The sequence below is a fragment of the Mastacembelus armatus genome, chromosome 11 (assembly GCF_900324485.2).
Source record: "Mastacembelus armatus chromosome 11, fMasArm1.2, whole genome shotgun sequence".
Classification (NCBI taxonomy): domain Eukaryota; kingdom Metazoa; phylum Chordata; class Actinopteri; order Synbranchiformes; family Mastacembelidae; genus Mastacembelus; species Mastacembelus armatus.
In genome coordinates this window covers 1,369,210-1,488,761 of record NC_046643.1, presented here as the reverse complement: position 1 = coordinate 1,488,761, position 119,552 = coordinate 1,369,210, and the positions used below count along the sequence as shown (strand labels likewise).

General features: G+C 41.1%; 2 protein-coding genes and 1 pseudogene across 3 annotated transcripts; all 3 read left to right on the top strand.

Annotated features, from left to right (window-relative positions):
* Window positions 1-11,916: 11,916 nt before the first annotated feature.
* Window positions 11,917-12,683, top strand: LOC113126239 (transmembrane protein 106B-like; annotated as a pseudogene).
* A 4,391-nt stretch (window positions 12,684-17,074) lies between these two features.
* On the top strand, window positions 17,075-42,418 carry LOC113126507 (immunoglobulin superfamily DCC subclass member 3). The gene is made up of 14 exons (XM_026300552.1): window positions 17,075-17,123; window positions 23,819-24,124; window positions 25,578-25,722; window positions 26,335-26,465; window positions 26,991-27,128; window positions 27,229-27,387; window positions 31,248-31,413; window positions 32,735-32,985; window positions 33,182-33,346; window positions 33,961-34,149; window positions 40,641-40,754; window positions 40,962-41,085; window positions 41,326-41,440; window positions 42,316-42,418. The coding sequence occupies exons 1-14, from the start codon at window positions 17,075-17,077 to the stop codon at window positions 42,388-42,390; spliced, it is 2,127 nt and encodes a 708-aa protein (XP_026156337.1). The 3' UTR covers window positions 42,391-42,418.
* An 11,551-nt stretch (window positions 42,419-53,969) lies between these two features.
* gatad2b (GATA zinc finger domain containing 2B) lies at window positions 53,970-119,078 on the top strand. Of its 2 annotated transcripts, XM_026300572.1 has the most exons (11): window positions 53,970-54,112; window positions 100,322-100,702; window positions 105,341-105,470; window positions 109,369-109,500; window positions 110,584-110,712; window positions 114,426-114,596; window positions 115,434-115,806; window positions 116,936-117,138; window positions 117,440-117,550; window positions 118,055-118,271; window positions 118,620-118,756. In XM_026300572.1, exons 2-11 carry the CDS (start codon window positions 100,323-100,325, stop codon window positions 118,754-118,756), a joined length of 1,983 nt encoding a protein of 660 aa, XP_026156357.1. In that variant the 5' UTR covers window positions 53,970-54,112; window position 100,322. The 2 variants fall into 2 exon arrangements, with proteins under 2 accessions (XP_026156357.1, XP_026156358.1); XM_026300573.1 differs by lacking the exon at window positions 53,970-54,112 and having other exon boundaries at window positions 100,323-100,702; window positions 118,620-119,078.
* The last annotated feature ends 474 nt before the right edge of the window (window positions 119,079-119,552 follow it).

The following is a 119,552-nucleotide window of genomic DNA, read 5'->3' as shown; positions in this document are numbered from 1 at the left end:
CAATTAAATATTTTATACATATACATGCAAACTGTATTACATTCTTTCCAGTTTGCAAGGTCATATTAGATTAAAACAGTGATGATATGAATTTGACTTTTTATCCAATGTCTTCAAAGCCTGGTAGTCATATACTGATTGTAATGTGATCCTATTTGTCTGCATCCAGCTGGTAAGACAATGTGTCTCTATATGAAAAATAATATTTTACTTGACTAAATAATTCAACTGTACATGCCTTAGCTAACAGCCTTAGCTGTTAGAGCCATGAGGATACGGATCTTCTTTCCAACAGCTCCTCCTCTTTTGCTGAAGACATTAACCAAGTTAAGCGTGTATTTGTCAAGTTGGGCCAGGAACGTGGCTTGAAGAGGCAAGGTTGTTATATGCATAAATTCTGTTTATCTATGGCAGAAACAGTGAAAGAGATATGAGAGCTAAACAAGTAATACAAACTTTCATTAAGGCATGGCATTACAGGCAATTTTATTCTAAAACCTGTCTTTTGTTCAGACAAGCAATAATGCATTCATTTGGACAGTTTTGCAAATTACACCACATTTGATGACATTACCAATTTTTATTTTTACAAAATTTCAAAAATAATTGCCTTCAAATAATAGAATGTAATTTATATTTTTACACCATTCACTTGTAGTGTAGCGGAATTATTTTTTCAGCTGAAAATTGACAAACACACTGAATTTTAAAAGGAGACTTTGTACTTCGTACTGTACCATCTTTCAACATTTGGTGCATAATTGGACTAAGCACATCAAGCAGCAAATGATGGGAGGAAGTTAACCTCTGCATGTTACGGTTCTGCCAGGAGTTTCCCCTGACAATCACCACAATCCGTCTCACCTGTTCCCTAGTCTCTCACCTGCACCTCGTCTGCACTCTCCCTCCTGTATATATGGACTTCCCTCACTCCTACTCTCTGTCTGATCTCAGTTACATTTCCATGGACGCATCATTCCTGTTTTCCTGATTCCTGTGGCTTCTGTACCTACTTGAATAAAGATATTCATTATGTACCTCGTTCCTGTATCTGAGGGCGTTCGTAACAGAAGATCAGACCAACACCGAACAAACCGGAGGAGATCTCCGGACTTTGTCCCGAAGCCAGAATCTCCCTGGTCCTCTCCTCAGCCGTGTTCCCGGCCGTCGTCGCAGCCATCTCAGCCACAGCTCCGCCGGAGGGCCCCTCAGCCTCTAACCCCAGCTGAGGCACGTGCCATCTGGCAGGAACTTAAGGCAAGACCGTGGAGCCTGAAGGCGCCGTGTGGCGACACACCCGTCCTCCCTTCTTCCCGCTTTCTGGAGTATCCCGAGGAGCCGATGTATCCCGAGGAGCCGATGTATCCCGAGGAGCCGATGTATCCCGAGGAGCCGAGGTATCCCGAGGAGCCGAGGTATCCCGAGGCTCCCGTTCTCCCGCCTGACCGGTTTCTCGACCTTCTCGAGGGCCCTGAGTATCCCCAGGACTCGGAGTTTCCCGAGGACCCGGGATTTCAGCTGTATCACTCAGAGATAAGGGATCTCCTCTATTACTCTGACGGTGAGTGCCTTGATGATGAGGACTGGGACACCTTTTGGACAGACCTCCTCATCGGGAATTCCCATCTAAACCCCTACTGTGGTACCCGTTTGGCAAGGAGGTCTGGAGGTCAACCACGGAAAGGATCATCATGCCTGTCTTCCTTGTCACGCCACTCTCCTTCGCCACAGCACTCGGTGCCCCCACAGCCACCTAACCTGCCGTCTCGGCGACAGCGACGGAGTCGCCGCCTTCTGAGGGGACCAGCCCAAGAGTTCCCAGCGCCTCCGGAGTCCCCGAGGCCATCCCAGCATCAGCTTCCCGAGCCGCCTCGCCGATCGCCGCCTCCAGTACCGCCTCGCCGATCGCCGCCTCCAGTGCCGCCTCGCCGATCACCGCCTCCAGTGCCGATCCCCGAGCAGCCGATCCCCGAGCAGCCGATCCCCGAGCAGCCGGTCCCCGAGCAGCCGGTCCCCGAGCAGCCGGTCCCCGAGCTGCTACCATGGCGCGAACCTCCGGATCCGCTCGAGTGTCCAGAGTTATTTCTGCCGGATTTTCCGGAGCTTCCACCACCACCAGCGGAGTTCCCCGAGCCGTCCACCATGGACTCACCCCTTCCCACTAATCTCCCGGACCCGCTCATTCCCTCAGTGCTCACGAAGCCTCCGCTGGCCCCAGAGCCGGAGCCAGAGCCTCCTCAGCGGCCGGAGCCAGAGAGTCTCCAGCAGTCCGCGCCAGGGATTCCCCAGCTTCTCCGGCTGTCCGCGCCAGGGATTCTCCAGTTTCTCCAGCAGTCCGCGCCAGAGATTCTCCAGCTTCTCCAGCAGTCCGCGCCAGGGATTCTCCAGCTTCTCCAGCAGTCCGCGCCAGAGCTCGAGCTTCTCCAGCAGTCCGCGTCAGAGATTCCCCAGCTTCGCCAGCAGCCCGCTCCAGAGATTCTTCCACTTTTCCAGCAGTCCGCGCCAGAGCTCGAGCTTCTCCAGCAGTCGATGCCAGAGTCTCTCCAGCAGCCAAAACCGCCGCCAGAGCCAGAGCTTCCTCAGCCGCCAGAGCCAGAGCCAGAGCTTCCTCAGCCGCCAGAGCCAGAGCCAGAGCCAGAGCTTCCTCAGCCGCCAGAGCCAGAGCCAGAGCCAGAGCTTCCTCAGCCGCCAGAGCCAGAGCCAGAGCCAGAGCTTCCTCAGCCGCCAGAGCCAGAGCCAGAGCTTCCTCAGCCGCCAGAGCCAGAGCCAGAGCCAGAGCTTCCTCAGCCGCCAGAGCCAGAGCCAGAGCCAGAGCTTCCTCAGCCGCCAGAGCCAGAGCCAGAGCCAGAGCTTCCTCAGCCGCCAGAGCCAGAGCCAGAGCCAGAGCTTCCTCAGCCGCCAGAGCCAGAGCCAGAGCCAGAGCTTCCTCAGCCGCCAGAGCCAGAGCCAGAGCTTCCTCAGCCGCCAGAGCCAGAGCCAGAGCCAGAGCTTCCTCAGCCGCCAGAGCCAGAGCCAGAGCCAGAGCTTCCTCAGCCGCCAGAGCCAGAGCCAGAGCTTCCTCAGCCGCCAGAGCCAGAGCCAGAGCTTCCTCAGCCGCCAGAGCCAGAGCCAGAGCTTCCTCAGCCGCCAGAGCCAGAGCCAGAGCTTCCTCAGCCGCCAGAGCCAGAGCCAGAGCTTCCTCAGCCGCCAGAGCCAGAGCCAGAGCTTCCTCAGCCGCCAGAGCCAGAGCCAGAGCTTCCTCAGCCGCCAGAGCCAGAGCCAGAGCTTCCTCAGCCGCCAGAGCCAGAGCCAGAGCTTCCTCAGCCGCCAGAGCCAGAGCCAGAGCTTCCTCAGCCGCTAAAGCGGTCCGAGCCAGAGTCCCTCCTGCGGTCCGAGCCAAAGGCCCTCCTGCAGCCCGAGCCCGAGTTCCTTCAGCCGCCAGAGCCTCCAGCGTTCCCAGAGTCTTCTCCAGCATTCCCAGAGCCTCCCGAGTCGCCGCCGAGTCTCAGGTCGCCGCCCTGGAGGCGGAAACCTGAGATCCCCCAGTCACCGTTGCCACGACCGCCATCAGAGTTCCCCGAGCGGTCGCCGTTGCCGACAGTGCCCCCGGAGCCGCCGCCACCGCAGCTGCCACTGCTGCTGCCGCGGTCCCCTGAACCGCCGCCACCGCAGCTGCAACTGCCGCTGCCGCGATCTCCGGAACCACCACCTCCGGAGCTGCAACTGCCTCTGCAGCCGATGCGGTCCGAGCCAAAGGCCCTCCTGCAGTCCGAGCCAGAGTCCCTCCTGCAGTCCGAGCCCGAGTTCCTTCAGCCGCCAGAGCCTCCAGCATTCCCAGAGTTTTCTCCAGCATTCCCAGAGCCTCCCGAGTCGCCGCCGAGTCTCAGGTCGCCGCCCTGGAGGCAGAAACCTGAGATCCCCCAGTCACCGTTGCCACGACTGCTATCAGAGTTCCCCGAGCGGTCGCCGTTGCCGGCAGTGCCCCCAGAGCCGCCGCCACCGCAGCTACCACTGCCGCTGCCGCGGTCCCCTGAACCGCCGCCACCGCAGCTGCCACTGCCGCGGTCCCCTGAACCGCCGCCACCGCAGTTGCAACTGCCGCTGCCGCGGTCCCCAGAACCACCACCTCTGCTGTCTCTACCGCCGCCGACGCAGTCTCCGGAACCGCCGCCGCCGCCGCAGCTTTTACTACCGTTGCTGCGGTCCCCGGAACCACCACCTCCGCAGTCTCTACCGCCGCGGCCGCGGTCTCCGGAACCACCACCACCGTGGCTGCTGCCTCGCCACAGTCTCCAGTCTCCTCTGTCCCCGGTCCCCGGTTCCCGGTCTCCTCTGTCCCCGGTCCCCGGTTCCCGGTCTCCTCTGTCCCCGGTCCCCGGTTCCCGGTCTCCTCTGTCCCCGGTTCCCGGTCTCCTCTGTCCCCAGTTCCCAGTCCCCGGTCTCCTCTGTCCCCAGTTCCCAGTCCCCAGTCTCCTCTGTCCCCAGTTCCCAGTCCCCTGTCTCCAGCCTCCACAGTCCCCAGTCTCCATGGTCCCCTGTCCTCAGGAGGGGGGTTCGGCCCCCAGGAGTTGGCCGTGGAGAGGGGGGTACTGTTACGGTTCTGCCAGGAGTTTCCCCTGGCAATCACCACAATCCGTCTCACCTGTTCCCTAGTCTCTCACCTGCACCTCGTCTGCACTCTCCCTCCTGTATATATGGACTTCCCTCACTCCTACTCTCTGTCTGATCTCAGTTACATTTCCATGGACGCATCATTCCTGTTTTCCTGATTCCTGTGGCTTCTGTACCTACTTGAATAAAGATATTCATTATGTACCTCGTTCCTGTATCTGAGGGCGTTCGTAACACTGCATTTCTTGGTTTTTTGATATTCGCAGCTGCTTTTCCTTCACCTTTGCGCTTGTTCTTCAGAGAATTTACACTGACCTCAGGATGTCTAATCTTGCAAAGTTTTGTGCGAAAATTGGCAACTTTTGTCTTTAGATTAAATTTGTTGGGTAAAATGGAAAATAGTCCTGTGTTATTTAATATGTGAAAAAAATCATATCTGGGTCAAGATGTGAATCTCTGTGTGGTTAAGGGAGGTTTTTGATTATTCATATTTCATACCAGAAAGATTTTTTTTCTTTATTTGAAGCCTTTTATGCCAATAAGGATATTTTTATTAATCTTTAGGGAATTTTTGTTTGGGATATTTCTTTTGTAATCCATCAAAGATGTATAATTTTTTTTCAATTAAGTTAGACCTGAGGGCTGTAGGTTGATTTGAAGTGAAAACTTAGGGAAAACAATATCACCCTCTGTTGTGTGATCTACAAGAAACAGCCATTACAAAAACTTGGTTTTCAGGACATGCCAAAAGCAAAAATAGGCAATTTATTAACTCTTTCAGCAGGACATTGCAAGCAAACCTTGTCTTATTACAGTGATCTCTTATTGTAGGACAAAGTTTGGTGATTTCATTATTCTAGACTAATAATGAAATCTCCTTTAAAATACTTCATTCATTAATTACAGAGACCTAAGAAAGGGACTGACAATGTAAAAGAGGATCTTAAGGATTTAGAAATTTATTGTTGATAATATTCACTCAATTCAGTAATTTACATTACTGCAGAAAAATGTATTGTTTGGAGGTGCTTATAACAGGAACATCTGTTTACTAATTTACTTATTTAACTCACACTTTACATTCGTAAAATAAAATGCCAAAAGAAAAAAAGGCTCCATTTTTTGGCTTGCATGTCTATGCATTTATTAACCCCTGGGTTAACCCCTGCTTTTTCCCATTTCAGGCTTCTTTTTAACCAAACTTGGACACATTTACATACATTATATAAATATTGACCCTACACTTCAGTCTAACTGGGCTACTGTCAATCTGAAGTGATGCTAATAAAAGTATATGTCCTTTTACTTTTATCTGAAGTTGTTAATTGCAGTGCAGAATTTAGCCACTTGGTGGGAGCATTTATCAACATAATCCACTTACACCTCTGCCCATGTTCACTCTTATTAAATGTGGTGACATTCATAAAACAGTCATCAATCCTTAAACTAAATAACTTGAGTGTGATATAGTCTTTTCAAGTAAAATAGAAATTTAAGACTATATGTTGTACGATAAGTTCTAGCAGCAGAACCTTGCTCAACAAGGAAACTGGAAACTTGCTCAACTGAAAACGGAGGCGCTCTCACTAAGATTGTATTGCTTTGATTTAGATTTACAGATAGAAAATGGACTACATGTTGACAAGTTCTCATACCATCCAAAACCCATAAACATAAGACTTAAGTGACCATAAATTTGGGTGTACACAAAGTCCAATTTAAATTAAACATTAATACACTGAACTATGGATACTCTATAAATGTGTGAAATAACTACTTTTCTTTCAGCGATCAGTGCTCACCTACCTTGGAAGGCATTCTCCCTTCCTTCTTCTCTTCTCCTCTACCAGAGCGCTTCTATCACTTTGAAGGGGGTCTCGAGGTCCCCCTCCAGGAATATCTGGCAGGAAGTTGATCTCAGATCATTTTGTATTTTGGTACATCTACTGATGTATTTTGATTGACTGTAAGCGCTGATGGAGTTTTCTAAAATGGCTAGAAAAACCACTTCCAAACTCCAATGGTGGCTTAAAAAGGGTAGCCATATCAAGGAGGTAAGATAACATAAATAGGTGTCCAAATGCCAGTGATTTTTTCTCTAACATTTCTTTAACAGAAATTTACCATAAAAATATTGATATTTGTTGTTTTTTCCTTTCAAGGAAAATACACCTCTAAAATACATTAAATCTGGGTTTTTAAATATATGTTCTGTAAAAGTTAAAATGTGTAATTATACACAATGAGAATCTATTGTTTTTTTCTAATGGCTGTGCTGTTTATAAATGGTTTTTATAGTAAAAGTATTATACATCTGTGTAAAAAAAAAACATAAACCTAACAGTGTGTTTTTACCTTTTTTCTACAACAATTATAGATCTGTAATTTGCTGTAAATTAGAAGTTATAATTACATAATCAAGCAATATTATTTGTACAAAAACAAATATTCTTTTTCATTAAAGGTTTTGCAGAGGTGAACTGTTAAAAACATGTTGAAAGACAGACTTCTCAGCATGCATTTTTTGAGAATTAAAACTCAGAATCTCACCTTTTTTGTAGTTTGAAGTTGGAAATGTTTTTAACACCTGTCAAAAATGGTTATTTTCACATAATAATAATAATAATAGTGACCTGTCCAGGCTTTCACCCAAAGAGAGCTGGGATAGGCTCCAGCAGATCCCTGTGACTCTAAATAGTAAGCGAGTATACAGTGGGTACGGAAAGTATTCAGACCCCTTTAAATTTTTCACTCTTTGTGTCATTGCAGCCATTTGCCAAAATCAAAAAAGTTCATTTTATTTCTCATTAATATACACTCAGCACCCCATCTTGACAGAAAAAAACAGAAATGTAGAAATTTTTGCAAATTTATTAAAAAAGAAAAACTGAAATATCACATGGTCATAAGTATTCAGACCCTGTGCTCAGTATTGAGTAGAAGCACCCTTTTGAGCTAGTACAGCCATGAGTCTTCTTGGGAATGATGCAACAAGTTTTTCACACCTGGATTTGGGGATCCTCTGCCATTCTTCCTTGCAGATCCTCTCCAGTTCTGTCAGGTTGGATGGTGAACGTTGGTGGACAGCCATTTTCAGGTCTCTCCAGAGATGCTCAATTGGGTTTAGGTCAGGGCTCTGGCTGGGCCAGTCAAGAACGGTCACAAAGCCACTCCTTTGTTATTTTAGCTGTGTGCTTAGGGTCATTGTCCTGTTGAAAGGTGAACCTTCAGCCCAGTCTGAGGTCCTGAGCACTCTGGAAGAGGTTTTCTTCCAGGATATCTCTGTACTTGGCCGCATTCATCTTTCCTTCAATTGTAAACCAGTCGTCCTGTCCCTGCAGCTGAAAAACACCCCCACAACATGATGCTCCCACTCACTGTAGGGATTGTATTGGGCAGGTGATGAGCAGTGCCTGGTTTTCTCCACACATACCGCTTAGAATTAACACCAAAAAGTTCAATCTTGGTCTCATCAGACCAGAGAATCTTATTTCTCATAGTCTGGGAGTCCTTCATGTGTTTTTTGGCAAACTCTATGCGAGCTTTCATATGTCTTGCGCTGACTAGAGGCTTCCGTCGGGCCACTCTGCCATAAAGCCCCGACTGGTGGAGGGCTGCAGTGATAGTTGACTTTGTGGAACTTTCTCCCATCTCCCTACTGCATCTCTGGAGCTCAGCCACAGTGATCTTTGGGTTCTTCTTTACCTCTCTCACCAAGGCTCTTCTCCCACGATTGCTCAGTTTGGCTGGACGGCCAGGTCTAGGAAGAGTTCTGGTCGTCCCAAACTATTTCCATTTGAGGATTATGGAGGCCACTGTGCTCTTAGGAACCTTGAGTGCTGCAGAAATTCTTTTGTAACCTTGGCCAGATCTGTGCCTTGCCACAATTCTGTCTCTGAGCTCCTTGGGCAGTTCCTTCGACCTCATGATTCTCATTTGCTCTGACATGCACTGTGAGCTGTAAGGTCTTATATAGACAGGTGTGTGCCTTTCCTAATCAAGTCCAATCAGTTTAATTAAACACAGCTGGACTCCAATGAAGGAGCAGAACCATCTCAAGGAGGATCAGAAGAAATGGACAGAATGTGAGTTAAATATGAGTGTCACTGCAAAGGGTCTGAATACTTATGACTATGTGATATTTCAGTTTTTATTTTTTAATAAATTTGCAAAAATTTCTACATTTCTGTTTTTTTCTGTCAAGATGAGTGTACATTAATGAGAAATAAAATGAACTTTTTTGATTTTGGCAAATGGCTGCAATGACACAAAGAGTGAAAAATTTAAAGGGGTCTGAATACTTTCCGTACCCACTGTATGCCAAATATAAACATAGTGGAGGGCAGCTGCTTCAATCCCACTCCCTACCAAATTGATCATGTTGTTGACAGCGCTGTAACCTCACAGCGTGAAATGCTTGATTCTGTAGCCCCTCTGAAAAAGAAGTTAGTGAATCAGAGAAGACTAGCCCCATGGTATAATTTACATATTCGTACCTTAAAGCAGGCATCACGAAGGCTGGAAAGGAAGTGGCGTTCCACAAACTTAGAGGAAATTTTTCTAGCCTGGAAAAACAGTCAACTAACATATAAAAAATCTCTCCGTAAAGCCAGAACTGCATACTATTCATCACTAATAGAGGAAAATAAGAACAATCCCAGGTTTCTTTTCAGCACTGTAGCCAGGCTGACAAAAAGTCACAGCTCTGTTGAGCCCAGTGTTCCCTTAGCTCTCAGCAGTGATGAATTTATGAGTTTCTTTACAAATAAAATCACAACTATTAGAGATAAAATTCAGCAGATGCTTCCTATACCTGCAATAAATGAATCTTCTACTACAGTCTTGAATCATCTGTAGGACCTCAGTTATGTTTAGACTGCTTCTCTCCCATAGATCTCTATGAATTTACATCAGTAGTTGCTTCATCGAAATCATCAACGTGTCTCTTAGACCCCATCCCGACTAGACTGCTTAAAGACACCCTGTCATTAATGAACTCATCTTTATTAGACTTGGTAAATTTATCTCTAGTATCAGGCTGCGTACCACAAGCCTTTAAGACTGCAGTAATCAAACCTTTACTCAAAAAGCCTAGTCATGATCCAGGAGTCTTGGCTAATTATAGACCAATATCCAACCTGCCATTTATGTCTAAAATCCTAGAAAATGCTGTTGCTAAGCAGCTATCAGACCACTTACACAGGAATGAACTATTTGAAGATTTTCAATCAGCATTTAGAGCACATCATAGTACAGAAACAGCACTGTTGAAAGTTACCAATGATCTTCTCTTAGCCTCAGATAATGGACTTGTTTCTATCCTTGTCCTCCTAGACCTTAGTGCTGCATTCGACACCATTGACCACAACATCTTATTACAGAGACTGGAGTATGTGATTGGTATCAGAGGAACAGCGTTAAAGTGGTTCCAATCCTATTTATCGGACAGATTCCAGTTTGTTCATGTCCATGATGAACCTTCCACACGAACAAAAGTTAGTTATGGAGTTCCACAAGGCTCTGTGCTAGGACCGATTCTGTTCACCCTTTACATGCTTCCTTTAGGATATGTCATTAGGAAGCACTCTATTAATTACCACTGCTATGCAGATGAGCAGATGACACTCATTTATATCTATCTATTAAACCTGTTAACACAAACCAGTTAACTAGACTTCAAGCCTGTCTAACTGACATCAAGGCCTGGATGACCAGTAACTTTTTACTTTTAAACTCAGAGGAAACAGAAGTCATTATATTTGGGCCAAAAAATTTCAGAAATAACTTTTCTAAAATTATAGCTACTTTAGATGGCATAGCCCTGGCCTCCAGCACTACTGTAAAAAACCTTGGAGTTATTTTTGACCAGGACATGTCCTTTAACTCACACATAAAACAAATCTCTAGAACTGCATTCTTTCACCTGCGCAACATTTCCAAAATTAGGAACATCCTGTCTCAAAATGATGCAGAAAAACTAGTCCATGCATTTGTTACCTCAAGGCTAGATTACTCTAACTCATTACTATCTGGATGTCCCAATATCTCCATAAAACGCCTCCAATTAATCCAGAATGCCGCAGCCAGAGTCCTGACAGGAACTAGCAAGAGAGATCATATTTCTCCTTTATTGGCTTCTCTTCATTGGCTCCCTGTAAAATATAGAATAGAATTTAAAATCCTTCTTCTCACAAACAAATCCCTTCATAATCAAGCTCCTTCATACCTTAAAGACCTCATAGTACCATATTATCCCAATAGACCACTTCACTCTCAGAGTGCAGGTCTACTTGTGGTTCCCAGAGTTTCCAAAAGCAGACTGGGAGGCAGAGCCTTTAGTTATCAAGCTCCTCTCCTGTGGAACCAGCTCCCAGCCTGGGTTCAGGAGGCAGACACTCTCTGTACTTTTAAGGCTAGACTTAAAACCTTCCTCTTTGACAAAGCATATAGTTAGGGCTGGCTTCAGGCAACCCTGAACCATCCCTTAGTTATGCTGCTTTAGGCCTAGACTGCCCGAGGACAGGTGCACTGAGCTCCCCTACCCTAACGTAAAATAAAATTGAATTGAATTGAATTGAATTGAATTGAATTGCAGGTAATAAGTCTGCAGCTGAAACAAAGTTTGGAGTAAGTGTTGGCATTCAGACAACCCATGAGAGGAGGTGACAATGTTTCATCTCCCCTGACCCTGATGTTGGCAGAGTAGTTTAACGCTAACATTTTAAATTTTGGCTTGTCTGAGTTATTGCAAAAAAACAAATAACAATGCACTTACTTTACACTTCTGCTATCTCATTCAAACATGCCAGATGTATTTATTTTGCAAATATTTCAGGCACTAAAAGTACATGGGGGTTGGTTTTAATATAAATTATTTGTCCATTTGTCCTTAAACCAGCAGCAGTTCTCTTTGGTTTGACCTGCACACAGTTTCTCCTGGTACTTTGCAGCACCTTGGAGAAGCTGCTGCGGTTCTTGTAGATTCATGCTGTCCCAGTGTCTTCTGTCTCTTCATGTGCCCCAGACTGATCCACGCTGCTGCAGCCTTTTTGCTTCTGAAAATAGTTCTCCATTAACTCTAGTGGGTTCTTTACGGGCTTGTTTTCTTGCACAATGGGTGGCAAATTGAACCTGGGATCATTGATGATTACTCTGTAACCAATTTCCAGAGGTATGTCCATGTATTATTAGAGCTGAAATTGAAAGGGATAGGCAGTTTATAAAGATAGGTCTGTCAGTGGTCATGGGGCAACCACAAGTGCAAGAGCATGGGAAGAAGGGGGGTTGGATTTGGGTTTGAATGTATTTTCTGAATACATGAGATTCATGGATTCAACCTACAATGCAGTTAATCTTTCACTCCTTTATTTTTTGTCTCTCCAGAACACACTCAACATCACCAACAACAACTACTACTCCGTAGAGGTGGCCAACATCACAGCCCAGGTGCCAAGACAGTGATTGGTAAATCTCGCATCAGTAACATCACTGCCATCAGTCCTCTGGACCTGAAACAGGTATAGTGAAGTGTCTGTTCATCAGTTAACTATTTCTTTGTGTATGAACACATATGACTCGTTGTTCTCTTCTGTTTCCAGACCTACTTTAAACCATATGATATGGCACACTCCTCAAATGAATTTGAGACCGCCATCTGTGCTCTTCTAAATCTTTTATAGTTTTCACATTCATAGACCCACACGGAGGTCAGTCTAAGTTAAGAAGGCACACCATGCTTGAAATCTTTATTTTGTATCTAGTTCACATTGTACAATTACTATTACTGTTTGATTTTCCAGTGACTACTGCACCTTGCAAACCATAAAGGTTCACAACATTGTCGTTATGATGCAGTAAGTAGTGTTAATCCTGTCTATTATTCTAAAAGTTTGAGTTTTAGTTCATGTGTAGTTCATGTTTGTGGCCCCACCTTGTCCCTGCTTAAACTCTGCAGAGTGACTGTCAGCACATCGTACTTCGGCCATGCAGAGCAGGTGTCCCAGGAGATGTACCAGTATGTGGACTGTGGAGCGAACAACACCACTACCAGAGGGATGATCAAACTATTCAACTTCCCACATCCTGCCTGGTAACCCCACCACTGCCCTCCTCACCGGCCTAAACACAGGCCCTGATTTACTGTGTTCCCTCATCTCCTCGACCTGCAGCATCTAACAAACTGCTGTTATCGCAATACTATGGTGTTTAAATTACTATCAACATTGGAAGAATTCCACAGAGCAGAAAATGTACCCAGGAATTTCATGGATGGTTGTAAAGCATTGCTTGAGGTTTGGAAGCACATTGCATTCAGATATTCAGGCGTCATTGTGACTTTTCATATTATATTTTTGGGATGCTAGAGATGTATCACAACGTGATAGATAGGTCTCACATGAGATCTACAACTCATAATAAACATACAAATAAAGAAAGCTATCATCATTAGGTTAAGGACTTTACCTTTATTACATTGCAGAGGTGTACTTATTCTGTCCTCATTTTGCTCTGTTATAGCATGCCTGTCAGTTTTATATACTTCTAATTTAACCCTGTAAAGCCCAAACCATTAAATAATTGACAGAAAATTCTAATTCTTTGAAACTGGAGCCTTTATTGGTCATTCTGAACAAAAAAAAAAAAATTCAAATATCAATTTTTGTACATCAATTTGTATCATATGTGATACATCTGGTCACAATGGTAAAAAAATTTCTTGAACAAACAAAAACCAACACCAACGGCAGTGTGGAAGAGTAACATTTCTGTTTTTTTTTTTTACTGATTTTGTGCTTCACAGCATTTTATTTTTCATGGTGGTAGGCCAGAAAACAGTTTCCGTCCTTGTTCATGCAAAGATGCACTCCATTTCACACAGTAGACGTGGGAAAAGTGGCCTGTGCAGTGCTTGCATCTCTGTCTGGTTTCCCATGTTGGGAAGTGATCGATGCCATCCCTTATCACATCAGGATTTCCTCTTGCATGTGGGGGTTGGTGTTGCTTCTGGAGAGGATAATGGTCTGCCACACTTCTTGCCCTTTCCTGTGCTTGTGAGAGAGGTGGCAACATAAGCCTGAAACCTTCTCAGGGGCAGGGGTTTCTGGCTGGTTTTTAGTTTTTCCAGGTCTCTTTTGTAGCGGATCCAAGCATTTATTACTGCCACTGTAACAGTGTGCCACCAAATGTATAAGTACCATCTTCGGGATCTGAAGTTGTACTTGTAAAGTGCAGTTAACATGTCAAGAAGGTCCACTCCTCCCATGAACCTGTTATTTGTGTCAATGATGGCTGGTCTGGGCACCATTATGTGGCTTTTGGCCTTCCGATCCCAACGCTTCACATTGCCAAGTGGTTCTATGCCAACAAAAAAAGAGATCAGGTTCACAGCTTTGTTGTCATACCATCTTACGATGATGATGTCTCCCTGATTTACTCTACCCTTTTTCTTCAAGTCTTTCTCATCCATTAGTTGGCAGTTCTTTCCCCTGTTCATTCAGACTGTGGCTATGCAGTAGATTCCTCTTTGTTTCAAGTGCTCCACCAATGGAACTGATGTAAAGTAGTTGTCCGCAAAAACTTTGTGATTTTGTCCTGCTGGAAGAGTTGAGGTCATTTTCAGGACAACATCTCCACTAGCAGCAACATCAGATTTCTCTTTGTCAGGATGCTCTGCCCCTTGGCACAAATCAAAGTCATAAAGATAGCCACTTTGTCCGGCATGTCCCCAGATCTTGAACCCCCATTTTTAAGGTTTTCCTGGCATGTAGCACCGTAGATGTGATTTTCCTTTGAAAAGCACCATGATTTCGTCAACAGCATGACATTCTTCAGGGGGTATGCTAAGAAAGCTTTGACGTAGTTGCTTTAACCATGGCCTCAGTTTCCACAGCTTATCTTTTTTTGCATCTTCAGACACATTGAGGTTGTCCTGAAAGTGAATGAGCGTCAGCAACTTCAGGAATCGACCCCGTGACATCACATCACAAACAGCAGGGTACCGCGTCTCCATTTCCCAATAAGCTCGTACGTTGGGCATCTGATCTAACCCTATGTGCATGTACATACCCAGAATTTGCTCAATTTCTTTGGCATTTGTGTTTACTGATTTTCCATCTTTCTGCACACTGTACAAGTTTGTTTCTTCTGCAATTTCTGGTAGCATTTCCTCTGTCACACAATCTTTGAAATACATATATGGTGTCCAGGTAAGCCTGTCTTCAGAGTTTTCCTCAACACATTCCTCAAACTCAACAGCTGGAGGTTCAGCTCCCAGCCTGGGTTCAGGAGGCAGACACTCTCTGTACTTTTAAGGCTAGAGTTAAAACCTTCCTCTTTGACAAAGCATATAGTTAGGGCTGGCTTCAGGCAACCCTGAACCATCCCTTAGTTATGCTGCTATAGGCTTAGACTACCGGAGGACCATCGGTGCACTGAGCTCCCCTACCCTAACCCTAACACTCCCTTCCCTCCCCCTCTCTTCCTCTCCTCCCCCTCACATGTATATTCCACCATTAAATGTCACTAACCTTGTGCTCTCTCTCTCCCCTAGTTTGTGCTCTCTCCCTCTCTCTCTATTCTCTCTGTACCTTATGCAGGTGTCCCTGGTCCTGGAGCTGTATATCGCTGATGTGCAGTTACTGGCCCCATCAACCTGCAGTGTCTATTTGTTGTTTATTGTTGCTGTTCTTTTCTCTCTGCTCTATCCACTCACCCCAACCGGTCGAGGCAGATGGCCGCCCAAACTGAGCCCGGTTCTGCTGGAGGTTTTTTCTTCCATTAAAGGGAGTTTTTCCTCTCCACTGTCGCCAAGTGCTTGCTCATAAGGGATTTGTTGGGTTTTTAGTTTTTGTAAAGTGCCTTGAGATGATTTGTATTGTGATTTGGTGCTATACAAATAAAATTGAATTGAATTGAATTGAATTGGAACTTATACATCTCCATTCATTAGCATTCCTACCAGCACATATCCATCTGTTAGAGGTCCTTATCCAGACATCATACAGGATGTTGACTCTGACAGCAGTGGTGAAAACCATGCATTCTGTTGGACAATGAGAGATGATGTTGTTTGGTTCAGCCATAAGATGGTCATCCTTAGGCACAGATCCACAAATGGTCACAGAGGCAAGTGATTACTGCTGTATGGGTGGACATACGTGTTGTTCTAGACTGTGTAGGACAAAGGAACCCATTGTCCAAAGACATGTTCTACATGCTGAACTGCTAAAAATTCAGGTGTAATTGCTGCAATGATGTACCCTAAAGTTAAAGTGAAAGATGTTCAGTTACCCTATAGGGCCAGTGACATTTTTGGATTCCTTTTGTCTAGGGACTGGCCATAAAGCCTGATGTTTCTTCCTAGATTTACAACCTGTGCTCTTGTAAAACACTTAAATCACAGAGTTATAAGGCAGCCATAAAATAAATATACAGCAGACTACTTACTTTTTGCATCTTTTGGGATGATATTTAGATTTCTGTCAAGGGCTCTGCTATTAGATAAAACATCAATATTTTAAGGCTGGGCTTGAAAAGTGTCTGTCTAAATCTCATTCAGATCTACCTGCTACAACAGATCCACACTGTCATCTTACACTACCATACAAACACAGGAAGCAATTAAGGAAAGCTCTTTTCCAACAGCTGAACATGTTCAAATTTGATATTTCTGTCATGTTTCAAAGACATCAGTCAGTCAAACAAATTGTGTACCATAGTCCTATTAAAGGCTTTACACTACCAATACTCTAAACTCCAAACTCAGCAACAATGTTTTTATAAAGCACACTGCCAATGTTTTCTACAATAACTGCACATGGTGGCTACAGTACAGTGAAGGTCAAAGGAAAATTGGTGTCTATAAGCTATAGCAAGGTAAAGCAACTAAAACACCTGGTCAGGGTAAGGGAATATTGTAGTAAAGAAAATCATATCATGTGAAATCAAATGTTTTGCTGTCTGATAACTTGAAGAAATAATGTAATTTCTTTGAATGAAAGCTATTTAGGGTCAGAGCCTTGATGGGAACAGCATGTCCAGCTCAGGCCACAGCTGGTCCATCAGGCAGAGTGGGATGGGGTGGGGCAGAGCAACAGACCTCTGTTTAAATGAATATCAATGACAACTCCCAGGCTAAGCCACCACCCCTCCGTTACTTTGGGGTAGCGATTGGTTGGAAGAAAACTAACAACAACAACAATGACACTGAATAACTAATGAAATCTGCCTGGACTGAGGTGTCATCCTTGCTCTGTTCTCAGAGTAGCTTTGGATATGACCGGCAGCCTTCCTTGAGCCAAACGCTGGACCAGGGAAACAAAAGAAAAACAATGCTTTAATAAAAACAAAATTCATTTTAGCTTTATTACCAAAGAAGATTCAGAAGACGTTTGTCCATTTGGATTACTTTTTTTGTGTTACTGCTTTTTGAGTATTCAGAGGGCAAGAAGGCTTGACTGAGGAGGTTGGAGTGAAGAAAACCAAAATGAAACCAAGAATCTTTCTCACTTGCTTGTCAACTTTCTACTATTTGAGTAAGTACTATTTAGCTTACAAATGCAATAGTTTAGTTCACGTGTTGAACAAGTTGGACCTATGTCTCTGTTGCTGATTTGACTTATATGTCAAGCTATATAGCTATATATGTCCAAGTGGAAAAACCCTCCCTTAACAGGGGTGGAGGCTGCCAGGCTGCCCTTTCATCTGTTCCCAGGAAATTAAGGAACAAATCAAATGTCTTCCAGGGAGGACACACTCTTGGTGAATCAGAGAGGGTCACATGAGTCCACCATTAGATCCTAACGACCCTCACCTGAGCTCATTTCTTTTGTTCACCTAATGAGTATATTCAGACCAGGTGTGAAATCAACCCAACTCAGGAGTGTGAGTCTAACACCTCTCACCTGATTTATATAGCTCACGTAATGAGCCTCTTTGGGCTAGGGGTGGAGTGAAACCAACCTCTGATAAAGGTAAAATTGAAGGTTCCATACCAGCTTTGTCTTAGACTGATGGAGCTTCTTGGATGAGTATTGAAATGTTTCAACCTAAAAACTAGAAGTCTGGTTGCCAAGACTCCATGACTTCTACATACCTGGATGACTGAGAATCTCCTGAGAAACACCCTCTGATAAGAATTTATCATCAAAATACTCAAGATTGAGAATGAACATTAATAACAAATGTAAACAAAAATGTAAAACAGTATAGTATATAAATGCAAAATGCCTCACAGCCCATTCAAAATGGTTATAATGAAAAATACTAAAAAATATGCAAATTCACTTGCTATTATGTTGTTTTGTTGGACATATATAACATAATTTCTACTCACTCCTTTTTTTTGGTATTGTAATTAAGAAAACCTCATCTGCTGAGGAAAACTGCGAAATGCAGTTGAAACCCCTAGAGAAAAGTAAAAGTATCGAATCCATGAAGTTGAGGAAGGCAACATGTTTTAGAAAACCTTTGCATGGGAAGGGGGAGTGCAGACAGTGTGGGGGTTCTGCTCTGACCGCAGTGAGGAGTTAGAGTCAGTCACCTCTGACCTGTAGGAGGGGGTAGGGCTGTGGGTTGTCCTGGTCAGTTGAGCAGCCCGTGGTGGTGGTGGCTGGGTGGTGGGGGACACAATAGGACCTCAAGCCCTCAGTCTTCAGTGACCTGATCCTCACAGCCTCATTTCCATAACACTGCCCCAGTCTGCACTCAGATTGAGACCTTATTAAATATATGTGCGTTCAGGGTAAACCCACAACAGCTGCACATGACCATGTCCCTGATAACACGCCTCCCCCCATCCATGCTCCTCACTCAGGTTCACACACACATTCTGTTCACAATAGAGTAGGTGGCAAGTACACCCTTTAGTTTATTTCACAGCAGGGACACAAAGGGCCTGCGATGGCTGACATTTCCTGTGGTGTGACAGAAAACAGGCTAACATCTCAATCTGTGGACAGTTTAGCCTAATGCTAACATGATTTGAGCCATGTAACAGTACAGTTATAAAGAGTTTTTATAGAGGACCCTCATCCAATATTAACCTGACTATATGATGTGTTCCCAGGTGGTTGTGGCATTTGTGAACTTTAATACAGTGAACCTATCTAAAGTGCGTCGTTATTTATTGGTTTTGCTGTGAATTCTGTCAAATCTTTAGTGGCTTAATGGCTGTAGCTTCAGTTCCACTGAGCTGTTGACAATCGAAACATACCTAAGCAGCTCCTGGTGACCCAGTGCCTGACCAGGCATTATGTGTTAAATATAAATACAAAACTTCACCAGTAGTTTTACTTTGATCATTCTAGTAACTTCATTAATTGCTAAATTTCCAGTTGGTTAACATGCTGGTTAGAAAGTATAACTTTGCAACCAGCTTGACCAGCATGAGAACTTATCATAAAATTTTGAAGGATTGAATGACTTCTTGACCATCAAACACCAGCAATGATCACGGGTTGCTTTGAGAAGCCTAACCCAGAAGGAACACTGAGGTTCTGCTAAGTAGCTCCCACAATGATGATGTGTAACCATGTGAAATACGGTGATACCAGACCGCAGTTTGACCTTCATCTCTTACACTCAAAGTGCATTATGAATGTCTCTGGTAGACTTGATTACAATAACCATTGTTAATATGGGCATCTGACTATCTAACAGATTGTCAACCTGTCCTTTAATTGGTTAAAGTAGTTCATCAAGTTCAAGGATACACATAGACAGTAGCTGATCTCACAGCTCTAAAGTGGCCATCAGCAGTAAGCCTGATGACTTACTGCAATGTAACTCTTAGCCATATGTAACAAAAGCTCAGTGGCATTAAACAGACAGTCCAGGTGTTCTTGGAATAAACAGAAGAGGAACATTGCCTACCGTGACCAAACATACACAAACAGCACTGCACTGATCTACCGAGCCTTCACCACATCCAAAACACAAACACACACACACACATATACACACAGTAAACAATGCTTCAACAATATGCGCTGGAGGGAACAAGACCCCTTAAATTACCAATAAGCACTGAAAGCTGACATAAGGTTTTATAGAATTTCAGTATGTCTACATTGCACATGGATAAATAGGAGTAAATAAGATGGACACCTAATCACTTAGCAGGTGTTCAGCCATGACTGGATCAGCACCAGGTGTTTTTGTAATAAACACCTTGTAAGTTTGTAAACATTTGCAACAAAGCTTTTTGTTAGTAACTTTGTTAGTAACTGGTGAAGTATTCAGTCATCTTGTATAATTAGCAGCAATGGTACTGTCTAAAAGCCTGTAACTACTACTTTTATTTTTCCATTTGGTTACAGACCATTTGCTGCATCCATCCTGTGAGGCCTCCTCTCCATCACATTACAGATTATTGCTTATTGATCCACATGACTGCTGGGTACCCTGTTTTGGACTGGGCTTATTAAATCTGCACTGACCATTAGAAATAAACCCTCAAATCAGATGGAACATCCTGGGCCCAGGACCCCTGAGGCCACTGCTAGTTAATGCATTATTAATGCAAACATAGTGGCATATCGTCGTCATCATATTTACAAAATTAAATGAAGTTCAGTGAAAAGAGCTGGGTACCAATCTCACTATACAGTGTCTTTGGTGTTGGTTGAAATGTGTCTGCATCATTTAATTGAAGGATAAAGAAAACAGTTATCAAGCATTTGCTCTAATTTATCTACAAATACATACAATGAATCCATAACATACAAAGCTCCAACCGTAACCCTAACTATTAAAGCCCCAATCTTCTAAGCACTAATCCTTACAAAGGATTAATTACAAATATTTCTGTTTCATTCCAATTGTCATTCCTAGCTCATATCCATGCAACCCCACAAAGCAGGCTTTCAAACAGCAATGTATAAAGCTGTATAAAGAGAGGGTAAAGGAAAAGACACTGATGAAAAGATTTGTATATGGTGATCACAATATATACGGTGGGGAGTGGACAGAAATCTGTGACATTCAGGGCCAGCAGTCCCATTAAACAATAGCAGCAGAGGACTGGGAGAGTGGCTTGGGCTGGACACAAGCTGCCGCCAACCCTAATCTACACATCCATCGTGCTCACCTTTGACTCTCCCATGACCCCTGAGGGGATCAGAGCCACAAGCACAAGGCGCTAGTGTGGGGGGTTGCTGATCAACAAAAAATCTCATTATAGTGCCACCACTGAATCGAAAACATTTTAAATGTGATACACTTAATCACACCCCATGCAGGTTCAGCTTGTAACTTGCATAGATTTACCTCCACCTGTTTGGTGTTGCCTCAAACATTGTTTCTTTAATCCTGAAACATCATCTGTCATCTTCATCCATCTTGATGCAGAGAGACTGTAAACAAATAAGACCAGATGCACTGTTGTTCAGTGTCTACAGAAACTTGCAGGATGAGCTTCTGAAAAGCTGAAAACAAGTTTTGTATTGTTGTTGTCCCTGAGCTCTCTAGCCAGCAGAAAGCAGTTACTGTATGTAGAAGAAATACATAAATCACCAATAAAGAGCCTCTTGACAAACAAGCAATAAACTTTTACTTCATTTAAATATTGCTGCAGTAGTAATCATTTCCTTTTTACCTAAAGTTAGTTTTTATATTGCTTGGTCACAAGAAAACATGCAGTGGATTAATGTTTCAAAAACATCCTGTTATACTCTTTTCCATTTTTCACATTGTTATACAGTATTTCATAGCCTACACTGTTTTCAGTTACCTTCCATTACATTACATTGCCTCACATGCCTTATACGTATATGGCCTTAACTTATATTAGCTTCTTACATTAGCTTCTTCTTATGTTGAGTTGTGTTTCACTGAGGCTTTTAAAGAGATGAGATAAGATAATATTTAAATACAAAAACAATACATAGTGTATGAACAAGCAGTCTTTAAAAGTCATATTTCAGTGTGTTCGCAACCACATGCCTAGTATGTAGACATTATGGTGCTTAGCGTGTATAGTAGAAACAAAGCACATGTTAATCTGCCATAGTGTTTTATAAACCAATAAACCAGAGTCTTGCTATGACATAACCTTCTTTATATACACCTTCCACACTATGACTCTCTGCCTCTCCCTCCTCCCCACCCCCATTTATATACTCTCCTGCATCAGAGATTCAAGCCTTTTAGGCCTCACAGTATGTAACCATGGCCACAGAATGCAATGCAAGCCGCCCCTTGGGAACCCTGAATTTCATTACTGGATTTGAAGGATGGGAGACTTGAGGGTATCCAGGGCTATATCAGCACATCCAGATGCAGATGACCAGCAAGACACACAATCCTTTCTGTTGGATTCATCTGCTGGATAGAAGATCTTGTTTTAGAGAGACAACAGACGTTCATTTGTTTATGTGACACATAAAGCCAGTAATAGAAATCATGAGTAGGGCGGACAGGTCTGGTTTTCAGGTTGTAAACTCCACTGCAGGTAAAGGTCTATATTTTAATGGGCTGTCATAAAATCTCAAAGTTACTTCATCAACTAGCTTGTCAACAAAACACATACACAGTGGAGTCACAACTGAAAATCCATCCATTCATCACCTATATGTGCTTATTCCTATTTAGGGTCACAAGGATCTGCTAGAGCCTATCCCGGCTCTCTTTGGGTGAAAGGCAGGGGTACACCCTGGACAGGTCCCCAGTCCATCACAGGGCCACATAGAGACAAACAACCTCACACACTCACACTCACTCCTATGGGCAATTTAGAGTCACCAATCAACCTGACATACATGTTTTTGGACTGTGGGAGGAAACCAGAGTACCTGGAGAAAACCCACACAAGCACAGGGAGAACATGCAAACTCCACACAGAAAGGCCTCTGCTGGGTTTCTAACCAGGAACCCTCTTGCTGTGAGGCAACAGTGCTAACCACTAATCATCATGCTGTTACACAGCTGAACATTATAATGTCAAAATAGCCACAACTGTGATATGTATATGCAATGTGTGACACTTCAGTCTATCGTGTTGAGGACTTGGCAGGTGTAGCCAACAGAAGGCAGTTTTATTTGAGTATACTTTATTGCTCTTTCCTCTACAGTGATTTTCTTTATTTGCATATGTGTATGTAAGATATGGTGTGTAGTGAATTTGTTAAATATCTTCGCAATAGTGGCATTTAGTCTCTCTATGTTAATTTTGAGATATCAAATTCAACAGTAACATGTTTATAGTGTCCTTGTCACTGTGGACACGTTACACTTGAAATGTTTTACCCAAGTTTTTAATGCTGTGAGGAGCCTAAATCAAATTCCAAAGTATGGTGGTGAAGGGGATATCTTAATTTTAGATTTGATTAAAAACTAATAACAAAAAGCATATAAATGTGTGCTGACAATGATGTTCAACATGATGTTTAGAGGGGAATATTAACATCACTGGCAACAAAAACAAACAAATGACTGAAGACAATTCAAAGTCAGGTTCACCTGCAAGTTACTGTTGGGATGTAATGCTTAGTGGAACAGCTGAGTGGAAGTAAAGGGGCATTTGGTTCCACAGTGACACTGATAAGGCATTGTGCAGGTTCAAGTGCAAGTGCAATTGTTACTGTTTCACAGATGGCAAGCTAATGCATGAGTTTAAGCCGCTTTGATTATGAGGACATTAGCACCAAAAAAGACTGAAGGAAAATGAAAAAGCCCGAGAGTGTCACCAAGGTCATGGTGGAGAGAGGACAGGGCTGATGAAGAGAGACCTGGTGGCATGGGAAAGTCACCTCAGCAACGGATCTGAAAGGACAGATCGAGATGGGAGGGGTGGAGGGTATGCATAAGAAGGAGCAGATGGTGCCCTTAGATGCATGGTGGCTGATGAGAGTTTTTACAGAGGTTACTGGGGGTTGGGTGCACATAAGCATAGTCACAACACTATTGTCACAATTGGCTCTTGCTTCGAAAGAGACTCTCTTAACTTGAACCCAGCAACCTTTTCCTGCCTTGTCTTCCTCAACTTTAACAGTGTTGTTGCCCTCTCTGGCTGGATGGCTCTTTGGCATTCAGCGTCCTTTGTGGCTTATCTTCAGTAATCAATATTAGGTGTAAAACTAACTGCATTTTTGTGTCCAGTAAGATTTTTTGTTTTTTTTCAGGCAATTGTGGTATTTTCTCATGGATCTTAGGATATTTGTGAGTTTCAGATGAATAATTGGTTGCATTTCACCATAATTTTCATTACCTTCATCTTTCCTATTATATGCAGGTAATTGTTTGGCCTCAGAGCTGGCCTTCTTGCTGGAGCCCAGTGATGTGATTGCAGTGAGGGATCGTCCACTCATGCTAGACTGTCAGGTGCAGGGCGAGGAACCCATCACTGTTACGTGGCGTAAAAATGGAGTGCCTTTACCCACCAGCCCACGAGTTCAGGTACTGGCGAATGGTACACTGTTCATCCAGAGCTTCCAGAAACGCAAAGAAGGGAACGATGCAGATATGGGCGAGTACGACTGTGCTGCCCAAAATCGTTATGGCATGCTGGTCAGCCGCAAGGCCAAAATCCTCCTGGCATGTAAGTGTTTGACAGTACACAGAACACACAATATCTACTTTCTATAATACCCCAGTAGTTCCCCAATTGAGTTCCCCAATACATATTTCTGTCAAAAATGTTGACAAGACACCAGAAATGATAAAAGTTTTTTATTATTTAGATTCTCACACAACTGAATTATATTTTATGTAAATCTTCATTGTTGAGATAAAGACCTAATGCCATCTCCATAATACTAGCCAAATTTAGGTAGAGAAACTCTGGTAGACAGACAGACAAAACTATTAACTATAAATTCAAAGTTATAATAACACATGATTTGCTTTATAACATTTAACCCTTAGAAGTCTAGGCCCGGTGGAGTGTCGTGATTTGATCATGCTGGCATGATGGCAGACTCCTAAGGGTTAATATAAACATTAATATGGTGTACCATTGATAAAGGAACAAATACAAAATACAGGTAATCACATAGCATAATAATGGTTTAGATGTGAAGGCTACACACTTTCCAGTCCTACCCTCCTCTGGCATTTGGTCTTAGTTCAATGCAATGGGTTTCTATGCATTTGTAGATCCTTCCAGTATACATTCTCATTGATTATGGTCACTAGGGTATTAGGATTCTTCTGTGAATGTGTGTGTGTAACTTGTATGGCTTATATCGCAGTGATTACCAGTTTTATACCATGGGAGTAAGGACATATTAACCACATCATGTTCTCACACACCTTCAAAGGGCAGTTACAGGGTTCAGACCTGGGTTTAGAGCTCAGTTTTAGTTTTGGTTATGTTTAGGGTAGGAGTTGCTGCTTGACATTTAGGTAGAATGTTAAAGGTGAGGATCCATGTGTGTGTTTGTGTGCATGTACATGTATGAAGTCCTGAAAAGATATGGTCAAGTCGTGACTGTTTAGAAAAATGCACCCATAAAGATTATGTCATGATTTCAGGTTGCAAAGGTTGACAAAAGCATGACAATGATTACACATGCTGTAGTAATTGAATGGATTATAAGACAGATAAAATAATTCTACTCCAACCTAAAACTATGCTTTATGCTACATTTATGGTTACATAACACAGAACAGTAACTAATAAAACAGTTTCAATTAAAGTAACCAGTTGGATGGAAAAATCTCCACAATCATCATCTTCGGCAAAGTTAGCAAAGTTGCCAGGAAGTTGAAAAAGAGAAAACAGGACGTACATATCATCTCCACCAAACTCTTGCATGTTTGCAGTAAATCATAATTATATGAATAGTGATATTTTAAAAAAAAATATATTAGAATGATTAGGTTTTGTGCTCACATAAACCTGGTGTTTTCAATGGTTAGAAAGTGCTAATCATGATTAGTAAAGTGATCTTCAGGTGAAGAATTAGTAATGTCACCTCAGTGTTTCCACACAACATCCTTTTCTGATATTTCCATCATCAAGGGTGACCTTTGTCTGATTTGCTCCTCAGCTCTTCCTAAGTTCCACACCCACCCAGTGTCTATGTCTGTGTATGAGGCTGGAGTCGCACGTTTCCAGTGTCAGATTAATGGAGTACCTGAGGCCACCATCACCTGGGAGAAGGACAGAGCACCACTCAACACAACTGATAACAGGTAACACCACATACACATAGACTAAACATGTATGACTATACTGGACAGCAAGTACTGTGGTGGGTACATAGGGCCTTCAGCTGTTATAGAAGTCAAATGGAAATAAACAGTATATCATAAAATAAATTATGTGACAGCTTTCATATATTTCTTTACTCGGATCAGTAGAAAATTGTGCCCCACCTTTTTTATCAGTTCTTCAAAGTCAAGCCTAAAATCATCCAAACATCAGTCCTTCCTGCAACATAATCCAGCTGTCCACTGTTCTAATCACTCCGATTTTATAAGAATTTTTATAAAGTAAAACAATTTTAAGAAAAATAAGATACTGTCAGGCAGTATATTGAAATGTGCTTTTGCAAAACTGACATGAATGTCCTGTGTGCTGGTTTAGGAATATTACTTTTTAAATTTAAATCGGTTAATTTAGGTTAAAATGGACAAGCATTTCTAATGTAGAAATATATTAATTTATTAATAATTACATTTTTTATTATTAGTAGTATTTACTTTACTAGTAAAGTATTTTTTAGTATAAAGTGTTTATAGTATATTTGTTTGTCATCATAAATTTGTTCAGTGTCTTATCTGCACCGTAACCTCCCTGTCCAGGTACACTCTTCTCCCAATGGGTATTCTGCAGGTGACAGGTGTACAGAAAGCAGATGCTGGGGTTTTCCGATGTGTGGCCACCAACCCAGCCAACACTCGCTATAGTCATGAGGCCACACTCAATGTTACTGGTAGGCGCACACACACATTTAGCATACAAGCAACTAGAGGAAAACCTCTGTGGAGTGACCAATGTTTAGGAGGTCTGTTTTCTCTGGCTGTTAATATGTATGCCTACAGTTTAGATATTAAAATATAGGGATAGGACTTTAGGGCAGCATAGTGGCTTGAGGATTAACACTGTTGTCTAACAGCAAGAAGGTTCCTGGTTAGAAACCCAACAGGGACCATTCTGTGTGGAGTTTGCATGTTCTCCCTGTGCTTGCGTGGGGTTTCTTTGGGTACTGAGGTTTCCTTTCACAAGCTCAGTTTGGCACTTGACATTTGGAGTTCAACACTAAACAAGCTGCATAAACTGTGGAACCAATGAAATTATGTGGACACATTTTTATGGTCTGGTAAAGAAGTTAGTGTTAGTTCAGTTTCATTCATTCATTCATCTCATGCCTATTTTGCTGAGCAATAATAGTGTGTGAAGTGTATGAACATATATAACCAGTAGCCTACCTCACTTTTTATATTCGTCATCTTTTCAGGTGGCACTCCAAGAATCTACAAAGAGCCAGTCATCCTGTCAGGACCCCAGAACCTGACCATCACTGTCCATCAGACGGCCATCCTCGAGTGCATCGCCACAGGAAACCCAAGACCCATTGTTTCCTGGAGCAGGCTAGGTATTGTACCAATAGGGAATAGTGACAGAAGGAGGATTGGGTAATAATATGCAGGATGGTTTCAGTTTAATTTCACAAACAATCCCTGTGTCTGTGTCAGATGGACGCTCCATTGGAGTGGAAGGTATCCAGGTCCTGGGGACAGGAAACCTGATGATCTCAGATGTTTCCCTGCAACACTCTGGTGTGTATGTGTGTGCTGCCAACCGGCCTGGCACAAGAATGAGACGAACTGCACTGGGACAACTTGTGGTGCAAGGTGAGGCTCTACGGAGACTATTGCTGAAGTGTTCTTGAGCAAAGCACTTCATTCTGAGCTGACCTAGTAGATCTTTACAGACAAGGAACAGTCCTGGCCTAAAAATATAGCTCTTTGCTATCATATCCACACTGGGTGAGAACATTGTTATAAGTTATCACCTTTCTGGGTATTGTGCAGAGTTAAGATCTTTAACTTTGTGAAAATTTTATTGAGAAAACCTGAGAAATGCATTGCACTGTCACTGGGGTGTTAAAATGTAATTTTTTGGTGTGCAGTGTCTATACAGTCAGCTTATTTATATTTCACACTATCATTAGCTGTGTTTTAATTTGGCCATCCTGAGGCCAGACCAGCTGGCAACCTGAACATGAGAGGGCTGCGCAGGTTTCAGAAACATGAAGGGGGATTTGTAAGAGACTCTTTATAGTCAGAATGGTCACAAGGCATTTAATATAAATTACAGTACTAATGCAACAGTGACCCCCTAACACAATCCAGCAAGCCATCAAAGGCACACTAATGCCATGTCATTGCTTGGTTCTTCATTTGAAATGAAAATAGTTATGAATATGAATAACGTGAACTTTTTACCCTTAAATACAGACTCAGTGACCGAAAAAAATTATAGTACATCCTGTGTCCTCTACATGCATGACTTCAAACACCTGGCGTAAACAATAAGTCAAAAGAAAAGAACTGAGGATATTTTATTAGATTTACTATAATCTCACTGGTGTTAATCTGGTGTTTATAATCATTCATTAATTCCACTGGTCCTGCTGTGTCTGAATCTGACTGGAACAATCAATAAGTCCTGTCATGCTCCCATAGTTATTGGAAAAGGTTTTGATGTTGTGGAAGGGAGAAGAGGCTGATCTCTAATATATTCATTAATTTATTGATCAGTTTAATGTCTTTTTAGGGTTGAGAGAAAACAAAGAGCTTTAAGATTTGGTCATTTGGTAACATGACCACCCACAATGTGACTGAAATGTCCTCATTATTCTGCAGCAGAGCAGAATATACACATTATAACTTAAAACTGTGGTAGAATAAGGCTGAGATTATAGACTGGGTCATTGCAGGAAAATATTAATTCTGTTCAAATAAATATGTGAAAATTGTATTGTATATTATATATGATGATCAAAAATATTTGAATTTTGGAATATGTTTAAAATTTTGCAAGATTAGTTTTTGGATAAATAGTTCCAGACAGACAAAACTCTGTTGGAAAATGGCTGTCCAGTTCTGTGACAGCCAAGTCAATCATTTCAGTTATAAAGGTTATATACATGGACGTTCACATATGGAGACTTGTGACGTCCCACAGTGAAGAATTAATGAATGAATGTGATCATCATTCAGATAAAGTCCAGTTCAGTGTGTATGAGTGAGCCTGGCTGCTGTCTGTGTTTGCAATGTGAAGGCATATATGTGTGACCATGGTCATGGTCACAATGGAGGAAGAAAGAGCACAGCATGCAGAGAGACAAAAAGGAGGGGGGATAAAGGATGACCTCTGACCCCTGACCCTTGGCATTGACAGGAGGATTCAGGGCATCTGTCTGTTGCCCAGAACAGTTGGCGTGAGGGAGGAGGACAGAAAGATAGGGAGGTGGTGGGAGAAAAGAAGCGTGGTCTCGGTTAATTTGTGATGGCTGGAAGATAGATAGTATCCCAGCAGAGGTGTGAGGGCAACCAGGGTGTAGGGAAACACAAAGGATAGCCACCCATTATGGAGAATATTGTATTAAATAGGTTTGTCCCTCCTTCTCTCCCTCCTTCTTCCTTATTTCTGCACACATTTCCCAGATGAGATGAGATCAAGATCTTTTATCATGCAGATGGGCTTTGGTCTACTTCTCACATTTTATACTAACATCAGCTTTCCCACAGTAAAATATAATCTAGTCCACTTTCTGTATTGTACCTAATGTAGATTTATCCACATAATCCAATATCGCATTAATAATATTAATCAAATAATATTTCATGGAAAATATTGTAACACTCTGAAACCACCTATTCTGCTTATTAGGTATGTTTTCTTATGGTAGTTCAGAAAAATTCTACTGATAACATAGCTACCTAAATTTAAAACACTGTGCTGATTTGTAAGAGAATATTTTTATTTAGTGGCGCTGTACATAAACAACAGATAGTCAATATGCATGAGGTAAACTGAGTATTCGCAGAAACACACATTATATGTTTACAAGTAAACATATCATTCAACAAATGTGGAGACTTTCTGTAAGTTTTTAAAGATGAATGAAAATGTGACTGGGTTTAAATGGCGTGAAATGATTATAAATTTGTATATACAATACAGTAACTACTACCTAATTTTCTACCTAATTCTTCTATGACTCACACACATATGTAAATCTCACTATGGTCAGTACCTGTCCAAACTGTGGCCCGATGCATGGGTCCTCCAGGCAGGCTGCAAAAAAAAAGAAACTCAAGGCCAACAGAATCACTTATCAAATGGATTGAGTGATGAACTCTGTCAGCTTAAGATGCAGAAAAGATGAGGGGTGGACAGCTTTGCCCCCTAAGATGTAAGAAGTCATTGTTACTTCTGTGGTTTCCTTTATAGGTTAGTTTTGGCTCAGATAAACTGGTTTTAATCAAAATGGTCTGACAGATCCCTGAGTCAAGTGATGCATGTGTCCTTATTGTAATGGTCATCTTGCTAACACTGAGGGTTGTGGAGTGTTAGTGAGTGGGTGTAAGGTCAATAGATGAGATGCCGTGTAGGCTGAAGTGGGGAGTGGCTTTACGGTTTAAGGATCACTGCCTATATTGCAGCAAGACTGTCCTGTAAAAATCAAGTCCATATGTCATTGCCATGACCAGTATGGACTTATGTTATAGTTAGGTGACCTCTAGTGGCACTAGTAATTATGACACAAGTAAAGGGAGAAGTTTGGTGATATACAATATAGACAGCACAGGACTTCCCCTCAGGAGACTGGTGTTCAGTGTGCAACATTGTTTTTTATCCATAACCTTAACTCTGTTTGCTATTGTAACCATGATAACAAATGATAACAAAGAAACTTTAACCTTTCATTTTAGTGATGGTAATCTTAATCTTTAAACTTTAATTAAACTTTAATCTAAACCAGGATCTCTTCCTAAACCTAACCCAGTAGTGTTTGTGCCTAAATTTAACCAAGCCATAAAAGTTCCATGACTGTAACCATGCAAAGGTCCATTCCCTGCCAGGTGCATGGGCTTTGAAGGTAGGGACAAAAGACATAAAGTAGGCTATATTTTTCTTAGGTTGAAGGAGTCCCACCATATACTGTCATAATAATAAGAATAAGAAGAAGAATACTGAGTCATTTTACTAGATAAGTGCATCCTGTTTTTTTTTTCTTGAAATGTGTCTAGAAGAAATCCACCTGTGGCAAACTGAATTGACTAGACATAGTTGGGTACAGTGAGGCCTAAAACTTGTGGTGAGTGGCTAGCAGTGTTTAAGGGCTTATTGTTGAATAGCTTAATGCCCATTCTGAAAATAACTTGAGAAAACTGAGCTTGGTTAGGATTAGTATATGTAGTGTACATTGTCTTACAGCATCCTGCACCCGTTTGGAATGTTATTATGCTGTTCAGTAGCTCGTTTTCTTATAAGACTCAGTAGGTCCCTACTTACCTAGTGGAACCTACTGGAGCCCACTGAACTTGCCATGAAAAAGGACTTTTGTTTTACCTTACACTGCTTTTTATTTTAGCAATTAATTCTATTAGTTAAAATTACAATGTAATCACTGATAAATATCTATGTATTTGGTGTTAGGATTCTTGTTGACTGTGCCTTCACCCTTTCTATTTCTCTTCAGCTCCTCCTGAGTTTCTGCAGTGGCCGCAGTCCGTGTCCAAACCAGCAGGGGGCAGTGCTGTGTTCACCTGTGTGGCCCAGGGCGTACCCAAGCCTCACCTCATCTGGCTAAGGAATGGCAAGGTGCTGATGCCTGGAGAAAATGTCAAGTTGACCAACCACAACAGGTAGGTGATAGCAATGATGTTATGGGCTAAAACTGTACTATTTTGTCATTTCATTTAATAATCACTGACTATATTCTTAGCTCTGTACTCATAGCATGGACAGTCACATCACTGAAAGAACCTTAGAATGTAACCATAATCATTTTAAACAAAAAAATCCTGAAATCTGACTTTTTCAAATGTAGATTAAAAAGTCATGTGACCTTCAAAAAGTAACTCGTACTAACAGGTGTTGAGATGGATTTAAAAGCAAGCAGTGGATATGGCAAAGGGAAGACAAGTGAAGACAGTTTAACTAAAAGCAAAGACATGGAATGAGAGATGTATAACACAGAGGTCAGGTTAGCATTAGAGTTTAAAAATTCACATATAGGCAAACTTCATCTGAAACGACAGTATCCTGAGATGTAGAGTTTATTTTCTATAAAAAGCCCAGTCTGTGCTAGTCATGTTTAATATACCAGAGACCTTTTTCAGCTTTGCATTTAACAGTGGTGCCACATGGTTGCAGCACTGCACAGTCAGATTCAGTTAGACTTAATGTCTTCTGATGAGGGCAGCATGGTGGAAACCCGGCCTTTCTGTGTGGAGTTTGCATGTTCTCCCCATACTCAGGTTTCCTCCCACAGTCCAAAAACATGCATGTTAGGTTGATTGGTGACTCTAAATTGCCCATAGCAGTGAGTGTTTGCCTCTATGTGGCCCTGTGATGGATTGGTGACCTGTCCAGGTAGATGGCCTCATCCTCCTGGTCACACAGGATGTCTACTGCTTGTCCTGTAGACTGTTATGGGGGGAATGGAGGCAAACCCAGCTGAAAATTCAGAAAGAAGTGGCCACATTCACACCTTTAGACAATTTAGAGTCACAAATTAACCTAAAAAGCCACAGCACCAGGAGTAAATCCATACAGACATGGGAAGAACATGCGAACACCACACAAAAAGGCCCCTGTGAGCCACAGGTTCAAATACAGAAGCTCTCTACAGCACTATGCCCCCACAGCACAGTTGTGAAATTTACATAGTTGGTAATCCAGCGTTGAATTGCAGAAATAGTAGTCGGTGAGTGAGTGAGTGTAGTGGGACTCTGGGACAGACAGCAGCAGTAAGAGCAAGAATAGTAGGAGTAGCTTTAGTATTTGTTTAGTCATTGTTTTACTATTAGTATTAGAATTCATACATTCATAGTATAAGTATTATTGTGTGTGTATTTTCATTATTAGGAAGTAGTCATAGTAGTCGTAATATGGTTATTGTGGTTGTAACAGAAAAGAAGTGGTGTTAGTAGTTGAATTCATGCAGCAGTATTTTCAATGCAGCACTCTGGCTTTGACCCGTATCACCTTGGAGGATGAGGCCATCTACCAGTGCATCGCAGAGAATAGTGCCGGCACCAACCAGGCCAGTGCCCGTCTGGCAGTGGCCCAGGCAAAAGACCTGCCTGCCGCCCCGCAGGGCCTCGCAGCCAGCGCCCTGTCCACCAATGCTGTGCAGATCATATGGAGCCCACCACCCTCTAACATCAGCGACAGCATCATTGGATATGTTCTGGCCATCCGCAAGATAGGAGGTGAGGTGCACCTCTACACATGCAGTCAGTTGCTTCTGTAGAAAGATACCATGTATTCTTCACAGACAACTTTTTATTTCGAATACAATCAAAATCTATCTTTGTGAGTACCATTTTGAGCATATTTCAGTCAAGGTGAGGACATTTTGGCTACATTTTGACAACATTTTTCTGGTCCTGTGTGTGTGTTGCCCAGAGCCCAACAGTCTGGAGCTGCAGGAAGCCATTAGTAAAAGCACCTTCCAACAGGATGTGACCAACCTGGAAGCAGCCACTACCTACTCCCTTTACCTAAAGGCATACTCTCCTTTTGGAGCCAGCCAACCATCCCACACTATAGTGGTTACAACACTAGGGGGCGGTAAGAACATGAAACACTGACCCAACAAGGGATTTTCCCTTCTGCTCTATCTCCTGATTCATTTAAATGATTGTTGAAACCTTCTGTCCTCTGTGAGTTACAGATCATGTGGGAATTTTACAGATTTACAAATCATGAAGTGAAAGAAGGGTCACTTCATGGACAGTATGGATGTTAGGAATGATTACATGAATGACATACATATACACACATATGGCATGTGCTATATACTATTGGGTTCCATCTGATCTTTAAAGAGCCCATCAAGGCAACTAATATTGGAGATATCCAAAACTTAAAGGATCCATACATAAAATGTGTGTTTCGTGCAAGAATGTGATATTAAGTTTATTTTAAATGTGCATGATGACAAAGCTATGTATTAATATCATTCAAATGTAAAACTTAATAACTTTAAAATGAAAAATTCCATCCTTCAATAGGTTCAATAGATAGTTTTACTTTTTCCCTGTTTTTGTTCATTGCTTTGTTAAATCCACCTCCTTTCAGCTGCTGCTGTGATTATAGAGGTCTCCTTAGGGGACATAATTTCTTTCTCTATCAGCTCAAATCTTTCATCACTCTCTTTTTTTTTGTGTCTGTTCTCCATCCAGTGCCAACTCCTCCCACCTTCTTCACCAAGGTGGTAAACTCCAGCACCATGCAGGTCCTCTGGGAGCTCCCTAGCAAGGCTGGCAAGGCTGAGGGGTTCAGGCTTTCCTACCGCAGGGTCCCCCACTCTGACTTCCAAGGACCCATCCAGCTGCCTTGTCACGTCAACGCCCACACCGTCTCTAACCTGGGTGAGTGTGTGTGTATTACAAGTTTGAATTTATGTTAAGGACATATGTGGAAAGGGCACTGAAGAGGGTTAAGACTTTTTAGAATTGTCAAAATACAATAGCTAATAAAAAGAGATGATACTAAGAAGAATAAAATGTCCTTCCACACTAATACATTTGCAAAAAAAATGTTCTGGTAAAATTGTATTGCTGCCGCTTCATTTAGCCACATTTCAGGTTTTGTTTGTCAGTTTATCCAATCAGGAAGCAGATATGATACCCAATGGATATAATCATTGTTACATACACTACTCAATGAGGTCAACAAGGATAAACAGCCAAAGATCATTTTTTACTACAGCAATATGACGGTTTGAAGTAGCAGTGTGTTGCATGACGTTTACCTGATCAGTTCATCATCTAATAGATTAGAGTAGAATAGATTAGATTAGATTAGATCAGATTAGATTAGATTGTTTTTGTTTATTGTAAGCATAAAAAGTCAAGATGATTGCACATTTTATTGCACACAAGGATATAGTCATTGCACCTTAAATGAGTTATGAAGCCTTCATGTGAATGTTCAATGTGGTGATGGCTCTGAGATAAACACTTCAACAGCCTGGTGGTTGTTGCTTTAATGGTGTGATAGGGCCAGCCTTCAATGGTCCGGTAGTGCCTGGCTGAGGGCAAAAGCTCAAACAGACAGGGTGGGATGGGTCTTTCAGGATGGTTGTTGCTTTCTGCAGGCAGCAAGAGGTGAAAATGTCTTCCGAGGCATAGGTGTGTGTGTGTGTGTGTGTTGGAGGGGAGGAGGTTGTGCAGCTTTGATCACTCTCTGTAGGGCCTTTCTATCTGCTGCAGAGCTGCTGCCATACCACACCAGGATGCCATCTATTAGGACACTTTCTACAGAGCAATGGTAGGGCAGCAGCAGGTGCTGCGACAAATTGATCTTCCTCAGAGCTCTCAGGAAGTAAAGGCACTGCTGTGCTTTTCTGATCAGACAGATTGTGTTGTGTGTCCATGTGAGATCCTGCAAAATCTGTATGCCCAGGAACTTGAAAGTTGACATCCTCTCCACACTTTCCCCATTTATTTCCAGAGGCTGGTGATCATTGTTTTTCTTTCGGAAATCAATTTCCTTGGTTTTCTTGGTGTTCAAGGCCAGGTTATCTAGACCATACCAGTCAGGCAGCCTCTGAACCTCCTCCCTGTAAGCTGTCTTCACTGATCAAGCCCACCACTGTTGTGTCATCTGCAAATTTGACAATGACATTGGTGTTGTGGGTGGGCATGCAGTCGTGTGTACTAAGAGTACAGGAAGGGACTCAGGACACAACCTTGTGGGGCTCCTGGTCTGAGAGCCTGGATGGAGGAGTGGTGAAAGGGGCCCAGCCTAACAAATTGTAGCCAGTTGGTTAGAAAGTCCAGTGTCCATAGGCAGATGTTGTAGGTCAGACATCTTGTGAAACAGCCTGCTGGGAAGTATAGTGTTAAAAGCAAAACTGTAGCCCACAAATAACAGCCTTGGGGAGTGCAGTGGAATTGGGCATCATCTGTTGATCTGTAGGATCTATATGCATACTGGTGGGAGTGACTAGGAAAGCAGCCTTGATGTGTTTCAGCACCAGAATCTCCAGGCACTTCATAATGATTGGTGTTAATACCACTGGTCTGTAGCCATTGAGGCATTATTACAGATGTTTTAAAGCAGGTGGGGAAAGAGCACAGTGACAGAGATATGTTGACTATATATGTGAATTATTGTTTTTGTAAAGTGCCTTGAGATGATTTGTATTGTGATTTGGTGCTATACAAATAGAATTGAATTGAATTGAAGACCTCAGCCACACTCCTGGCACAGTCTTTGAGGACACGTCCAATCATACCGTCTGGGCCAACTGCTTTCCATGTGTTGATATGAGCAAGTATGTCTGGTTGTTTGTAGCTGGTGCTGGTGCTGTCCGTGCGGTCTCTCCCTCATGGTGGCCAAAGAAAATGTTGAGCTCCTTAACAAGTGCAGCGCTGTTGTTGGTGAGTGGGTTCATGTTATTGTTCTGGTTTGAGATGTGCCGTTGAGCCTTCTTTTGTAGGCCACTTTGGCATCTCTGATGGCCTTCTTCAGTTCCAACCTGGCAACAATGTACTGATGTGCTTCACCAGACCTGAAGCAGAAGTCTGACGTCTCTTGTCATCAATGGCTTGATGTTGGGAAAGATACAGATCTGTTTAGTGGTAGTGACAGCATCCATACAGCTTCTTATACAAACAGCACTATGGAGGTGTACGTGTCAATGTCATCATCCTTGAATATGGACCAATCGGTGTGGTCAAAACAAGCTTTCAGATGCTCCCTCTGGCCACACTAGAATCACTCTATTAACTCGTTTCACCAAGCTGACAAATGGTTTGTATGCTGTTTATAGAAAGAGAGAGATGTGGTCCGACTGGCCTAGATGGGGAGAGGTGCTTTGAATCCCTGCTTGATGTTACTGTACACCATACAGTGTACAGTATGGTGTACATACAGTTCCATTCTCTGGTATGGCACTGGGCATGTTTGTAACGCTTGAGGAGCAGTCTTCAGGTTTGCTTGATTAAAATCACTTGCAATTACAAACACCCTGTTCGGATGGGAACTCTGTTACTTGCTAATAGCAAATAACAGTTAGCAAGTAGCCCAAAGCTAATAGGCCTGCACATCTCAGAGCACACATAATGGCAATTTCTGCTAAATGGGTTGGTGCCACATACTCATTGAGTCAGTTCAGTTCACAGAATGAAACAACGACCAGCAGCTTAAAACAGGCCATTTGATTTAATAGGAGATTCAATTCAATTCAATTCAATTTTATTTGTATAGCGCCAAATCACAATACAAATCATCTCAAGGCACTTTACAAAAACTAAAACTAAAAACCCAACAATTCCCTTATGAGCAAGCACTTGGCGACAGTGGAGAGGAAAAAAACTCCCTTTAACGGAAGAAAAAAACCTCCAGCAGAACCGGGCTCAGTTTGGGCGGCCATCTGCCTCGACCGGTTGGGGTGAGTGGATAGAGCAGAGAGAAAAGAACAGCAAAAATAAACAACAAATAGACACTGCAAGTTGGTGGGGCCAGTAACTGCACATCAGCGATAAACAGCTCCAGGACCAGGGACACCTGCAGAAGGTACAGAGAGAGAGAGAGAGAGAGGGAGGGAGAGAGCACAAACTAGGGGAGAGAGAGAGCACAAGGTTAGTAACATTCAATGGTGGAATATACATGAGGTGGGAGAGAAGGGGGGGGGGGGGGGTAGGGTAGGGGAGCTCAGTGCACCGATGGTCCTCGGGCAGTCTAGGCCTATAGCAGCATAACTAACTAAGGGATGGTTCAGGGTTGCCTGAAGCCAGCCCTAACTATATGCTTTGTCAAAGAGGAAGGTTTTAAGTCTAGCCTTAAAAGTACAGAGAGTGTCTGCCTCCTGAACCCAGGCTGAGAGCTGGTTCCACAGGAGAGGAGCTTGATAGCTAAAGGCTCTGCCTCCCATTCTGCTTTTGAGAACTCTGGGAACCACAAGTAGGCCAGCACTCTGAGAGCGAAGTGGTCTATTGGGATAATATGGTACTATGAGGTCTTTAAGGTATGAAGGAGCTTGATTATGAAGGGATTTGTATGTGAGAAGAAGGATTTTAAATTCTATTCTATATTTTACAGGGAGCCAATGAAGAGAAGCCAATATATGAGAAATATGATCTCTCTTGCTAGTTCCTGTCAGGACTCTGGCTGCGGCATTCTGGATTAATTGGAGGCTTTTTATTAAGATATTAGGACATCCAGATAGTAATGAGTTACAGTAATCTAGCCTTGAGAAAACAAACGCATGGACTAGTTTTTCTGCATCATTTTGAGACAGGATGATCCTAATTTTGGAAATGTTGCGCAGGTGAAAGAATGCAGTTCTAGAAATTTGTTTTATGTGTGAGTTAAAGGACATGACCTGGTCAAAAATAACTCCAAGGTTTTTTACAGTAGTGCTGGAGGCCAGGGCTATGCCATCTAGAGTAGCTATAATTTTAGAAAAGTTATTTCTGAGATTTTTAGGCCCAAATATAATGACTTCTGTTTTCTCCGAGTTTAAAAGTAAAAAGTTACTGGTCATCCAAGCCTTTATGTCAGTTAGACAGGCTTGAAGTCTGGTTAACTGGTTTGTGTTAACAGGTTTAATAGATAGATATAACTGAGTGTCATCCGCATAGCAGTGGTAATTAATAGAGTGCTTCCTAATGATATATCCTAAAGGAAGCATGTACAGGGTGAACAGAATCGGTCCTAGCACAGAACCTTGTGGAACTCCATAACTAACTTTTGTTCGTGTGGAAGGTTCATCATGGACATGAACAAACTGGAATCTGTCCGATAAATAGGATTGGAACCACTTTAACGCTGTTCCTCTGATACCAATCACATGCTCCAGTCTCTGTAATAAGATGTTGTGGTCAATGGTGTCGAATGCTGCACTAAGGTCTAGGAGGACAAGTATCGAAACAAGTCCATTATCTGAGGCTAAGAGAAGATCGTTGGTAACTTTCAACAGTGCTGTTTCTGTACTATGATGTGCTCTAAATCCTGATTGGAAATCTTCAAATAGTTCATTCCTGTGTAAGTGGTCTGATAGCTGCTTAGCAACAGCTTTTTCTAGGATTTTAGAAATAAATGGCAGGTTGGATATTGGTCTATAATTAGCCAAGACTCCTGGATCAAGACTAGGCTTTTTGAGTAAAGGTTTGATTACTGCAGTCTTAAAGGCCTGTGGTACGTAGCCTGATACTAGAGATAAATTTACCAAGTCCAATAAAGATGAGTTCATTAATGGCAGGGTGTCTTTAAGCAGTCTAGTCGGGATGGGGTCCAAGAGACACGTTGATGATTTCGATGAAGCAACTACTGATGTAAATTCAGAGAGATCTATAGGAGAGAAGCAGTCTAAACATAACTGAGGTCCTACAGATGATTCAAGAGCTACTGTAGTAAAAGATTCATTTATTGCAGGTATAGGAAGCATCTGCTGAATTTTATCTCTAATAGTTGTGATTTTATTTGTAAAGAAACTCATAAATTCATCACTGCTGAGAGCTAAGGGAACACTGGGCTCAACGGAGCTGTGACTTTTTGTCAGCCTGGCTACAGTGCTGAAAAGAAACCTGGGATTGTTCTTATTTTCCTCTATTAGTGATGAATAGTATGCAGTTCTGGCTTTACGGAGAGCTTTTTTATATGTTAGTAGACTGTTTTTCCAGGCTAGAAAAATTTCCTCTAAGTTTGTGGAACGCCACTTCCTTTCCAGCCTTCGTGATGCCTGCTTTAAGGTACGAACATGTAAATTATACCATGGGGCTAGTCTTCTCTGATTCACTAACTTCTTTTTCAGAGGGGCTACAGAATCAAGTGTTTCACGCAGTGAGGTTACAGCGCTGTCAACAACATGATCAATTTGGTAGGGAGTAGGATTAAGGCAGCTGCCCTCCATTATGTTTATACTTGGCATAGATGCAAATAAAGATGGAATCATTTTCTTAAATTTATTAACAGCGTTGTCGGATAAACATCTGCTGTAGTGGAAGTTTCTTCCAGACGCTGCATGATCCATCATTTTAAATTCGAAAGTTATTAAAGAATGATCTGACAAAACAGGATTTGGGGGGAAAATTATTAGATGTTCAATTTCGATGCCATAGGTCAGAACAAGATCAAGGGTGTGATTGAAACAGTGGGTGGGTTTATTAACGTTTTGAATGAAACCAATTGAATCTAATATAGAATTAAATGCAATGCTGAGGCTGTTATTTTCAACATCTACATGAATGTTAAAATCTCCCACTATAATGACTTTATCTGATCTAAGCACTAAATCAGACAGAAAGTCAGGGAATTCAGTTAAAAACTCTGAGTAAGGAACAGGTGGACGGTACAAAATGACAAGTAGAACTGGTTTTTGTGTTTTCCAGTTTGTATGTGAGAGACTAAGAGTGAGGCTCTCAAATGAGTTATAACTGTTCTGAGGATGAAAGTTTAATAATAAGTTTGACTGGAAGATTGCAGCTACTCCTCCACCTCGACCTGTGCTTCGAGGAACATGATAATTTTTATGACTGAGGGGGGTTGATTCATTCAGACTGACATATTCATCCTGCTGTAACCAGGTTTCAGTAAGATAAAGTAGGTCAATTTGGTGATCAGTTATCAAATCATTTACTAACAGAGATTTAGAAGAAAGGGACCTAATATTTAATAATCCACATTTGACAGTTCTGTTTTTCTGTTCAATAAGAGGAGTGGTCTTAATTTTTATTAAGTTTTTATGAATAACTCCTCTTCTGTTAACTTCTGATTTGTTTGATTTATATGATTTAGATTGCATGTCTAAGTATGAGTGATTTGGAAAGCCAAGAGGACACATGACTGTGAGGTAGGTTTCAAGTAGATGTAATGCAAAAGACTAATTTATGTTGTGGTCTCTTTGTTTCAGAACCAGGAGCAGTGTATGAAGTTAAACTAGTGGCCTACAATGGAAATGGAGAGAGTGACTGCTCCAAGAGACTGGTGTCACTAGCAGAGGAAGGCATGAGTGACCAAAGCGCTGGTAAGTATGACTATAGTGTGTCTGTCCTGCAACAGGAGATACTCTGAGTTCATCTGAAAGTTGAAAGTTGTGAAAGAGTGCACAGTCCTAAGAAGGTCAATTTTTAATTTCTAACCCCATATTTTACATATGAAAATATAATATGTGCCAAAGCTCAGTTTTCTTCATGAGGATGCTGTACATTAGTGCTGTGTTTATTCCCAGGAGGCAACAGTCTGTGCCACTGCAGAGATGGAGAGGTATCCCTTGGCAGCATCGTCATTGGCATCCACATTGGCACTGCCTGCATCATCTTCTGTGTTTTCTTCCTCATCTTTGGATACCGTCACAGGTAATTGCCACTACACTGTACATGCTTTTTCCTGGAATTTTGGTTTTTTGAGTAACTATTACAATTATTACTATGTTAAATGATAACCCACTATATTACAGGATGTATCATACTTACTGATAAACTGGACCAGGCTACTTCACTGATCAACTTTCATAAATTGTTCTTTAGCTCTGCCACTGTAAAATTATGCAAAATCTGTACTCAATAATAAAAATACTAATTGAAACCTGTTTACAGTCTGTTTTGCAGTAAAGGGACTCAAGACAGCTGGTCTTTACCAAGGGACTACACAAGACAAAATGGCAACCCCAAAGATGTAGCAAATCACCCCAGAGTGGAGTCATTGCCTCAGGTAGTCACTCAGTCTCTGCTACTCACAACCTGTTCAACAGTATTCAACCACTTCTTTCACTCATACACTTTTGTGTCACATTTTCAAGTATATGTCTTAGTGGAGGTTCTTGATTCCATTTTACAAAACAAATATACTATAGATTGGCAAGTGGATTTTGCAATTATTCACAAATTAATTGATGGAAAAACTATTGAGGATTTAGTAGCAAAGATCAGCAGCAGCTTCATTTCTAGGAGTAAATCAATATTGATTTGATGGAGGATTACTGACGCAAGCAACTGCCAGTATTCGGAATTTCCCATCAATTAGCTTGTTGGCAAATACTGACCTATTGAAGTATTGGGTGAAGCTCACTGCTGTTATTCTGTATCGGATGATCTATCTATCTGATAAGAACTTGTCAACAATGAAGAATTGGAGGTCAGAAGAAAAAAAAAAACAGTCCACCAAACCTGGAGAAGTCAGTTGATATCACATTTTATTTTCTCCACAATATTTATCAGTTTTGCTTGTAAGTCACCAGCAAGGAGTCCAAAGCATTACAAGACTTTAATGTGAGTAACTGTACAAGCCGGACCACATGTTATGTCAAAAGGTTTTTTTTAAAAAATGACATCGATGGTGCTTCAAGGTCTGGAGTGGTCACAGGTAGCAATGTTTTTTAAATGACCATCAAACCTTACAGTCAAACTAGTGTGCACAGAAAATGGTACATTGGTTCAACATGTAATGTAATGGACAACTAAGGGTAATTTCATTGGTACATTGCTACACTTGTGCATGTCATGAATAAGTTTATATATGAGTCATTCTTTGTCTTTTTTCTCTCTTGTGTCCTTGTTGTCTTGTTGTTGTGAATCTTCTTCTGACAGGCGATCTGCCCAGCACAGTGCCAAGTTGTCATTGAGCATCACTCATCAGGTTTGCCTGGCACGGTGACTGGCTAACTACCACTGGTCAATAATATCAGCCCCCACATCCCTGTCCTTCCATCCACTCTGCTAGTCACATAGTCAGTCATAGGTTTATTCCCCCAAAAACCTGCTGCTATTAACCTGAAAATACCCTCCAGAAATTTTGACTGAATGCATTTAAAGCTAGTAGATATCCTGGACCTTTGCTACCACAATCCCATCCTCAGATCTTACTTCAAGCCAAAGCTTATTGCCTTTATTGCCTGTGCATGTGCACATGTGGGAAAAGCCTTTAATAGCATTGCTATTACCAGATTAGCTCCTGTCACATTTTTTGCCTGTACATCAGAAACATTCATGTCACTTTTCCAGTGGGAGTCTGTTCCATAACCAAAATATTCTATTCTTCAGAGCTTCCCTGGTAATGATGTGTGAACATGTGCACAACAGTCTTGAAATAAAGCCAAATATTCTCACTTAAGACAGTCAGTTAATCTGTTGTGACAGAACACTTGACTTTGCCTTTAGTTCTTCTCAGTAAAAAAAGGGAAGAAATAGAGGCCTTTTCGAATGCCTTATGAAAATAAGAGTATGATTAGAAATTATTTAGCCATTTAGAAGAACCATGTAAACTCAGCTGTTTTTTACTAAAAGCTAAGCACATCCAAAGAAAGCTACCTCAGTCTGACAAGAATGTCTGAGAAACATAGTTGAGGCCAATGTTAGCCTGATGATCTGCTTGTGCTAGCCTACCTCAACCATAATCGTCATCTCCCTTCCGAAAATTGTTCCTCCACCAGTGATAGTGCCAGTGTACCATACAGGCTGCCAACCAGGCCAGTCCAGAGAATGCTCACCAGGATGACTGCCACAGAGAGCATAACTTGAGCAGAGCATGACTGCAACAAGACTTACCATATCGAAGATCTCGATGAACCTGTTTAAGCCAGGTCACCCCGTTTCCATCAGCATGTCCAGCTAAATACCTACAAGTGTCCATTTCCAAAGACATATTTATGCAGTGGATGTAGCTCATGGAAAATATGGACAGAAAAGTGCTTTGGAAACCAAAAGTTCAAAATTTTCTATGAAGCTCAGATGGACTGGACACTTGTCTGATCTGCACAAACCTGGTGGCATATTGCAGCTAAGACAGAAAAAGATTGTTTTAGACTATGCTGCCAAGTTAAGTCTCTAGATGCCAAATAGGTTACCCTGGGACCTCAACGACATTGAGTTGATGGCTAAAAGGTTTTTAAAGTGATACCTGCCTGAATGCATGGACCTTGTCAGCCCACCAAAAAGTTCTTCTATCATTCAAAGCTGAATGATACCCAAAGATGTAAACATTTTATGACTGTCTTTATTTTCTTTTAAAAGTTTCTTAATAGAGACTACATTTAATTAAAACTTTGGACTGTTCCTATTTGAAAAGGGTTACCTGACTGTAAAGTGCTTTAACTTAAACAAAACCAAAAAGAATTTGCTCATGATTTTATTGTCTTTTTTTAAGTTACTTTGCTTTAGTTTGGATATTGTTTCAGGTGTACCCTTTAAATATGGAACTGAACTTTTATTTGAATTTTTACCTTTTGAAGAGTGACCAAATGAAGATGTCAGATATTTTAAAATACACTTTCTGTCAATACTATAAGCAATACTTCTTTTTTAAGTAGTTGAATTCTTGCCAAATATTTAGCTATTTTGAAGAAATATGTATCCAAATACCTTTACATTTTTTACATTCATAGTGTTTACCTTTACATGTCCTTATAACCAAAGCACAGAAACATTGAGATAAGTGAGATAAAATGCCTAGAGGAACCCTGAGTGCAGCAGTTCTAAGAAGAAATCATAAATTTAGATTCAAACTGTTGGTTTTGGTGATCCATATTGTTTACCAAATAACACAACAGAATTTAAAGTCCAGCTAATTACAAAAAAATATATATTTGCCCAGAAAGGGCATTGTGATTATAGATGGATTTTACATGAAAATGTGTATTGAATCAGGATTTTGCCTCTTAATTCATGACTGAAGAAACTCATACATTATGGACCAAAAAGTTTGTGTTGCCTCAAGCCTTTATTCTCCTCAGAGTTTACCACAACACTTTATGAGAGATAAAGGATTTACTCAAAGCAGACCAGTATAGAGATTAGGGCTTGTACTAGCTTCTCATTTCTTACACATCTAAATACTGTTAACCAAAAAATTGTATTTGATATGAAAGACCTAAAAAGTCAATGTGTTCTTGTAGTGTGAAGTGTGTAGTGGTTAAACTAGTTTTTGGAATGGTAAGCATTCATTGCTTTTATTTGGAATAATTCATTTTCTTTGCCTGAGTCTTTTGTTCTTCCTGCTATGGACAGGAAAATGTTGCCAAAACATATATTTGCTTTTTTTGAAAGTTTATTATTGTTGTTGTTATTATTTTACATGTAAGGATGACATGAATGAATGTAAGAATTACCTTGCAATGGCCTTTGAGCAAGTGATATGAGTTTTCCAGAAACAGTACATTTTTTAAACCCAAATTCACATTCTGTCCAAAGGAGCCAGCTACTAGAAGAAAAAAAATGTAGGAAAGTAAAAACTGCCTAATAGTATCAAGAGGAAATAATGCTTTAAAGTTGTTAAGTGTTACTCTGTTCTCTAAGCTTCCCACTGAACTACTATATGTAGCCAGCTGCAGACCTAAAGATTTAACCTGTTGTGACTGAGGCCCTGGCCTTGCACCTTGGCCATAGTTTTTACCATGAGCAGTGGTAATGGTGGGTAATGTAAATTTAGTCAGTTCACTCACTAATCTCTACATGTGCTCCTGTTACTTTCTGTTGTAGCATTTTGGAAACTGTAACAAATGTTACATTGGATCAATTTAAAACATTCAAAGATATGTATTTTTATTGTATTTGAGATACTGCGGAGCCCCTTAAGTATCAGGTGGAAATGACTTTTTTAGAGTTTGTTTTTCGTTCCCTCGCAATAGTTTTGCATTCAATCACAATACTTTTTGCATTACCTCGCAAAAAGATTTGCATAGTGTGCATTACATTAGCTTTACTGAGCACTTGAACACAGCACGCAGGACACATTCACTTCCATCACATCCTAAATGGTAGCTAATGAGGGCCACTTCCAGCTAAGTTGGCTAGTATGAAACCGAATATATGATTAAAGAAACACAAAGCCAGTTTAACATCAATCTGCGAGTGTTAAATTCCATTTTCGTCTTGTTGAAATGAAGGGAGCCAGCAAAATAGCCTACCTGGACAAAATGTGACAACAAGAAATGGATTGTAATGGGACACATTTAGCAAGTGGCTAATTAGCGTTATTAATGTAGTAAAACAAAGTCTAAAAAAATTATTTCCACCTGATACTTAAGCAGCTCCGTAAGATACTCAGCAGCAGTTGTTTTATTCTTTTGCTTCTATTAAGTGACTTTTTTATTTGCTTGAACTGGCCCTTTCATAGCATTTATTTATTTAATATATGGGCTTTTGTTGTAAGTTTTAAGTTGTATTGGTTTTTACAGGCCAGCACCAGTAACAAGATATGGAAACTGTGGAGCTAATATAACTGAATTCTAATGAACTGCTACCACCAGCTTGGCCTCTGTGCCAGCAGGCTGCTCTGTCTGTCTGAACCCTTTCTTCAGTACTTTTCAACATTCCTTACAACCAAATAAAAACATTATGCTGAATTCATGTTTCTCTGTCTATTATAATATTGTTAGCACTGACAATGTTAGCTCAGTTAGTCCTGTGCTAGATCAGCCTTTCTAGGTGAATTCTTTCTCACCAAAGCTGTGGTGCACTCAGGTTTCTCAGATTGACCAACAGATCATATATATAACTTATATATTTAACCCTAAACTCATGCTTTTGCAGAAAAAGCTTGCAAACCAGCTAACAGTCCTGTTTGTGAGTTGGGATTTTCAATCTGATGATCATTTCAAAAGCTTCAGCTGGTCTTTTTGTTGAAGTAGTAGGCTACATAGTGGATTATAAATACGCTTGGGATAATTGCTTTGTTGTAGATATCAGTCTCTTTTCTCTCTCTCTCTATAAAAGTTTATTCTTTAGATTTTTATCCACCACACAGTCCCATGCAGCATGACAGCAAGTCCAATCATGCAGCCACAGAACTATCTGCAGTGACAAGAACAAGATGGTTTTCCCCCTACAGAGCGCAGATTCCAAAATCACAGAGTCAGCATGGTAACATGAAGAGAGACAGCCTAAAGCCATAGAATTCAGGCATTTCCTCCAATCTGCCTGTACCAGGAAGAATTTTTTTTTAAGACAAAGGGAGACGATGGATGAAGATATAACCAGAGGTGGAAATAGTAATAAAATGTTTCCCTCAAGTAAAAGTACTGTTACTTCAGTGAAATTTTACTTAAGTACAAGTAAAGTTACCAGTCTAAAAAGTAAAAAGTGGCTCATTAAACATTTACTCAGAGTAAAAGTTACTGAGTTACTTTTTATAACAGCAGGGGTGGGGTGGGGATTCTAGTATAGTTCAAAAAAGACAAGGATATAAATCTGAAACTAGTTGTTTTTAATTGAAGGAACACCTTTACAAATTAAAGTGCAATAACAAACTTTAATAAAAAAATAAAAATAAAAACCATTTAAAATATTTAGGGAGCTATGAGTAATTTTAGTGCAGATCATCCCATAAAACATTTTAAACAAAACAACCATTTAATATGGCATAAACTGTGCATTCAGTAGAACAGCCTTTTCTTAAACACAAACAACAGTCGTACTACAAAACTTCAAATTTAAATTGGGTCAGGGACCTTCAAGTACTTGACTTTTTTTTAATAGCCCTGCCCTTCTGTATATTCAGTTTATTTGTGTGTCCATCCTTACTCCATTCATCCTATATTCATCTATACATCTTCTACTTTAACTTTCTGTTAAGTTTGAGCAGCAGTTGGTTTTCAAAGTTAGAAGAGGTCATCCTTGCTCGTTTTGCAGTGAACAATAGTCCAGCAATGCTGAAGAGACACTCATAGGCGCTGAGGCAGAAAGACCAGTGTTGAGTTTAAGAGAAAGCTTTTTGATGTGTGGAAATGTGTTCAACAGATCATTTTATTTGATCCAGCTCCCCTGTATCTTGTGACCTTTTGGACTTCATTGAGGAGAAGAAATCTTCTTCATCTGATGAATGTGGCCCGACTTGCTTCACCACTGCCTCTGCCATCTGGTCAAGGTGTTGCCTCATATACAGTGGGTATGGAAAGTATTCAGACCCCTTTAAATTTTTCACTCTTTGTGTCATTGCAGCCATTTGCCAAAATCAAAAAAGTTCATTTTATTTCTCATTAATGTACACTCAGCACCCCATCTTGACAGAAAAATACAGAAATGTAGAAATTTTTGCAAATTTATTAAAAAAGAAAAACTGAAATATCACATGGTCATAAGTATTCAGACCCTTTGCAGTGACACTCATATTTAACTCACATGCTGTCCATTTCTTCTGATCCTCCTTGAGATGGTTCTGCTCCTTCATTGGAGTAGTAACAAAGTAGACAAAACTGAGACTGATAACTAACAACTGATTACACTATGATATAAAACAATGAAATCATACTTGATTCTATGATTTCAGCCCTCTCAGTCCAGGTGTTCTTGAACTTTGGCAGAAGGATTGCTGCAGCAATCAGTTCAGGGTCGTGCATCATCTCACCAAAGCACTTTTGGACACCATCCTGAACTGCTCTGATAAGGGGCAGACACATCTTGGAGGATGTCTCCAGTCTGCTGAGTTTTGCTTGTAACTGGAAGATCACCGGCAGAAGCCACCCCACGTGTGTGTTGGTCTCAGACTGAAGAAGGTTCAATGCCTTCACAACAGGTTTCATCACAGTGTAGTACTCAGTGAATACTCCAGCTTAAAACAACTTGGAACTCAACTGGACTCAGTCTGTAGGACATAAAAAACATATGCAACTAATTTTTTGCAGGAAAAGGTGTGGAATGTGTAGCCAAGTATGGAAATGTATTTCGACTATTTTACACAAGTATAAAAAAAAAAGAAATAAGCAGGTTAACTTCAGGAAAATATTCTCATTTGTGTCATTTCATACTTGAAATTATATTATATAAAAAATGAAATTATATTTAAAAAAAAAAAAACCTTTCTTTTCACTTTCCTCAGACATTTCTGATTGCGTCTTCGCCATTCTCTTGTATGATCCTTATGATTCTATCTACAGCTCTGTATGTAGAGTTCCACCTGGTCTGATTTGGCAGGATGAGCTGGAGCTTGCATTTCTCTTCAAAAATTTCTGCTGCCATGTATGACCGACCTGACTTGTACCACATTGCCGGCCATTTCCCAAAGGCTGCACGTGATAGCCGTTTGTATGTGTCATTGTTCTTTTCTGCCAAGGCAGCATCTGTTGTGGCAACTAAATTTAACAGGTGGCATGCACACCTTTGATGTGGAGGAAACTGGTACTCAAGACCTGCTGTCGTGTTCGAGGATGCTGAATGTGTCCAGGTAATCAGCTTTGGTCTCTTCAGAAGAGTCCTCATCTGATTCTGACTCTGCTTCCTCAGTCTGGCTTTGCTCCCAACACACTGAATGCCTTGATGAAGTTTGAGCTGCTGTCTGTTGTGGTTCTTACCACTTTTCCCCTTTTTCTATATTGGCAATGAATGTCATCAAGAGCGCCTGCCAGGACATCAAAGGTGTGTTACCCTTTCAATCTCATACAAGCAACTGCGGCAGATATCCTCTCCAAGGTTTCCTCATCTATCCAATGAGGTGTCACCCCTATGTGAACTGCTGGTGTGCAGTCCAGCAATAAGTAGTGTTGGCAACATAGCTGACTTTACTGAGGTGTGACAACAAAGTCTTTTTCAACTGATTGGCAGCTCCATCAATGCTGGTCCGTAGAGTGGGTCTGGATATGACCTTGCATTGAGGATTCAGTGTAAGTAAAAGTTCTTTAAAAGCAGGTTGTTCAACCAAAGAACATGGATGAAGACCCTCACAAATGAAGTTAATCATGAGATTGCCGACCTTTGCCTGTGGCACACGTTTGTTTCTACACACATAACATTTTGTCATAATACACAATTCTTGCTCACTGAACCTTTAGATATGAACAAGACTATGAAAAATCGTGGCTATATTAACACGTCTATTCTAAATTCTGTCATATTCATTCATATTAAAAGGGATAGTTCAGTAGTTTTGAAGTAGTTTTGCCAGTGCATTTTTTTTCCTAAGACATTTAATAAAAGTTGCTTAAATATCCTAATTTAATGAAGGCCTAGTCCTGGTTGTGGAACCTTTATCTCCTTAAGTATTTTTGCTGTGTTGCTGTCCCTGTCCTCGCACTATAGCTCTCTGTCTATGTCCCTGCACTGCTCTCTGCTCCTGCAGACTGGAAGAGTGCTGAGCAGTGAGCACTGTCTTCTACGGGTAACACACTGACTAATGTTATATAGTAATGCTTAAATCTAATGCAACATCAGCAGATCTAGTCTAAAATACAACACTTTTCATTCATTTCATATGACACTTAAATCGTGACACTGGAATTAGAGCTAGTTCAACTGTGCGTTGTCCCTGTTAATTACTGACCCTCGTGCTAAACAACATTAACAATGTCACACACTAATGCAACCCAACAGTACAACAATTATGTAAACTAAAGATACAAGTAATATTAACTGACCGCAAGATACTTGCGCAGGTTTGATGTCGAGTTTTTATAAGCTGCCAGTTCAGTCGACTTTGGCAAACACAGCTTACACTGCATAATAAAGCTGTTGCCTTTCTTGCATTTGAAATCAAAGTGGTCGCTTAAATATGGCCAGGGGTTTGCTTCATAAGAGTTTGACGGCATTTCGCTTTCAGCTGGGTCTGCATCACTGGCATCTGTTTTATTCGTCTCCATCGTTCTTGTGAGTTTAGCGGGTTTGTTCTCCACGCCCATCAATCAATCAGTGCTGTGGTTTCCGGGGGTGCGATTTATTTCCTTCCCCGTTGCGTTATATCTATTTATTTATTTATTTATTTTACTCAATAACGAATATGATTTAAAATGTAGCAAAGTACAATACTTCCACGGTGACCGACAAGGGCAAACGCGCTGCAAAAGAGAAACGCTGCAAAAGAGAACACAACGGAAAAGCGCCAGGCCGATAGGGGGACCCCGAACTCAGGGGTGCTATGAACAAAGAACTTTTACAGAGGCGAGAGAGACACATGTAGTGATATAAGTCACGTCTCATTTTGGAGGCTGCGTAACGACGTCGGTTATAGTGTTGAATTGCAACAGAATGAGCGACCTCTGATGATTGTTCTCATGTGCTAATATGTTCTAACAATGTTCTGTTACATTTGTTTACTTGATGAAAAGTGTCATACAACGTTGGGAGACGGGGGGGGGGGTCTGAAGGTGCGTTTTCCATTTATCACTTAACACTTGGCCGTCATCTTTTACAACACAACTTTTATAATACTGTAAAACATGACGGCCAAGTGTTTAAAAAATAATAAATGTAAAACGTACTGCTTCTGTTTCAGCCGTAGCCACGCTAACTCCCCTCACCGAACAGCTCTCTCTCACCCTCCCTCTCTTCCCTCCACATACTTCTCTCCTCCCTGACCCATCTCCCTCTCACCCTACCGACTCCCCAAAGAACACCCTGAACAAGACAACGCACCTTCAGATCCCCCCCCCCCCCCCCCCCCCCCCCCCCCCCCCCCCCCCCCCCCCCCCCCCCCCCCCCCCCCCCCCCCCCCCCCCCCCCCCCCCCCCCCCCCCCCCCCCCCCCCACGTCTCCCAACGTTGTATGACACTTTTGATCAAGTAAACAAATGTAACAGAACATTGTTAGAACATATTAGCACATGAGAACAATCATCAGAGGTCGCTCATTCTGTTGTAATTCAACACTATAACCTGCGTCATTACGCAGCGTCCAAAATGAGACGTGACTTATATCGCTACATGTGTCTCTCTCGCCTCTGTAAAAGTTCTTTGTTCATAGCACCCCTGAGTTCGGGGTCCCCCTATCGGCCTGGCACACTTCCGTTGTGTTCTCTCTTTTGCAGCGCGTTTCTCTTTTGCAGCGTTTCTCTTTGGAGCGCGTTTCTCTTTTGCAGCGCGTTTGCCCTTGTCGGCCACCGTATGCTTCAAACAAAACACACATAAGTAAAAGTGATTACAGATTTAAAAAACTACTTTAAAAAGTACACAAAAAACTACTCAATTAGCCTACAGTAACGCAAGTAAGTGCAATTTGTTTCTTTCCACCTCGGTTATTAACAATATTGTATGGCACGGTTATCACTGACAATAATAATGTCTCACATCGTATTGCTGACATAGTATAGGCATTGTTATTGTTCATATTGTATATGCATTACTGCAGCTGTTCTTTGCTGTTGTTTCTGTTCCCCCACCCCCTGAACTGTCCTGTAGCTGGCATCATCTCAATAAACAAGATCTATTCAACAAGAGGAGTTGGTTCAACACCTCTTGGGAAAGCAACTGTTTGCTCAAAAAGTGATCCAGATCCTCAACACTGTATGTCAAGCAGCGGGACAGGATGGGTTTTAAAAAAAGAAGAAAAAAAAACAGGCTGTATTGCTGAGCTGTGCCAGCTAGGAAAAGAGAGAGGGAGAAAATGGGGCAGCAAGAGACTATTTTAGGGTTAATAAAAGACATTTTTAACAATCAGTGCAGTGGTCTGTGTGAGTCTGTGTCTGTGTGTGGTTGGGCAGATGATCCCACAGGAGCTACACAAATGTTACATCAATATAACTAGCAATGATTAGCCCACTTGGAAGAGGTGAGATTCTTCTTACTGAATGTCAACGTAAAGCAGCTGGGTGGGCCTTCAATTACAATTCAATTAGAGCCGACTACTGTTTACACAAACAACATCAAGTACACACAGACATACAGTATGAAATGAAAAATCCATCAGGACTAATCAGCAAGATCCCAATGTACACCTCACATTCTGAGGATTCTTATCAAGACTGAGTTTTATAGGACAAAAAGAGCAGCCAGGTGGCAGCACTACTGGGGGACTTTAAACAGCTGCCAGGTGTAACAAATCTATAAAGCATTAGCAAATGGGTTCAGTATTGTGGTGCCACTGTCTGGAATCACCTGTTGGTGGAAGCTGTCTAGGCTCCTCTGTTCTACTCTGCATGAAAATAAAAAGCATTATTAGTAGACTGGTTCCTTATTCTATTATCAATCACTGCATTTTACATGTTTTCAAATACACTTGTTCAAAAGACTGTGCAGACTGCTTTATTGTATTGTGTTTTTCATATTTTATTCTCATACAAAGCAGTATTGATACAGACTGTATACCTGTGTTGTAAGTGAAGTTTAAATATATGAGGCCACTAGGGGGCGCAATCTCCATGGTAGTCCGTGGTAATGCGAACAGCATCTACCAACATCTCACTAAATTCATTGTCTACAGCCAGTAACCAATGATGTTAAAACGTGTATTACATCCTGCTGCCAGCACTTCCTGCAGTTTCCACTCTCGTTTACCACACAGTGGAAATATTAGACAGCAGCGTGCTGCTGGAACTCACCTAGCTGACATACAGTATGTCTCACATGCAAAACTGGAATTCAAAAATAATTCTATGTTAAATTGGTGATAAATTATTTACCATTTCACTATGCAAACTAGGTCAGCAAGTCCACTGGTATCGTATGGTGGTGGCCCCTTCAAAGAGAGCAACAGCTATGTTCAGCAAATCTCAAATGGATAATTCTATTTTTATCATTTCCGCGTCTCTAGACACGAATTCTTGTCTGTCTTTTAATGACAGGCTATAACAGCTAATAGGTATACGACCACTGAGAACATCGAACTGATTAACTGTGGGCCAAGTTGTTTCCATCCTCCGTACTATGTTCACAAAGACCTGAATCAGAGAGAATGATGCAGAATAATGGATTGACTTGCATCCATGCAGAGAATGAGGTGTCACATTCCTATACTATTGCTGACATATATAGCTATTTGAACTGTAGCACATCATAACGCTGCAGGCTCAAGACTTTTCTATGTCAGAAGGTTGGGTCAGACTGCATTAGTTTGATAGTAGTAATCTTGTTTTAATCGTCCAGATCCACACTGCTGTTTGCTGTGTTTGGGTCTTTGTCATAAAACTACACGAGTGCAGAGAAGACCGGTAGAACAAGAAATCGGTTTTCTCCGCAAAAAAATGCAAAGATCAGATATCTCTTAATCCTTGAGAAGTCAAAGGTAAATGCGTATAAGCTGCGTCTCTCACCCCGTTACTTCGTTGAACGTAAACCAATACATTGTTTTCTAGCCCCGTTTGCGTTAACATGGCTCTCAGTCCAGACAGAGACAACAACAGTAATACCAGCCAATCACGTCTCTCTCTCGCTCCGCCGCGGAAACTAACGACCAATCAGCTGTCTGTGTACCTCCCGTAATAAAATCTGGGCGACCAATCAGCTGTCTGTTTGGGTCTGCTGGGGAAACGAACAGCCAATCAGCTGTTTCTCTTTGCTTCATGGAGTGACTGCGTGGCCAATGAGCTGTCTGTCTGGCTGCACCGAGAGAGTGAGCGTCTGCTGAGGCCCAATCAGCGGCTCAGTGCTGCCTGCCGGTGCCGGGGACTGCTGGTGAGGAGCCGCTTTAGCGCGTCAGGACCGGACCGTGAACCCGGAGACGGAACACAGTGAGGCGCAACTAGATACAGGTGAGTCCCAGGATGTGCTCGAGGCCTAGCTCTAACCGGGGATGTTTTGAAATAGTAGCGGCAGGATTCATGTGGCCGCAGGACGGCTAGTCGTTGTGTTCTGCTACCGGTGAATATGTTGATAGACAATAGAGCGACTTTACTTCGCTATTTATTGATGCAGGCTGACAATTTGGCGACAAGCAGCCGTCGCCTCGAAGTGTTCATTTAACGTTACGTTTAAAGGTATGGACTCACAGCAAAACGTTTATGGGTTTAGAAACCCCACGCTGCGGGCTGTGTTTCGGTAATAACCGAGCAGTTAACGGAGATGTGGTAATTACATTGTGATGGAAACGTTGTGCGGAATGCCTCCAAACCGTTTCATTGTTTGATCCAGAGTCTCTAGGGGTTACCTCAGACTGAAGAAAGACCCAGTCTCCCCTAAATACTTGTTAATGCTGATTTAAAGAGCACCAGGATGAGATGAGATGTTTCTAGGGTTTTATTGGGGGAAAGCTATGAGAATGGCGAATTCAAAGGCGCTCGGTGGAGGCCGGAGCTGCAGATGGCTTTCAGCAATTAGGAAGAAAAATTCGAAATGCATCAGCCATTTACGTAGAGAGTCAACTGGCTCCATATGCACCTAAATGGCTGCCTGGCGCCTGACAGCATAACCAACATGTTACCATAAGGCGTTATTCAGGTCGAGTGGCTGATTGTTTCCTAAGCGGCGGATTAACGGAGGTGGATGTCTAGATGACGTTAGAGACCAAACGGGAATCAATATTTAATGTGTGCTGCCTATTATTCTGCAGTACACAGGACCTCATGTCGTGTCTGCTGCTGCACTGCACCTCCAGATTTACATGAGTCACATGCAGATTGAATCACACATGACTGTTGCCACCGTCTCTGCGATTCTACTGTATAGTTCATGAACATATGTACAGTCTTTGAGTGGTTAAGTGGTGTGTAGTCAAATCATGCTAGTGTAATCCTTCTCAGTTACAAAGAAAAGGGCTTCCCATATTAAGAGCTCAGATGAAGATGTTTGGCTAAGGAAACTCACATTTCTCTCACAAAAAAATGCAAAGTTAACAAATGGCAGCTTTGTCACCTTCATCCCGTTCATTGTCTTCATCGGTGGACCAATTTGAAATAGTCTTTATAGTCATGTCTCCTCTTTAGGACATCATGCTACATTCACAGAAGTGATGAAATGAGCATGGATGTCCTGCAGCCTGTGATTGTGAGATAAAAGTTGGCAGACCTTGATACACTCAGCCCTCCACTCACATAGTGATAGTGGGTCTGTATGAATGAAAGGTCCCTGCCGTTGAACAGTTTGAATGAACTACAGTCCTGTCAATGATAGAGTCCTTCCTCTTCCTATTTTCAGCTCTGAGTCCCCTGGCAGCCCCAGTAGCAGATGAAGACTATCATACTGTCATGACAGCTTTTTACTGTACATTTATAGAACTGTATTGTCATTTTTCATGAATATTCATTTAATGGCATTAGGGTTTAAGCCTTCATTTTGTTATTCTTGGGTGAAATCAGAGAGATTTTAATTAATTTTGTTCATAAGACAGTCGCTGTTGTACTTTTGATTTTTATGCTGTAGAGCTTCCTTATCACTGGCTCAGGCCCTGTCAAAAAACTACTGATATAAATCTGTCAGTATTGATGCTTTCTGACATGCTCTTGTTACCTTGCTTATCAAACAGTATTGATAAAGCGTTATCAAACCACTGTTTATAAGTATGGCTGGGTTACAAGCCTCTTTTTTTAATATAGCTGCTCTGATGATCAATTTTTAAGGAGGACATTAATGTTGATAATTGGATTTTAAAAAATTTGGATACTGAGCAGTCATCTGAATTTAACAGAGATGAACATTTTGATAAGGAAGCCTGAAATTTCGTTATTAAAAAATTGTGAGCAGGATATCAAGAGGCCATTTTACACACATAAACATGTTACTTGTGGAAAAATATTGTTTGCATTGTTATTTACTTCCGGGCTGTAACAACTAATCAATATTATTGATAGAAATCGATTATTAAAATATTTGGCAGCGAATGTATATATGGATTAGTTGAATCTAGTGATGTCGCTGCAGCGACACATGGTGACATGATGAGCAGCTAAAGAGATGGAAATGGCAGTAGTAGAGAAGAGTGAAAGTCATGTTTTCCACAATTAAAAAATTGTTACATTATGTGGATAGTGGTGGTGTGTTCTTGGTCTAGTTTTTCAGATCAGATAATCAGTCAGATAATCAGTCATCCAGTCAAATGTTTAGAAAATCGACACAGTAACTTGTGCATCTCACTGAGGAGACAGACTTCTGTTTTAGCTAATGTCAGTCCACAATGATTGGACTGGTACATTTGATTTTAGGTGCCGTGCCTGCCAACCTGACAGTGAAAACGCCACACACACACCAGTGTTCTGATGACTGATGCAGGTTGGAGTCAGCATGGATTAAATGTTTCTGTTTTCACATAAAAACTCTGTACAATGTTGATAGTCCAGAGATAGTCCAGAGATGTCACTTTAACACATAGAGCCACAGAGCTCATTCAAGGGGTGAACTGAAACATTGATTCAAGCTGGGGATTTGACTCCATCCCAGGCCATCTAGACGTGAACAAGATTGAAGTTATATACAGCCTTAATAATAGTCAGTTTAATTTTCAGAGGGAGGAGTTGACCAGGTTGATGGCCACCGGCAGGAATGAATTCCTGTGGCGCTCTGTGTTGCATTGTGGGGGAATGAGTCTCTGGTTGAATGTGCTTCTGTGGCTGAGCAGCACATCATAGAAAGGATGGGAAGACTTGTCCAACACTGATGTTATGTTATACAACATTCTCCTCTCTGACTTTGCTGTCTTCTCCCACAACATGGCAGATGCAGATGAGTTTATTGAGTCTGTTGGCATCCCTCACCCTCAGTCTACTGCCCCAGCAGTATAAAGGATGGCACTGGCTACCAAAGACTCATAAAACATGCCCAGCATCATCCAGCAGATGCTGAAAGACCTCAGCTGTCTCATGTTGCTTCATTAGGGTTAATGTGCCAGTCACTTTTGATTTAAGTGTGAATTTCTAGTAAACAAGTGGCTTTTTAATGTAATAAAATTAAAGTTCTGTTCAAAGGTTATCACACATAAAAATAATTTCTTTTTCTTTTATTATGTGTGGCAAACTTGTTGTTTAAGGTTCATATTTTGATGGTAAACTATTGAAAACAGACCTCTCTATGTTCTTTGGTAAAAATCAGACTAATTTAAAATATCATCGACCAATTAATTGATTATTAAAATAGATAATTGTTGCAACCCTAATTGGTTACTGTAATGAGCTAATGTTGGAGGGCTAATTTCAGCGGCGTATTAATCCTCATTTGGTGTATATCATTTGTGGCAGAAGGATGGTGTGTTTGAGGCTGAGTCCAAATGAACTACAAATTTATTAAAAATCGAAAATTGAAATTTCTCCTTTACAAAAGTTTTCAAACCTTAATCCAGTAGTTCATAGAAGCTTCTTTATCAGCAATTAAAACTTTGTTTTTCATAGGTAAGTCTCTTCACATGAATTTGGGCAGTATATCCAAAGCTTCCTTGCAGATCCTCTCCAGTTCCATCAGATTCTATGGGAAGCATCTGTGAACTGGCATCTTCAGACCTCTTAACAAATATTTATGGGGTTTAAGTTTAGGCCATGCACGGAAATAAATAAGCATGACAGTGCCCACTTGGTGACTTGTTTCAGTAAACTCATTCCCATACAAGTTGGAGGCTGGGGCAAGACCCAAACTAAAAATTCAAAAGAAATTTTCCCAATGGTGATTTCCATTATTTTAGGTCCATATTATCACATTTTGAATAGTAGCAGGAAGTGGTAACATGTCAATCAGAGACTTGTCCTCTGGCCAAGGCCAAGGCCTAGAGCTCCCTTAGCTGGATGCTTCATGTACAACCATCACCCATGTCAGGTCTCTGCACTCTGGAGAAGATTTTCTTTAAGGACCTCCCTATATTTAGCTGAATTCACCCTTCAACACAATTTACCTTATTGTAGTTTTATTGTGGAGACCTATAGAGAATTCCTTTGACTTCATGGCGTGGTTTTTGGCTTAACCCTCAGGGGTCGACGAACACGCCGACACATTTTGTGGCATCTTCTCCTGATAATGCCGAAACAAACTTAAATTACTGTTAGTTTTGATCATATAGATATGAGCAATATATCATTCAAATCTGTAAAGGGTCTAGTTTTATTTGTATATAATCATAATAACAACCAAATGCTGTGCATTTGTAAAATGAACAAAGCAGACAGGGTGCGCTCTGTCTTCTCTGTCTCTGTCACCTCTCTTCACAGACACGTAAATAAAACAACCTGAATCTCAGCGAATACTTGGCTCAAAGACATTAGAAATATATAAATAGAAAGCTTGAAATGTCTTATTTTAAATGAAACAGTTCAAGTCGAAAACAATCTCTTTTTATGTAATCCGTATGAAAGTAAGGAGCAGTACGGTTTCTCCTGTCTCACCTCATTATAGCTAATGTGATCCCGCCTCGCACTGAGCGCCCTGTTCATATGGAAATAATCTGAGGTGAGCCAGGCAATTATGTACAAACCCGCGAGAAATGGCATAAAACTTCAAGCTTCATCGTAGAATTTACTCACTTTTTGTGTGTGTTTGGATGATGGCATGCTGCACGGGTGAAGAAGCATTTTGGATGGTTCCGGACAGCGACAAAGAGTTTACTTTCTCATCAGAGGAAAAACACGACTCAGATGACAAACATTTGCATCTGCATTGCATTGCATTGCATTGCAGTAATTCCCTCTCAGCCACATTCCTGGGGCTCATTATGCAGCTCATTATGAAGGTCTTTGTCTTCTCAGGTAAATGACATGATTATTCATAATCAGGCACGTCTTCTTATGTCTTTTCTAAACAAAAAGTGAAAATTTAAATCAGTGTATTGTTTTCTGTGAATGAGTGAACAAGATTTTTTTTTTTACATCATTTTAAATCAAACACTCTAGGCTACAAGATGCAGTTCTCAAACGTCTTGTGAACTAATGTTTTAGTGACATAAAAATGTTAGTTTTTCACTAACCATGCATAAATGCTTTTTTGTCAAAAACACAATCATGTATAAAGTTGCTGCTTACATATTATTGTAGCCCAGTTTGTGCTGATTACAGTCTTATCAGACTTTAGCCATTAATATGTTTAAAAGCTACTGAAAAAAGCACAAATGTCAGGGCATGTCAAAACTTGTCCAGGGCCCCAAAACACCCTTAGACCCCGGAGGGTTAACATGTGGTCTGTCGAAACTTATGTTCAATCAGTTCAATTTGACACAAGGATAATTGTAGCAAACAGGATGCACATCATGGATGTGTCACACCTGACAGTACTACTGTCCAATATCTTAAAGGCATCATTACAGTTTATTAAATATCATTGAAGCAGTATTCAGCCCCTAGAAATTTGCCTTTATTACTCAAGAGTTAGTAGGTTTTCATCCCAGTTGATCAGTGCAGGGAGCAGGTGATTTTTCTGATCATGTGGTTGCTCAGTCTACGGTGTCCTTAGAAGGTTATTATTCACTGAAAGGTTAGTGTAGACTCTGCTCAGTCTAGAGGCACCCGAGGGTACAGGTAAAACACTGTCTGACATGTTGGACACATAGCACTGCTCCAAAAGGAAAACATTTGTTGAAAACACACAGGACAATGGCAGAATGTGTTAGGTGGGTGACAGTACATGTGGTTTCATGTAATCAGTACACCTTACACCAGGAATGGTTTCTGTTTCCTTATAGAAAATGACTTGTGATAGGGCCCCATCTACAGATACTGTAAAGAGGTGTATACCAGACATGATGATAATTATTGCATTAAATTTCAGAAGTGAACATAATGGTGGGAGCAAGAATTAGCAGTTTTGTCTTTTGCAAATTTGTGTATTTTAGGATTAAATCTTCCCAGAAGTGCTTAAGTCTTTTGTTTCCAAAAAATCTAACTTTGAATGATTGGTATATCCTTGGCTACCTAGAAGAAACTAACAAAACAGCCAGAGTTGGCCCCTCTGTGTGCTTAAATCCAAGTGCGTCAGACCATCAAAAAGCATCTGGAGCCTCCTTTCCAAGTTTGTTTTTTTGTTTTCACTTTTTACACAACTGCTTCTGCGAACATCTGAGTGCACCACAGTGTCTTGGAGGATGGACTGTCTGGACATGTGTGCTGTTATTCATTTCTATTCATTTCATAATTCATTGTGTTGAGAGTACAGAGACACAAAAAGCCCAAGATTTTGGATTAGGATTTTCACCCAAGTTTCAATATTCAAAAATGCAAAGCTGATCTGCACATTCTGTAATCTAGTCAGGAATTCTTACATTTTTCAGTTGTTGACTAGGAAATGTTAGATATCTGTGGTCCAAAGAAAAAGTAATGTGCTTAAAAATGTAGCACTAAATCAAAATGCAAAGAACTGAATGAGGTCATTGCAATTCAAATGAACAATATCATTCCTTCTTGTGCAGTGTGCAAAGTGTCTTTTCAGACCAGAAGAGAAGCAAGTGAATGAATAAAATGTTGAAGACTTTAGCAACACCTTTGTCTTTAAAAGGTTGAAAAAAAGGTACATTTTTGGCTGTATTTTGGCTTTAAAGTTAAAGACGAGTGTAACGACATTTACAAAGTCATTTGCAAGCACTAGCAAGCTCCAATGCAGCATTCAGGCAGCACAACCAACATACAGGTTCACCTACAAAGACACCAAGCTGAAAAGTGGAGCTGAGGCAAACGCCACCTACTGGTTAACATCTACCTCAGCTCATGCACAAAAGATTACAGATTCGGAGTTGCGTTTTTTTATCCCCGAAGATCTGCGCCCTTATAGTGTTGTTGAAAATCCAGGCTTCAGGCAAATGGTGAACATGATGGAACCACATTTGTTTCAGTGTCTCACTATGGGGACTGCTCCCTCAGCGTTATCTTCAGAAGCCTCTATATAATTACTCCAGTACTGGCTTCCAGTCAGGGTGCTTGTGCCAAGGTGGAGCCCATTACTCCTCTATAGAACCGGTTGAAGCAGCATCAGTCATCATTTAAAATCCTCTTCACGCTTTACACAAAAAGCTTCTTTCTTTCCTGACTGCCAATGCGACTGCCTAGCACAACTGTGTACTGAACAAGCTAACACCTCAGTCACTGGACACTACCAGGAACCGTGTCTGTCTGACAGCCTACTCTTCCCCACAGAGCAGGCTTGGAGAGACCATGTTAGCTGGCCTCACACAACAACCACTGTGGTTACCTACCCAAGCTAACAGAATTAGCTACACTCTACGGGCACCAAGTCAAATAGCACAATAGCTATCCACCATACTAACTAGTTCCATGTAGCAAACCCTTGCTACCCAGCCCCATTAACACAAAAACTTTGTAAAAAGTACATGAATTTTGTTTATATTAACATAGTGGGAAATGTTGTTTTTTCTCTTGAGCTGCTGCTGTTTAATATAATGTTGATATTGCATAAAGTAAAATTTTTGTGTAAAGTAAATATAAGAGCTGCTGGACAATCTGAATTTCCCTCATGGGGGATGAATCAAGCATCTATCTATCATTTTATCTAGTGTTCTATTCTACATAAACCCCCTGAAATTCACAGGGGTCACATTCCTATAGCACCCGTGAAATGTGGAAAACCGCATTTTAAACTTACCATATGACATTAATTAGTAAATTATATTCTGTTATGATGGAAAAATTATGAATTTATGGTTTTGGACTTTTATTTTGGTTTCAGAGTTTCCTGGTCACCTATGTTAGTCATAGCTTTATGTTCCATTATTTGAATTAGTGTCACCTGCTTTCTAGTAGTCTTTTGTTTTAGTCTATAAATACGTCTCAGTTTCCTTTGTTCCTTGCTGGAGCATTAACATAATGTTAATGTGGTGCCTGAGTTGGAGCAGGAGAGAGTTTAATTTGTACGCCGAGTGTCTTGTGGACAGTTAGTAGTTTATTTTGTTTCGACGCCGAGTGGTGGAGTATCTTGACAGCTGCTATAGTGCTTGTGTCAGAGTGTTCTCCATGGTGCCTGAGCCTGGTGTGTCCAGGAATTAATAAATAAAAAGACTGTCTTGCAATTGGGTGCTGCTTGATTCTTCACCTCACCCCACGCACCATATAACATGTTCTTAATAATGTAGCGTTAAAACGCTTGAAAAATTATATATTGCCATGAAAAAAGCCATAAGAAATTGCGGAGGATATTTGCGGTTTCTGCGAAATTGGGGGTTTCCGAGAACAGTTAGGTTGTAAGGAAAAATCCGCGAACCCTGAACTGTGACTTTGCGGGGGTACACTGTGTCTATGTATCTTAATTTATTTGAAGTTGCCAGATTGTAAGCCGTGAGTCCAGTAAGGGAAACTGGATGCCCTTTTTGTTGTTTATGGACCAAATTCTACATTTTAGTTCAGTAACAAAAGACCTGAACACAACTGACTGTAATCTTCAGTGCATGAGCTGAGGTCTAAGGCAAGTTTTTCATGTTATAGTAAATTTAGATGTAAGGACACTGATGCATTATTTTAAAATTTTGAGTATTGAATGTTGAGTATTGCAATATATAGCATTACATATTGTATCATATTGAATTGAATCGTATCGTACCATACCACATTATATTGAGGTATATTCGTATTGTGACCCATGTGTCAAGGTATGTATCGTATCATGATGTCCTTAACGATACCTAGACTGTATACAGCTTGTTAACAATGCAGATGCACAAGGTGAAATTTGCCATTATTTCACGTATGTAGTCGACAGTCAAGACAAGCCCATGGACTCTGCAAAGATGTGTCAAACCAACGGAACTAACACGTCCAACTTGGCAAAGCACCTCGCCAACAGACATGCTGACTTCTTTTAGGGTTACTGAATCCCATGTACTGTCATCTATAAATTCATTACTTTTCTTGATGGTTTAGTTTTTTTTTTATGGTAGTGTTTCATGATTGGTATTGAGGTATTTATCCTGGTATTGTCGTAAGTCAGAGTTTGATGCACTGTTAGTTTCTGTCATCTCTTTCACATTATCCTCCAGATTTTATTCATTGACAAAACATGTAAACATTTTGTTGTAGCTCTCATCAAATATTATTTCTTTTTACTTTTGTACAATGTTTGGCTTTTTTCACAGCAGATATTTTGACCTTCCATATTAGGAAAATCATACATCTAACCATTATAATATCATAAATGGATTCACTCTGGTGTCTTTAGCTGCTCCGTATATTCACCACCTTGCCTCTGGCTCTCTGCCTGAAAGTTGGTGCTTGAGAGTTAATGTGTAGTGTCTTTATCAGAATATGTAGCTTTTACCTTCTTTTTAAGTAGAAGCAGAATATGTGCTCAGTACAAACACAACTTGCGAAAAAAGGCTTAAAGTGCTCTACAGTTGTGTGATAATTCTCAGTAGGTACATCTCATTAAGTTCACATTATAAGCAGTCACTTGATCCTTGTGAAAAATAAACTAGCAGTATTCAAAAATTGTAGTTTTCATCAAATAGTAAACATGTATATTGTGACATACATTTCATAGAACTTTTTTTTTTTAAATGAATGGAACTTTCTGTTTTTTTGAGGCCATAGATAATAAATTCTTTATACATTATATACATTAATTTTGTGTCATTTATTCACCCAAGTACATGAGAGCAAGATGCAGAACTGTCAGATTTGCTAGACATAGCTAATATCTGAGACATCACGAGCCTGTGGATCGCTGTCAGGGTTTATCCAGGCGTATTTAAGGGGCTTGACCTGTCCAGTGTGTACCCCTGCCTTATAACCGAAAAGAGCCGGGATAGGCTCCAGAAGATCCCTCTAACCCTGATAGTGGTGACCCACATTGCTGCATAAAAAAAATACTGAAATAAATAAAACATTGTTAAAAAGTGTTCAGTTGGTTTCTCTCATGTCTGAGACTGTCAACATTGATAGTGGCTAAAGTGAACTAAAACAGGAACACTTGGAGAAAATCATTTATCAGTATGTATTTATTTATTTATTCATTTATTTATTTATGTGAACTCTGAGCAAGTTGAATCACATGGGGAATTTAGGGAATGGTCAGCTTGGGAGACCACTGGGATTTTGCTGGTTTAACAAATTGAGGATAAAGGAATAATCTGACTGTAAAATGGAGATGTTATGAACATCTATAGAGATACAGAACTGTACAGTCACTGCTTGGGTTGACACAGGAGAACCTGTGTTTGTGTGTGTGTAAATGAAAGAGGGATGCAGGGGTCTTTGTGCTTTAAGACACCAGTTGCCACGGTGAAAAGTCAGATGTGAGAATACAGGCTCCACAAAGTATCACTGCCATATAAATCAGTGTTTCTTTAGCTCCAAGAACTGTAACAGAGTATATCTTCTTCTATATCTTCTTCTTGTGTGATTGTTTCATGACAGTTTTAGTTTTTAGACAGTGTTCATTCATATAATTTCTGAGGTTAGAATTTACACTGATCAGCATTGTTGTTTTGAATAATTTTGGATAAAGTAAGTTATACAGCCATAGCCTATATAGTACACAGTTTTTTTTTTTTGTTTGTTTGTTTTTTTTATAGCCAGTCAATATCTTGCAGACAGTGAAAATATTACACACACACATTACTCTGAATGTAGGTTGGAGTCGGCTTGAATAAAATTTTTGTTTTCACATACAAACTCTGGAAAATGTTATGAGAATCACGTTCAGAGATAGTCTAAAGTTGTTGTTTTAAACGCATGCAGCCACAGCGGGAAATTGTCCGGGGAGAAAATCCAGTTGATTTCAGTGAGGGGTATTGTTGACTTTGTAGAGCATATGGGAGATACAGTAAAGCTCACACCATTGATTCAGGCTGGGAAGTTGACTTTATCCCAGGTCACTCTGTAAATGTGAACGATATTGGTGGACAAACAGGTGGACAGTTTCCATTCACTATGGTTGCTATGCGTGTCACCGAGAGAACCAGTGGAGCTCACAGTAAAAAGTCCAGGGCTGTGTCCGAAATCGCATACTATCTAGCTAGTAGGTACTACCATTTGAGTAAGTATGTAACTACGTCCCGACCGTTAAAACAGTACGTTCTATGTAGTGTGAATAAGGGTAGTATGAATGGAATTCGGACGTACTACATCTGCCATGTTGATGTTGTCACATGTCATTTATACGGCAATTCTTTAAATTACGTTAAATTTTCATTAAACTGCTTAACAATGAAGGTCTCTGTTTTTAAAAAGCTGTTAGGCATTTATTTAGATTATGCTAAACAAGTACAATTTAACCGTGAAGAACGTTTTCCCCTGGGCTACACTTAAAAAAAAATAAAAAAATGCATATGACATCCCGCGGCCTCATGGGATAGCAAAGTGTCCATCGTATGCATACTACAGAATTTGGGCGGAAGTAGTACTTTTCGCCTAGTTACTGTTTTGCATACTACCAATTGGAACATACTACTCACCTCGCATACTAGGTTTTGTATACTAAGGTTTGGTGTGTCCAATTCCAGCCACTTTTTAGCTAACATTCTGTAACATTTTTACTTTAAATACTAATATATTTGATCACATAATGTTTCCAGCTGAGTTAGTAGCATATAATTAAAGTATTTCTTAGTTAGTATTTCTAACCATATATGGTTTTAATCGTTTACGTAACATTTGTTGTTACCAGAGGTAAGAAAAGTGCCCTACAGCGGTTGTTTTAGCCGTGCGCTACTATTGTCCAATTCCGACCACCCACGTCTGCTCACTGTATCCACTTTGTCCTGCTGATTTTGCAGGGTTTTAGCTTGTTCCTCACCCGACTGAGTTTACCACAATACTATCAACACATCCGGCTGCAAGTTACTGCCCTTCAAAATAAGATTGCATGCTGTGCATTGAAAGCGTGTTGATTTCAACTGTTTGTTCTGTTAAAATTTTCTTTATTTAAATCACTTCTTAAATAATTTATACAACATATAAAATATATAAATTATATGATCACACACTTACTAGGAAGGGCCGAGAAACAGCAATCGCAAACAATATTTGCAATGTGACTGTAAATATAAGGACCGGATTAAAACGTGTTTAAAACCCAAGTCTCTTGACAAACGAATGGGGAACATATGATTTATTTATAAAAAAGAACAATTTATTAAATTAAAAAAAAAAAGTTTAAATGTCTTGGCACCAGTAGCGCCAATAATCTTCATCCAGCTCCTCCTCCTCCCAGCCGACACAAATAGCGTGAAACCATTTGCTGCAGTTTTCACACTGCACCCATGACACCAATTCCTTTAAGATCTCTGGAGGGTCAGGCTGCCTGCACAAGCCACATAGCCAAATGTCTCTCTCCCATCTCCTCTTCTGAACGGTGTGACCTACTCACAAAAAGAAGACATTTGGGGTCCTTGGAGTCCACATGTCTGTGAGGATAATGATGGTACTTTAAGAAAATAAAGCAATTATTTTAACATACAAATAAATACGAAAATTAATATAGATAAAATTTCCATCCATTGCCATAATTAATATATTTCAATAACCAAATGCACTGAGCTTCAGCAGGCAGGCTCATGGTAGATGGTGTGCTGCTGGAGGCAGGCAGCCAGCGATCATGAGAGGCAACAGAGGGGGATGTGGGCTGAGGGACTGGCAATGGAAAGGCCAGAGCTGGCAGCTGGGGCTGCCCTGAGGGACGCTCGTTTTCTGCGGCTGGGGTGGGAGCCACCAGGCAGGGTGTAGGAGTTGGCTGCCGAGTTGATGTCTTCATCCTGCTGCTGGAGCAGAGATGTAGCGGCAAGTGGGCTTGAGTGTGGGGCAACATTGGAAGGGGAATCAGTAGGAGGGTGGGTAGCATCAGGCGTGGCCCAGGAAGATGGCATGACCCGTGACCAGTTAAAGGCCATCGGGTCCAGAGGGTAGAGGCCATACCTCTTAAACCCAGCCACTACAACCCTACGATCCTTAAGCCTCTGATAAGAGTCTCTTAGGACCCTTGAAGACTCTTGGAAACAAAAAACGAGTGGCTTACTGCTGACAGATCACCTGTAACACCAGAGAAATCTGTCTTCAAGGGTCCAAAGAATCTCACATAAAGAGGCTGTAGGATGTGAGAAGTGTGTGGTGGCAGGCACAGGAGAATGACCCCTTCCCTCTGTGCCACCTGGACCATCTCTGGATCCAGATGGGACAGTAGCAGGCGCTCCTGGGTGGCGAACTTCAGGAAGTTCCCACTTCCTAAAGAGCTCCTCATCCATGTACCTTGCTGGTGACTTCCCATAGAGGTCATCAGGCACCCCTTCCTTGTTATAGGGGCCCCCTGGATATCTCCCCTTGTATATAATGAAAGGGGACATCCTCTCCAGCTGCATTAAAGCAGGCCATGGTCCCTGGTTCCCTGGGCCTGACGATATGCGTCTCACGACTTTTCTCCTAGTCTGAGCCAGCTGAAACCCATCTCATCACAGTTGTAGATTTGACGGGGCTTCTCCCTCAACCTGTGCTCCTCCAGGGTGGTGGTGAGGAGCTTGAAATACTCTTCGATGGGCCCCTCTTGGCACAGGATGCTCTCCCATGGTCGATGATGTCTGGGGTCCTGGATGTGCCTCTGGGTGGCGGAGGTTGTAAAATGGCCAGATCGTGGGCCACGAACTGAGGCTTTGTCAGACGAAACCCATGACTGGCAGAATAAAAACAGTACTCCACCAGGGAATTCTAATCTTCAGGGGCGAGAAGTGTTCTCTGACCTGGCGCATCAGAGGACACCCTTCCACTGACTCTGTCACTCAGGGTGGTCTTGGGGATGTCAAACTGTTTGCTACCTGGCTCACACTGAGGCCACCTGCTTCCACCTCTTGTAGTGCCAGTTCCATGGCCTCCAAGGTCCATTTCCTTGTCTTCCTCTCCCTCTTTACCAGCTAGCGTATGTTAAACATCTATAAATTAACAATACAGAAAAGTCAAACTGAGTACAATTTCAACATATATATATATTTTTTTAAATATCATCTTTATGCTTCTTTGAGGAAAATAAAATGCACACACACACACTCTCTTGTACACACATAGGGACACACACATAAACACATATTACACCTACCTTTCTTCTTTTATTTTTTATTTGTCCCTTTCTTTTTCTCTCTGAGCTCAGTTTTTGTCTGTTCTAGCTGTCTGGTGTCTCCTGTCTCCTTTAATCCTGCTTTCTTTCTTAGTGTCTAGTTAGGAATTTAAAACAGTAACTAAAAACATCACACTGGAAGTTTATCTAAAGTTATACAGCCTGATATATTTTTTTTATCATAAGGCTGTGAACACACACAAAGCATTTTCTCTCTTCGTACTCTCTCATGCCCACACACACACACACACACACACACACACACACACACTGCTTGCTATTTCAATTCAAGCAGTATTAAAAGAGCTTTATTTGAACATTATTAACAGTAACAACTTGTATTGGCTACTGGTACCAACTAGGTTATTTAAGGTTAGATATTTGTTCATTACGCCTTTATGCTTCAATGATCAGTGAAAAATAAAAATGTCTGTAAGTAGATTCTCTAAGAGTTTTCCCACGACTGCAACTTTCCTCCAGTCATGCTACTTATCTGCTTGTTTCCAAGCAAGTTTATGTGGCATTATCCTATGCTTTAATTAGCCAGACAAAATGGCTACAAGCTAGCTACAATAATGCACTCGTATGAGAGCAGATCAAAAATAAAGGCACACTTTAGCCAGGGAAAGAACGTTACCTAAGCGCGATCTAAGCGTTCTCACAGATTTCACTCATCAAAGTCACTTTCATATAAATTTTAGATACTTAATATATCCATGGAAACAACTGAAATTTGGCATATGAATAGTGTCACTGTTTAATTATGATCGTTTAAAATGATCCCAGTGAAAAGACTGGAAAATGCATCAGGCAGGATGCGGCCAGATTTGGACAATAGCCGTGAAGGGCGGCCGGAATTGGACACAGTTCCACTGTATAGTAGGTAAGTATGCAATTTCGGACGCAGCCCAAGTAATGTCCAGTTCCTGTTCAGACAATTGTGTTTTTACATGCAGCTCACCAGGATAATTTCTAGCAGTGTTTGAGTGCATGTCTAAAAGCATGTCACTTCATTAGGGTTAATGCACCACTTACTTTTGCTTTCAGTGTGAAATTCTAGTAAACAGCTGCCCTTTTTAAAGTTATCAGATATAAAAATAATTTTTTTTTAAAATAACGTATATAGCAAACTCATTTAATGTTTTGACAATACAATGTTGAAAAAAGACTTCTTTATATTCTTTTGTAAAAGTCTGATTGGCCAATAATCAAACACAATAAACTGATTAATCAATCATTAAAATAGAAGTTTGATGCAGCCCAACAATGTATATCTTATGCTGCTACAAAAGCAGGTATTTTATTGTACTCCATATTAGCAGATATCATAATATTAATGGATTTGGGTCATGATAATAGCCAAACACTTAATTGGTACATTCCTAACGAATAGATTATAGTTTTTTGGGGTTTTTTTTGTTCTTTTTCACTTCTGTTTTCCTTATTTCCTGCCCCGAAAACGCAACATTCCATGTGCCCAAAAAGAAGGGCACATGGCACATTACAGAATTAATGTCATTTATATGTGCATCTGTTTCATTTCAGTGGTGCATGAGCTTCTTTTGTTTCACCACTCTGCACAACTCTGCTTTGCTGTCCCTACTGAGGGTGTGGCTTATCCATGTTTCACGTGTTTTTTTTGGGGGGGGGTGTCAAACTTTTTACGCATTTATTAAAACTTCAGTCATAAGTATTAAGTATAAGTATCAAAACCCACTGCCCCTTCCACCTGTATCATCAGGTTAAATTCTGCCTGTTCAATGGCACTCTGCACTTTACTTGCTGGACCATCATGTCCAGGTGTAAACAAAGTAAGAATTTCATTGTACTCTAGTATATATAACAAAAAAACTCTTGAATCTTTTTTATTATAAATAAGTACCCCACTGTAACTTAATGAGCAAGGCAAGCTATCTACTCCTGTCTGAAAATGTGGTAGTCGAGTTGCTGTATCTTTTTGCTGTCTTCAGTTCATGCATCTTCAGTTCTTCAGTTCTTCAGTTCATGTGAAACATGCATCTGCTTTGTACTGTCCAGGTGATGTGTACACCATAAAGAAAAGGTTGACAACCCCTCACCCCAAATTGTCACTGTATAATTTGCACTGTGCAGACACACAATGCAAAGTAGAGGAGACAGGTTGAGTGAGAGAAACTGCAGCTGAAGACAAAGTTGTTACATGCAAGAGAAAAAAAATGTGAGGATGTATGGAATTCTATAATAATTTTATGAAGGATGAAGAGTCGTGTAGGCACAGTAAAGTTAGTTTCTGTATTTGTTCCTTTGTTTTTGAGAAATATGCGTAAGCAATTCTTAATTTGGAAAAAAAAGCATTTTGGATTAGGTGTATGCAGAACCTGTAACCTGGCACTAGTTGATTTATGTCATTGTGAATGTTTGGAAGCAGGGAGTGGTGTATGCTAACAGTAATGAAATGAAGGTGGAGTTTCATTTATCTGGGAGTTGTGGAGAAAGGGGCCAGTGGTCAGTGGTAGTGCAGCTGTAACTGATCCAGCTGCTGAACAAGTAGTGTGTATGAGTCCTGCGTTTAACCAGGAGATGCAGACAACTTGTCTGAATGCAGTTTTTCTAATTGTCAGTGTATTCTGAAGGGCAGAGACAGGTAGGGGACTTGAGGTAAAATATGGGGTGTTTGTGCAATAGAACAAATGACTATTTACATTTGATCATCATCAAACATGGATGAGTTTGATTAGTTCTACAAGACTAACACTAAAATGGGATAGCAAAGTAACACCGTTTAGTGTAGAGATATGCACCGTAATGGGTCTTTGCATGTGATAATGAGCACAGTGGGTGAAATCATTTATGTGACGAGTTGAAAAATGATTTGCTTTTAGAAAAGACCATGGTATACATGGTATACATATACCATATTCTCTTAAGTATAAGTTGCATTTTTTTACTCCTCTGGCTTGTCTTTTGACTTATACAGCGAAGCGACTTACATGTGTATATTTACAGTAATGTTGTTGAGTAGTGACTAGGATTAGATGGCTCAATCGAAGATAATACTGTACTGCTGAATAGGTAAAAACGTTTATGTTCGTGCTAATCTCTAACTCCTAGTGTAACACAAGTGAAAATGCCACCCAAAAGAAAGAGCTATACTTAAGACTTCAAAGTGCAGGTATTTAAGTCTGCAGCTGAAACACAGTTTGGAGTAAGTGTCGGCATACAGGCAACCCAAGAGATGAGGAGGAGACACTGTTTTATCTCCCCCCACCCTGATGCTAGTGCAGTTGTTTAACGTTACTTAACACTGATGAATGAATTCCGTAATGCACTTCTTGTTTTTTTGCCTAGCCTACGTTCTTCACAGTCTAGCTGTCCTCAACATGCACTATGCTGCTTTCTGGTAGTACAATCCCACCTGGTTCTGACTACCTTCCCTCTTCTTGTTACCATCTGACCGCACTTGTCCAATCCGAATGACATTCCAATGTCGTTGCTGTAGATGCTAGTGATATGGGCCAGTGAGTCATTGTCTCATTCACTCCTGGCATACAGCTTGATGCCAATCCATCTAGAGGAGGTGGCTGATGGTTGCTCCATTCATGATTTTGCTCAGGGGCTTCAGACCTAAGCAGAGCAGTCCTGTGCAGAACAGCAGCGGGGACAGTGCACTTGATAGTCACTTGTGCGATGGACTTATACTTGACGTCTAGGTCTTCTTTTAATATTCCCACTGAGTTCTTGATCAAGGCTCTAGGAGTCCTGTTGATGTTGTACAGTTTCAAGCATTCCATGATCCATGTGTCATATGAGTTGACTCTCAAATCTTAAGCCCAAGGGCTTTCTTGTAGTCAATCAATGCGGTGCACAGGTTGGTCTGTCTGGTCTTGCAGTCTGGGTGACTGGTTTATCTACCAGTTGTTGGTGCCTAGCCCCTTTGATGTTCCTATCAATAATTTACTGGGCCCTGCTCATACGTCATTACAGACAGGAACTGTAAGCGACTGGAGAAACTGAAAAATGCCAGTTCTTTCTTAGACGGGGCTGGACCCTCTAAGAACTGTGGTGGAGCAGCAGATATGGAGTAGCTGCATGCTATAATGGACAATAATAAACACCCCCTCTAGGGCTGTGGAATTTTGATTTTGATTTTGATTTCAGGTCTCAACAATCACAAAAACTATCCAATTGAGAAAAAAAGATTATTCTGTTTTCCAAGTTATTTTGGCCTATGTTCTTAATGACGCGCATGCACTTTTCGCCCAAACTCCCCTATACTATATACTGCCTATACTGTCGGCGAAACAACGTATGTGGTATCTGGTGGCATTTAAAAGTGAGTGAATATCGCGGAAAGAGAGCAGCCACAGAGGTCTTCGGTCAAGAAAAGAGGTAGAAGCAATTCCGGTGTTCAGGAACTATTTGGATTCGAAGAAATGGACGTGGATCAAAAACATATTAAGTGCAAGATTTTCTATGCAGTGTTGTTGGCACCACCATTTATACATTTTAATATATTTTATATTATTTGTTTTATGGAAAATTCTTTGTTTTGTTCAAAAAATGCAACATATTTCCAAAGTCAATGAGTAATGTAAAATAACCGTGATTTCAGTAATGACCAAAATAATCGTGATTAGGATTTTTTCCATAATCGAGCAGCCCTAACCCCCTCCATGACAACCTGACTAAATAGAGTAGCAACTGCAATGGGCTTATCTCATTGTGCTGCAGAACTGAGAGGTTGAGGAGATCCTTTGTCCTCATAGCCATTAGACTTTTTAACATTAACTGCTGACATTGTATATAGTAACGTTTTTGTTAATATATGAGCTGCTAGGAAATCTGAATTTCCCCCATGGGGGATGAATAAAGTATCTATCTATCGATCTATATTGATCCATGTGCCATCTTATCTGCTATGATGCCTGACAGGTGTTTCCATGTTGTGCACAGGCAGGTTATTGGGTGGTAGTTGGATGGGACTGCACCCTTCTGGGGGTCCTTCAGGATTAGGACTGTCCTGCCTTCGGGTATAAGATATAAGATCGTATATGATATAAGATTCGACAATGCAGCACCTACGCAAGAACCACTTGAAAGAGTATGGAGATAGGTTACGAATGAGAGGCACAAAAGAACCGACAGGTGCTCTAAATAAACCACAGTAAAACGATAGAGCAGGCTTTAGCCCACAGCATCCATATAATAGAGACTCATGAATTTGGAAGGAGATAACAGAAGCTATTGCAACTTACATCTGCAAAGACATGGTCCCAATTTACACAGTCGAGGAACAGGGGTTTCGTGCATTGATGAAAACACTGGACTCCAGGTACACAATGCCAAACCGAAAACATTTCACACAAGTTGAGTTGCCTCGTTTATATCATGAGTGTCGGGCCAAAGTGGAGGGGGAATCCACCAGGTAGCACACTACGCTATGACGGCAGATATGTGGACGAGCCGAACAACACATCCCTATATGAGCTTGTTTTATATTTCATTAATATTTATTTTATATTTCTATGTTCTTTATCAAACATTTGCCCATAAATTCTAAATAAAGTGAGAAAAATAATCACATATGAATGAGTACATTTTTGAGTATATACTTTAAAATGTAAAAAAGAAATAGTCCTTTCCATGTGGTCAATTATATATAAACTATTACTTAATTGAATTTACAGAAAATGCACTATATCGTTATTGAGATATGAGATGACATATCATGATATGAGATTTTTATCATATCGCCCAGCCCTACCAGTAGCCCACTTCTAATCAGACTGTATGTATATGTAGTACTGTGCAAAAGGTTTAGGCACTAAAAATACACAGCATTCCCCTTTGCCCTCAAACCCGTAGCAGTTCTCCTTGGTTTGACCTGCACAGTTTCTCTTGCTACTTTGCAGCACCTTGAAGAAGCTGCTGCAGTTCTTGTAGATTCAGGCTGTCCCAGTGTCTTCTGTCTCTTCATGCGATCCAAGACTGAATCCACACTGCCCAGATCTGGGCTCTTTGGGGATCAGACCATCTGCTGCAAGACTCCTGGTTCTTCTTGCCTCTGAGAATAGTTCTTCATTAACTGTAATGTTCTTTAGGATTCTGTATGGACTTGTTGTTGTCCTGCATCTAAAGTTCCTAAAACCTTTGCACAATACTGTACGTATGCTATATGTTCACACATGTACACACACACACACACACACACACACACACACACACACACACACACGTATATAAAATTGCAGAGCAATTACCAAAATAACATTACCAAAATAGCGAGATCCATCTGTAATATCACTGAAAATAGGACTTGAGGCCCACATCACTTGTTTATTGTGTCCATAGAAAGTGATTAAAAAAAAAAGGTAGCAGTGTGACAGATACTTATGGCTTGCATCATTCTAACATAATGATTGTATCTGTAAAAAGGTTATCTGTTCTGTTTCAGGCCAGTGTCAGTGCGTTTCTCTGATATACTGACTTCAGACCATCAGAGCTCACTGCACTCTGGGCTGTGATGTATTAGTATTAGCTGCTAGCACTTTTGACATAGGGAATAAAGTGAGGCTGGGAATGTTTTATCCCACTGTAGCTTCGGCTATTATGTGGGTGAGTGGCTGTGGCTCAGGAGGTAAAGCAGGTTGACCATGAGCCAGAGGATTGGTGGTTCGATCCTCGGCTTCCCTGGGCCACAGGCCGAAGTGTCCTTGAGCAAGACACTGTATGAATGTGTGAGTGAGTGGGTGAATGGACAAATAGTGTAAAAGCACTCTGAGTACATTTGAGTATAGAAAAGCGCTATACAAGTGTAAGACCATTTACCATGATTTTATAGTTATGAGTAACACAGCACCAGCTGACTTGGAATCAGCAGACAGCCAGTCTAAAAGAATGTCCATGAATGCATAACATTATGAGTAGTTTAAAAAAAAGTCCATCTACTACGGTGTGCCTCACTCTTGAGTAAACATCTCATACTCCCGCTGCTGCTTTCTTATTTTTCCTTCGCTGGTGAAACAGTGTATGCCCCACCCTGTGGTCTGAAGTTCTGCTCTTAGTCTTTTCTTGTCAAAGTGCCAGCTCCTAAAGGAAGAGATTTTGATGTTCTGCACTGAAAACACTACAGCTGCTCCTCCTCTTCACCTCCCACTCTGCTTGTCTCTCTCTCACTCTCTCACTGTCTTACTGTGTGATGTCTTGACCACTAACGGCTACATATTAAGAGATAATTCCATACTCCGAGGTTACAAACCGGCTTAGACTGGCTCATTTCGTTTTGACTGTGCACTGTTCCCTGGGCAAAAATAAATACATTACTTACCAATACGAAAGAGACAGAGAGAGAGAAAATTATGTCTGCGTGTTTTTCTAAAGGAACATGAAGCTGAATTGCAGCAGAAGCACTACAGTGACAAGAAACATTTACCTCTGTTGTTGAGAATAGGGAATAATTAGTGACATTTTGTGTAAATTGTTTTCTCATTTTTCATTAGGGGACGGTACATTTTTATTTGCTAGGCTTTCATTAGGTTGTAAAGGGCATGTTTAAAAGACCTCTTACTTTAACACAAAAAGTCAAAGGAATCCAGCTGCTATATGATCAGTGGATAAGATTTTATTCTGTTAATCCACGAACACCCACATGAGACCCACAGAGGTCTACTTGATCATTATTAATATAAAATTCATACAGTGCCCCATTGGGACATACACTATTGTTTTACACTAGTAAGTGTGTGCATAGTAAAGAAACTTGGCCAACCAGCTTATACAGCATAAAGTAAACAACTGTAAAATGCAATATTTGCAGAAAGGCACTCATAAAAACGGGACAGTGACAAATTCTTAGTTGAAATAATAAATATTTATCTAGAGGCCAAGAACTTGTATTATTGCTAATAACTTGAAAAATTGTGAGAGCTCTGCCTCAGCCTGACACTAGTGTTTCACTAGTGTTACAGTAGTGTTGAGTCACCATCAGAGTCTGTGACCTGTAGTAGTTAGGATAAGCAAAATGAATTTTCTTTCAGGTAACATCTAGTGCATGTAAAATTTCATTTATTTGATATTCATCCTTATATTGACTGGGTGAAGTAGAATGTCTTAATTGTGTGTGGCTTTAAATTCTGCAGCCCTGAGGAGCAGAATAAGTAAGGACAAGGTTAATTAATGTAAGTACAACTCTTCAGCTAAGCAGAACATCTATGGTTTAGATTTCATAGTTCATTACTGTAGTTTCTAAGAATCTCTGTCACATCAGTCTGGGAAATTTTCTCTTCATAATTAGAATGACCAATTGTGTTAAAATGGTTTGGAAAAAAATAGATTTTTAAATATGATATAAGATTCGACAATGCAGCACCTAAATTGTTAATGAAATTTATGAGTTAAGCTATGTTGGTTTTTTGAAGATCCATTTTCTTTTTAATGAAAATAATAATTCCATCCATCTATCCATTACCTATACCCGCTTATTCCTATTTAGGGTCACAGGGCCACATATAGACAAACAACCTCACACACTCACACTCACTCCTATGGGCAATTTAGAGTCACCAATCAACCTGACATACATGTTTTTGGACTGTGGGAGGAAACCAGAGTACCTGGAGAAAACCCATGCAAGCACATGGAGAACATGCAAACTCCACACAGAAAGGCCCCTGCTGGGTTTTATACCAGGAGCCTTCTTGTTGTGAGGCAACACTGCTAACCAGTAAGCCACCATGCTGCCCGAAAATAATAATACTAATAATAATTTATTTATACTTCACAATTTCATTAACAGAGAAATTAAAGGTTGCTCACTCATATTTTCTAGAACCTGCTGAGTCAGTGTTTAAAATGACACAAATTTGTGGCATAACCATTTGGGGGCTCACTGTTGCACAGTAAATGGGCAGGACTAAATATTAGCCTAGATATGCTGTTATAAGACTTGACTGTTTCAGGTCTACCATCAATTCTCCTTTTTTTTGATTATTTCATATTCAACTGATGCATCTGTCACATTGACCGTGTTAAAGAAAGGGAGTAACCATCAGTTTTTTTGAATGGTGGGGTTGAGTACCAGGATGGTTCAGATTCAGCAATTGTTCCTTTAAGATGGTGATAATTTTTGACAAAAATGTCTGTGAGTCTGCCCAGAGAACAGTTAAGTAACCTTAAAAACATTTTGTGCAGTTTGTTTTGTCCATTGTCATTCCTCAGCTCAGGCTGTCCAGTTTGCCAGTCCCCAGGGGCCAAATACAACTGATTTTAATGAACACTGGACATTTTCTCTATAGGAACCCTTCCACCAAAAGTTCCACTTACACCATTGATGCTGTATTATCCAAGTGGCAGTATGCAATTAAAAATGAATTCCCTGGAGAATGTCTATCCATTTTCATCATTATATGACTTCAAGTATAGTTCTAAGTCAACAACTAATGGGCAAATTGCTGTAAGTTTTACTGAACACATTCATGTTTAGGATTGTTCTAAATATATTGTTTTCGTCTTAGGCTGCAGATCATATATTCAGGTATATATTCAGGCCGCCCAAACTGAGCCCGGTTCTGCTGGAGGTTTTTTCTTCCGTTAAAGGGAGTTTTTCCTCTCCACTGTCGCCAAGTGCTTGCTCATAAGGGAATTGTTGGGTTTTTAGTTTTAGTTTTTGTAAAGTGCCTTGAGATGATTTGTATTGTGATTTGGCGCTATACAAATAAATTGAAAAATTGAGGTGTATATCAAATCAGGTAAGGAAGATAGATAACCTCACCTTATAATTATAGAACTTTACTTTCACAACAAGTGACCATGAACAATAAAGAAGAGCGGAAAATGACCTGATAACTACATCTACCTGGTTCAGACTTCTCCTACAGCAAAATTACCCTCACTTCATCTGTAACAGTTTGGCACAGCAGCCTGAATGATGTAAATTCAGGAAAACTGCAGCACATTGTCCGTAACCCCTCCAAAATTATAAGCTCTGCTCTCCCATCTATTGAATAACTGTATAAAAACACCTAATAAAACAGCTGCTTAAAAACCTCTGACCCATTCCACCTGTTTATCATCATTTCAACCTTTGCCCTCTAGGAGGCACTACATGTCTTTGTCCTCCAAACACCCTGACTAAGAAGCATTTTACTACTGCAATGGGGACTTACCCGCTGTTTTTTCTTTGTATGGGAATAATGTGAATATTGTATTACATTATATGTAATGTCTGTCTGTATAATGTGCTGTTGATTTGTTATTAATGAAAATTTACCTAGAGAATGTGACTCCTGAAACTGAGTTCAAACAGTTCATATTGTGCTTGAGTATGTGATGAAATGTGGATGCAATTTAGCCCAGCTCTCAGTATGGAGAGCAGTGCTGGGACATTAGCAGACAGAGTACAGTAAAGACATATAATATATTTGAAACACACAGCAGTGTGGAAGAAGACCTCTGTGAGCACTGTTAGTGTGAGATGAATCCTCGACACTGTCTTTCTTTCAGTTCTTCTGCTCTGCTCTTTGTCTCAAACTGCACCACTCCTCTCCCTCTTTGCCCCCTGCCACCGCTCCCCCTCCTCTCCTATCAGTACCCTCCACCCTCGCTTGCACATGCACACCCCCACCCCTCAGGCGACAGCAGAACAGGAATTGATTAGTGGCATGGCTTAAAAATAGACGACTGGTTGTCATAGCAACGGCCACAATGAGCTGTTGTCTAGTTTAATAAAGAGCAGCGTTGTGTCTGAGCACTACGTGGAAGGTGTACATGTGTTATCTTAGTGTTGTGTATTCAGACACCAAGTGAAGGTGTGTGTAATTATCACACTGTAGTCCTGCTGGATGGGACTTCTTTATGGAGTCAACACACTAATCGTTTCGACCAACAACAAAACACCACCAGCATTCTCTTCTCAACTCCCATTGGATCTAGATCTGCATCCCACAACCATCAACTCTTGACTCCTACTATACAACCAATTACAACTCTGTTGCTATGGGCTCCATTCTGATTGGCCTCATTAGTGTCAAAAACAAGCCATATGCAAATTTTGGTCATATTCCCAGAAGTCTTGTCATCAACATCCTTTATAGCCTGGCAGCCGATGTGCATGTGTCTGTGTATGTGTGCTGTTGAGATGCTGTTCCAGTGTGTCAGTTGGACCAGCAGGCTGAGCCATTGCCTCCTGTTGGCACAGGGAGGGTTTTGTTGTTCCCAGACAACTCTACATCTTTTATAGTCCTGGCTAAGGAAGCCAGATGTTAGCTGTGTCTTTTTTTTTTTTTTTTTTTTTTTTCCTAAAGGACTTTGGTGTGATCAGCAACAATCTCCAGATAGAGCACTGCTGTGGGCTTTCTACTGCGCTGAGTCACAAAGGTGCAGAAACTGTCCAATGTTTAACTTGCACTGTCCATTTCATGTTGTCTGTCACCACAGCAGTGCTGTTATGTGGCCAGCTCCCATTTAACGAAAGACGGTTTAAGGACCTCTAAAACATTGCATCCTGTGTGCGATTAAGCAGAGGCCAAGAGCAAATCTGGCCATCTCCCAGTTTCCCTTCCTAATGTGTGCTGTTATTAGGATAGATCTCTGAGTAGCACAACACGTGCGCTACCAAAATGTAGTTAGTGTCTTTCAAAATTTTCAAATCAACTTGTCTCATTTTGCTGTTGAGACTTTGGTATGACAGCACTAAATTTCTCTTTTTTGAATAAGTTCTTCTTATAAATTAAAGAAATTAATAAGGGCTGCAACAAACAACAATTTTAATAATCAATTAATCAGTCAATTATGTTTTTGATTAATGGATTAAACGAATATAGAGAAGTCTGTTTTCAATGTCTTATCAAAATATTAATATATACATAATGTAAAAATGGTTTCATTATGAAAAACCTGACTTTCACTCTTCTGCACTTTTGCAACTTGCGTCTGCAGCTGTTGACACCTGCACAGTGACACCATATAACATGGCAAAAAGCTACACCTCTAGATCCAACTAATCAATTAATACATTTGTTGCCAAATGTTTTAATAATAAAAATAATGATTATTGTTATTAGGGTTGCAACAAATTATGATTTTAATAATCAAGTTTAATATGTTTGATTAATTGAGTGACTTACAAAAGAATATAAAGAAGTCTGGTTGTGTTTTCAGCATTTTAGTGTCAAAATATGACCCTTAAATGAATTTGCTGCACATGTAATAATAAAAAATTGAATAATTATGTCTGATGAGATTTAAAAAGATCCTAAATTTTATTTAATTAAAAAGGGTGCTTGTTTACTAGAATTTCACACCGAAAGCAAAAGTGAGTGGTGCATTAAGCCTAATGAAGTGACATGCTTTCAGACATCTACTTGAACATTGCTATTATCCTGGTGAGCGGCATTTAAGAACACCTTTGTCTGAATAGGAACTGGACATTACTCAGACTTTTTACTGTGCGCTCCCCTGTAAAAAGTCTGGATAATATTGTGATGTGAGCCAATAGGGCGGACAGACTTTCAGGAGCATCAGGATATTCAACCAATATCATTCACATCATCTGCCACTTTGTGGCCTGGGATGGAGTCAAAGTCCTTGGCTGAATCTGGTGTTATCTTTGAAGCCTAAAAAACACGGAGGTTAAGGGTGACATGGGTGACGTGCAAGTTACTGTTTCAACTGGTCTGAGAACCGTAAACTCTGGATGACTGATTATCTGACCACATAAACTTCTGCCATTTTCATCTTCACAACTGCTCACTGTGTCACTGTGTTGTTGCAGCTAGACCTAATTTTATCAATTAGTTGTTGCAGCCCTAGTTATTATTGTTTACATTTATACATTTTATTATCCCTGGCATCACTTAATAATGCACAATGGTTTTTACTTTAGTGGAGTGCTTTATTATTATTTAAGCACATTGGTTGAGTGAATCACTGCATTGTAGGGGTAAGGAATTGATCATTTTCATCCTTGACTAAATTTATTTTGTCAGTGTATTGATTTATAGTTAATTTTATAAAATCATAAAAAATGAGACAGCTGCCTACCACAATGCCATAGAATAGTAACGTACTGTACATGTACATATTGGTATAAGAGGCCCATTATTCTGTGACTGTCACTGTGCATTTTAATATAGATGCAAACAAAACATGTTGTTGGGGTGTATCAATTATGTCACTGTATGAAGTATGATATAGGTCAGTGTACCAGTGCAAGGTTGCCAATTGGCCAATACTACACCAGAGCAAGGGTGCTTTTAGCAACTGAAATGATCAGGGACTAAGTGATCATTGAACTGGGCTTATGTTTTCTTTGGAGGGAGATAGGCATCAGCTTGTGATATATAATGAATAATGTAATAAAAACTGTGCCTGAACAATTAACTTCCCTCTTTCTAAGGTCCTTAATGTTTTAATATTTTTTATATAAAAAGTAATTGTCTGTCCATCCTTCCATGGTCAGACAATAATTTGCAAAAGAGGCAAATGGTTTTACTAGTAGACTTAGAGCAGTGTGTGGAACTGAGAGGACAACTTGTGTTTGGGTGAAAGTTTTCCCACTGGTTTGCATTGCAACCAGAAATTATGTCTGTAAGTGTTTACAAATAATAGTAGGCCATCAACTTTGTTTCCTGCACAGTTTAATGTGCTAGCTTTCTCATTTACCCTCATTTTTTTCTTAAAATATCTATATAAATAAAAAAGAAGGCTACACTGGGTCCACCCACTGGAACATTTAATGCTTTGTGACAGCTAGTCAGTGAATTTGCACCTTCTTTCGGTTTCCTCTTTCATTGCATCACTGAATTACTACCCCTCTCTCCGACACTGTAAAAGTTCCACTTCACTCTGTGGCCTTAGAGTTAACCTAGTGTTAACTTACCTCAGTTGTATGTGTAGTGCCTAAATGTATGCAAACAACTAATAAGAATTAAACACAATATTTTTGTGTTTACAGATGAAACACATCATGTAATTCTTTGTGTTACCCAATAGTGGTGACTGATAAATTTAAGTCAATGTAAATTCCCCACAAGAAATTAAAAATATGTTTGTAAAAGTGAGAGAGAAAGGTATGTATCTACTCAACTAAATGCTGGGTTGATATATCAGCCACAGGTTATTCTTTGTCAGCATTAGCAGAGACTATAGTGTAGTCTCTGCTCTTCATTGATAAACCTGTGAAAATACAAATAAATTCTGTCCAAATTCTAGTTAAGTTTCATTTTCAGCTCTTTTATCTTCCTGCACTCTCTCTCTCTTTCACGGACCATACAGTACATGGACTCATTCCACTTTCCCCTCTCCTTCTGTCCTCTCACTCTCTTGCATTCTTTCTTTTTGACTGACTGACCTACCTACACACTGGAAGTTGGTTAAATTACACTAAATCATTGTATCATCAGATTAATTTCACTCTTGCGAACCACACACAGTCCACAAGAGTGGTGGCCACTGTACACAGCACATAGCAGCATCAATATTAAATCAACAAATGTTGCCATATTCACTATAATCAAACAGTGTCTGTCCATTGGTCTGCTGTATATATTGCTCTGAAACACAAAAAATGGCAGCAAAACCATTCAAAGCTGAATTCTAAACTGCACAGTGATTGTGGCAGCTGAAGAAGTTCTTTTTCCAGTGGACATTAAAACTGTGATGGAGCTTTGACTAAGCCAGAGGGTAGCTGGATGTTGTGTATGTTGGGCATGAGGAGATTTAGTATCAGGGTTCCTGCTGTTCGCCCTGTGTGACCTCAATACAAAGCCTGTCCAAACCATCTCAATCTGGCTTCCCTGACTTTTTCTAACATGAGCTGTCACTCTGCATAACCACTGACAACATTCAACATCACACCTCATGTTGCAGCCCTTTTCATGTTTGATGTTATCTGCAAACATCATGGTCCACAGAGATTCCTGTCTAACCTCATCTGTCAGCCTGTCCATCACCACAGCAAACAAGAAGGGGCTCAAAGCCGATCCTTGGTGCAGTCCCACCTCCACCTTGAACTCCTCTGTCACCCCTACAGCACACCTCACCTCTGTCTTACAGCTCTCATACATGTCCTGCACCACTCAAACATACTTCTCTGCCACTCCAGACTTCCTCATACAAAACCACAGCTCATCTCTCGGCACCGTCATACGCTTTTTCCAGATGTACAAAGACACAATGCAGCTCCTTCTGGCCTTCCCTTTACTTCTCCATCAGCATTCTCGATGCAAATATTGCATCTGTGGTACTCTTTCTTGGCATGAAACCATACTGCTGCTCACAAATGCTCACTTCTGACCTCAGCCTAGCCTCCACTACTCTTTTCCATAACTTCATTGTGTGACTCATCAGCTTTATTCCTCTGTTATTCCACTCTTCATCTTCTTCAACACCTTCTTCACTTCATCCTTACTGATCTTTGCTACTTCCTGCTCCACAACAGTCACCTCTTCTACTCTGTGCTCTCTGACATTTTCCTCATTCATCAACTCTTCAAAGTATTCCTTCCATCTTTCCACCACACTTGTTGCACCTGTCAACACATTTCCATCCCTGTCCTTAATCACCCTAAGCTGCTGCACATCCTTCCCATCTCTCTCTCTGCCTCGCCAACCTGTACAAATCCACCTCTTCCTCCTTAGTGTCCAACCTATTTTACAAATCCTCATACACCCTCTGTTTGGCCTTTGCCACCTTCACTTTACGCTGCATCTCCCTGTACTCTCCTGAACTTCCTCATTCTACCACCAAGTCTCCTTATCTGCTTTCCTCTTTTCAGATGACACACCAAGTACCCTCCTACCTGTCTTCCTGATCACTTTAGCTGTAGTTGTCCAGTCATCTGGAAGAACCTCCTGACCTCCCAGAGCCTGTTTCAGCTCCTCCCTGAAAGCCACCCAAGACTTTTTCAACTTCCACACTTGATCCTCTGCTCTGCCCTTGTCCTCTTCATCTTCCTCACCACCAGAGTCATCCTACACACCACCATCCTATGCTGTTTGGATACACTCTCCCCAACCACTACTTTGCAGTCACTGATCTCTTTCAGGTTGTAACATTTGCACAAGATGTAATCAACTTGTGTGCTCCTGCCTCCACTCTTATATGTCACCCTATGCTCCTCCCTTTTCTGGAAAAATGTGTTCACTACAGCCATTTCCATCCTTTTCGTGAAGTCTACCACCATCTCTCCTTCTGCATTCCTGTCCTGCATACCAAACTTACCCATCACTTCCTCATCATCTCTGTTTCCCTCACCAACATGTCCATTGAAGCCTGCCCCAATCACCACTCTCTCTCACCACTAGGGATACCCTGAATCACCTCACCCATCTCCCTCCAGAATTTCTCCTTCTCTTCTAACTCACATCCTACCTGTGGGGCATAACCACTGACAACATTCAACATCACACCTTCAACTTCCAGCTTCAGACTCATCACCCTATCTGACACTCTCTTCACCTCCAGAACATTCCTAGCAAAATCCTCCTTCAGGATACTCCTACTCCATTCCTCTTTCCATCCACACCATGATAAAACTGCTTGCACCCTGCTCCTAATCTATAGGCCTTGCTACCTGGGGGCATGTAATATTGAAGCATAGAAATGCAGGAAATCATAAATGTAATAAATCAAACTGGATATTGAATCATGGCAAAGGACATGGCATCCAACTCAGTCATCTGAAAGTTGCTCAGTGATATTGTTTCTTAATACTTCTGTATTCCAGCCAGATCTTCACCATGCATCCATATTTCTGGACCTGTAGAACATGCACCCTTGCACACTCTGCATGCATGAATGGGATAAATTAAATATATCCTACAAGACATATAGATTTTACAAATAAGGGAAAAAACTATTGGTCCCTATTGGCATCAATTTCAATTTCAATTATCTTTGTATAGTGCCAAATCACAATACAAATCATCTCAGGGAACTTTACAAAAACTAAAAACCCAACAAATCCCTTATGAGCAAGCACAAGGTGACAGTGGAGAGGAAAAACTTCTTCCTTTAACGGAAGAAAAAACCTCCAGCAGAAATGGGCTCAGTTTGGGTGGCTATCTGTCTCGAACGGTTGGGGTGAGTGGATAGAGGAGAGAGAAAAGAACAGCAACAATAAACAACAAATAGACACTGCAGGTTGGTGGGAACAGTAACTGCACATCAGCGATATACAGCCCCAGGACCAGGGACACCTGCAGAAGGTACAGAGAGAGAGAGAGGGAGAGAGCACAAGGTTAGTGACATTCAATGGTGGAATATACATGTGAGGGGGGAGGAGAGGAAGGGAAGGGAGTGTTAGGGTTAGGGTAGGGGAGCTCAATGTCCTCGGGCAGTCTAGGCCTATAGCAGCATAACTAAGGGATGGTTCAGGGTTACCTGAAGCCAGCCCTAACTATATGCTTTGTCAAAGAGGAAGGTTTTAAGTCTAGCCTTAAAAGTACAGAGTGTCTGCCTCCTGAACCCAGACTGGGAGCTGGTTCCACAGGAGAGGAGCTTGATAGCTAAAGGCTCTGCCTCCCATTCTGCTTTTGGAAACTCTGGGCACCACAAGTAGACCTGCACTCTGAGAGCGAAGTGGTCTACTGGGATAATATGGTACTATGAGGTCTTTAAGGTATGAAGGAGCTTGATCATGAAGGGATTTGTATGTGAGAAGTATTTTAAATTCTATTCAGTATTTTACAGGGAGCCAATGAAGAGAAGCTAATATAAGAGAAATATGATCTCTCTTGCTAGTTCCTGTCAGCATTCTGGATTAACTGGAGGCTTTTTATGGAGGTACTGGGACATCCAGATAGTAATGAGATACATTAATCTAGCCTTGAGGTAACAAATGCATGGACTAGTTTTTCTGCATCATTGTGAGACAGTATGTTCCTAATTTTGGCAATGTTGCGCAGGTGAAAGAAGGCAGTTCTAGAGATTTGTTTTATGTGTGAGTTAAAGGACATGTCCTGGTCAAAAATACTCCACGGTTTTTCACAGTAGTCCTGGAGGCCAGGGCTATGCCATCTAAAGTAGCTATAATTTTAGAAAAGTTATTTGTGAGGTTTTTAGGCCCAAATACAATAACTTCTGTTTTCTCTGAATTTAAAAGTAGAAAGTTACTGGTCATCCAGGCCTCAGGTCATCAGGCTGTGATAATAAAATGAATAATTTTTCCAGGTTTGTGATGCTTGCAAGAATGAATTCACTTTTACAGTCATGCTTTTTCTAGTGAGTTTGTATGTGAAAAGTGCTTATTTGGGGCAGAAATAAGGTCAGCAAAGAGAAAGCAGCTCTTTTTAGCCCTAACCCCTAAGCAGATTAGTCATGTCATGCTGATGACAAAAACATGTTTGATATGTTAATTTGAGAAATTCAAACCTGGTTTACCCATGTTTTGTTCATAAATCTCACCAAACTGGAAATTGTATTGGTGCTAATTTAAAAAAAAAAAAAAAAAAAAAAAAAATGGAATGCAGTAGTAGTGGTGTTTCTGTCCAAATATAACAAAGTATGAGTGAATGCTGAACAGATGCGAAGCTAATTGTGTTAAAATCATTAAACCAGTACAGAAGAAAAGTGAAATTGAAGATGTAGTTAGTTTTGTGTGAGAAAGGTTGTGTTCTTCTCCCCTATTCTGCCCAGATTAGATATTTTCATCTCATCACTGGAAGTGATACACTATATGTACACCAGTATTTTTTTTTTACTGATGCTGTCTCCAGTATGTTGTAACATACTTTTATGTATACATCAATTTTTTTCTTTTTACCTCAGTTAATGGCAAAAACTTTTTTATTTTTTAATTTTCTGTTTAGAGGAATCCATTTCAGAAGGTGGCGGTAATGCACCATTAGTTGTTTGCCAACCGCCTGGGAAAAATAAACATGTAGCATCAGCAGCGTGTGTGGCTAGTTTGTTTGGTTGTGTTTCTCTGGCTAATGTACCAGTGTTCGCGCAACAGAAAAAAAAAATTCTTCTAGTTCTTCTATTTCTTCTATTTTTTGGGTTGATGGTTGGCAACTGGTGCATTACCACAATTATGAGTCTGTTGTCCCGGTTGCTGTGTTGATTACATTCACACTGCAAACGAACCACTACAGTGCTCGAATGGAAGCGGACCGAGACCACTCCTTCTTGGGGATCTCGGCCCGCTTGTTTTAATCTACATCTGAGCACAATTGCTGTATTCACATCTGCCCAAACAAACCGATCTTTGGGGTTAATCGCTCCCTGTTTCGGAACAACTGCTCAGGTGTGAATATGTCCTTAAAAGTGATGGGTAGAATCTCAGTTTTGAAATGGACAGGCAACCAATGGAGGAAAGCCAGGATTGGGGTGATGTGATGTTATCTGTTAAAACCAGTAAGATGCCTAGCTGCTGCATTCTGGACTAGTTGGAGATGAGAGAGGGACTTTAGTGATACCAGAAAGAAGGAAGTTGCAGTAACCTAGCCTGGAGAAAATGAAGACATGAATGACCTTTTCTTGGTCAGATTTTGTGAGAAATTGTTTGATTCTCGTTATTGTTTGTAGTGGAAGGAAACAGAACTTTAATGTGCAGGGCAAAGCTAAGATCAGATTCAAGAATTAGACCCAGATTTTTGGCTGTGGGTTTTTTGGTAGGTGGAGAGCGGATCAAGATAGATTGGGCTGTGGGAATTTGGGCACTGAACTGTTAATTGAAAGTTTTGTACTATTGTGCTGTTGCAATGGAAGTTCAAGGTTGCTGCAGATAAATTCAATAAGTAACTCTGGATTGAGACTGTTGGGCAGTGTGGGACAACGATAATCCTCGTCTCTGAAGGATTGTAATTTTTTTTCTTTTGTTGCTCTTTGGCAGTTTAAAGTATTTTTCATGTATATGGCCTGTTAGACTGCATTCAGACCAATTAAAGCCCTGAGTGATACAGCCAATTCTCTCACAAGCCTTCATTTGAGTGAGGAGTTTCTGTGTGGTGGTACGACACAGAAGATTCTGGAAAAGCAATACAGGGTTGTCCAACAAAAATGTTGAACCAGTTCAACTTCTGTTGCAACACTGCACACAGAACACACATGCAAGATTACATTGGGATTGAGTATTGAGATTGACAAAATATGCATGCAAACTTTCCAGAGGTGTAAAATCTTGTCTGAAGATTTGTTTGTTTTCAGTCTGAACCTATCACTACCTATTGGGTACTACAGCCATAAGGTATACAGCAGTTAAATCCCAGAGACCTAAAATTATTTAAGCACAACCTGTATCATGACAATAGCTTTTCTTAACAAAGTCACAGAGAAAGAGTAAAAGAAAATATGTGGTAAAATTCCAAATGTACTGTTCTGATATTTGATGACAGCTTTCTATACATGTTTTTTATACTCTTAATAAAAGCACATTTCAGTGGTAGAAAAAAACATATTGAGGTTTTATACTTAGTTTAACTTGAGGCAAAGTTTAAGTGCTACAGTTAAACTAAGGGTTGCGTGCACTGTGTAGCCTTGCATGATACTGATTTGGGTTCAGGATCCTGCAGGTTTTTTGTCAATTCTGCCATTTTGCACCCATTTTGATATTAGAATTAATGGAACAAATGGAGGCGTTGCTGCTTCACAGCACAAGATCAGTAGATGCACCTATGTATGTATGTATTTATTTGTTTGTTTGTCTTTGGGTAGAGGAGTCAGGCCTGGCACATCTGTCTCCTGTACCTCAGTGATAAGCCTGACACCCAGCGATGAATCAAGTTGAAAAATAAAACAGAGCAGGCTTCCCTGATTGTGTGAAAAGCAGATTCAAGTGGAAAAGGTGGAGGTGGTGGAGAGACAAGAAGGAGGACAGGGAGGAGTGGAGTTGCATCAGCCAAATGAATTGTCTTGATGCAGATCATGCGTGAAATGAGCAGCAGATTCCACAGAACAGTTACAAATGGCCTTATTACCATTACACTCAGCTGGCAGTGGGCCAATTTGGCAATGCTGTTAACCTGGTGTTGGGCCACACAGGACTGACCAAGACACCAGGACAGGACGGTGCTCTCGGCTTTTGACTTAAAGCACTAATGAGGTGAGGAATGCCACTGGTTGCATCCTGAGGAGGACATTTTAGCAGCAGCCATCTGATTGGCAGCCCTGTGCATAAGGTGTGTGTGTGTGCGTGTGTGTGTGTGTGTGTGAGGGAGAGAGCTAGGGACGGGTAGGAAAGTATTAAGAGTTGGCATTATGTCAGGAGAGAGCTGCCGCTGCCATCTCTGTCTTCTTTCTAGCCGTGTACATACATACACACACACACACACACACACACTTGTACTTCTATATTTGGGAGGATACTTGTTAGCATTATACATTCCCTAGCTCCTTACCCTAACCTAAATGCGATTCTAACCTTAAAATCAAGTCTGAATCCTTTAAGGAGGTGTGTGATAAAATGAAGATCATGCAAAATGTCCTAATTTTCTTGAAATGTCACTTACATGGTATAAAACCTCACAAAGATGGCTTCATAAAGATGGCCATGCTAGTAGACACACATACATCTACAGCCCACACAAAGACTTGCGTGAGAATAGCAAGATGAAGGAAAAGAAATCCCTCTGCTTTGCATGTATCTTAATTGTGTCGCTCCGTTGTTACCCCCCATATCCACACACATACTCACTCATGCACACATGCCTACACAGACTCCCTATCCAATCGTGATTGGCTAAGGTAATATGAACAAGTGAAGCTCTCAGCTCTGGCTGATGCTGGCTGATGTAATGTAAGGGGCCCCTGAAAGTAAGCATGTGTTTATTTTTACTGTTAAGGGGGGTTTGAGGAGTTGGGGGAGGGTAGAGGAGCAGGGAGGGGTTTCTTTGTGGTACTGTACAGCTGGAGCAGGAGTGGGGGTTTACAAAATCCTGCCTTCTGTTGGAATGCTGCACTGTACATAGATGTCTGGACACTGTCTGGTTTATGACAGAAAGCTACATCTTTAGTACTCACACCAGCAGAAGGAGTCTTTTGTCATCTTTTTGTTAAATATATCTATTTCTCCAACTATCTTTTTGGGTTTTCGAAGTGTCATTTTTGTTTTAGGTGTAACAAAATTTGTCCTGTATTAACCTTCACCTAGTCATGTTCTGCCTCTCTTGCCGCCATGTTTCTTTTTCTGTAGGAGTTCTGCCAGGCCAGTGCAATAAAGGTAGAGGGGTGGGGTGAGTGGGAAGTGGTAGAAGGGATTATGGGAGTAGGGGTTGGGGTGGAGTCTGTGGTTTGTGTAGCAGCTGACTGAAACAGTCATTATATTATGTAAAGTCAGTCTGCCGCGGTGGCTAGGGGGAGGAGGGGGTGCCTGTTACTGACGTGCAGCACAAGGCCAAACCTGATTGGCTCATCAGCACCATTCTCAGCGGCACTTTGCGGCTCATTAACAGTGGAGGCTCAGCAGAGAGGTTGCAGGAGTTGCTTGTGTTTTTCTCAGCAAATGGAGGCAACGACAAGGCTCTTTCACTGCATCACAAATTAATTAGAGAAGAAAAGAAGTAGAGGGGAGGGCTGTATTGTGCAATCATTGAAACTCCTCCCAGTGTTAAAAAGGCTGCTAGAGATGAAAGGAGGAACAGAGATGTTAGAGGAGCACAGAATGATTAGAGCACCATGATACAATAGATGTGGGGAACGATAGAATGGCACCAGCAGGAACAATTCTAATAGGACGCTGATGAAGAGATAACAGGCCAATTGAATCCCATTCTTGATTAGTCACTAATGTATTGCAGTATAGGACATTTTTTGTCAAATTTTGACGGTTCAGGTGTTGGTGATGCTGTAGTACAGGGCTGACAATGAACGCATCCATTTTGCATGACGTCTGGCCACATGGTGTACTGTCTATGATGATGGATAAGAAGCCTGCAGATTTAGTTGCTCACAGTACAATTGACCTGTAGTTATATACATAGGAAAACCTCAAAAGATGATCTAGATGGGAATGAGAGGCTCAAGCCTAAGTCTACATGACTTAGTTAATATTGTGGTTTGGGGGCAGTGATCAGTCTCCCCTGGCATTCTCCCCAGGTTTGGCATTTGGTTGTCTGGGCCATTGTGAGGGGGTTGGAGGTGAGAAAACATGCAGTGTTGTGGTAGCGAAGGAGGCCTGCGGTCAGTGTAAAGGGATTTGCACTGGAGTAACAGCATTAAAAAGTGAATTTGCTGAGGAATGGAGAGCCAGTGCAATTTTTGAAGGATGGAGATGATGTGGTTTTGGAAGAAAGAATGAGTGAATATGCAGGTTGCAAAGTTCTGGACATACTGTATATCACTGAGGAGTTTTGTATGTAGACTGGAGAGGATGCTGTTGCAGCAGTCTATTTTGGAAGTGACAAAATCATGAATATGAGGTTCAGGTATACATGCAATATCTTTGAGGTAAACATGGGAGTTCGGTTTTAGGTGGCTCTTAAATAAGAGTGATTTATAAAAAATGATACATAGCTTATGAACCGGGAAGGAATGAAGAAAAGAGGAGTTGTCACCGGTAAGTGAAAAGTTTTGAGTGATTTTAGTCATTGTTTCACAACCTGTGATGATTATTTTGGATTTGATGCAGTTAAGTTTGGCTTTTCTGGAAAATTGATAAGTGTGGAAGTGTGGAATGAGTATAGAGGGTACTGGGTTTGGTGGAGACCTAGAGCTGGATGTTGTCAGCATAGCAGTAAAAATTAAGGCTGTGTTGTCTGAAGATGCTTCCCAGTGGGCATACGTAAAGGTTGAAAAGGAGGTAGAAATAAAACAACCCTTGATGGAATCCTTGGTGGAGAGTGGCAGTGGTGCTGGTGTAGTGTGTTCGTAAGATAGGAGTTTTACCAGAGCTGTCACTGTCAATGTCACTTCCTGTGACAAACTTGTGCACAGTAGTCAGCAATAATATAACCAGTTCACTGATCTGTGATGGGTCTGTTCCACCATTGAAATGTGAAATTATGAATAGGTGTACAGGAAATGTTCTTAGTCTACAATGGTTAGAAATGTATCTGGCAAAAGGAATGCTGACTGTGGCCCTGAACCACTGGTTGAAGGTTTGAACACAGCATGGCAACTTACTACTCATCCAGTATGCCCAAATATTTTGCAGCCATAGTCATTGTTTTTGGGCAGTGTTGTTCAGTCCAACAACACATTGTTTTAGTAAGAACAGCCACCATACTGAATAGACTGTCTGATATTCAGTGTCCTTATGGCTGAGAGAGTGGCAGCAGGTCACTAGTAGCTCCTGTGTTTTTCAACACTTTTAATTTTTTCTTAGTGTGTTCTCTTAGGTTTTTCTATTTTAACATTATAATAACTTGGCTCAATAAACCTATCTTCATGGTTTGTTTGCATTTCTACCTGCTTTTTCTCTTTTTTTCTGGCCTTTTTGTGGTTGGCTGTAGAGCTCAGCAGAGTGGCTCTCTATTCTTGTACACAAGGGAGCAGCTGTTAACGCTCTCCAAGCCCCCGCTGCTCGGAGCGAGACCCGAGATTCCCATGGAACTATGGAGGAGATGCTGGGGATACCGTGCTGGGGCCAAAGTGAGGGAGCGGAGGAGGAAATTCAGACCCGCGGTTCCGTCTATCATCATGCGGAATATGAGGTCGTTGGGAAATAAAATGGACGAACTGTGCGCGCTTGTTTGGATCCAGAGGGCGTATGTCACGACCAGCATCATGTGTTTTACGTAGACCTGGCTGCACGCGGACTTCCCGGACCACAGTGCATCTATACCCAGCTTTAAGACTGTACGGGCGGATAGAGACACACTCCTGAGTGGTAAGAAGAAGGGCGGCGGTATTGCTGTGTTTGTGAACGAGCGGTGGTGCAATCCTAGTCATACCCCTGTGTACGAACGCGTGTGTACATTGGACATTGAACTTTTGACCATGGGAATGCGGACAAAGCGGCAGCTAGTGATGTGATCCACGCCACTGTGGCTAGACAACAGTCCAAACACCCAGATGCCCTCATAGTCATCTCTGGAGATTTTAATCATGTCACCCTGGACTCAGTTTTGCACACTTTTCATCAGTTTGTTCACTGTACAACCTGTGACAATAAAGCTCTGGATCTGCTGTATGCTAGTACAAAGGACACATACACTGCCACTGCCCTGCCCCCCCTGGGAAGGTCTGATCACAACCTGGTGCTGTTAACACCCTGTATGTCCAGTGAAGAGGCAGCCTGTCTCCACAAGGACTGTGAGGAGGTGGAGTTAGGAGGCCAGCGAGGCTCTGCAGGACTACTTTGAGACCACAGACTGGACTGTGCTCTGCCAGCCCCATGGGAATGACATTGACAATTTGATGGACTGCATCACGGATTATATCAATTTCTGTGAGGATACAGCTATCCCAACAAGGACTGTCCGCTGTTATCCAAACAACAAGTCCTGGATCACCAGCCAGCTGGAGGAACTGCTGAAGCAGAAGAAGCGGGCCTTCAGATCTGGAGATAAGGGCAAGTTGAAGACGATACAGTGGCTACTCAAGGTGAAGCTGGGGGAGTGTAGGGACACCTACAGGAGGAAGCTGGAGGACAAGATCTAGCAGAACAACACCTAGAACGTGTGGAAGAGCATGACGGAAAAAACTGGCTTTAACACCAAAGCCCGGCAACTGTTGGCCGACCCAGACAGAGCTAAAGAGCTGATTACTTTCTTCAATGGATTCAGGTCTGGACCCCCTGCTGGCGCTTCCCCCACCGCTATTCAATTCAATTCAATTTTATTTGTATAGCTCCAAATCACAATACAAATCATCTCAAGGCACTTTACAAAAACTAAAACTAAGAACCCAACAATTCCCTTATGAGCAAGCACTTGGCGACAGTGGAGAGAAAAAACTCCCTTTAACGGAAGAAAAACCCTCCAGCAGAACCGGGCTCAGTTTGGGCGGCCATCTGCCTCAACCGGTTGGGGTGAGTGGATAGAGCAGAGAGAAAAGAACAGCAACAATAAACAACAAATAGACACTGCAGGCTGGTGGGACCAGTGACTGCACATCAGCAATATACAGCTCCAGGACCAGGGACACCTGCAGAAGGTACAGAGAGAGAAACAGAGAGAGAGGGAGAGAGCACAAACTAGGGGAGAGAGAGAACACAAAGTTAGTGACATTCAATGGTGGAATATACATGTGAGGAGGGAGGAGAGGAGGAGAGGGGAATGGAGGGGAGGGGAGGGTTAGGGTAGGGGAGCTCAGTGCACCGATGGTCCTCGAGCAGTCTAGGCCTATAGCAGCATAACTAAGGGATGGTTCAGGGTTGCCTGAAGCCAGCCCTAACTATATGCTTTGTCAAAGAGGAAGGTTTAAGTCTAGCCTTAAAAGTACAGAGAGTGTCTGCCTCTTGAACCCAGGCTGGGAGCTGGTTCCACAGGAGAGGAGCTTGATAACTAAAGACTCTGCCTCCCATTCTGCTTTTGGAAACTCTGGTAACCACAAGTAGACCTGTACTCTGAGAGCGAAGTGGTCTATTGGGATAATATGGTACTATGAGGTCTTTAAGGTATGAAGGAGCTTGATTATGAAGGGATTTGTATGTGAGAAGAAGGATTTTAAATTCTATTCTATATTTTACAGGGAGCCAATGAAGAGAAGTCAATATAGGAGAAATATGATCTCTCTTGCTAGTTCCTGTCAGGACTCTGGCTGCGGCATTCTGGATTTAATTGGAGGCTTTTTATGGAGATATTGGGACATCCAGATAGTAATGAGTTAGAGTAATCTAGCCTTGAGGTAACAAATGAATGGACTAGTTTTTCTGCATCATTTTGAGACAGGATGTTCCTAATTTTGGAAATGTTGCGCAGGTGAAAGAATGCAGTTCTAGAGATTTGTTTTATGTGTGAGTTAAAGGACATGTCCTGGTCAAAAATAACTCCAAGGTTTTTTACAGTAGTGCTGGAGGCCAGGGTTATGCCATCTAGAGTAGCTATAATTTTAGAAAAGTTATTTCTGAGATTTTTTGGCCCAAATACAATGACTTCTGTTTTCTCTGAGTTTAAAAGTAAAGAGTTACTGGTCATCCAGGCCTTGATGTCAGTTAGACAGGCTTGAAGTCTGGTTAACTGGTTTGTGTTAACAGGTTTAATAGATAGATACAACTGAGTGTCATCTGCATAGCATTGGTAATTAATAGAGTGCTTCCTAATGACATAGCCTAAAGGAAGCATGTACAGGGTGAACAGAATCGGTTGTAGCACAGAGCCTTGTGGAACTCCATAACTAACTTTTGTTCGTGTGGAAGGTTCATCATGGACATGAACAAACTGGAATCTGTCCGATAAATAGGATTGGAACCATTTTAACGCTGTTCCTCTGAAACCAGTCACATGTTCCAGTCTCTGTAATAAGATGTTGTGGTCAATGGTGTCGAATGCAGCACTAAGGTCTAGGAGGACAAGGATAGAAACAAGTCCATTATCTGAGGCTAAGAGAAGATCGTTGGTAACTTTTAACGGTGCTGTTTCTGTACTATGATGTGCTCTAAATGCTGATTGAAAATCTTCAAATAGTTCATTCCTGTGTAAGTGGTCTGATAGCTGCTTAGCAACAGCTTTTTCTAGGATTTTAGAAATAAATGGCAGGTTGGATATTGGTCTATAATTAGCCAAGACTCCTGGATCAAGGCTAGGCTTTTTGAGTAAAGGTTTGATTACTGCAGTCTTAAAGGCTTGTGGTACGCAGCCTGATACTAGAGATAAATTTACCAAGTCTAATAAAGATGAGTTCATTAATGGCAGGGTGTCTTTAAGCAGTCTAGTCAGGATGGGGTCTAAGAGACACGTTGATGATTTCGATGAAGCAACTACTGATGTAAATTCAGAGAGATCTATGGGAGAGAAGCAGTCTAAACATAACTGAGGTCCTACAGATGATTCAAGAGCTACTGTAGTAGAAGATTAATTTATTGCAGGTATAGGAAGCATCTGCTGAATTTTATCTCTAATAGTTGATAGTTAATAGTGATTTTATTTGTAAAGCAACTCATAAATTCATCACTGCTGAGAGCTAAGGGAACACTGGGCTCAACAGAGCTGTGACTTTTTGTCAGCCTGGCTACAGTGCTGAAAAGAAACCTGGGATTGTTCTTATTTTCCTCTATTAGTGATGAATAGTATGCAGTTCTGGCTTTACGGAGAGATTTTTTTATATGTTAGTAGACTGTTTTTCCAGGCTAGAAAAATTTCCTCTAAGTTTGTGGAACGCCACTTCCTTTCCAGCCTTCGTGATGCCTGCTTTAAGGTACGAATATGTAAATTATACCATTGGGGCTAGTCTTCTCTGATTCACTAACTTCTTTTTCAGAGGGGCTACAGAATCAAGCGTTTCACGCAGTGAGGTTACAGCGCTGTCAACAACATGATCAATTTGGTAGGGAGTGGGATTGAAGCAGCTGCCCTCCACTATGTTTATACTTGGCATAGATGTAAATAAAGATGGAATCATTTTCTTAAATTTATTAACAGCGTTGTCGGATAAACATCTGCTGTAGTGGAATTTTCCTCCAAACGCTGCATGATCCATCATTTTAAATTCAAAAGTTATCAAAGAATGATCTGACAAAACAGGATTTGGGGGAAAAACTATTAGATGTTCAATTTCGATGCCATAGGTCAGAACAAGATCAAGGGTGTGATTAAAACAGTGGGTGGGTTTATTAACATTTTGAATGAAACCAATTGAATCTAATATAGAATTAAATGCAATGCTGAGGCTGTTATTTTCAACATCTACATGAATGTTAAAATCTCCCACTATAATGACTTTTTCTGAACTAAGCACCAAATCAGACAGGAAGTCTGGGAATTCAGTTAAGGAAGTCTGGGAATTCAGTTAAAAGCTACAGTCCTTACACCTCCCCAGACAGCCAATTCAGAACACTCCAACAACCCTTCCTGGCAGACACCGCTGCTTCCCCCCAACTCCCACCCCAACTGATGAAACCTGCACTGTGACTGTCACACCTGGCCAGGTGAGAAGACAGTTGGAGAGATTCCACCAAGGCAAGGCAGCAGACCTGGACCGTGTCAACCCCTGGGTCCTGAAGACCTGTGCTCTACAGCTCTCTGGCATCCTGCACCTCATCTTCAACCTGAGTCTGAAACTGGAAAGCATACCGGTGCTATGGAAAACATCCTGCATAGTGCCAGTGCCCAAGAGGCCCATCCCATTTGGCCTCAACGACTTCAAACCGGTTGCTCTGATGTCAGACGTGATGAAGGTCCTGGAGAGACTCGTCTTGGCCCAAATCAGATCCCTTGTGGCCTCTGCCCTGGACCCTCTTCAGTTTGTGTATCAGCCTCATGTTGGTGTGGACGAAGCTGTCATCTACCTGCTGCAGCGTGCTCACTCTCCCCTGGATCGTGGGAAGGTCACATGTTCTTTGATTTAACATTGAGTGAGAAGCTGCTCAGGATGGGTGTCAGCTCCTCCACTGTCTCCTGGATTGCTGATTACTTGTCTGACAGGCCCCAGTCTGTGTGGCTGGGGAGCTCCCTGTCCCAGCTCCCTGTCGACCACAGGGGACTGTCCTGTTTCCTTTTCTGTTCACCCTATACACCTCAGACTTCCAGTACAGCTCTGGGTCCTGCCACCTGCCGAAGTTCTCCGATGACTCTGCGGTGGTTGGGTGTATCAGGGATGGGTAGGAGGCGGAGTACAGAATACTGACCGGAACCTTTTTTGGAGTGGTCCCAGGCCGACCACCTGCTCCTTAATGTGGACAAGACCAAGAAGCTGGTGGTGGACTTCAGGAGGAAGAGGATACCAGTGGAGCCCATCATCCACTCCAGGGCCAGGAGGTGAAAGTTGTGGGTCACTACAAATACCTGGGGGTTCACTTGAACAGCAGGCTGGACTGGAGGGACAAGAGTGATGCTGTGTACAAGAGGGGCTTGAGTAGACTCTACTTCCTGAGGAAGCTTAGGCCCTTTAATGTATGCGGCAGGATGCTGGAGCTCTTCTACCAGTCTGTGGTTGCGAGTGCCCTCTACTTTGCTGTGGCCAGTTGGGGGAGCAGCACCACCAAGACAGACATCAGTCGGATCAACAAACTGATCTGGAAAGCAGGACACTTTATTGGCAGGGACATGGAAACGTTCGAGTCAGTGAGGGACAGGAGGACACTGGACAAACTGCGCTCCATCATGGACAATTCTTCACACCCACTTCACCAGATCATAGAGGGTCAGAGGAGCTCATTCTCAGACTCACCACAGCTGGAAGTCACTCTGGTTACTCACATCTTTGCAGCAGTGGTTTACCTGCTAAGTGTGCATCCTCTCACATGTAACTGAAATGACTAGCATTATTAGCTGTTAGCTACCTGTACAAGTTTTGTGTCTGACATTTAGGTAACAAAAGTCAGTAATTAGTCATTTAGTGTCTCAGAAAGGTTTGATCATTTTCCTTTATTTTGCCAATTTTGGGGATTGATATATTACTCAGTTTCTAGAATTTTTGTGGTATTTGACTTTTTGGGATTAGGTTTTTACTCGTGTCAGACACATCATCTATAGAAAATATTCCCATGGTTACAACTCTTCCAACAGCCACTGAAAATTCTAACGTCTAAAACTTTAAAGGTAGTGTTTATTTCAGAGTTGTTCTGTTGGACTGCCATTGTCCAACCTTGTAGTGTAGATCAGTTTTGGCAAATTTTTTTGGTAAGATTTAGATTTAATGTTGCTCCATACATTGCAGGCTTCCTTTAGTGTGCTGTAACAGGTGGAATCAATTTGTCACACAAATCACACAAAGTGTGCCTGCAACAACTGATTGTGCTTTGCCATTACCTTGTTCAGCTCATGCACTGCTGTTCCCCCCCCCCCTTAACTCTTGATGACGATCACATGGCAACACACACACACATTTGTGCAACTATCTTTGTGAGGAAAGCATTTGTCAGTCCTCAACTCTAACCGTAACCGCCACAACTAAATGTCTAGGCTAAATCTGATGCTAACCTGAATCCTAAACCCATGTCTGAACCATCAGATAGAAAGTGTGGGCCAGGAAAATGTCCTTACGCTCATAGAATACAACTCAAACCATTCGTCACAATCTATAGCTATTGATAAGATAAGTATGTACACACACATATCTTTCAAATGTAATTGTGTGTAATTTTTTATTGATTTTTTTTTCTTGGTAATATATAGTTTTTCATGCATTTTAATGCTAAATTATTAAGAACAATATAATTATAATTAATATATATAAGATTTACTAACTTAGGTCACTCATAAATAAATGAGTGACCTAAGTATGTATTAAACTGAGCTTGAAATGGCAGCATATCTGGGGGCATATAAAAATAGGCATTTATAGGAATTTCTTTAAACACATACAAAATTTGCAGTTTTTCACAATTCGGGGGTGCTCTAGGAACGTAACCCCCACGAATTTCAGGGGTTTACTGTATGGTGATTTAGGCAGTTCTTACCGTGCTGTGTTTAACCTCCTGCCTGAATACCATCAGCTGCTTATATTTTCTGATTTATTTATGCCTGTTGCATCGTGGTTTGTCACTGCACAAATTCAGATCTTTGTGGTTATATAGGTTAATTATAACCTTCATTTAATCATGTGAGGTTGGACATGGAACTGTTACAGCTGTGGTTCTCCAAAACAGTGTGCTTTTATTTAAAAGAAACAACGTTATCCTGATTATGACATATAGACTGACCGTGTGTGGAATCAAAAATGTAGGCTTCTTTTACATGTTCACACCGGAATGGGGAGTGAAAAATCAGCTGTCAAAGAACAGGGGATGTGTGATAAGACATTAAAATGTTTTCAAACATGTAACGTTCAAACTTTGTCAACTGTGTCACTGCCACCAATCATGATGTTCGACTGTTAGTTTGGAAAGATTTGGGGGTAGGGGGTTCTGAAGTGGTTTGAGCATTCAACATGAAGTTGTGATGAAGTGTCTTTAAGCTATGTGGAAAATCGTGGTTGGGCATCTAACCAAAATGCAGTTGGGAGCTACAGATCCTGATGTTGCAATTCTGCTAACTCTCTGCTGTGTTTCCTGTGTCTTCCAGGATGGAGCGGATGTCTGAGGAGGCACTAAGGCTCAATCTACTGAAGCGAGGCCTGGAGTCACCCAGTGAGCGAGAGGAGGCCCTGGCCAAGCGTCTCAAAATGGAGGGCCATGAGGCCATGGAGCGCCTGAAGATGCTGGCACTCCTTAAACGCAAAGATCTAGCTGACCTAGCTGCGCTGGAGGTCGCGGGGCCCCTAGGAGACAGTAAGTCTCCCGGAGCCAGCACCCTTCACCACCAGAGCCTAATGAGTGCTGCCTATGAGGAGAAGCTGAACGGGAGTCTGAGGCTGGGAGGTCATAGCGGCCATGTTGGTCCCAGTAAAAATGGGAAGGAGAACATCCTGGATGAGCCAGTGGATATGAGTGCTGGGAGAAGATGGTGAGAATGAAGTATTTACACATTAAATAGAAAGGGGAGCTTCTTTCCACTCTGATGTGTAGTAGAGAGCTACCATTAGAGCTCTACTGGTACAGGCCAATTACCTCCTTTAAAGCCAGCGAGTGGACATGGAGACCAGATTTCTTCCATCTACGTTCAGCTCTTCTGCATTCTTTTTTGCAATAACGAATGCCTTCATTTAGCCATGGTTGTCTCTTGGTTAATCAAACAGGCTTTAAATTAACAGGAACAACAATTTCTAACATCCTAGAGCATAAAGAAATAAATTAATTTGCCAAATTATCTGTCAATAAAGGATCAAGGAACATGTGATCACTAGACATGAACACAGTGCGAAACTGTAGGCACGTCCAATTCTGCATCTATGAACTATTTTCACTTATTGGATAAGTAAGCGCATTGACTCTGTGCGTTACTCACTGTTGTGGGTGACATCTGGATTGATAGAGTGCACAACACATTTCTTGTGTCAATCGCATACCTGCTTCGGTTGCTTTGACACTGACGGGTCTTCACTTATGGGGAGAGATTAGGTTCTGAATAAGCAACACTGAAATCAGATTTGAATGCTTAAAAATACATTTTGAATGTGAAAATTTTGGTTTCAAATCTGAAAGCTATGATTCAAACCTTTGATAAAATTTGAATATCTGAAAAAATGTTTTATTCTTTTCAGTGTTACAAATCAGTCTCAAGTTTTAAAACTTGCTTTGCAAACATTCAACTCTGTCCTTTCAAACATTCAACTCACTTTTTCAGACATTCAACACGTTTTTTCAGAGTTTCAGATCTGCGCATTTTGTCCCTGTCTTAACAGGAAAAAATTATATGAAACTTAAAAAAAAAGGTAATATTAACAGAACAGAATAGTCTAATTTCTATGTCAGTCTCTCATTCGCATCCTTTTTCACCTGCTGAACTGGTTGAACATTACAACAGCATATTACTTGCTGCACTTGACACCCATTCTCCACTGTATAAGAACTGCTCAAGCCCAAAGAAAGTGCCTCCTATTTTACATCAGCCCTACAGTGTCAACAATTTCTGGACTTCATAAACCACAAAGTTTATTCCATGCATCGGCAACTTATTCTATCCTCATCTTCTCAATCAATCAATTTAAGAAAATGATTCCATCTTTATTTACATCTATGCCAAGTGTAAACATAGTGGAGGACAGCTGCTTCAATCCCACTCCCTACCAAATTGATCATGTTGTTGACAGCGCTGTAACCTCACTGCGTGAAACACTTGATTCTGTAGCCCCTCTGAAAAAGAAGTTAGTGAATCAGAGAAGACTAGCCCCATGGTATAATTTACATGTTCGTACCTTAAAGCAGGCATCACGAAGGCTGGAAAGGAAGTGGCGTTCCACAAACTTAGAGGAAATTTTTCTAGCCTGGAAAAACAGTCAACTAACATATAAAAAAGCTCTCCGTAAAGCCAGAACTGCATACTATTCATCACTAATAGAGGAAAATAAGAACAATCCCAGGTTTCTTTTCAGCACTGTAGCCAGGCTGACAAAAAGTCACAGCTCTGTTGAGCCCAGTGTTCCCTTAGCTCTCAGCAGTGATGAATTTATGAGTTTCTTTACAAATAAAATCACAACTATTAGAGATAAAATTCAGCAGATGCTTCCTATACCTGCAATAAATTAATCTTCTACTACAGTAGCTCTTGAATCATCTGTAGGACCTCAGTTATGTTTAGACTGCTTCTCTCCCATAGATCTCTCTGAATTTACATCAGTAGTTGCTTCATCGAAATCATCAACGTGTCTCTTAGACCCCATCCCGACTAGACTGCTTAAAGACACCCTGTCATTAATGAACTCATCTTTATTAGACTTGGTAAATTTATCTCTAGTATCAGGCTACGTACCACAGGCCTTTAAGACTGCAGTAATCAAACCTTTACTCAAAAAGCCTAGTCATGATCCAGGAGTCTTGGCTAATTATAGACCAATATCCAACCTGCCATTTATGTCTAAAATCCTAGAAAATGCTGTTGCTAAGCAGCTATCAGACCACTTACACAGGAATGAACTATTTGAAGATTTTCAATCAGGATTTAGAGCACATCATAGTACAGAAACAGCACTGTTGAAAGTTACCAATGATCTTCTCTTAGCCTCAGATAATGGACTTGTTTCTATCCTTGTCCTCCTAGACCTTAGTGCTGCATTCGACACCATTGACCACAACATCTTATTACAGAGACTGGAGTATGTGATTGGTATCAGAGGAACAGCGTTAAAGTGGTTCCAATCCTATTTATCGGACAGATTCCAGTTTGTTCATGTCCATGATGAACCTTCCACACGAACAAAAGTTAGTTATGGAGTTCCACAAGGCTCTGTGCTAGGACCGATTCTGTTCACCCTTTACATGCTTCCTTTAGGATATGTCATTAGGAAGCACTCTATTAATTACCACTGCTATGCAGATGACACTCAGTTGTATCTATCTATTAAACCTGTTAACACAAACCAGTTAACTAGACTTCAAGCCTGTCTAACTGACATCAAGGCCTGGATGACCAGTAACTTTTTACTTTTAAACTCAGAGAAAACAGAAGTCATTATATTTGGGCCAAAAAATCTCAGAAATAACTTTTCTAAAATTATAGCTACTCTAGATGGCATAGCCCTGGCCTCCAGCACTACTGTAAAAAACCTTGGAGTTATTTTTGACCAGGACATGTCCTTTAACTCACACATAAAACAAATCTCCAGAACTGCATTCTTTCACCTGCGCAACATTTCCAAAATTAGGAACATCCTGTCTCAAAATGATGCAGAAAAACTAGTCCATGCATTTGTTACCTCAAGGCTAGATTACTGTAACTCATTACTATCTGGATGTCCCAATATCTCCATAAAAAGCCTCCAATTAATCCAGAATGCCGCAGCCAGAGTCCTGACAGGAACTAGCAAGAGAGATCATATTTCTCCTATATTAGCTTCTCTTCATTGGCTCCCTGTAAAATATAGAATAGAATTTAAAATCCTTCTTCTCACATACAAATCCCTTCATAATCAAGCTCCTTCATACCTTAAAGACCTCATAGTACCATATTATCCCAATAGACCACTTCGCTCTCAGAGTACAGGTCTACTTGTGGTTACCAGAGTTTCCAAAAGCAGAATGGGAGGCAGAGTCTTTAGTTATCAAGCTCCTCTCCTGTGGAACCAGCTCCCAGCCTGGGTTCAAGAGGCAGACACTCTCTGTACTTTTAAGGCTAGACTTAAACCTTCCTCTTTGACAAAGCATATAGTTAGGGCTGGCTTCAGGCAACCCTGAACCATCCCTTAGTTATGCTGCTATAGGCCTAGACTGCTCGAGGACCATCGGTGCACTGAGCTCCCCTCCCCTCTCTTCCTCTCCTCCCACCTCATGTATATTCCACCATTGAATGTCACTAACCTTGTGCTCTCTCTCTCCCCTAGTTTGTGCTGTCTCTCTCTCTCTCTCTGTTCTCTCTGTACCTTCTGCAGGTGTCCCTGGTCCTGGGGCTGTATATCGCTGATGTGCAGTTACTGGCCCCACCAACCTGCAGTGTCTATTTGTTGTTTATTGTTGCTGTTCTTTTCTCTCTGCTCTATCCACTCACCCCAACCGGTCGAGGCAGATGGCCGCCCAAACTGAGCCCGGTTCTGCTGGAGGTTTTTTCTTCCGTTAAAGGGAGCTTTTCCTCTCCACTGTTGCCAAGTGTTTGCTCATAAGGGAATTGTTGGGTTGAGATGATTTGTATTGTGATTTGGCGCTATACAAATAAAATTGAATTGAAATTGAATTGAAATTGAATTGAAATTGAATTGAATTGAATTGAATTGAATATGCTTTCATTGCTGCGCTGACAACACTCAAATTTACATTACCACAGCAGGGGCGTAGCTGAGCAGTGACGTGAAGACATGTTTTTGCGAGCTTTGCTTTGAGTGAACATTTAATTAATATTCCTCCTTTCCTTCTCATCCTCCCCGTAAATTATTCATGCTTTTGATCAGGGTTGAAGTTCAAAGCAGCTAAAAATGCGTAGATATCAAAAGTTGAAGCTACGCCTGGATGCCCCAAACTCACCTGATGTGGACCTGGCCCCAGGAGGGGAGACAGGGTTGGATATCGATGCAATTATGGCATCTATGAAGCAATCTGAGCAGTGTGTGCTAACCAAGATCGACTCATTTGTGAGGCTGCAGGAAAACTGCATAAGAAAACAGATTATTTGGCAAGTGACTTAAGGACAGAAAGACCCAGAGGATTACAGGATTTTTATGGCTACACCATTCCATTAGGGAAAATTCCAGATGTCTGGTGCATTAAGCTGTGTATAGGAGTAATGCCAAAAGGTATAAAGGTACAGAACAGACAAAACTGCCCGAAAATAATCCGATTTCTTAAACTGCTCACTTTTAAAAACAAGACATCTTAAAAAGTGCACACGTGGACAAATCTCACACTATTCACATGCTGTTAACCATACAATGTTAATGAAAAAGCTCAATGACATGCATAATGCTAATATTAGGAAAGTGTCACATGTTATAACATAACAACATGCATTTCAATTAATAAAAAAACGTAATAGTTTTTTATGTGTTTTTCTCTGAAGCGATGTGGAGCACAACAGACAAACTCCATCTCCAGATGTCATCATCCTGTCAGACAATGAGGCATCCAGTCCCAGAACAACACCTCGACCTGAGGAGCGCCTGCACCAGGCCAACCTGGACATGTTCAAGGTAGAACCATGAGCAACAGCCACTACACATCTGCACACCCTAAAGTTCTCCATTGTACAAGTCTTTTCAACCTGAATATGTCAGTGACATGGCTGTCAAAATTAATGTCTCTGCGTTCATCAGCATAAAAATCTATACAGTATAGTGGCTTTCAGTGTGCTTTGTGACAACAAAGTCACAGCATACACACATAGGCAAAATTGTTGGTACCCTTACATTAAAGAAAGAAAACCAACAGTGGTCACTGAAATAACCTGAAACTGACAAAAGCAATAAATAAAAATTCACAGAAAATTAACTAATGTAAAATCAGACATTACTTTTAAATTGTGGTTCAAGAGAAGCATTTAAAAAACAAACTAATGAAACTGTCTTGGACAAAAATTACGGTATGCCTAGAAATTATTGAAAAGAATTTTACCATAGAGACAGTCTGCCTATTTAAAGGGTGAAAAGTACCAAACAGCACAGTGGTTATCAAGGTGTGTACCACACTGAACATGGACCACAGAAAGCTAAGGAGAGAGTTGTCTCAGGAGATTAGAAAGAAAATTATAGATAAGCATGTTAAAGGTAAAGGGTCAATCACCAAGCAGCTTGATGTTCCTGTGACTACAGCTGCACATATTGTTCAGAAGTTTAAGGTCCACAGGACTGTAGCCAACTCCCTGTGCATGGCCGCAAGAGGAAAATTGATGACAAATGGAAGAGACTGATAATTCGAATGGTAACCAGCGATGACATGTTTAGCCACATGTCGTCGTTCCATCACTGGCTGTCTAGGTGTTGTCCAGCAAACGATATGGGGCACTTTCTGGGGAAAGCCTGGTCTGAGAGAAAGGGACGGCATCCAATTCACTTTGGATGGTGCAGCTCTCATTTCTAGAAACTTGGCAGAGTTTAATAGCCAACCTAAAGTGACAATCCAGAGTGGGGACTGGGACACAGAGACTCAGTCTAAAACGCCTCTCTGCAGTTTCCTTAGAGCTGTCACCCCCTCAAACCACATAGAGACTGTGTCTGTCCCTCGAACATCTAAATCATATAAATCAGAAGTTAACAGAAGAGGAGTTATTCATAAAAACCTAATAAAAATTAAGACCACTCCTCTTATTGAACAGAAAAACAGAACAGTCAGATGTGGATTATTAAATATTAGGTCTCTTTCATCTAAATCTCTGTTAGTAAATGATTTGATAACTGATCACCAAATTGACTTACTCTGTCTTACTGAAACCTGGCTGCAGCAGGATGAATATGTCAGTCTAAATGAATCAACCCCCCTCAGTCATAAAAATGGTCATGTTCCTCGAAGCACAGGTCGAGGTGGAGGAGTAGCTGCAATCTTCCAGTCAAACTTATTATTAAACTTTCATCCTCAGAACAGTTATAACTCATTTGAGAGCCTCACTCTCTAACATTCAAACTGGAAAACACAAAAAACAGTTCTACTTGTCATTGTGTACCGTCCACCTGTCCCTTACTCAGAGGTTTTAACTGAATTTTCAGACTTCCTGTCTGATTTAGTGCTTAGTTCAGATAAAGTCATTATAGTTTGAGATTTTAACATTCATGTAGATGTTGAAAATAATAGTCTCAGTACTGCATTTAATTCAATATTAGATTCAATTGGTTTCACTCAAAATGTTAATAAACCCACCCACTGTTTCAATCACACCCTTGATCTTGTTCTGACCTATGGCATCGAAATCTAATATCTAATAGTTTTTCCCCAAAATCCTCTTTTGTCAGATCATTCTTTAATAACTTAATAATAAGTTCTTTAATAACTTTTGAATTTAAAATAATGGATCATGCAGCGTTTGGAAGAAAATTCCACTACAGCAGATGTTTATCTGACAATGCTGTTAATAAATTTAAGAAAATGATTCCATCTTTATTTACATCTATGCCATGTGCCAACACAGTGGAGGGCAGCTGCTTCAATCCTGCTCCCTACCAAATTGATCATGTTGTTGACAGCGCCGTAGCCTCACAGCGTGAAACTCTTGATACTGTGGCCCCTCTGAAAAAGAAGTTAGTGAATCAGAGGAGACTAGACCCATGGTATAATTTATATATTCATACCTTAAAGCAGGCATCACGAAGGCTGGAAAGGAAGTGGCGTTCCACAAATTTAGAAGACTTTTATCTAGCCTGGAAAAACAGTCTACTAACATATAAAAAAGCTCTCCGTAAAGCCAGAACTGCATACTATTCATCACTAATAGAGGAAAATAAGAACAATCCCAGGTTTCTTTTCAGCACTGTAGCCAGGCTGACAAAAAGTCACAGCTCTGATGAGCCCAGTGTTCCCTTAGCTCTCAGCAGTGATGACGTTATGAATTTCTTTACAAATAAAATCACAACTATTAGATAAAATTCAGCAGATGCCTCCTATAGCTGCCATAAATTAATCTTCTACTACAGTAGCTCCTGAATCATCTGTGAGACCTTAGTCATGTTTAGACTGCTTCTCTCCCATAGATCTCTATGAATTCACGTCAACGGTTGCTTCATCTAAATCATCAACATGTTTCTTAGACCCCATCCCTACTAGACTGCTCAAAGACACCCTGCCACTAATCGACTCATCTTTATTAGACTTGGTAAATTTATCTCTTGTAACAGGTTATGTACCTCAGGCTGTTAAGACTACAGTAGTAGTCTTGATCTAGGAGTCTTGGCTAATTATATACCAATATCCAACTTACCATTTATTTCTAAAATCCTTGAAAAAGCTGTTGCTAAGCAGCTATCAGACCACTTACACAGAAATGAACTATTTGAAGATTTTCAATCAGGATTTAGAACAGTACAGAAACGGCACTGTTAAAAGTCACCAGCGATCTTCTCTTAGCCTAAGGTAATTGACTCATCTCTGTACTTGTCCTGCTAGACATTAGTGCTGCATTTGATTCTATCAACCACAGCATCTTATTACAGAGACTGGAGCGTGTGATCGGAATCAAAGGAACATCATTAAAGTGGTTCCAATCTATTTATTGGACAGAGTCCAATTTGTTCATGTCTATGAAGAAGTTTCCACGAGCACAAAAGTTAGTTATGGAGTTCCACAAGGCTCTGTGTTAGGACCGATTCTCTTCACCTTATACATGCTCCCCTTAGGCAATGTTATTAGGAAGCACTCTATTAATTACCACTGTTATGCAGATGACATTCAACTGTATCTATCTGTGAAACCTGATAACACAAACCAGTTAGCCAGACTCTTCAAGTATGCCTAAAAGACATAAAGGCCTGGATGACCAGTAACTTTATACTTTTACATTCAGAGAAAACAGAAGTTATTGTATTTGAACATCTGTGAAAAGAGCTGAAACATGCAGTCTGGAGAAGGCAAACCTGAGACAGCTGAAGCAGTTTGCTTCCGAGAAGTGGGCCTGTTGACAAGTGCAGAAGTCTCACTGAGTTACAGAAATTGCTTGATTGTGGTGATTACCTCAAAAGGTTGTGCAACAAAATATTAAGTTAAGGATGCCATCATTTTTGCCCAGGACGGTTTCATTAATTTGTTTTTTTTAATTCTTCTGTTGAATCACAATTCAAAAGTAATTTCGGGTTTTCATTTGTCAGTTTTCAGTGAATTGAGTAAACCCACAAAAAACCGTTGTGGGCTTTTCTTTCTTTAATGGAGGGGTACCAAAAATAAATATAGAGAGAAAGAAATAATACAAATTAATGAGCTAACATAGCCATAAAGCATACACAGTCCGTTACAGGACTCTCTGTGGTGCATCACGTGGCTGCCTTTAGCCACATTAGCACCTTTATTATAGTGTGTTCTTAGACAAACTGCCTTAGCTCAGTGGTGTGTAATAAGTTTCCTTAAATTCGCCATCTGGATACCATGTGTCACTGTGATTCTGTGTTCCAGGGGAAAACAGGAGAGGAGAGGCAGCAAATGATCAAAGCTCTGAGAGAGGAGCTGCGTCTGGAGGAGGCTCGCCTGGTACTGCTCAAAAAGCTGAGACAGAGTCAGCTGCAGAAGGAAAATGTGGTGCAGAAGGTCAGTGTTGCTGCTGATGCCTCATTAATGTTCACCAACATGCCCCACAACCAACACTACCCATAACTCAGCTGAGCACTTTCGCTGCCTGTATTTAATTCATTTACTCCTGTACTGTACAGTTATGGAGTACTGTAACATTATTTCACTTTTTCTGTTTTCTACTGTCTTGTATGTCAACTACTTCATTTTAAACGGAAAACTGAAAATTTATTGTACTACATTTATCCTGCAGATGCAGTTTCTGGTTTCTTTGCTGATTCAGATAATTAATACAAAATTTATTCAATCAATTTTAAATTTATTGAATGATGATGTAATAGGGGTAGCATGGGGGCTGAGTGGTTAGCACTGTTGCCTCACAGAAAGAAGGTCGTGGGTTTGCAATCCGGCCTTTCTGTGTTTGCATGTTCTCCCCGTGCTTGCGTGGGTTTTCTCCAGGTACTCCAGTTTCTTCCCACAGTCCAAAAACATGTATGTCAGGTTGATTGGTGACTCTAAATTGCCCATAGGAGTGAATGTGAGTGTTTCCAGTTTCCTCCCACAGTCCAAAAACATGTATGTCAGGGTGATTGGTGACTCTAAATTGCCCATAGGAGTGAGTGTGAGTGTGTGAGGTTGCTTGTCTCTATGTGGCCCTGTGATGGACTGGTGACCTGTCCAGGGTGTACCCCTGCCTTCCACCCGAAAGAAAGTTGGGATAGGCTCCAGCAGATCCCTGTGATAAGTGGGTATAGATGATGGATGGATGGATGATGTAATTATTATATTAAGCTACATAACAGCATCTAATATTTTAAGAGTTTACCAAAATTTTTTAAAACTGCATATTAATGCCAGGATTCTAAATTGCTCATAGGAGTGAGTGTGTGAGTTTGTTTGTCTCTATGTGGCCCTGTGATGGACTGGTGACCTGTCTAGGGTGTGCTTTTTTCAACAAATATGTGCTTATGAATATTAAATGAGCTCAATAGTTATTGAAAGGCTGGTTTCAGATTGTTATGGTCATACTATTGTCCTGAAAACTGACGTTTGACCTGTTAGTTAAGTTGCCCTGGTAATTGTGCTGATGGCTGTATGCAGGTTCCAGTGGTCCAGAATGCTGCATCCTCTGTGCAACCTCCTCCTATTCACAGCTCTCCTGGCCTGGGGAAGTTGCCTGTGAGGCCTGGCTTACACAACCCTGAACCACAGAACCTCCGCACTGCACAGGTTTGTGTGTCTGTGTGTGTGTGTTATTCCTGCATGTTACAACCCATTTTCAATTCAATTCAATTCAATTTTATTTGTATAGCGCCAAATCACAATACAAATCATCTCAAGGCACTTTACAAAAACTAAAACTAAAAACCCAACAATTCCCTTATGAGCAAGCACTTGGCGACAGTGGAGAGGAAAAAACTCCCTTTAACGGAAGAAAAAAACCTCCAGCAGAACCGGGCTCAGTTTGGGCGGCCATCTGCCTCGACCGGTTGGGGTGAGTGGATAGAGCAGAGAGAAAAGAACAGCAACAATAAACAACAAATAGACACTGCAAGTTGGTGGGGCCAGTAACTGCACATCAGCGATAAACAGCTCCAGGACCAGGGACACCTGCAGAAGGTACAGAGAGAGAGAGAGGGAGGGAGAGAGCACAAACTAGGGGAGAGAGAGAGCACAAGGTTAGTAACATTCAATGGTGGAATATACATGAGGTGGGAGAGAAGGGGGGGGGGGGGGGTAGGGGAGCTCAGTGCACCATGCACCAGTGCATTTTACTTCTAGACCTCTGTATGATGCTAGAACTCAAAGTATAAAAAGGAGATGAACTTGGTTTAGATATCAGCAGTGACTTCAGGAGGATAGCACAAAACAATTAATGTTTTGTGCCTGTGGTTGTATAGTCAGCTGACCAAACATCATGCTCAACTTGAATATGTCCTCTACATTCTGAATCAGGTTTTATTTAACTCCAAGATGACAGTTTTGTCAGTCATGTTACCTGTGAGGTATGGGGTTTTCAGGACATGTTTTTACTAACCTGGAAGCTTGATCCACTCAAGAGACAAAATTTCAGGAAATCTGTGCCTGTCCTGCTAAGATTGTTCTTTTTTTTTTTTTTCATGTTTCATCCAGGTCCCATATCTTGTTCACACTTGGTTTTGAGAATGGACCCTGGTTTTGTTTTTGTTTAACATAAACTCAAATGTTTTGGGGTTTGTCTTGTACCTGACTGAATTATAACCTTGGAGAGAGAAGGCACAATGTTAGTGACATTCAGTGGTGGCATCCAAATGTGAGCAGAGTGTAGAATGGTGTGGAGAGAGGAGAGGAGCTTAATTACTATTCTAGGTAAATTGGCTTAAAACGTCTGTCAAAGCCATACCAAAATTAAATTAAAAGCTGTTTTTGAACAGGTATAGATTCTTCTATACATGTTTGGAGATGTATGTCATGGAGTATTTTGCTTTTCTTGAAAAGGTGTATGTGCTATTATTTTATTGCATCTTGAATTACATCATCGAAAAGACAAGAATCTAAGCTTTCCAGTAATATATTTTTTGTCAGTTGTGTACATGGCTTTAGATTGAAAAAACATTGTGACGTCCTACTGGCAGGACATAGGAATGTTAAATGCATGATGGGAGGTCCCTCAGCATTCATCGTAATAAAGGAAGGTTCAAGGTCACCTGAGCCAGCCCTAATTATAAGCTTTGTCAAAAAGGAACTTTTTAAGTCAAGCCTTAAAACTAGACCTACCACACTTTTCTAAGATTTCCTTATCCCTCTGTCCAGAATGTACGATGTGCAGAGAGTGCAGAGACAGATGTCTGCTGTGGTTGAGTAAACTCACAACAGGACTTAGTTTTGAGAATGAAAGGGTTAATAGAAGGTTCCTCTCTGATTATGAGACAGCCTCCTATTGGAAGCTTCTGCTCTTTGTGACGCAGTGCTGCTCCTCCATTACATGTTCAAATGGTATTAAATATTTAGCAGATCTCTATGTTTATGGATGTGTGTGTGTGTGAGGCAGTCTGGCTGTCTGCATGGCTATACATTGTGAGGACCATTTTGAGTTTTATACCATAGAAATGAGGACATTTTGCCTGGTCCTAGGTTTTTGACACCTTCAAAAGCCTGCTGGACCTGTTTTAGGTTTCAGGTTAGAAGTCTTAGAGAAGGGATTAGGGTTAGGCATTTATTTCTGTTGTTTAACATTAAGTTAAGGGGCTAAGGAACGCATTATGTCAATAAGTGTCCTCAAAAATATAGTTGTACACGCATGTGTTGTATGAGTGGCAACGGTTCGATTTGCCTGGTTCGTCACCAAGCAGATGCTGCCCCCTGCTGCCCATACTGTGTATTATATCTGTGTAAACACTAAAAACTGGATCTGACAGAGGGACCTCCTTTAATGTAGACCTGGCCTAAACCTTGCCTGTGTAAAATATGTCATAGGAATATAGATACATAAATTCAATATTATATTATTATATTATAAATTCAATTATCAGTTTATTGGTCCTGCAATATATCCTACCTGCATCAAGGTTTGTAATATGAGTGCTATTAATACATACTTCGTTTCTAATATTGCGTCCACCCACTTTCTATTAGTGATGGTAGGCATCAGTGTCAGTGTAACTCAATACAAATGAACTTCTCTCTAAAACAGTTTGCACAAAAAGCATTAGACAAACCTGACAAATTGCACATTGAGTGTACATATATGTTGTTTTCCATAAATCCACACAGAGATTAAAACTGATGATGAATTTCATCTGCTCATTGCAAGGTCTGTGAACCTTGCCTAGCTTATTGTCTGTGCTATTGGATTCCAAGTGTTGTCATAAAACTATTAAAAACTCAGTAGTTCGTCACACCGCTGCATTGGGCACAATGTTTTTCATCATGAATTACATGTGGTGTGTAGTGCTCTTTCATTCAATTAAATTCAATTGACTTTATTTGTATAGCGCCAAATCAAAATACAATCATCTCAAGACACTTCACACAGAGTCAAACAAAAAACAAATCCCTTATGAGCAGCACTTGGCGACCTTCCCTTTAAGAGAAGAAACCTTATACCTTATGTAGGAGCTACTGTGTACATCCATTGTCTAAGCAGAGAAGTGATAAGTTGACTCTTTTTTTACCTTCAGAAACTTTGGAGTTCATGTCACCCAATGCAGCATTGTGACATTGTCAGTGAATCTATTGCCCTAGTGCATGCTACATCTCTTTTTCACCTCCATTCATATTGTCAACATTCAACCAATCATGACTCCTAGACATTGTCGATCGATGTTGCTCATGTTGCTTTTTATCTACAATGAGCTTACTGTTAATATGAAGCTAACTTTATACAAGATTAACAAGTCAAACATCAAATTGTGCCTACATAGCTAAACAAGCTGATTGAGAATTCAGTGGATCTTTTTAGCCATATAACTAATTACATTATTTGACTTACATGTTGTATAGCGCCCAGACATTGAGATGACTCTGTCAGTATTGTCTGCTTGCTGTTGTACAGCATTATTGCCTAGTGGAGTTCCTTTTTCTTCACAAACCATCTTTGGCTAATGACACACATCAGCTTGCAGAAAGACTATTAATATGGAAACTTTGAAATTGTTTGAAATTTGGTTTTTATTTTGTACCTACAAAACCATATCTTTTGGAATATCTGGGGCACTGTGTGTTAACTAAATTACTGTACAACCAAGCTTTATTTTTATCATGCATGCACATCTTGTAGTTATTCAGTATAACAGCAAACGTCAGCCCCACTGCTGATTAAGACCTACATTAGACCTACAAGTTAATCCTACAAGTGTAACAGCCGAATGTTGAAAAACACAGCAAAATGAAATGCATCCAAGAAATACACACATCCATTTACAGCCTGATTACCTGAACTCTTCTTTTTCTTCTTTCTGTAGGGTCACACAGTCATAAGATCAGCAGCTAATGCCAACCTGCCGCCCATGCTGATGTCCCAGCGAGTGATAGCCCCCAACCCTGCCCAGCTGCAGGGCCAGAGGGTCTCCTCCAAGCCCGGGATGTCTCGCTCAAACTCTGGCAGCATGGCCAATGCTGTCAGCTATCAGCAGGTATGGGTTTAGATGAAGCCAGCCTAACTACTCAGCGCTCTACACTGCATTCAGTAATACAATACACTGTCAGAACTTCCATGATCTCTTCAGAAGCAAGACAACGTCTTTAAAATCACAGTTGTTTCTAATAACATAAATGACTAAAATTGCAGCAACAACATATTTTAAAAGACAACAGAGTATTATTATTTATTTCATATTTCTGTTTTTACCAACATGACCTTAACCCTTGTACACTGTTCGAAAACATTACCCTTTCATTATGTTCGGGATGAAGACATCCCGAACAGTACATGAGGGTTAACACCATTTGGGTTCACAATTTGGACCTGATGAGAAACACGTCAGCTGATAGTGTCTGATGAAGACAGTAAATATTAAATAGAATTTATTGTGAGCTTTCAGTAAAGTCTGCTGATCTTTAGTTTGGTTTTAATATAATAAATGTGCCCTCCACATTTTTCTTGTGAAGAAAAAAAAGTTTTTATTTAGGGTTACAATAAACACATTGAGTTTGCTTTCTTCCAAAACATTTACCAAGCTGTTTTTAAATATTTAAATATCTGTTTACTACAGATACTCACTGCCTATGGTGATGCATTGCTGCACATATATCTATGTAAATTATTATTGGAAATTAGTTGATTAATCATGGACATCCCTCCAAACACATTGAGTATCTCAGGACTTTGAAGGACAAAGAGTAGAAAAATGTGTCCTTTCCTTTTTAAAGTCTGGCAGCATGTGACAGCGTTGTTGAAACAATGAAAAATGTTTGATTTGTCAGTATTAACTTCATTTGATAAGCAGTAGAAAATGTGTGTCTTCCTGCAGGCCAGTCAGCAGGTGGCAGCTTCCCAGCGCTCAGGCTCCAGTGCCATGTACATGAACCTGGCCCACATGCAGGCAGCGGCAGCAGCAGCGGGGGCTGGCGGAGTGGCGGGCGGCTTGGGTGGCGCTTCAGCCATCAGCCCATCCACCATGTCCGGCTCAACCAGCGGAGGTGTAAGCTCCATGGCTGATCAGGCCAGCAGCCAAGCAGCGGCTAAGCTGGCCCTGAGGAAGCAGCTGGAGAAAACGCTGCTGGAGATCCCTCCACCCAAACCCCCCGCCCCACTCCTCCATTTCTTGCCCTCTGCCGCCAACAGTGAGTTCATCTACATGGTTGGCCTCGAGGAGGTGGTGCAGAGCGTGCTCGACAGTCAGGGTAAGGAGCTGACACACTAACTTTCTTCTCCTGTCTAAACATAAAACAGTGAAAGCAAACTGAAAAGTAAGAAAAATTTAAGATCATTTAAAAAGCAACATGTTTTTGACAGAGTTCCAAATTGTAAAATGAAATGATTTGTGTTGATTTTATAAGTAAACCCTTAAAGGAAACTGCAGTGTTTCCAGATTCTAAGAAGATGTATGAATTCAGAAGTCTGTAACGCTTATTAAGTCTTGCTACTGTTTGCAGATGTTCTGAGGTATATGTTTGATTCAGTTCACCTTCATGTTTGGAAGTGACATGCATCCACCTCTGGAGTGAACACAGTTGTGCTCCTAAAATTGCCACGAATGCACAGATTGAACTAAAATGTGAGGCATGTGCATACAAGTAACACAACAATGTAAAAACAATTACAGTACCATGTTATCTGAAGAAATAATGAAAACTCTTCCAAACTCAAAGAAACTACACTACCAGTCAAAAGTTTGGACACACTTTGTCATTCAATTCAATGCTAAAGTGTGTCCATACTTTTGGCTGGTACTGTAATATCTAAGCAATAAACGTATATCTAAACTGTAGAATTCCCCCATCTTCATCACTATGTCTGCTCAGTAATATTACAGAAATTGATATGTCTCTCTCAAATATAGAAACCCACTTCTCATTTATTATTGCTAAGAAAGCAATCTTTTTAAACTGGAAATCCAAAAAATCAATACACACCAGTCACTGGATTAGTCATAACAACATCATTACTTGTGCACATCAAATCCCATAAATCTCTCAAAAACTGCTCAGTTCCACAACGTTCCTTTCAGTTTGACATGATCGGAAGCTTCTTCATAAAACTCCAACAGATGTGAAGCATCATGGTCTCTCCACTGACCACCAACACTGGTTCCTCCCCTCCATGTTTAGGATTGGTCAATGAGGGGCCAACACTGAATAATGACGACAGGCAATATGTGTAGAGATGTTAGAAAAACCACAACTTCCAGTCGAAAGAAAATTACATACCCAGAGTTTGGATATGAATCAAATTTAGGATCACATACGCTTGTGATCAAGATCTTTTTTTTTAAAAATCTGATTTGGTTTGTTCACACTTCTGTGACTGTAGGTAAATTTAGAGGAACGCTGGCCCGCATGGAGCCTTTCTTCTGCGCCCAATGCAGAACTGACTTCACCCCTCACTGGAAGCAAGAGAAGAGTGGGCGAATCCTCTGTGAGCAGTGCATGACGTCCAATCAGAAGAAAGCTCTGAAGGCAGAGCACACCAACAGGCTGAAGAATGCCTTTGTGAAGGCCCTGCAGCAGGAACAGGTCAGCATAACTGTACCATGTCAGCCATATTTCCTCTCGTATATTCATATCAGTATAGTATAGTCATAGTATAGTCATATCCCAATATAAAGAATACAGTACAATCACCCCTGTCCTGGGGAGAAAGATCAATATGGCTATAGTTAGTTTTAACCATCTTTTACAAAGTGCATTCACTTAGGAGAAACACTACTGCAATTACATGTATTTTAGAGAATAGTGCAGACAGAAAGCACTATGCTACATCCAAGAGAGTATATGAATGTATGAAATCCTGTATATCCCTGTGTCTCCAAATCAGGAGATTGAACAGAGGCTGCAGCAGCAGGCAGCCCTCTCTCCCAGCTCAGCTCCTACTGGCCCAAATGCCTCCAAGACTGACAGCATGATACGACATCATGCCCTCCGCCAGGTACACTACAGCATGCCTCCTCAAAGCCTTCCACACACATGCCTTCACTCATCTAATAATGGTAGCTTGAAGGCAGGCTTTGAACATTGACTTGTTCTTGAACACAAGACGTGACAGTAACATTTTAAAACACTTTATATTGATAAATCCAATTATTTTTCATTGGATTGATTGAGTTAAACAACACTGCCCCTCACAAGTTACCAGAGCTGCATATTTAATTGATATTATTTTATATTATTTTAAAAGTCAAAAAACCTAAATTCATAATCACACTGTGTACATGAGACAAAGAAATAAGATACATAAGATTTATTCATCCCAAAGGGATATTGAAAAATGCATCCCAGCCAAGCATGTTTTAAGCTGTATCCATCAGATTTCTGGTTTGATTCTACTTGATAATTGACTGATATTTTACTAATCTAGTAATAGGTCAATGTGTAATTTGTGGACTGTGTGGCAGTGCTGGTGAAGGTAATGGAATGTCTGTATTTTCCTCAGGCTCCCCAGCCTCAGGCCTCCCTCCAGCGAGGTCTGTCTAACTCAGCACGAGGTGTCCTGTCCAACTTCGCCCAGGCCTCTCAGCTGTCAGTGGCCAGCAGCCTCATGGGAATGACTAATGCCAAGCACTGTGGCAGCGGTGGAGGCAGCAGCAGCAGCAGCAGTAGCAGCAGTAGACTGCAGCATGATAGCCATCGCCAGATCTACAACATCCCAGGTACCTGCTGTACTGTATCTACTGCATGTTTATGTGACAGACTAATATCCTTTTCCCAAGGGTTGTTCTGAGTTATGGCTTTTGGCCCTAATCATAACACTTTAACACCGAGTTTCTGTGGATATATTATCCAGTCTGACACTTATTAATATGTTGATCTGACACGTTCATATCAGAAGGTGCTGTTAGACTTTTGATGTAAACCATTAGAAAGAAGGGTTTTACTGAACATAAGGTAAACACTGGAGAAGTGTAGAGTGGATCAGATAGTATTATGAATCTGTGTTTAATGGAAACTGATGATTGGCTTTATAGTATCTTCTTGATGCATCCTTCTTGTTCCCACAGGGTTAAATATTGCCTATCTGAACCCAGCGGCAGTTGGAGCCCACAAGAGCTCCAGCTTAGCAGACCGGCAGAGAGAGTACCTGTTGGACATGATTCCACCTCGATCCATATCGCAGTCCATCACCGGACAGAAATGAGCCTCAGTCATCCCCTCTCCTTTAATGCTAGCCTTCGTCCTGCCCTCCTACCCACCCATAATGAAGCACTCCCACATCAACCAATCCCCACCCCACCCCCATAGCATGCAGTGCCTGTCCGTGTGCCTACCCATGAAAACCCAACAAGTCGGACAAAGACACTAAACTGTTAGTGCATCTCAAATGTTCTTATTACAGTAAAACTCTTCTTCGTCAGCGTTGTTTAACAATTATAATTCCCATTATTATCGCTGTTGGTAGCACTATTATACTTACAACTACCGATTTTGCTTCAGTTATTATTACACATTATGCTTTTTTCTTTTGTGTTTGATCCATTGTTTGTTTCTACGCTGTCTCTCCTTTACAATGGGGAGTGATGTCGAATCATTGTAAGGTCAGGTCAGGTCAGGCCGCGATCATATAGGATTTTTTCTCCACTCAATTCTAAAGCTTGGACCTGACTATTGCCAGCAACAGAACATCAGCAAGGTGCATTCTCATTCCTATGCAACATAAAGTTTAACAACTTTGAATTGTAAACAAGTTAGCTTACTAAATTTATGTAACAAAGGGGAAAATACTGATAGGAACAACAAATTTTTTTCTACTTGCTCTTAAAAAGAGGATGAGGAGCCCATTCTTAAAATGGACAATACTAAGGGGGGCCTGTAACAGAGCAGAAAGTCTGCATTTGTGTCATCATATCAAAAATGCCCCCGTTCAGGAGTTGTTTTCACACTGACACACAGCTAAAGTTCAACCTGGAGTTCAGGGCAGCATCAGTGCTGATGAT

What these genes read in the sequence shown, in the direction of transcription:
- LOC113126507 (XM_026300552.1), top strand. Translation starts at nt 17,075, where the DNA reads ATGAAACCAAGAATCTTTCTCACTTGCTTGTCAACTTTCTACTATTTG. An exon ending in TGTTTCCTGGAGCAGGCTAG is followed by an intron (nt 27,129 to 27,228) that starts GTATTGTACCAA and finishes TGTCTGTGTCAG; the next exon opens with ATGGACGCTCCATTGGAGTG. An exon ending in ATCTTTGGATACCGTCACAG is followed by an intron (nt 41,086 to 41,325) that starts GTAATTGCCACT and finishes ACCTGTTTACAG; the next exon opens with TCTGTTTTGCAGTAAAGGGA.
- gatad2b (XM_026300573.1), top strand. Translation starts at nt 100,323, where the DNA reads ATGGAGCGGATGTCTGAGGAGGCACTAAGGCTCAATCTACTGAAGCGA. An exon ending in AGGAAAATGTGGTGCAGAAG is followed by an intron (nt 109,501 to 110,583) that starts GTCAGTGTTGCT and finishes GGCTGTATGCAG; the next exon opens with GTTCCAGTGGTCCAGAATGC. An exon ending in AGAACCTCCGCACTGCACAG is followed by an intron (nt 110,713 to 114,425) that starts GTTTGTGTGTCT and finishes TTCTTTCTGTAG; the next exon opens with GGTCACACAGTCATAAGATC.